This window comes from Panthera onca, chromosome D1 (genome assembly GCF_046562875.1).
Source record: "Panthera onca isolate mPanOnc1 chromosome D1, mPanOnc1 haplotype 2, whole genome shotgun sequence".
In the NCBI taxonomy this organism is placed as follows: Eukaryota; Metazoa; Chordata; class Mammalia; order Carnivora; family Felidae; genus Panthera; species Panthera onca.
The window spans coordinates 14529782-14673960 of NC_138348.1; the positions used below are offsets into that span (position 1 = coordinate 14529782).

At 38.0% G+C, this 144179-nt stretch overlaps 10 protein-coding genes and 1 non-coding gene across 15 annotated transcripts; 4 read left to right on the plus strand and 7 right to left on the minus strand.

The window, feature by feature from the left end:
- Nucleotides 1-1271: 1271 nt before the first annotated feature.
- LOC132662499 (olfactory receptor 4P4-like) lies at nucleotides 1272-2207 on the minus strand. The gene has a single exon (XM_060607954.1). The coding sequence runs from the start codon at nucleotides 2205-2207 to the stop codon at nucleotides 1272-1274; it is 936 nt and encodes a 311-aa protein (XP_060463937.1).
- Nucleotides 2208-14741: 12534 nt separating this feature from the next.
- On the minus strand, nucleotides 14742-15718 carry LOC144613103 (olfactory receptor 4P4-like). The gene has a single exon (XM_078434025.2). The coding sequence runs from the start codon at nucleotides 15669-15671 to the stop codon at nucleotides 14742-14744; it is 930 nt and encodes a 309-aa protein (XP_078290151.2). The 5' UTR covers nucleotides 15672-15718.
- A 5703-nt stretch (nucleotides 15719-21421) lies between these two features.
- LOC144613105 (olfactory receptor 4C46-like) lies at nucleotides 21422-27560 on the plus strand. Of its 2 annotated transcripts, XM_078434029.1 has the most exons (2): nucleotides 21422-21433; nucleotides 26643-27560. In XM_078434029.1, the coding sequence occupies exons 1-2, from the start codon at nucleotides 21422-21424 to the stop codon at nucleotides 27558-27560; spliced, it is 930 nt and encodes a 309-aa protein (XP_078290155.1). The 2 variants fall into 2 exon arrangements, with proteins under 2 accessions (XP_078290155.1, XP_078290153.1); XM_078434027.1 differs by lacking the exon at nucleotides 21422-21433 and having other exon boundaries at nucleotides 26634-27560.
- Nucleotides 27561-35710: 8150 nt separating this feature from the next.
- On the minus strand, nucleotides 35711-64461 carry LOC144612965 (olfactory receptor 4P4-like). Of its 2 annotated transcripts, none has more exons than XM_078433475.2 (3): nucleotides 64383-64461; nucleotides 40274-40370; nucleotides 35711-36687 (listed from the first exon to the last, which is right to left on the minus strand). In XM_078433475.2, exons 2-3 carry the CDS (start codon nucleotides 40311-40313, stop codon nucleotides 35711-35713), a joined length of 1017 nt encoding a protein of 338 aa, XP_078289601.2. In that variant the 5' UTR covers nucleotides 40314-40370; nucleotides 64383-64461. The 2 variants fall into 2 exon arrangements, with proteins under 2 accessions (XP_078289601.2, XP_078289600.2); XM_078433474.2 differs by lacking the exon at nucleotides 64383-64461 and adding an exon at nucleotides 45631-45721.
- LOC132676617 (olfactory receptor 4P4-like) lies at nucleotides 45021-64458 on the minus strand. 2 transcript variants are annotated; one of them, XM_081790260.1, is made up of 4 exons: nucleotides 64383-64458; nucleotides 63019-63217; nucleotides 50624-50651; nucleotides 45021-46086 (listed from the first exon to the last, which is right to left on the minus strand). In XM_081790260.1, exons 2-4 carry the CDS (start codon nucleotides 63023-63025, stop codon nucleotides 45093-45095), a joined length of 1029 nt encoding a protein of 342 aa, XP_081646386.1. In that variant the 5' UTR covers nucleotides 63026-63217; nucleotides 64383-64458; the 3' UTR covers nucleotides 45021-45092. The 2 variants fall into 2 exon arrangements, with proteins under 2 accessions (XP_081646386.1, XP_081646387.1); XM_081790261.1 differs by having other exon boundaries at nucleotides 50624-50758.
- Nucleotides 62358-68514, plus strand: LOC132675693 (olfactory receptor 4C46-like). Of its 2 annotated transcripts, XM_078434023.2 has the most exons (2): nucleotides 62358-62369; nucleotides 67597-68514. In XM_078434023.2, the coding sequence occupies exons 1-2, from the start codon at nucleotides 62358-62360 to the stop codon at nucleotides 68512-68514; spliced, it is 930 nt and encodes a 309-aa protein (XP_078290149.1). The 2 variants fall into 2 exon arrangements, with proteins under 2 accessions (XP_078290149.1, XP_060483953.2); XM_060627970.3 differs by lacking the exon at nucleotides 62358-62369 and having other exon boundaries at nucleotides 67573-68514.
- Nucleotides 68515-83938: 15424 nt separating this feature from the next.
- On the plus strand, nucleotides 83939-84871 carry LOC132662498 (olfactory receptor 4C11). The gene has a single exon (XM_060607953.1). The coding sequence runs from the start codon at nucleotides 83939-83941 to the stop codon at nucleotides 84869-84871; it is 933 nt and encodes a 310-aa protein (XP_060463936.1).
- Nucleotides 84872-96870: 11999 nt separating this feature from the next.
- Nucleotides 96871-97821, plus strand: LOC132662497 (olfactory receptor 4S2). The gene has a single exon (XM_060607952.2). It carries the CDS (start codon nucleotides 96886-96888, stop codon nucleotides 97819-97821), a length of 936 nt encoding a protein of 311 aa, XP_060463935.2. The 5' UTR covers nucleotides 96871-96885.
- Nucleotides 97822-103510: 5689 nt separating this feature from the next.
- LOC132662496 (olfactory receptor 4P4-like) lies at nucleotides 103511-104437 on the minus strand. Its single transcript, XM_060607951.2, has one exon. The coding sequence runs from the start codon at nucleotides 104435-104437 to the stop codon at nucleotides 103511-103513; it is 927 nt and encodes a 308-aa protein (XP_060463934.2).
- Nucleotides 104438-116981: 12544 nt separating this feature from the next.
- On the minus strand, nucleotides 116982-117117 carry LOC132662654 (small nucleolar RNA SNORA18). The gene has a single exon (XR_009602669.2). It is a non-coding gene; the product is annotated as a small nucleolar RNA SNORA18 (small nucleolar RNA).
- Nucleotides 117118-119706: 2589 nt separating this feature from the next.
- Nucleotides 119707-120639, minus strand: LOC132662495 (olfactory receptor 4C16-like). Its single transcript, XM_060607950.2, has one exon. The coding sequence runs from the start codon at nucleotides 120637-120639 to the stop codon at nucleotides 119707-119709; it is 933 nt and encodes a 310-aa protein (XP_060463933.1).
- Between the last annotated feature and the right edge of the window lie 23540 nt (nucleotides 120640-144179).

A 144179-nucleotide genomic window follows, 5' to 3' on the forward strand; every position in this document is an offset into this window, starting at 1 on the left:
TTGTTCTGTCTTAACTAGATATTTTTGTTATTTTTAATATAAATCAGAAGAACTGATCACCAGGAACCACTTTAAAACAGGTTCTACTATTGATCACTTTGTAACACAGATGATTTCTGGGTGCCACTAGAGGAGAAATAAGTGAATGTTCTATCATAAAGACATTCATGATGAGTTAAAGTCATTATTTTAATTGTAGATTTCAACTTCACTACTGCAGAACATGTATCATTTTGAGGACTGGTGTATTTTTGCCTTTATAATTCACTGACTTAATAGCATTGCCTTATTTGCTTTGGCTCAGACAGTTTTTTTCTGCAGGTGATTCTATCCATACCTCCTTAATACTCCATAAGATTAAGTTTTTAATTAATTCTGGTAAGTGGGAATTCATATTCATTTAGCTATTCCATTAAATTTCTTTCTAATTCTTTTTCTTATGCATTCTATTCATGATAATGATGTTATATAAAGTCTATGAAATATTTCTCAGCATTTTTAAATTTTATTTAAATTTTTAATTTTTTTAAATGTTTATTCATTGCTGAGAGACAGAGAGAGAGTGCAAGCAGGGGAGGGGCAGAGAGAGAAGGAGGCACAGAATCCAAAGCAGTTTCCAGGTTTCGAGCTGTCAGCACAGAGCCTGACACAGGCTGTAACCCACAAACTGTGAGATCACGAGCTGAGCCAAAGTCGGATGCTCAACTGATTAAGCCACCCAGGCGCCCCATCTCAGCATTTAAAAAAAAAAATTATTTTGGACCACGTGAGTGGTTCCGTTGGTTAAGCATCTTATTTTGACTCAGGTCATGATTCCACAGCTTGTGAGCTCAAGACCCGCACTGGGCTTTGTGCTGACAGCTCAGAGACTGCTTCGGATTCTATTTCAGTTTCTCTCTCTGTCCCTCCCCCCTACTTGTGCATTCTCTCTCTCTCTCTCTCTCTCTCTCTCTCTCTCTCTCTCTCCATAAATAAATAAATAAACAAAGCATTAAAAATAAAAAACAATATATAAAATTTTATTTGAGAGAGAGAGAGCAGGGTGGGGGGGGGGGAGGGGCAAGAATCCCAAACAGGCTCCACGCTGTCAATGCTGAGCCTGATGCGGGGCTCAAACTCATGAACTGTGGGTCATGACCTGAGCCAAAACCAAGAGTCAGATGATTAACCGAATCAGCCACCCAGGCTCCACCCAGAAATATTTCTTAGCTTTTCTTGTCACATCAGGCCCTTTTCGTTTATAAAGATGCTTAGCTGTATGTTTCCTCGGATTAATTGTGTGCTTCCTTCGAAAATAATGTTTGACACCAAACTTTTCTCATCGCGCTTTTCATCTCTGTATTTCTCAGGGTGTAGATTAAGGGATTGAACATAGGAGCGATGATGGTGTAAAATAGAGCGAATATCTTGTCCTCGGGGAACGTGGTCGGAGGTCGAAGGTAGGCAAAGATTGAAGGTCCAAAAAATAAGATGACCACAGTGATATGAGACCCACAGGTGGAGAGGGCTTTGTGTCTTCCCTCGGCCGAACGATGTCTTAGACTAAACAATATAATGACATAAGAAACAAATAAGACAACGAAGGTCACTAAAGCGACCAGACCTGAATTGGCAACCACAAGGACACCAGTGATGTAGGTGTCAGTACAGGCAACTTTCAACAAAGGCAAGATATCACAAAAATAGTGGTCAATCTCATTAGGTCCACAAAATGGCAACTGGATGGTCATCGATAATTGAGGAAGAGAATGGAGAGCCCCACCAGCCCAAGCAGCCAAGACTAGAAGATTGCATCTTGTCCTGTTCATGATAAGCAGGTAGTGGAGAGGTTTACAGATAGCCACGTAGCGATCAAAGGCCATGACTGTGAGGACAAAGACCTCAGTACTCCCAAAGAAGTGCATAGCAAAGACCTGGAACATGCAATTACCGTAGGAGATCGTTTTTGTCCCCCCTCGTAGGTCAGCAATGAATTTGGGTGTAACACTAGAGGTATAGCAGATGTCCATACAGGATAAGTGGCTGAGGAAATAGTACATGGGTTGGTGGAAAAGAGGGCTGCATCGAATGGAGACGAGGATCAGCAGGTTTCCTGCCAACAGGGCAACATAACAGAATAAGAAGAGCACAAAGCAAAATATTTGTACGTTCTGGTCATACGAAAGTCCTAGAAGAACGAATTCTGAGGTGTTTCTCTGGCTCTCCATATACTTGAGTTTGCTGTATGTGACACTGAAATGAATTAGGTATCTGAAGGAAAGAAAACATAAATTTGTTGGACACAGTATGAACACAATGATATAAAATTTACTAAGTAGCTTGACATGAATATAATATTAATATTAATTATTCTCAATTTATTAAATTAAGCTGTCTTATCATTTTCATTAAGTCTTTTAGTCTATAAAAGTATTGCAGAATAATTCTATAATGGGGATAATGGGAATAATGATGTATTTTTCTCAATCTTACTGGTAATGATTTTTAAATATTTAAATATTTTAAAAATTAAAACCTATTTATCGTTGTTAATTACATTATTATGTAGCAAAGAATTTTAAAAATGAGCTTAAGTCAAAAAATGCTTTGTTGCATGTATTTTAAATGTGTGTGCTATTTATCGTTGTTAATTACATTATTATGTAGCAAAGAAGAGTTTTAAAAATGAGCTTAAGTCAAAAAATGCTTTGTTGCATGTATTTTAAATGTGTGTTGAAAGTTCCTATTTTTATCATTTTTTGGTCAAATTCCCTGACTTATCTGGCACTGAATCCTCAGGAAATGCCAATATACCAGACCGAATTGCTAAACTTAATTTGTTTAAAGCACACTCTTTTTTTGCTATGTGACCAAACATTGCCAATGGGTCATACTAAACCAATGGAATTGCTGTTATTTTAGAAAGCAAAGAACGGTGAAAAAGTATACAAGAAAACAAGAATGTCAACTCATGGCTGAAAATTGTGGAAAATATTTAGCAATTTCATTCCTTTTTCTATTTACATTTCATGTGTTAAAGACAATTTTAAAAATACAAATACTGTTTGTGATAACAAACATTAAAGATTGGATAAAAATCATTAAATTGCCCAATTATGGGGGTGCCTGGGTGGCTCAGTTGAGTGTCCTTTAGACTCATGTCATGACCCTAGGGTTGTGGGATTGAGCCTTGCATCAGGCTCTGTGCTGAGTGTGGAGCCTGCTAAGGTTCTCTCTTTCTCCCTCTGCCTCTCTCCCTTGTTCTCTCTCTCTCTCTCTCTCTCAGGAAATAAATAAATAAATAAAATCAGTTGCCCAAGTACATTTGAATGGTGCACACATCATGGCTCTTGTATTTGAATCTTTTGTATCCGATACATAATTTTAAGACATTATTTAATCAGTACAAAATTAGTCAAGAACTGAGACAGAATGGACTTCCAGGAGTCATCTTCCTCACTGATGAGGAATTCTCTGTCCCCAGTGGGTTTGGACAGCTAGTGCACCTTCTACATTTCTCCAGACCTGATATGACAGTCATATCTGAGCCATCAAGTGTCTATTTAAAACAAAACAAAATAAGAGAATGCTTTTGTAGCAAAGTTATATAGAAACCATCAACTCTAGGGACTCTCAAAATCAGTATCTATGCATTTTATAGTTTTGGAGACTATTATATATACACATACATATATACACATATATGTGCCGTATATCTCTACAGATGTAGGTTTAGATACAGATGATATGGATATATATTCTTTTTAAGAAAGAGACATTTAGGAAATGGTCCTTACTGTAGGACAGCAATTCTGTTTTAAATTGTTATTCAAAACTCTAACTTCACAAAAGAGTAATTTTTAGTTTGTTCCTACTTTTTTTGAAAATAATTATCAGTTACAGAGTATTCAGCAGTTCACCTTTCCTAAAGAGCATTGACAAGTTTTAGGAAGGAAGAGTTCATTGACCTAAATCTACTCATGGCAATTGATGTTGATTCTTTGATAATGAAGTGGAAACAATGTGAATTTTTCAGATACATTTATTTACCTGAAATGATTTGATTTAAAAATAATTATTATACAACAAGACTGCAAACAGATTAAAGGCAGAATTCACCTGACCAATCCAAATCTCTGAATTTATATAGAAAAGACTTAGATCAAGAGAATCTAAGCATTGCTCAGGATGTGAAAGTAATACACTGGAGATGTGGGCAGACAGAAATCCTGATTCTCCCTCAATCTGGGGCTAATTTCATGGGGACAACTGAGAGGGACGTGATGGATGTCGTAAAGGGCAGAAGTGAAAAGACCATTTTGAATCCTTATCTGGGGAGAAAAGAATATGCACGATGGGTTAACAGACAGCCAGTCTGTCTTTCTGAGTATTTATGTAAATAAAGATATATGGACTATTTAATATACATGTTTTTGGAATTCTCTCATTTTTAATCATTTTGAAACAATTTCCATTCAGTTTTACCAACATGTAAATTGCTTAAATCAGAATTCTTCTTTGTTTCTAAATCATCATTGGCATTTAATCCACAATAGTTCTTAATATGTATCTCATCCTGTAATCTGATGCAACATTAGACATGGTCGCTGCGGTGAGAATATGTAAAAGGGAAACGTCAGGAGAGGAGAGTTATTGTCATAAAAACATTTTGATCACAGAGATATTAAGGACCCCTCTTGTGTAAAAACTAAAGTTACAGTTGATGAATAAAGAACTTCAGCCAACCATTGTACAAATGGTTACAATAGTAACTACAGAGAAAGAGGTGGAAACATTGAGGCACCTTCAATAAACTGACCAGGGGGATCCTTGAGAGAATCACTTCATCTCTTTAAACTTCATCTTACTCATTTTACAATTAAGATATCATGACATAATTCAGAATTTTAATGAGGAATAAATGAGGCAATATGAAATAGCCCATGACACGTGTGGTTCAAAACATTCATCTTTCTTTTACAAACTTCCTTCCCTGAGTGATTAGTTTAGAACCACAGAAAGCATCAGGCACACATATGCAACCAAGGCCAGTGGGAAAATTAAAAAAAAATCATAACACAGATTTAATAACTGATGAGGTAAACCTCAATTTCAACAATCTGCTAGGGAAAACATTTAGGTTAGTTTAATGGCAGATTGGTCCTCTTAGGGAATGTTTAACCCCAATCCTTAGCCTGATTTTTTTACACCATAAAACTATAGTTAAGGGCATCTGGGTGGCTCAGTCCATTAAGCGTCTGACTTTGGCTCAGGTCATGATCGCACAGTTCCTGGCTTGAGTTCATATTTTCTCTTAGTGTAACAGAATGTAGCATGAACTTACCTTCGTTGACTCGGATGAAACTAGTCTATTCTAGGATGGCAAGTGTTTTGAAATAGAGGAAATTCTTCATTATTGTAGATATTCAAGCATAAGCAAGGCTGTATCTTAACCGCAATATGGAGGATTGTAGACAAGCCCAAGAACGGGGCACAAGGAAATTCACTGCCAACTTGAAAATGTTTTAATTTTTCTTAACTAGAACTTTGCTTATAAAAAATGCATAACTAAAACTAACGTATGCTAAACCATTTTTATCGTAACCAAATTATCACACACTGCGAAAGAAGTTATAGTCTTTAAAATGAAATTATATGGAATACGAGCATATAAATAGTTAAGCACATGGTTGGCGGGACCCTAGCAAACTCACATGACATAGGTAACTCCCTAACCATTGGATCTGAGTGGCTGTCAGGTTGGTTTTAGGCTACATTAGGAAGAATTCCACCCCCAGATACTCCATCTGCCAAATCATCCCTAGTATCAAAATCTGGAATAAAATGAAGAGAATGATAAGTCAGTAATTTCAATACATCCAGATTAATTCTTTGCAAATATTTTGGAAATCTCAATATGACTTAAACCTTCGACAGGTTTACAACGGACTTCAAACATTTACTGAAACTATACGTGATGAAGAAATGTATTGCTTTGTCCCAGGAAAGCGGGCTAGGAATTTTGAAGGATGATTTCAGATCTCAATCCTAGCTCACTAAAAAAAAAAAAATCTTTTTAAGTATTTTTTAATTCTTGCAAAAGCTAACAAGAGTGTTTAGGTCCTGAAAATCATCTATTTTATACCTATTCCTGAAGAAAATTTCATTGGGAAAAATAGAATGTAAACCTAAGTGACAGCACAGAAGTTCATAATTCCTTGAAAGCTGTAAATAATTACATTCCCAAAGGCATTTCTAAACAGATTCTGGCCAAGTATTGCTAAACCACTGTCCAGAGTAACGTCCCTGATTCTCCTGGGTGTTTTTCCATCTTTGCACTAGCTTGCCTCAGGCACCATTTCTCTGGAGACCCAAAAAGGCCATAGAGCAGTTCAAGAAACTGTTCTGTATTCATCCAGCTTTCTGAATAATCAGAGGGAAACCAGGGTAGCCTGCAGCAGTATTTGGTTAGCTTCCAGGAAAAATGTGAGACGAAATAGAGCCAAGAGAATCACACGCAAGCATTTGTAGTCCAAGTGCGAGCCATTATCAAGATCTTATGCGAGTAGAATAGACAGATCAATAAAATCAGTGACCAACAATATCAGAACTGGTGAAAAACTATTTCTTTTTCTTTTAAGTTTATTTATTTTGAGAGAGAGAGACCACATGCATGAGTGAGCAGGAGAGGGACAGAGAGAGGGAGAGAGAGAATCCCAAGCAGGCTCCCAATGGTCAGCATAGAGCCCAGTGCAGGGCTCAAATTCATGAACTGTGAGATCATGACCTGAGCCGAATTCAAGATTCAGATGCTTAGCTGACTTAGCCATCCAGGCACCCTGCAAAACTATTTCTTGTTCAGGACTAACATTGTTGGAATAGACGGTTGGATGATGGGAGGCAAAAAGAAGGAAAAATAAAACAAGAAATATTTCTTTCCCCATGAAACTTGGAAGGTAGGAGAAAAAGAAAGAAAGAAAGAAAGAAAGAAAGAAAAGAAGAGGGGAGGGGAGGGGAGGAAGGGAAGGGAGGGGAAGGGAAGGGAAGGGAAGGAAAGGAAAGGAAAGGAAAGGAAAGGAAAGGAAAGGAAAGGAAAAAAAAAGAAAAAACAATTCAGAGGAGGGAAGCATTCAAATACAGCAAAGCATTATTCTTCACCATAGAGTTCTCTCTTCTGTCACTGAGAATTCAGTAGTTGCTTAGACTCCATTTCATCAGCCCATATTGAGTTTAATTAGTCTCTACCTCTCTACCATATACAAATCCGCACCTAAAGTTTTCTCTTGTATTGAAAATGTCAGGAAAAATCAGGTTCCTGGGTGGCTCAGTCAGTTAAGCGTCCGACTTCAGCTCAAGTCATGATCTCACAGTTCATGAGTTTGAACATCAGACTTTCTGCTGTCAGCACAGAGCTGCTTTGGATCCTCTGTCTCCCTCTCTCTCTGCCCCTCCCCAGCTCACTCTCACCCTCTCTCTCTCTCTCAAAATTAAATAAACATAAAAACAAAAACAAAAACAAAAACAAAAAAAGCCTTGGTTGGTTCAACTTACCTTAAATTCATTAAATTATCTAATGCTTCCACTAATGCATATTTTGACATAAGTATTATTACTTCTATTATGCAAATAAGAACACAGAAGATTCTAGCAGTTAAATGTCTAGTTCAAACAGCCAGTCAGCAACAGAAGCAAGAAAATGGATATGTGTAAATGTAACACTTGCTTCCAGGCTTGAAAGTTTAGTATCCTGAGAGATATGAAGATTGTAACTGAAGGGTTTCAGGACAGGTGTCCCAGAGCGTACCCCTTTGACATGTGGATTGTTTCGAGCTGAAAAGAATCAGGCCCAAAGGATTGAAGAGGAGTTTTTTCTTCTCCACTTACTGCCCTGGAGAATTTAGATGGAGGGTCTGGTCTGGTCTATGAAGAGAGCTAACTACAAGGAGTCTATGAAGGAGATAACTACAAGGTCTATGAAGGAGATAACTACAAAGAGTGTGGGGTGGGCTTGGTAAACAAGGGGACTCTGCAGGGCCTCCTGGTTCAAATTCCCCTCGGTGGCCCATTAAATCCCTACCCCCTTCTCCATAGCTTAGGATAGCATATAAACCTATCAGGGACCTCATTTCTTTGGGGTTCCCATACATATGAAATTAAAATTTGTTTTTCTCCTGTTAATTTGTCTCATGTCCATTTAATTGTTAGACCAGCCAGAGAACGGAAAAGGGAAGAAGGGAGAAGTTTTTTATCCCCTATGTAGCGCTCAAGCACAGAGGTTATCAAAGCCAGATGACTTATGGATCGCCCACTCCAACATTAAGCCCCATGTTGACCGAGCTTTACTCAAGCTGGCCTGTATCAGTCCCCAGAGAAGATAGCTGGTCACATCTCCAATACCCTCCCCTAAGAGACACGTCCAAGGACTCTGGTTGGAGACATATACAGGTGTCCCATTAACATCCTCAAATCTTGAATTCGCCCCCCGGTCATAAATTCGCCCCTGCTGAAAAAGTTTTAATCATGATGAGGTGCATTTTATCTTTATTTAATGCGGACCACACTGTTGACACTTTTTTTGTTTCTGTATTTATTTATAAAAGTTTATTTGTATTTATTTTGAGGCAGTGTGTGCAAGCGAGGAAGGGGCAGAGAGAGAAGGAGGGAGAGAGAATCCCAAGCAGGCTGTGCACTGACAGACATGGGGTTCAAACCCACAAACCGTTAGATCATGACCTGAGCCCAAATCAAGAGTCTGACGCTCCATCGACTCAACCACTCTGGTGTCTCTATTGATGCTATATTAAAAATTTTTTTTTTTCTGGGGCCCCTGGGTGGCTCAGTTGGTTAAGCGCCCGACTTAGGCTCAGATCATGATCTCACGGTTTATGAGTTCAAGCCCCATGTGGGGCTCTGCGCGGACAGCTCGGAGCCTGGAGCTGCTTCAGATTCTGTGTCTCCCTCTCTCTCTGCCCCTCCCCTGCTCCTACTCTGCCCCTCTCTGTCTCTCAAAAATAAATAAACATAAAATTTTTTTAAATTATTTTTCTAAGCAAAGATCACAAAGACCTTGCCTCATGTTTTACTCTATTTTATGCATTCACATTCTACGTCTTGGTCTATGATTCATTTGGAAATAAATTTTTACGAGCTGTGATACATGGTTTTTTTTGTGGGATTGTTGCTGTTGGCACATATGAATGTCCAACACTTCACTTCCATTTGTGGTGAAGACTATGTTTTCTCCACGAAATTGCCTACAGACCTCCAATGAGAATTAGCTGGCCAGTATGTGCATGTCTATTTCGGACTCTCTGGTCCAGCCCATTGACAGGATTGTCTATCTTCGTGAAAACAACACGCCATTTTGAACACAGCAGCTCTATAATACACCTCGAAATGAGATAGTGTAAATGCTCCAGATTTTCTCTTTTTGCAGTTGTGTGAGTTCATCTTCATTACATTTCTATATACATTTTCGACCACCTTGGAAAAAGAATGAATACATTCCTGGTCACATTTTATATGGGGTTGCTGGAATCTAAAGATCTATTTGGAGATAATTCACATCTAAATGGTATTGAGTCGTCTGGCCCATGAGCACAATATTTCTTTCTATTTATTAAGTTCTTCGTATATTCTCAACATAGTTTTTAGTTTTCGGTATGTGTCTTGCCCCTCTCTTGTCACATTCTTCCTTAGGTACATTGTATATTTGAGACTGTTGGAGAAGGAATTTTAAAAATCCAATTTCTGTTTGGTAGTTTCCAGTACAAACTGTGCAACTGATGTTATATATTGATCTTATATGTCACAACCAGGCTAAGCTCACATTAAAAAGAAAGTCTCTCATGTTGCATAAGAGCGGTGGAACTGACAGTTTTCATCATGAAACAATTGTATATATAGAAAATTCTGAGAAACGGAGCACCTGGGTGGCTCAGTTGGTTAAGCGTCCAACTTCAGCTCAGGTCATGATCTCACAGCATGTGAGTTCGAGCCCCGTGTCAGGCTCTGTGCTAAGAGCTAAGAGCCTGGAGCCTGCTTCGGATTCTGTGTCTCCCTCTCTCTCTGCCCCTCCCCCACTCAAGCTCTGTCTCTCTCTCTCTTTCTCTCAAAAATTAATAAACATTTTAAAAAATTAAAAAAATTATAAGGAATGTATAGAAAAGCTATCATAATTTAGCAGTATCAGAGAAATGCTGGACAGATGGAATTAGTTTAGATATATTCAATTCTGTTTTACTTTTGTGAAAAATACTTTTATGAAAAGAGTTTGTGGAGAATAAGAATTATTTTTATTTAATGTTAAGTAGAATTCACCACCAACGTTTTCTGGATGGGTGTATGAAGATAATACAATAAATTCAACTACTTTGAGATGCAAATGAACTATTGAGCATATGTATCTTTATTTTTTAAGGACCCTGGGTAGTTTATATCATTTCAAGAATGTTTTCCTTCAATCTAAAGTGTCAAGCTTATTGGCCTTATTATGATCACTGTACCTTTTATTATTCCTTTAAAAACCTGTAGAATATGTTTGGATGTAAATTTTAAAAAATAAAAAATAACATAAAATAAAACAAAAAACCTGGAGAATGTGTACTGATATCACCTCTCTTATTGAAAACAACTATGTGCGCTTCTTGTTTTGTTTCTTAAATTTCACATATGAGTGAAATGATACGGTACTTGTCTTTCTCTCACTTATTTCACTCAGTGTAATATTCTAGAGAGAGATAGAGGCAAAATAAGAAATAGACTCTTAACTATAGAGAACAAACTGATGGTTACCAGAGGAGACGTGGATGGGGTGGTGGGGATTAAGGAGTGCACTTGTGTTGAGCACTGGCTATTTTATGGAAATGTTGAACCACTCGGCTGTATATCAGAAACTTACATTACACCGTATGTTAGCTAACTGGAACTTGAATAAAAACTTTAAGAAAAACTGTGTGGTAACCACTAAGCATTATATATATATCCCAGGAATTGAGATCCAGGAAACTAACAACAAATTAAATCCAAACAAAATAGAAATCATGATATAATACACTAAGGGAAGAAATCAGTGACATTGCTAAAATTCTAACTAACTCATATGGAGAATAGCAAAAAACTGCTGAAGGTTAGTTCTCTAAAAGAATGAAAAAATTCAGAAAATGCCATCAAGATCAATTAAGAGAAAAGAGAAAGAAAAAAACGCAGATTACTAATATGAAGAATGGGACATTGCTGAAAATTAGGGTTAATTTGTACAAAATCTTTGAAATACATGTTGACGATATCTACTCAAGCAAATTATAAGCTACTCTCCAGCAATTCCGCCTCTAGATATTTGTGTAAAATACCATAACACTGCATGACTAGCACCAAGTTATCGTCAGATATAGATGGAACTTCATTAGAAATGGATTCATACCTGGTCTTTGGATATTTACTATATCCCAGGAGTTAAACTAGGAATGTCATGTCAATTACATTCAAAATCACACAGTTAGCCCGTCCTACCCAGGTCTTGCTAACTGATACCTTAAATTCCTGGCCACCACAATGCACCTGGCACATCACATCCCCTCAGAGTCACCTGCATGTGAGAACTTATTCTAATAATTGAGGCTCTAATATATGAACTGGACAGAAATGTGAAGGCCCAAAGCCAAACACAGACTTTCCATGCTCCTCTGACACCATTAACTGCTAGACCAGTTGTTACTGTGGTGGCTGCAATTCAGATTGTGGTTCATTGGACAGTAAAAAATATCAGAACTTGAAGTAAAATATGACTATTTCATACACTTTCAGATGCAGCAGCTCGTCTAAGAAATATTTATGGTAAAATCCAAATTCTCTGGAAAAGTTGATGATTTGGGTACAGAGTAAAGGACGAAGGATTTGAAATTGATGGCTTTGATATATTTATTTTATGTGACGCCATGATCATGAGGGTCTCTCTGGTGTTGACAAGAATACTAGAAGAGTCTAGAAGTATCTAAATCAGCCCTCACAATGGATGCCTGAAGACAAATATGTGGTTGAGAAGGGATGAAGGATTAGGAGAGAGTGCTGGGATGGGAAATCACATAAAACTATGTCACCCGCAGCTAGATGGGGCCACCAGTCTTTCTCTTAGGCCTCTTGCAAGATATCAAGCTTCTTCCAGCCTGGTGTTTTCTGATAACACTGAGGCTTAAAGAAAGAGCCCATGTAACATAACTGTTTCCTAACTGATTAGAGATATTCCTTTAATTAAAGATGAATTTTTAAATTAGCAATAAATTCCTTTGTAGATGGATAGAGTCTACCTCACAAGTTGATTAGTAATTTAATTTGCTGTGGTTTGTTTTTTTGGATTTTTATATAATATCATCAGATTTTGCCAATGATATCTTGTGGACCTTTGGAAAAAGAGAAGAAAATATGATAGTAAAAGATTTTTTGTTTTGTTTTGTTGCATAGCATGCTTTCTGATGGGGTGGGAAATTCCCTGACCTGTCCTCAAGAACTCCAAGAATCTCCAAACAATACATGCACAGACACAATCATCATACACTCACATGCACAGATGTATGCACACACAGGCACGTGACATTTGTATACTAAAAAGAAATTCCAAAACCCCTTTGGACAGATTCTACATTAAACCATCGACTTGTCAAAGCTCATTTCCTACGGAAGGGACAGAAGTTTTTCCCATCATATTCCAGAGGCTTGCATGGCTCCAGGAGGAAAAAAAAATACTAGTTACATCTGTGAAAGTTTCTAAGAGTTCAAGAATCAAAAGAGTGGTGCCAGCCACTAAGCCAATCACTATTACCTTCATGATTTCCCTTGGACTTTGCTTTGGCTCTGGGGTAGGAATATTTGAATCAAGCAAACTTTGTGTGGAAGCATTGTAATCATTCTGCTGAGAAAAGACAAGTCTCTGGGCAGTGAGAGATGGCCAGACAAATACGAATGGAAGCACAGAGCTGAGACTGGGTTATGTCATTCAATGGACAAAGAGGTAAACAATAATTAGGAGAGAAGTCCTCCTTCATGCATAAAATAAATAAGTAAAAATATTCTAAGGGCACGTGGGTATCTCTCTTAAGCTCCCAACTCCTGATTTCGGCTCAGGTCATGATCTCACGGTTTGTGGGTTCAAACCCTGAATCAGGCTCCATGCTATCAGCTTGGGATTCCTTTTCTCTCTGTCCCTTGCCTTCTCCCATTCTCTCTGTCTCTCCCTCTTTCTCAAAAATAAAAAAAAAAAAAAACTTTAAAAAATACAAAAAATAAATAAGTAAAAATATTTTAAAGTTCTGGTAGTCTGCTGAATTTCGTTATATCCCTAATAAGTACATGGCACTATATGTTAAATCTTAAGGCTTTTTGATACTATTTATTTTGTTATTAATGCCTGATTGTTCATGACACAAGGAGAAGCTCTAGATATGTAAGAACAATACTTGCAATCAAATAAAAAAAAGATATTACCTTGAATTTACTTCAATTCAATTACTTTGTTTACCATTTTAATTTGTGCCAAGTTTATTGTTAGAAAAAAAGAAAAGGGTGCCTGTGTGGTTGAGCATTCAACTCTTGATTTCGGCTCAGATCATACCAAGGTCATGGGATCGAGTCCTGTGATGGGCTTTGTGCTGAGCATGAAGCCTACTTAAGAGTGTCTCTCTCTCTCTGTGTGCCCCTCTCCCCTACTCACACACTATCTCACGCTCTCTCTCTCTCTCTCTCTCTCTCTCAAATTAAAAAAAGCAAAGAAAAAAGGAAGATAAAAAACTAAAGATATACCACATACTCTTCCTGCTCAAACTAGAAAAAAACGCAGTCCCCACGAAGAAGCCACTAGTATAGGACATAGGATTATTTGAAACAGAGAAAACATACTGCTGAATAGGAACAAAAGAACAGGGCAGAAATCTGGTCTGTTGGATCTGCAAAATCTTCCCGAATAAGAAAACATTAAATATGTGAATTATACGCAAGACATGGACCTTCGAGCATGGGGGTGGGGAATTCTGAGCAGAAGAGCTGAAATACAGCCATAGAGCTGATAGATTCCAGAGTATGTTTGGAGAATATAGATGGACCCAGTGTAGGCGGATGAAAGCATCCGAGCAAAGGGACATACAGGAGGAAAGGTAGGGAAAGAGGGAAGTGCATAACTTGAGTTTTCATTACACCTTATGCCAGGCTAAAGCTTGCTTCACATGTGTTGGTCTAAACGATATTACACCTTCATGAGGTATAATATCACCCCATTTCATAGACACTTTGAAAATGCGACTTAAATAATTAAAGCAAATTGCCAAGACCCAGAGACAGTATGTCACCCATTTCTCCTTGACCCAAAGCCTGTCATTGTAACGTCGTACCTTCTCCCAATGTTGTGACCTCTGATATTAGCAAGTCAGACCAGGTCCAATTTGGGAAGATTTATGATAAACAAGTGAGAAGGTTGGATTTTATTCCAAGGAAAATAAGATTCCATATATATATATTTTTGGAGCTAGCAGTGATGGGATCAGAGATGTGCTGTAGAAGGGCATCTTTTAAATTCCTCAAATCAAGTGCTCACGTCTGGAACTAATTGGACAGACTGCAATGTGGAATTACAGTGACTTGTGTCTTTGGCTCATATGATGTCAGAAATCATTCAGCCCAGCTCCCTCAAAGAAACCTTATACGCCTTCTATAACATCTCAAATGATAAATTCTCTGGGCACACAGGATTGAAAACATAATGAATATGACCTGATTTACTTGCATTCTGAATGGGCCATTTTAGACCACACTTTCTGCATGGCGGTTTTCATCTCCGTGTTTCTCAGGGTATAGATGAGAGGATTCAGCATGGGGGCAATCACCGTGTAAAACACGGAGATTTCCTTATCCTTGTTCTCACTCCCTGCAGGTAAAACGTAAGTATAGATACAGGGCACAAAGAATAAAACCACCACCATTACGTGAGAGCTGCAGGTGGAGAGAGCTTTGCGTCGCCCTGCGGAGGAGCGGGTCCTAAGATTATATAATATGAGTATGTAAGAAGCCACCAGGACAAGAAAAATGACAACCACCACCATCCCTGAATTAGCAATCACTAAGATACTAACAACACGAATGTCTCTGCACACCAGTTTCAAAAGAGGCTTCACATCACATATGTAGTGATCTATCTGATTAGGACCACAGAAAGGTAAGTTGAGTACCATGAGCAACAGAGCAACGGAGTGCCAAAAACCCACGGCCCAGGCCGTGAAGATCAACATGTTACACCTCTGCCGGTTCATGATGACCGTGTAGTGCAGGGGCTTGACAATGGCAACATAGCGGTCAAAAGCCATGGACACCAAGATGAATATCTCCACACCCGCCAGCAAGTGGGCAGCGAAGAGCTGGGTCATACAATTGTTATAGGAGATGTTTTTTCTTGCGGCGCCTAAGTCCCTGATTAGCCTGGGGACCACGGTGGAGGTGTAGCAGAGATCCATGAGGGAAAGGTGACAGAGAAAGTAGTACATCGGCTGTTCGATTAGATGGCTGCAGGTGATTGTGAACAAGATGATGAAGTTGCCCATTAAGACAGCCAAGTAACAGAGCAGGAACCAGAAAAAGAACAGGAGCTCCATTTGCTTATTTCCCCACAGACCCATGAAAACAAATTCTGTGACATTGTTCTGATTTTCCATGAGGTTGAGGTGAGTCCAGGGACACAATAGAAATTTAATTCATCTGAAATGATACAGAACATACGACACGTTTAGAGTCCTTTTTGCTTTTTTGGAGGATATTTACACTGAAAAATATGTAGGTCACAAAGGAACTATTGCATTTAATCTTTTAAATCCCTCTGGTTTGACGCCATTATTATATTTCAAATGATACTTAATGACAGCATACTTTATGCTGGGAGGTTTTACAAACATTTTGCGTGCATTTAATTCATAATATCCAAATAGTTACTATTCTGATACTCATTTGACAAGTGGGGGAACAAAAATGGGTGGGTTTGGATAATAATACCAATTCTTTCAGATGTTAAGTAGTAACCTAAGATATGATCCTGTATCTGATGCTAAGTTGTATGCTCTTGAGAGCTATGCTACATTATCCACTGACCAAATGGACTTCCGTCCATTTTCCACCTCCTTAAACAGTATGTTTTTTTTTTCATCTCTAGCATTAACACACAAATAACTGTAAGTAATCCCCTCCCCTTCTCTATGCCATATATAATAATTTATAAAATCCCAACCTAACACCACATTCTGTGCATTGAGTGGAATTAATATTCTTCAAATGAAAGCAAAATCAAGGTTCTTAATTGTAGCAGATAAATAACCTGAATTCATTGATAACAAATCCAGTGACTCTCCTTCTTGGCAGTTTGGTCAAGAGTCAGGACATGGAGATACAGAAAATAGGTATTTGGAAACACTATTTGGGCATCTGAAAACAGGAACACGGGTTCTTGTTATATAAAAGCTTTCCCTTTTTCCTAATCATTCTAAATACACATTTTAGAGGTTGCTGTTAACATGTTAGAAACACTGAGGACAGGTAGTTGTTGTCTGGTACATATCGAAGAACCCAGTGTGATTAAAGAATGTCCTGCATATTTAGCGATGCGTTTAGAACAGTGCAGCCACTTAGACAGAGTAGACCCAGGAGCAGAGAGTGAATATGTGGAGACATCACCTTTTACCCATAACCAAGCGTCCTCCGCAGCAAAATCATGATTTTCCTAAAAGACTATTGATGTCTCGGAATTACTTTCACGGTACCAACGGCGGAACAATATGATGCAGTGGACAGATCCCTCATCTAATGATCATGAAGGTGAGCATCCAGGCTCCCGTGTCTTGTTAACTATTTTTTGTTCACACTGAGCAATCCATTCTCCCCGATCCTCCCCCTTCAGCTGGTACGTGGAACTAAAACTTCTGGATCCAAGAGCAAAAGGAAGTCCATTTAAGAATATACAATAGAAGGCCTTATCATTCTAACTTGTCAGGTCCACAGAAGAGTACCCCCAACAATGTTTGAAGAGGAACAAATGGTTATATAAGACGATACGTACCAGCATTTTCATCAGCTGATTGCCTTTACCTGTGGATTTTGTATTCTGCCACAACGGGACGGATTGAAGAACTTATATTAGACATACATTGAGGTTAAGGAAAAAACATTCTGTTGGTGTAAGTTTGTTCTGATTTCCACATAGAGCTTAGCAAAGTACTTTTATGTATAAATTGAAAATATCCAAGATGAATGTTTGTTTACATGGAAGAATATGATCAGTTAAAGGACATATAGAAATCCCAGAGTAGGTTTTCGTTAAAGTTGTAGAATAAGAACTAGAGAATCAAAACCGTAGAAAATGCAACTTTTGGTTTAGAATGTTTGCCGACATTGGCATAAGCCTCAACATCTAACAGATGGTCCAGTGCTTCTCAACCTACAATGCTTAAATATCAATTGTAAAAATAGAGATCAGTATAGAAAAAGATCCTTCCAAGCAGCTCCCATAAACTCTGTGCCGGGAATCTTCTGGGGAAAAAAAAAAAAAACAAATTCGCAAAATCTCCCTGTGCCTCTTTGTTTCCTTTCCCTTCCCATTTTCTCTCTCCTTCTCACTCTCAAAATATCAACTATACTCACCCTTAGTGTACTCACCCTTCTTCTTGTGATGATAGGAGATGATAAAATGCCTACACGATGAGAGGAAGTGAGGTGGATGAGATAGGCACAGGGAAGTAGGGTTAGGCTACTATTGACCTTCTCACAGTACATCAGATGGAGATCGTCTGCCTCCAGACCGTGGGTGACAGAAGGTCACCGAAACCATGGAACATGAACCATGGGTAAAGGGGACTGCTGTATTATTGCCCCTGTTTTGCAAATAAGGGAACTTGTATCCAAGGTTACATAAATCCTAAGGGGGAGATCTCCATCTAAACCATTTGTGTATGATTTGGAAGTTTATGCTTTTTTTCATCTATGCTTAGATGTCTTCTCCTAAGTGAAAATAAAGGCTTAAAACCCTCATCAGTTGCACTCCAGCATTTTCCTGAATGCCCTCTCAAAATTGCCACCAAGAAGGGGAGCCTGGGTCGCTCAGTCAGTTAAGCATCTGCCTCTTGATTTCAGCTCAAATCAGTATCTCCCAGTTTGTGAGTTCGAGTCCTGTGTCGGGCTCTGTGCTAAAAGTGAGGAGCCTGCTCGGGATTCTCTCTGTCCCCCAACCCTCTCAAAATAAATAAATAAACTTTAAAAAACACCAATGAAATTACAGAAGAAATTAAAAATTTTAAGTATGACATCAAATGTTGTATTAAATGAAGACTTGTGGAAATCATAATGATTTCATCTTTATCTATATATTATATGTATTTTTATATATAATATTGTATACAAATGTCAAGGTGATCCTTTTGGCGGTTCCCTTTACTCTCTGTGTCTGTCTTATATTACAGCAGACATGGAGCATCTCCAACTCTCCTGTGAATCTTCCATCCAAAGAGCCTTTCACGAAAACATTGTTGGGAATACCTTGAGTCAAAGCATGAGAGGGTCCTGAGGGGAAATCTCCCACAGGCATTTTACAGAAGCCGATGTGTGTGTGATTATAATTTAAAAAATACAGCCCATGTTATTATAGCGGTCATATAGACGACCTTGAGGCTTACTTCATTTATCTCTAGTAATTCAATACTTCTGAATGTTGTAATACTGATGTAATATGGGCATCTATTTTTCTCTCCCCCTTCTCCTAGAATAATTTCATCAAAGCCTGGAGATATGTATTACATACACATATAGATTTTAAATTGTTCATATCATCTAATGAGGTAAATATGCAAAGAGAGTATAGAAGAGTAGTAATATTTTACTCATCAACATAGAATCATTGCCATTAGCGTGAAGAGTTTGAAATTATCCTCAATGGTTAATTACACCCATTGGAAACTTAGAAGTCATGCACATTTTTTGTGTTACCAGGTATCATCTAATATTAGGGTACCAGTTAGGATTTGGAAAGTGCCACAATGCATCGTTAGTTATTTTCCTTATTTTAGTTTATTTTTGTTTTACTTTGAGTAAATCAGGTTTAATAAATTGAAGCCCTTGGTTCACGCTAGGTCCATCTAAGGTCTAATTTTATTTTATTTTTTCTGCATTGCTCATTTCCACGTCTGCTTGCCACTTCTGTGCCCCCACTGTACTCAATCATACTCAACTCCATGAGCCCCAGGACCTTGCACATTCCTTGTGAGTTTCCTCTAATTGTCCACGTCTTAAAAATAACCTCTCGCAACACTCCTTAAATAATGGTAGTTGCCTCTGTCTTCTGGCTGCAGACCCTGCTTCATGCATGCACTTAGTAATGTAGCCTCTAAATCCACACAACAAGGTTAGAGAAATCCACATGAGGAAAAATATGAATCCACCTTCACAGTGGAAGATGGCAATGTTCCTTTTTCAATTATTGGTGAGGAGAGAAGGCAGGAAGTTCAGAGGGTCTAAAAGATCTGAACAACAGAACTTAAAATATGTAGAAATGTATGTAAAATTACACATCTGGCAAGGAGTATATATTTTTGCATGCATAGATAGAATATGCATAAAACTGGTTATTAGATTATTTTTAAACGTCTCACCATATTGTAAAGAAGGAAACAATACAAAGTTCTAAGCACAATAAATAGTATAAGTAGGTCTAGATTTAGATATAGGTGGTTCTGAATATAAACACACACACATATATACTATTAGGAAATTACACCTGTATTCTGCAAAATAGCTACCAAGTTAAGAAATAAATAATACTGGAAAATTAAAAACCTACCTAGACTTAAACTATAAGGAACCTACTACCTGTCCAGGTTTATAGGATGCAGGGATAGTGATGCTTTTGAAGAAAATTATAACCTTAACATTTTCATTAGAAACAAAGAAAATCTGAAAAGGATGCTATCTTTAGAAGACAGGAGCACATAAAAAAGTAATAAGGCAAATGCCATATTATTTCACTCGTGTGGAATTTAAGAAACAAAACAGATAAACATACGGGAAGGGGGGAAGAGAAGAGAGGGAAACAAACCACATACCCTTAATGATAGAGAATAAACTAAGAGTTGGTAGAGGGAGGTGGGTGCGAGAGGGGCTGGATGGGTGATGGGTATTAAAAAGGGCTCTTGCTGTATGAGCACTGGGTGCTGCACGGAAGTGATGAACCACTGAATTCTATTCCTGAAACCAATATTGTACTGTATGTTGACTAAAGAAAATATAAATATAAGAAATTTTTAAAAAGTAATAAGAAAAAACATAAGGCAAATCATGGTAGAAATTAAAAGGAAACAAAAAATACAAAAGAAAGAGCAACAAATTTTAATGTGGGATCTTGGAAAAAGCCTTTCAAAATAGTTCAGCTTTTATCAATATGGATCAGTATAAAATAAAAAAGATAAATATATAACGTTAATGAAGGATAACATAACTACCGATAAAACTGGAGATGAAAAATATAAAATATTATCAACAACTAAATGCCAATAATTTTGAAGGCATACACAAACAAACAAACAAAGATGTTTCTACAAAAAATTATACCCAAACTAACTTCAGAGGAATTACAAAAGATGGCTAGTCTATAACTAGTAAAGAACAGAATTCATTAAAATTAATCCCATAAAAGAAATACCCGTCACAAATGGATTTACAACATTTTATCAAAATAGATTACTCCACTCTTTTATAGAGTTTCTCATAGATGAGTAAAAATCAAACTTTCATCCATTCATTGTGAAAGACTAGGTTTCAAGGAAATACAATTGTTCACTGGTGCTTTTCCTCCTGAAATTAAGACTGTAAAAGTCTTAACAAAATATTAAATTACTTTAACTGTGTATAAAAATTAACATTCCATTACCAAGTTTTATCCATTCTATAATACGTTTATTATTAGAAATTTGATAAATATATCCACAAAATTGGAAATTAAAAGTGAAAAACCAAATAGTCATTTCAACAGATGCAGAAAAAGTACATAATAAACTTATATGTTTAACATATAAATGTTTACCAGTATTAAATTCAAAAGTATATTAATGATATAAAGGAATTTTCTTGACGCTAAAAATAATGGTTCTTAAAAGCTCTACTGAAAACATTATCCTAAAGGGATTAAGTTAGATACATTCTGCCTACATCAAGAATGAGACAAAATGATGGGGCGCCTGGGTGGCTCAGCCAGTTAAGCATCGGATTCTTGGTTTCTGCTCAGGTCATGATCTCACAGTTCGTAAGTTCTAGCCCCACACTGGGCTCTATGTTGGCAGCGCGGGGCCTGCTTGGGATCCTCCCTCTCCCTCTCTGTCTGCCTCTCCCCTTCTTGTGCTGTCTCACAATAAACAAATAAGTGTAGAAAAAAAGAATGAGACAAAATGTTCATTTCTACCGCGATTTCTATTCAACACTATTATGCAGCGCAGTAAGACAGAAATCTGATATGCAGGTAATGGGAAGGAGGAAATAAAGTTGATATTATTTGCAGATGACATGATCATTCACATGCAAAATCCAAAAATTTTATAGATATGATTAGAAACAGCAGAGCTGCATAGTGCCAACCATAAGATTAATATACAATATTCAAATACATGTCTATTTGCCATCAATAAACAATAAGACATGTAATTAAAATAGACATGATTTACACTTGTCTTAGATAATGAAATATCAAGCAACTAAGATTTTCTTTAATTTGTTGTGTAGTATTCTGTTGTTTGGCTATGTCACAATTTGCTCATTCATCTACTAGTAAATTTTGAGATTATTTACAATTTTGGGCTATTACAAATAGCCCAAGTTAGAGTCTTTGTATGCACACACGTTTTTGTTATTCTTGCATAAATACCAGCGGAATGTCTGGGCCACATGTTAGGTGTCTGTTTAGCTATTTAAATCACTGCCTAGGATTTCCCAAAGTTTAGGAACTATTAAACCTATTTAAAAGCTACCACAACCAGTGGAATGATTCATGAAGAAAGAAGCTGATATGCTTTGGGAAGAAAACATTGTGGAATTTTAACTTACTCAGCATTTCCCACTTCGCAGCTCAGTTGCAGCCATGGGGATGATGGCCCACCTTCCTCCTGTGGCTTTGCTGGTGCCACAACTTGACCTCGAAAACTTGGGATGGTATGTTTTGCACGTTTGGGGGCGCCCTGAAGAATTGGCTCACTAGCTTGATTTTGTTTCATCTGCCTTAGAGACTTCTAGGGGCTGGAAAGACCTGCAGGACAGATGTTATCAAAAGCATTTGAGCAAATGTACTGGCTACAACTGCCTGAGGCAAAGTATAAGATAAGGAAAGCAGTAAATCGACTGAAAAATTTAGGAAGAATGAGGTTTGGAAAGTAGATACATGTGAGAATAAAGGCCATGAGAACCACCTATGTATATACCAGGGAATCTAGAAAACCATCCGTAGATGCTCAGGGCTGGATGGGGGCTGAGAAATGTTCAAGAAGACACTAAAATATTCACCACTTATGAAAGCAAGAAGTGAAGGCTAAGGCAGAGTTTTAAACAGCCTGGCAAAGTACAGGCATACTTCAGGTATTGTTGACTCAAGTCCAGATCACCGCAATAAAGTGAATATCGCAACAAAGTGAGTCAGTGGCTATTTTGGTTTCCCAGTGCACATAAACATAAATTCAAGAATTGTTATAAAGCTCCATGATCAATGCTGTTTGGTATTGACGAAGAGGTAAACATTGAGACCTGAAACCAATAGAATGCCCAGAAATAGGCGTAATTATGTGACTTCTTACAAAATGTCAAGTAATAAAATGGGGAAAGTATAAGCTTTTCCACAAATTATACTGGATCAATTGTATATCCACATGAGAAAAAAAATTAATCTTAACCACAATCTCACCTCATACCATGCACAAAAATTAACTCAAAATGACACACAGACCTACATGTCAAAGTTAAATATCCATGGTTAAATCCACAGAAATTCCAGAAGAAACCATTTTGACCTAAGCAGTACACCAACATTTATTAGATACAAAATAATAAACATTAATCATAAGAAAAAAATTAGTATTCATCAAAGTTTTAAAACTGCTGCTATTCAAATAACACCATTTTTTAAATGAACAATCTATGGACTAGGAGAAAATTTTGTATATATACATAACATATGTATGACAAAGGCCTGTACTATATATAAAGAACAATTGTCACAGTGATGAGGAAACCAGAACCGTTATTTTTGAATTATGCAAAGGACTTGAACAAAATTAGACAAAACAAGGGTTACAAATGGTCAATAATATGAAAAAAACTCTCATCATTAGCCATCAGGAAAAGAAAATTAAAACCACAGCCATACATCAGCACACGTCTCCTAGAATGACTCCAAGGAAAAACTAACAGTACCAAGTGACAAAGATGCGGAGCATCTAGGACTCTCCACTCGTGTTCTGCTGTCTCGCCACAATTTCAGTGCTGCCTAGTATTCTGTACTGACCAGACCATAAATCCCTAAGATAATTCATTGGGAGGCTTGTAGAGTTTTTATTCACTTCCGTAGCTTCCTGATACATGTGAAAACCAGCTTTTGGAGTCTTGACTTTAAAGTGGCTGCATGATCTTATGCCCTCATCGATCTAGCTCTCGAGCAATCCTTAGCAGGTTCCAAAAAAGTTTTATTATTGCCAAGGAGACGGAAGTTCTCTATGCGACGTGAGTCAATGGATTAATTACATCACAAGCCCCCACACTGGAATTATGGCATTTTTCCATTCACAGGACATGTAGCTTTCTTAGACACCAAGTTTCACATAGAGAAGGGAACTCTCACATTGTTAGGTTCCAAGTACAAGGAATGCAATTCCCTATTCAAAATTGGATATTTGTCAAACATGTCTCTTTAACATGGCTTTAACACAAAGCCTTTCCATCAGAGGAGATAATTAATTCCTGGGAGAGACAGTAGCAGCTACAAGACAAGGTCCTCGAACCTTTATGGAAACCTCTTTAAATATCCATGCAGTGCAAGTTGAAAATGGTTTCTGTTGGTCACATTTTCCAGAGCAAGATTCATTATGGTTGGAATGACCCATTTGAATGTGTTTCCTCCATACTTCTTGCCTCTTGCCTATGGGACCAAAGCCATCTGTAGATCTTTTCTCCAAAGTGTTTCAAAAGAATCCATTCTAAATTCAAATCCCAGGTCTTCTGTAAAAACTTTTTGAGGCTTTGGGCTAGAAGGGAAGCTTTTGACTTATAAAAACACCTCATTAAAAACTGATAATTTGATATGGGATTATTTGAAGAGTCTCTTTCCAAGCGTGTCATATCTTTCATATTGAAAGTTACTTATCTAGAGAAGGTTACTCTGAAGATGGGATTATTTCCAAAACTCTCCAAACATCAGGAAGTTCTATGTCTGTAAGGTAAGTGTTCAATATTGCGGGTGTGTCTTAAAGATTGTTACTTCCCACATGTATTAAACATTGTTTCAGTCTCTTCAAACATAGTAATGGAGTATTTTATCCTCACCCCATTTCTTCAAAAGATAGTTGGTAAATATCATTAACCTAAGTTGACAGATGAAGACTTTGAACTTCATGGAGTTTAAGCCAATTGTAGAACCCAGCTCTCTGTCACCAGACCACTTGCAATTGCAATGAGGTATCTAGTTTAATCATCTAGATTAATCATGAGAGAGAAAAAAATATAAATATACTTCTCACATAGAAAAGACTGAAGTATGAATACAAATGACATATATCATCAGCCATTTAGTCCAAGCATGAGTGGAGAATTCTTCTTGGTAACAAAGGCTATGGATAATGGAGTCTGTATGCCTTCTTTAAAAGTAAAATTGGCGTTGATTTTTCCTGAATGCTTGAATAATTAAATTATTGCATAATTATCACTCAACATGTCAACCATTCCATTATCCCAGATGCATAAACGTTGAAAAATAGATGAGAGCCCTCTGTGTGTGCAACACTGTGGCAATCTGCTCAAATATATTTCCATAATCAATTCTCATAAAAACCTGTAAGATGGATATTACTAATCTTGCTTTACAGGTGAGGAAACAAAGATGTGACGTGCTAGAAATATAGTCCAGATCAAAGAAGATGCAAGTAGAAGAATCAGGATTCTAATCTGGTCTTTGATTTTCAAACCAAAACAACCACATGGAAATCCTTTTCAACATTTTGCAGGTGTTTTGCTTTGGAAGTGGAGTATAGTAGGGAGAACTAGGTCTGAGGGAGAAGTCCAGATAAAAAGATTTTTCAGTGACTGTAATACCACTTTTGATAATTGGGAATTTAAAAATGTCATTGTGTGTGTGTGTGTGTGTGTGTGTGTGTGTGTGTGTCTACTAATGAAACCATTTTATATACCCTTGCCTCCAAAGTAGTAATAAAGCAATTATAATTATTGTGGTCACATAAAGAGGAAATTACTAGTTCAAGGTTGTTAATTATAAGAAAATAGAGCACGGGTAAGAATTTTAAGGAAAAAATTAATAAATATAATCTGAACTAATCCTGGCTCTGTCCTTAATTAGAATATTGATATTGGCAGGATCTTTAACTTCTCTATGTTTCTATTACATAATGTATAAGACAAGTATTTAAAAAATAGCAGTAATTATCTTACAAGGTTGTAGTGGGGATTAAATCAATAGATGTCTACAAAATATTTAGATCCACTAAACATTTAATTTTAGTTAATATTACTGTTATTATTACCATCAACATAAGTCTCTGAGACTGTTTCCTCATCGCAAAATGTATGAGATAATACCAGCCACACAGGATGTTACCAATATTAAGTAGGATCATATGTACAGAGCACTTGTTACAATGCCACGAACATAGAAATCAGTTATTGAGGTATATAAAAATTGTTAGCAATTGTAATGTTATTGTATTTAGACAACAAGCATTATGAATTATATTTATAGCAGCTTTGGTATACTCTCTTTACATACCCACCACCAATGCCCTGTTCCTCCTATGTCAACTGTTATAAATAATCTCCTAACTGGGCTTTCTGTCTCTGGCTTCTGTCTCCTTACTGAACCTCACCCCACTTCATCCAAGGCACAGTAAGATCTTTACTAAAATCATATCCCTTATTCCCACTTCCTCAAATTCCTCTTCATTTTTCCACTTGCATTTTCAATTTGTGCCAATGGTTCCCCATTTCCTAAGAATAAAGGGGAAGCTCCTTAACTTTGCATTCATAGACTTTACATCATGTTCTATCTCCCTTTTCTTACATAGCTGCCACTATGTGTATGATGCATTACTTTCTGTTAGGCTTTGTCCTCTCGGGTGATTATGTGCACAAATATGGTCTTCTACTTATTTGTTTCCAAAAGTTTCTCATGTCTATATGCAACAGAATCTTCACCCTGGAGATAATGTAAGTAATCTCCAAGAACTCACAACTTATTTTCTATCTCAACAAACCTCATGAGAATTCATGACTTAGTAGAATCTAAGAATTTATTATTTACTACATGAAGAAGCTTAAATAATTCAAAGTTGCATTAATCACAAAGGATTTTTTTCAGGTAATGTAATGAAACATAATATGAAAAAATGGAGAAGAACAATGTGACAGAGTTTGTTCTACTGGGGCTCACAGAGAATCCAAAGATGCAGAAAGTCATATTTGTTGTGTTTTTGGCCATCTACATCGTCTCTGTGGTAGGAAACGTGCTCACTCTGGTCACTATCACTGCCAGCCCATTATTGGGGTCCCCCATGTACTTTTTCTTGGCCTATCTCTCCTTCATTGATGCCTGCTATTCCTCTGTCAACAACCCCAAATTGATCGTAGATTCACTCCGTGAAAAGAAGACCACCCTATTCAATGCATGTATGACCCAAATCTTTGGGGAACACTTCTTTGGAGGTGCTGATGTCATCCTGCTTACGGTGATGGCCTATGACCGCTATGTGGCCATCTGCAAGCCATTGCACTACATGACCATCATGAATCGACGGGTATGTGGCCTGTTAATGGGAGTGGTGTGGGTGGGAGGCTTTCTTCATGCAACCATACAGATCCTCTTTATCATCCCATTACCCTTCTGTGGCCCTAACGTCATAGACCACTTTATGTGTGATCTGAACCCTTTGCTGAAACTTGCCTGCACTGATACGCACACTCTAGGGCTCTTTGTTGCTGCCAACAGTGGTTTCATCTGTGTCTTAAACTTCCTCCTCTTGATGGTCTCCTATGTGGTCATTCTGCGCTCCCTAAGAAACCACAGCTTGGAGGCAAGGCGCAAAGCCCTCTCCACCTGTGTCTCTCACATCACAGCGGTTGTCTTGTTCTTTGTGCCCTGCATATTTGAGTACATGAGACCCGCAGCTACTTTATCTATCGATAAAGCAGTGGCAGTGTTCTACACTATGATAACTCCCATGTTAAATCCTCTAATCTATACCTTGAGAAACGACCAGATGAAAAATGCCATTAGGAAATTGTGTAGTAGGAAAGCTATTTCAGGGGAGAAATAAATATGCCTGGACACCCACATTGATTTAACCAAGGCAAGCATCAAAAGCACATTTTGGATGATCTCAGCAAGGAGTACTTACCAAATAAAGAAAAAATAAACCACTATGAATTATAAATACTGCACTTAGTGGAGCAAAAATGTGTACAAGAGAAATAAAGCATAAACATGGACTGTACTACAAACTATATATATATATATATATATATATATATATATATATATATTCTTTATGTATAAAATCCTATATATTTTATTAGTAATTCTCTCATTTTTATACATCAGGGTTGACAGTAATATGTTGTGTATAAAATTATGGCAAAAAAATACATGGGGTGGTAAAAGCAAAGGGCCATTTAACCTCTGAGGGGTAACAAAGATACCTCATGTTTCCAATTTCCTTGCAGATTTCAGAGCCATTTTGAATTGTTCATGCCACCCACTATAGACTTCTAACCCATCAGAAAGAGCAATGACTTGAATAAATGAATATTTTATTATTTGACAGGAATTTCTATTTATTAAATAAAGTCACTCTCCTTAGGGTACTTAACTACTTGCTAAAAATAGTTTCTACAGTAAGGTTTAATGTCTGGTGCACAATAGATATGGAACGAATGAATAATGGTATAAAGGAAGATGAATGAAGTCAATAAAATGTTGAACCAATAAATAGTACTGGAGATAAGGGACTTTTTCCTACTTTTATCTGATAAAGACTTTTACCTGATAAATCCTAGCTAGATCTCTTAGAGAAACCACAATTTCTTTTAACACCTGCTTGGCCTGTGTAATGAGAAAGAATTTGAAACTCTGATTCTCAGTGAAGGGGAAAATAGCTTACCTTGATATTCTCCCTGCTCTCAGCAAGATTTCATCATCTTACGATTGTGGGCTGTTTATGTTATTCTTCTCTGAAAATTAGTTTACTTCTTGGTAACATCTCATTATGAAAAGGTGTTTTTAAAAATATGTGGCTCCATTTACACACAAAACAACTTCAGGATAAATATATTCCATTTGTTCCTTCCATCCCTCACTCATTAGTCAACAGTAATTTCTTGAGCCCAAAGGTACATCAGACACATTGATAGTTGCTGGAACTTCAGTGGTGAATAGAGAGGAACCCAGATCTTGCCTTCACAGGGCTTAGGATCCACTGACAGATACCCAGAGGGGAGCAGAAAATGACAACACCATGTTATAAATGGTAAGAGAGGGGCAGCACAGGGTGCTATGAAAGCATGTTTGGGGGACACACGACAAAGACTTGGGGGTTCGAGGAGACTTCCTAGATGAAAACACAATTAAAATGGGATACAAAGCATGAAAGGAAATCTTCAGCGTGAAGAGGCATGTGTTGGGATGAGAGTATTCTAGGAGAGGGTCCATAACAAAGGCCACTGGGTGGAAAAGAATAAGCAGAAAACCTTATCATTTCAATATGGTTGTGGCTATTAATTCATCTATTTATTCAAAATGAATTACTGAGCCCCTCCTGTGTGTCAGGTTATAAGCTGGACACTGCGCTTGTAAAAGCCTAATTAGTAAGATGTGAAACTGGCAAATTAGCGACAGAGAAGATCAAGAAGAACCTTGTGTGTTAAAGTTGAACGCCTGCACACGGGGAAGACATTGCGATGTTCTTCCACATCTTTTCATGGCCTGATAGCTCATTTCTTTTCGCACTGAATAATACTCCATTGTCTGATGTCACACAGTTTATCTCTTCTAACCTACTGAAGGACATCTTGGCTGCCTCCAATTATTTTGACAGCTATGAATAAAGCTTTATGAATAAAGATCTGTGTGCAAGTGTTTTATGCGGACATAAGTTTTCAACTCCTTTGGGTAAATACCAAGGAGTGAGGTTGCTGGACTGTGCAGTAAGAATATGATGGTTTGGGAAGAAACTGACAAACTGTCTTCCCAAATGGCTGCGCCAATTTGCCTTCGCACCAGCCATGAATGAGAGTTCCCATTGTTCCACATCCCCATCAGCTGCATTGGTGGCAGTGTCCCACATTTTGGCCAATCTAATAGGTGTATTGTGGGAAAACATACGTGAGTCACCCACTTATCCAAAACGTGCAGATGGATTAATAAAAGAAAACTCAGGAAGTTGAAACTAATTGGGCGAAGCCTCACAATTAAAATATGACAGGGTCAGAATCTATGCCATGTTTGAGTTGACATAAACCCCAGTCCCATCCGTCATCGCGAATTCTCAGATCAAATTAGTGTGTTTTGGTCAACTTATGTTGAATTCTACTTACAACACTGCTCTTATACAAAGTAAGAGTTTATCCCAGGGGCAATGGGATATTACCCACATTTTCCAAGGAGGGAGCAATGGGATCATATTTGTCCGTTAGAACGCTGTTTCCCTCATTCTTCAACTCTACAGACTCACATTTTACAGGTAGACCCTTTACAGTTCAGATTCAAATATGAATGTCAGATCTCTGGGTGGGATGGAGTGACTGACAGCAGACACGCATTCCCACATGAAAAGGTGGAAAAGATGGAAACAGAGAATCATCTCCAAAGAGACTGGAGAGCTACTAAGGGAAGAAGAACTAAAAGGAATGAGATGAATAATGGGGGCGGGGGAGGGGTGGTAAACACAGAGCTGAGGTGAACAGCAACAACCACATTTCCCCTGAGAATTTTCATTTCTGGGTACAGGATGGAACTGAGGATCCAAGTGTGTGTTTTTTTGTATTTTTTAAGTTTATTTATTTTTGAGAGAGAGAGAAAGAGAGAGACAGAGCACTAACATTGGAGGAGAAAAGAGAAAGGAGACAGTGAGTCCCAAGCAGGTGAGTTGAGTGGAACCTGCTATAGCAAGATCATGACCTGAGCTGAAGTCAAGAGTCAGATGCTTAACTGACTGAACCACCCAAGCACCCCAAGGTTCTACGTTTTTATACACATTTACAGCTACTGCTGAGACATATAGGAATCAGCAGAGCTTTGGTCAGAGACTAGAGAACCTCAAAGATACACCAGTTTTTCCCTCGATTCGTATGTGAAATATTGAAACCATATACCACAACCAGGAGAGAAATGGACTTCCTTAAAAAAACGACATAGTGTGTAATTTTGTTACCTTCTTCATTTACCATAATGTTTTAGAGGTTTATCACGTTGCATTATGGTAATTCCTCTTCATTACCGAATAGTATTCACTGCATGGCTCCGCCATGTTTTGTAGACTTATTCACCAGTTGGTGGACATTTGAATTGTGTACAGTCAATGGCTACGATGAATGATGCCGCTGTGAACATTCATGTACAAGTCTTAGTGTGGAGATATATTATCGTTTCTCTTGGACCGATACTTATGAGTTGAATTGCTGGGTTTTATGTTAACTGGATATTAGCATTTTAAAAGTGGTGGCGCTATGTTACATTTTTCATGAGCAATGCCTGAGAGCTCCCTGTTTCTCCACAACCTCACCAACACTTGGCATTGTCTGTCTTTTTAAATTTAGCATAGAATTGTTCAAAATATTCTCTTATGGCTCATAATTTCTGTAGGTCTACACAAAGAGTATCCCACTCATTTTTGATACAATTCTTATTTCCATTCTTTTGTTTGTTTCCTTGTTTGACTTATTGCTTGCCTAGGACCTTCAGTATAATATTGACTAATGTCAATTTAAATTGTTGATACTAAGGGGCATTTGGGTGGCTCAGTAGTTAAGTGTCTGGTTTTGGCGCAGATCTGGATCTCAGGGTTCGTGAGTTTGAGCCCCACATTAGGCTTTGCACTGATGGTGCAGAGCCTGCTTGGGATTCTCTCTCTCTCTCTCTCTCTCTCTCTCTCTCTCTCTCTCTCTTCCCCTACCCCCACTCTCTCTCTCTCGGAAAATAAATAAACTTTAAAAAATGTGTTAAGTTTAAACTGGTGATACCAAGTGTCACTTGTTCCTGATTTCAAAGGAATAACTTTTAGTATTTCGCAGTTCAATATGTTGTTTGTTCTAAAAGATTTTAGGTGAGGGGCCTTAGTGGCTCAGTTGGTTAAGCATCCAACTTTGGCTCAGGTAATGATCTCGTGGTCTGTAGGTTCAAGGCCCACACGGGGCTCTGAGTGGACAGTTCAGAGCCTGCTTTGGATCCTGTCTCCTTCTCTCTGCCACTCCCCAGCTTGCTCTCTCTTTCTCTCTCTCCCAAAATAAATAAACATTAAAACAATTGTAGATAATTCTTTTAAATATTTATAGGGAACACTTTGGGGATTAAGATACAATTAGGTTTATTTTCAAGTTTTTATTTCAATCCCAGTTAACATGCAGTGTAGTATTAGTTGCAGGTCTAGAGTTTAGTGATCCAACATTTACATACAACACCCAGTACTTTGGCTAAGATCAAGTGTAGTTACAGTTAAGTGGAAACAAATCATCTATGGATGCCGTAATGTATGGTGTTGTGCTAGAAATTTACCTCTAAGCATTGGTATACTTTCTTTGATAAATCCTATTTTTATAGTTTTATTTTTAGTTATTCTCTAATTTCTCTTATGATTTATTTTCACTTTTTATTTTCATCCGTTTTTAAATTACCATTTGTTTGAGATTGAAAGTTGCCTTTATTTTTTGTTTCCTACTTTAACTGAATTATCATCAGATAAGTTGCTCTGGTGGTGCAGAGAATTTGACACTTGTGGAGAATAAATCTGTGGCATCAAATTAGATGAGTTCTTTTAAATAACTTATATTCAGTCACAAGCTGATGAGTGTAGCATTTTTATATACATCCAGAGTTGGCTGCTTATTGGTTTGGATCAAATCATCTATATCTTTCCGTATGCACACACATTCAGATGTGTAAATGCTTCAATGTTGCAAATTCTATCAATGTTTAAGAATTTGAAGAATTGAGAATGGCTCTTATCTGAAAGTCTATTTGGTTTTATATATATACGTGTATATTTGTATAATATGATATATATCATATATACAATTTTTTCAAATGCCAACAGCATTTTGACTGTTCTAACATTTTCATGCCTTTATTTTCAATCTTTAATGGCCTAGGGGTTAGGTGCATCTTTTGTAAAAAGTACATATCAGCAGATGACAGAGAGTCACCAAAGCATGTTTCAAAATGTCAAAGCAGCTCAACTCATACTATCCGTAAATTAGAAATGGCCTCAATGTCTAGCAACAAGAGAATGGATCAGCTGTCACATGTCCATGCAGTGAGCGACTATAAAGGAATGAAAACGACCGGAATATAGATAAAGCATGAAGACCGAATCTCACAGACTTGATAATGAGAAAAGAGACCCTTAGGAGCACAGTATGCACTGCTCTTTCTCTACAGAATCAAAAACTAGGTAATTTTAATCGACTTTATAGGTGAAGATAGTGATTACTTTCAGAAGGTGAGGATTTCACAGAAGTACAAAGAAGACTTGTGGTGTGGTCTACTAGTAACTTGTGACTGAATCTGATTGCTGATTACATGATACTGCTCATTTGAATGATCTACCTACTCTAAACATGAAAATTATTTTTCTTTTAGTAACGAAATTGGTTTTGCTTTGTTTTGTTGGGACAGGGAGAGGGAGAGAATCTTAAGCAGTCTCCAGACCCAGCACGGAGCCCAATGCAGGGCTCAGTCTCAGGACCATGAGATCATGACTGAACTTATGGCCTGTGCTGAAATCAAGGGTCTGATGCTTAAGTGACCTAGCCACCCAGGTGTCCTTGAAATTGGTCATTTTAAGCACATACCCCTTCAACCTTTCGACTGAAATATGTTTTTGTGATTTTTTTTAAGAGATAACATCAAATCTTGCAATATTTTCTTTCTTCCCTTAGTAGCCGCTGTGATAGCAATTCACCCAATTTCTCTTTGCTATAAAAACTCTAATTTTATCTCCCTCATCACTTTTGCCTGCTCTTTATGTTTCTTTGCACAGCTCCCAAAATGATTGTACCTCCCGCATCGCACTTGCCTAACCTAAAACTCTTTCAGTACGGTAACTATCTTCCTTTTCTGAAAATTCCACTATCCAGTCCCTTCTCTGTTATAATTGCTGTGTTTCTTAGGCAATCTTAAGTTTAAAACTGTTAAGCATGAGGAAAAGACTTTACACTAAAGTTGAAAAGCTTTATCTGGTCCCAGTAGAAAATCTTTTCCAGAAGACTCTTCTTCATTTAGTGACAAGATGACTTGGTTTAGGTATTGTGCCACAAGGTACTTTTAATTAATAAAAGTGCCGCTATTCTCCCCCTTACTGGGAGAATCTCTCCCTGTAAAGCGTTACATTTGTTATAAGTAAATGAACTTACATCGACACGTCATTATCCCCCCCCAAATTCAGTTTACATTAGAGTTCATCCTTGATGTTTTACATTCTGTGGCTTTTGACACGTATAATGACAATATCCAAATGAGGTAACATACAGAACAGTTTCACTACCCTAAAGATCCTTTGTGGCCCACCTATTTACCCCTCTCCCTTCCCTAATCCTTGGCATCCACTGACTGATCTCTTTGCCGTTTCCATAGTTTTGCCTTTCCCAGAATGTCATGTATAGGTGGTCCCCACTTACAATGGTTGGACTTCTACTTTTCTAACTTTCCCATGGTGCGAAAGTGATACACATGCAGTAGAAACTGTACTTTGAACTTTGAATTTGAATCTTTTCCTGGGCCAGTGATGTGAATTATGATATCTTCTCATGATGCTGGACAGGGGCAGAGAACTGCATCTCCCAGTCAACCAACCGATCGCGATGGTCGACCATAAACACACCTGTAACATTTCTGTGCCCGTACAATCATTCTGGTTTCCGCTTTCAGTACAGTATTCAACAAGTCACATGAGACATTCAATACTTTATTATAAATAAGCTTGTATTTGGTGACTTTGCCCCCACTGTAGGCTAATGTAAGTGTTCTGACCACAGTTAAGGTAGGCTAGGCTAAGCTATGAAGTTTGGTAGGTTGGGTGTATTATATGCATTTTTGACTTAAAATTTTTTCAACAGATGATGGGTTTATTGGGACATTACCCCGTTGTAAGTCAAGGAAGACGTGTAGTTGAAATCATACAAAAAAGCCACATTACATTGGCTTCTTTCACTTTGAAATATGCATTTATGTTTCCTGCGTATATCTTCTTAATAGCTCAGTTTTTAGTGCTGAATTATATTCCATTCTCCATATTTCCAATAGTTGATTTATTCACCTATTGAAGGATATCATTGTTGCTCCCAACGTCTGGTGATTATGAATAAACCTGCAATGAATACCTGTGTGCACCCAAAATGCATTTTGTTTCTTCATTAACTCTGTGGTTAGATCACAGCCTATTTATCTTTTGCTATTCTCTCTCTCTCTGTCATTTCAGTAGGAAAAGTCTTAAGTTGTGGATCCAGTGACCAGCCATGTACTTACCAATTTTAGGCAAATAGCAGTGAGTCAACACTTAAAGTTTAATAGATATAGTTTCTGAAGTTAATGGGAAATGTTGTTAAACTCTGCCCAGTAGGTGGAATACCAGTAAGTGTGTTTCAGCATTCTGAATTCTAGACTTTCATTCTGTCGTCACTACTTATCATTATTGATTTCAATGGGACATGAGGAGAGCTGACCCCCAGGAACCACTTAAAAGCAGATTCTACTCTAAATATTTATTTGTTTGCACAACTGATTTCTACATGAACTAGAAGCTGTATATATGCATGTTGTACATAAAATTTAAGTTAATTCATTTAATTTTAGATTATAACCTTATTTTTTGGATTTCAACTTCTGAACTATCCAAGAATGTCTGTCATTGTGTGGTCTGGCTTCTACGTCTGAAGTTTTAATAAAATTATCATTAAAATATTTTCCATTATAATTCACTAATCAATATACCACTGGTTTATTTGCTTTGACCCAATTATTTTCTTCATGTAGGTTACCCTACATATACACCATAAAACTAACTTAGTTGCCAACTAATTTTGGCTTGCAAGAATTAATATTTGCTTAGTGATTACTTTAAACTTTAGTCCCATTGCTTTCATTCACTCCATTCACAAGAGTGATGGTTTACAAAATCTGTGAGATAGTCCCCACCTTTTTCATTCACACCTCCCCCTTTTGTTTCTCAAAGTTGCATAGCCAATAAGCTTCTTCACATTAATTGTGTGTTTCCTTTGAAAATAATGTGTGACACCAAACTTTCCTCATCATGTTTTTCATCTCTGAGTTTCTCAGAGTGTAGATTAAGGGATTGAACATAGGAGCAATGATCGTGTAAAATAGAGCAAATATTTTGTCCTCAGGAAAAGTAGTAGGTGGCCTAAGGTAGATAAAGATTACTGGTCCAAAAAATAAGACGACCACAGTGATATGAGACCAACAGGTGGAGAGGGCTTTGCGTCTTCCCTCAGCTGAGAGATTTCTTAAAGTGAATAAGATAATACCATAAGAAACAAATAAGACAATAAAGGTGACTAAGGCGACCAGACCTGAAAAGGCAATCACAAGGATACCAGTGACGTAGGTGTCGGTGCAGGCAACTTTTAGCAAAGGAAAAATATCACAAAAGTAGTGATCAATTTCATTAGGACCACAGAAGGGCAAACCAATCGCGGTAGAAAAGAGAGGGAAGGCATGGACGGCCCCACCAGCCCAGGCAGCTACGACTAGCAGATTGCATCTTGTCCTGTTCATGACAATCACGTAGTGGAGAGGTTTGCAGATGGCAGCGTAGCGATCAAAGGCCATGGCGGTAAGAACGAAGATCTCGGTGCCTCCAAAGAAGTGCATTGTAAACACCTGTAACATGCAGTTACTATAGGAAATGGTTTTTCTTTCCACCAGCAGGTCAGCAATTAACTTGGGTGTAACAGTAGAGGTATAGCAGATGTCTATTAAGGATAAGTGGCTGAGGAAATAGTACATGGGTTGGTGAAAAAGAGGGCTGCATCGAATGGAGACGAGGATCAGCAGGTTTCCTGCCAACAAGGCGACGTAACAGACTAAGAAGAGGACAAAGCAAAATACTTGTGTGTTCTGGTCGTAGGAAAGTCCCAGAAGAATGAATTCTGAGATGTTTCTCTGGCTTTTCATATATTTGAGTTTGGTGTATGCTTTCACAAGGACTTCTGTTGCTGAAAGAACGAGAACATAATTGGAGGTGAGAATTAACTGTATGAACACGATCATACAAAATTTATTAAAATACATGCCGACATAAATGGAGTTGATAACAATTGATTTCTTGAATTAGGCTAACTTTTTAATGCTGTCTTTTATAAATGTGTCATGAAATAATTTTATAATGACAGTAATGAGAATAATTATATAGTTTACTCAATATTACTAGCAGTTGTCTTAAATATTTAAATGCTATTTGGAAAATAAAGCATTAATACCATTAATTGTATACTTAGATAAAGAACTGCTAATTATATTATTTAGTCGCATTGACCTAAAACAAAAAAACTCCTGTGTTTCTCAATTCTTGTAACTTACTGATAAAATCTACTTTCCTTCTTTTAAAATTATCTGAGTACACTTCCTTAATTTTCTGGAAATGAATCCCAAAGAGATTCACATTTGTTTAAACATCCAGTTTGAACTCCTGAACTTTAATTTGTGTAAAGCATACTACACATTGTTTTTTGGCCAAACATTGTCAGTGGGTCATGTTAAACAAATGGAATTGCTCTTACATTAAAAAACAAAAAGTGTTTGAAAACTATACAGCAAAAGGAAGATGTCAATTAATGACTGGAATTGTGAAAAATACTCAGGAAATCTATTCATTTATCATTTTTATATTTTATGAGTTAAATACAATTTCAAAAATATATACTGTCATATCATCCACATGGCTCAGTGGGTTGAGCATGCAACTCTTGATTTCAACTAAGGTCATGATCCCAGGGTCATGGGATCAAGCCCCACAGTGGGCTCCATGCTGAGTGTGGAGCCTGCTTAAAATTCTGTCTCTCTTGGGGCGCCTGGGTGGCTCAGTCAGTTATGTGTCTGGCTTCAGCTCAGGTCATAATCTCACAGTTCGTGAGTTTGAGCCCTGCATCGGGCTCTGTGCTGACAGCTCAGAGCCTGGAGCCTGCTTTGGATTTTGTGTCTCCCTCTTTCTCTGCCCCTCCTCTGCTCATGCTCTGTGTCTCTCTCAAAAATAAATAAACATTAAAAAAAGAAACTATCATCTCTAGGGACTCACAAATTTAATATCTATGTCATTCATAGTCTTTGAGAAGATTTTAGATGGCCAACGGTTGACGGTTACGGCATTTTTAAAATGGCCCGTACTGTAAGACATCCATTCTATTTTAAATTACTAGTCAAAATTCTGCATTCCTAAAAGTATAAATTTTCGGTTTGTTCCTACTTTGCTTTCAGAATCGCTAACAAGGATTCTCCATCCCCCTTGATATAACAAAGTAAAATATTTATTGTGACAGTGTCCGGAAGTTAGCAGTCACTAAGGAGTACTGAAAAGTTTTAGGAGTGTGAGGGGCATTGGCCCACCTTCTACCTGTTGCCTCTGATACTAGGTAGGAATAATGTTAATTTTCAGATACACTTCTTGATATAAAACAAATTGATTTACAGGCAACCATTATTTCAGTAGACTGTGAGCAATATACATGTGGAAATCACTTGACCGATTCAAATCTCTGATTCTAGATAGAAGAAACGTATCGAGAGAATCTAAGTAATTTCTCAGGTTTGAAAAGTAATACACTATGAATGTTAAAAGGCAGAAATCCTGTTTCTTCCTCAATCTGGGGCTATGTTCCAAGGTAGAGTGCTGAGAGATACCATGAAGGGCAGCAGTGAAAAGACTGTTTTGATTCCTCATCGGAGTAGAAAAAAATATGCAAGATGATGGGTTCACAGACACCCCATGTGTCTTTCGAGTATTTCTGTAAGTAAAGAGATAGGGAATATTTAAGATAGATATGTATTCTAGAATTCTCTGGTTCTAAAACATTTGAAATTCTTTGCCTTCAGCCTTACAAAAATGCAAATTCCTCGTCAAGATTCCTCCTTGTTTTCTGGGGCACCTGAGTGGCTCAGTCAGTTAAGTGTCCGACTTCAGCTCAGGTCGTGATCTCATGGTTTGTGAGTCCGAGCCCCACATCAGGCTCTGTGCTGACAGCTGGGAACCCGGAGCTTGCTTCAGATTCTCTCTTTCTCTCTCTCTCTCCCTCTCTCTCTCTCTCCCTCCTCTACTTGCGCAGGCTCTCTAAATAAATAAATAAACTAAAAAAAATGCCTGCTTGTTTTCTAGATCATTATTGGAATTTAATCTACAATAGCTCGCAACCCTGCCCATGCTGTATGATCAATGCTGTTAGCAGGGGTGAAAGCGAAGAGGGGAAAAAAATCAGTTGAGGAGAATTACTATCATCAAACAACATAGCGATACTAAGGAACCCTCTTATGGGAAAACTGAAATCACAATGGATAAATAAAGGACTTCGGGCAACCACTGAACAAGTGGCCGAAACAGGAGCAACATAGAAAGACTTGGAATCTCAAACTGACCAGGGCAATCCTTGAGTGAATTCTTTAATCTCTTTAAGCATCATCGCACTCATTTTACACCTGACATATCATTACAAAATTCAGAATTTTGATGAGGAATACATGAGGTGATATGAAATAGCCCAAGACACGTATGGTTCAAAACATTTTTCACTCACTGTCTTTCCTCTCCGAGCGATTGGGTTAGAACCACAGTTTGTCATACACACACATTCAACCAGCAGAAAAACTGAGGAAATAAAGAAGATACGTAACATGGATTTGACAGGTATGATCAGGTAAACAACAATTTGTTTGTTACATTATTAGCATGTTACAATTAGCATGTTTGTCTACAAAGTGTACTCAAACGATTACTTTATTTTTTGGTATTATTGAATCCAAATTATGTGTACTTTGTGGATCATGCTGTCCATAAAGGAATAGAAGGTCTTATACGTAACTCCAAGTTACTATCATACGTTCAAGTCTTCTCTTAGTGTAACAGAATGTAGATAAACTTACCATAGTTGACTCAGATAAAACTATTTTAGGAGGGCAGATGTTTTGAAATAAAAGAAAACAATTTGTTATTGTACATATTCAAGTATAAGCTGGTCTGTTTCTTAATAGTAATATGAAGGATGCCGTTAAACAAGAGTTGGGGACACGATGAAATTCACTGCCCACTTGAAAATGCTTCATCTAGCTCTACTCCTGTTCCCCAGAAAGGGAATTTTGCTTGTAGGTAATGCGCAATTGAAACTGAAGGATGCCAAAACATTGTTATCGTAATCTGATTATCCTATGCTGCAAAAGAAGTTATAGACCTCACATGAAATTATATAGAATAAATACAAAGTACACATAATTGGGGCACCTGGGTGGCTCAGTCAGTTAAGTGTCTGACTCTTGATTTCTGCTCAGGTCATGATCTCAGTGTCGTGAGTTCGAGCCCTGCGTTGGGCTCTGTGCTGTCAGCTTGAGATTCTCCGTCTCTCTCTGCCTCTCCGATGCCCCCCTCCCTCTTTCTCAAAAAAACAAAAGAAACAAACAAAATACTTAAAAACACTCTCTCTCTCTCTCTCTCTCTCTCTCTCTCTCTCTGTCTCACACACACATACGCACACACAATTAGCCTAGCACATGTGTTGTGGGACCGTTCCCAAACCAAGGTGACAAGGATAATTCACTAACCATGAGATCCAGTGGCTGTCGGGTTAGCTTGGGCATGCATCAGGAAGCATTCCGTCCTCGGACACTCACTCTGCCAGTTCGTCTCTAGCACCGAAATCTGGAATACATTGCAGAGACTTTACAAACCCATAATTCGAACACATTCAGGTTAATTCTCTGCAAATGTCTGGAAAATTTCAACATGTCTCAAACCTTCTACAGTCTACCAGGGAAGCGGACTTCAAATATTCACTAAGACGAAGTGATGAAGAAGTGGATCTTCAGCCCCCAGAAAAGCAGGAATATTGAAGGCTGATTTAACTTCTTAGTAAGAGCTCGGAAGAAAAAATAAGCAACATGTATTTTTATATTCCTGCAAAAGCTAACACAAGTATTTAGGTCCCAGGAATCGTGCATTTATTTTATGTCTACACCCGAGGACAGTTTGGTTCAGAGGAACAGAATACAAACTGACGTGGCAAGAATTAATAGGTCTTTGAAAGCTCTGTGTCATTATATTCCCAAAGGCATTTCTAGACAGATCTTAGCCCAAGTGCTGCCAAAGCCACCATCGATAGTAATGTGCTTGGTGCTCTTGAGAATGAACTTTCCATATTTGCCTCTTTGGAAAATAACTTGGCCCGTTTCCCCTGCACGCCCAAAAAGGCTATAGTCAAAGCAATTTGTGAAACCCTGGCTGCCCTGTGTTCTTCCAAATTTCTGAGGAATAGGAGGGAAATTTTGGGCTGTAATAGGATCAGGTTCTCTTTCTGGAAAATCTGAGATGAAGTAGGACAAGGAGAACCAAAGATGGCCGCTTACAGTCTTTTTGCGGGGATTATCAAGATCCTTGGTGTGCGGAGCAGATAGATAAATAAAATCAATGACTTGTGATATCGTACTTGGTATGAGGTTACCATTGATGACATACATGTTGAAAATGGAAGACAAAAGACAAGATAAGAGTAAACATCTCTTCCTCATAACTTGGCAAGGAGGAAAAGCAAACATGATATGGGAAAATCAGAGGAAGGGAGCAAAGAACCACAGAGCTTTCATTGTGTTTAACATCCGGTTCTTTCTGCGCTCACTGACTCTTCACATGTCGTTCAGACTCAGTCTCATCTGCAGGCACTGAAACCAGACAGTCTCTCTCTACCATTCATGTAAAGTTTTCTCACGCAAAAAATGTCAGAAAATCAAATTTTATAATGTTTAATCTGTTTCAGGTCAAACAACTTAGCCAAACAGTAGCAAAAATACACTGAGAGATGATTGGGCGGATCGGGTTCATCATATTATTCAATACTTATAATAACACATATTTTGACACAAATATTAGTAGCTTTACTGGTAGATAAAAACACGGAAGGTCCTGGAGGTTAAGTAACTAGCTCAACTACCCAACAAAGATCTGAAGCAAGAAAATGTGTTGCTCTAAGTTTAGTGCTTGCTTCCAGGCTTTAAAAGGTTAAGAACCCGGGGCGCCTGGGTGGCGCAGTCGGTTAAGCGTCCGACTTCAGCCAGGTCACGATCTCGCGGTCCGTGAGTTCGAGCCCCGCGTCGGGCTCTGGGCTGATGGCTCGGAGCCTGGAGCCTGTTTCCGATTCTGTGTCTCCCTCTCTCTCTGCCCCTCCCCCGTTCATGCTCTGTCTCTCTCTGTCCCAAAAATAAATAAAAAACGTTGAAAAAAAAAAAAAATTTAAAAAAAAAAAAAAAATAAAATAAAAGGTTAAGAACCCTGAGTAAATGAAAGATTCTACAACTTTGGCATCAAGGACATCAGGGCCCAGTGATTTCCAACTAGTCTACCTCAACGTTATGCCCAGTGTTGACCAAGCTGTACTCAAGAGCTAGCCTGTAGCAATCTACAGCAGGAGATAGCCAGTCGTATCTCTAACCTTGCCCTGTACACACCTTCAGAGACAGATACTAATTGCATTTACGTCTGCCACTATTTAGTTCATCTCTATATAGTAGTTCTCCTGCATAGTCTTAATATTGGTGAAACACAAATCATCTTTTTTTACAGACACTTTTGCTCCACACGTTTAGAAAATTTTTGTCTCCAATTCAAGGTCACAGAGATCTTCTACGTGTTACTCCACATGTCTTGTACCTTTGCATTTCATATAACACTCATATTGCATTCATACATCTAGTCTTCCTGAATGACATGGCACCACGAGTGTGAATTACATGTAAGACATGGACCCTCGAGCCTGAGGGTGGGGAATCCTAAGCAGAAGAATGGCTGAAGGAAAGCCACAGAGCTGATAGGTTCTAGAATATGTTTGGAGAATGGACGTGGACCCAGTGTACCTGGTTGAAAGCTTCTGAGCTTAGGGACACACAGAGAGAAAAGCAAACAAAAGAAAAATAACTCACATGAGGTTCTGGTAGCCACGTGCCGTGCTAAAACTTCACACGTGTTAGCCAAAGTAATATTACATCTTTGCGAAGTACAATATCTTTTTACAAGAGAGACTAAAATAATTAGGGCACAATGTTAAGACCCAGAGATAAAAGCTGTCAGGAATCACCCAGCTCTCCCTGACCCTAAAGCCTATCATTGTACTACCACACTTTCTACCAACGTAGTGATTTCTGAGATCAGCAAATTAGACTCAGATAACTTATGGAAGATTTCTAATAAGCAGGAAGGTTGGATTTCATTCCAAGGAAAATGGGATTTCTTACAAACTTTTGGAGAGGGGAGTGATAGGATCAGAGAGATGCTTCAGGACATTTTTAGCTTCCTCACATGCAAGTGGGCACACGTGGAACCAGCTGGATCTTTTAAGGTGCAGATTGTAATCTGATTCCCAGTATTTTGTTTCTTTGGCTCATGGGACAGCAGTCATGGGTAATTTAGCCCAAGTGTCCAGGCAAAGCTTATGTACTTTCTACAACACCTCACATGTTAAATGCCTTTGCTACACAGGATCAAAAGCACGATGAATGTCACTCATGTACATGAATTCTGAATGGGCCATTTTAGATCATGCCTTCCGCATGCTGGTTTTCATCTCCATGTTTCTCAGGGTAGAGATGAGACGATTCAGCATGGAGGCAATCACTGTGTAAAACCCCACATGTAGAACATAAGGATAGACACAGGGGGCAAAGAACAAAACTACCACCGTTATGTGAGAGTTGCAGGTGGAGCTTTGCAGTAGCCTGAAGAGAAGTGGGTCTTAAGGTTAAATCACATGAGTAGGTAAGAAGCCAGCAGGGCAACAAAATGTCTGCCACCAACATCCCGGAATTAGCAATCGCGAAGACACTAACAACACAAATATCTTTGCATACCTGTTTCAAAAGGGGCTTCACATCACAGATGTGGTGATCTACCTGGTTAGGACCCCCGAAAGGCAAGTTGAGTAAATTTGGTTAAAAGCAACACATTAAATAAAAGGTAAAGCTTGAACTTCTAAATCTGGCAATATATTAGTAACTTGACAGATTATCTGTCCAATTTCTCTGTTATAAAAACTCTATTGAATTACATCTTCCTCATAAACTTTTCTACTTTTCTATCCTTCTGTATATAAGGCCTTTATAATCATTGTAATTTTAGTATTGCATTTACATAGGCTAAAACTATTCGTGTATTTTCATTGTCATTCTGCTCATATAATCTGGTTACACAATCTCTTCCGTTTGTGATATTTCCTGTTTTCAAAGAAAGCATTTATTTTTGCATCTTATTAGAGATACAAATGAACACATTTCATCAAATTTGTTTCAGGTTCGTCTAGAGAATCCTCATGTTCATTTCAAAGATGATCTGTCATTTCCACTCATTTCCATGATTTGTATCAGAGGGTTTTTGATTGAAGTTTGTTTGTTTGAACTAGCTTCTTGTGTAAATAAGAAAGACTCTGGATCTCATAAACAGTGTCTGTCCTCCTAATTTCTGGCATTTTATGATTCAGTTCCTGTATAGATTTTTTTAATGGACCAATATGTAGAAAATCAGTGAGTGTGTTTTTAATATCTTGAGTAATTGATTTCACTCTATGTTTACTATTTCTTATCACTATGTTTCTTACATGTTTCTTCTCAACATATCTTATATGTTTATTTCTTATCATTAAAAAAAATTTTAAGTGTATTTATTTTGAGAAAGAGAAAGAGAGACAGTGAGCACAGTGGCGGGGTGGGGGGTGGGGGGCAGAGAGGAGAGACAGAATCTCCAGCACGCTCCACACCACCAGCCCAGAGCTCAACACAGGGCCCAAACCCATAAACGGCAAGACCACAACAAGAGCTGAGACCAAGAGTCAGACACCCAACTGACTGCACCACCCAGGTGCCCCTTTACTAGTTTATTTTTATTTCCAATGTGAAGTCCAGAGTTAAAACCACAGAATCACTTTACATCATATTTCATTATGCCCACTTCTTGCTATGTAATTAATTTCTAAATACCTCTGGAGTTCATTTAGGTGACCATCCTATCATAAACCAAAATTTGGTCTTAAAATCATGGACTTTAACCGTCTCTTTGCCATACAGAATGGCTCATCGTGTGGTCTGGCCACCAAACCTGCATTTTCTAACGCAAGATAACTCCAATTTTCTTTTTCACATCACAATTCTCGGCTCCTATACCATTGTCTTAACTATGCATATAACTGATTTTGTGCATGTCAACCTGTTCATAACATCTCAAAGCCCACAAAATGAACTCAGTTTTAAGCTTATATTTTGTATGGATGACTTAGAATTTCTTTATAGTTACTATTAAACTCCAAGTCCTATTTCTGTCACTCATAAAATGTTACCAGTGGAAAAATTACTCTGTGAGATGGTTTCCTTTCTCCCCTATCCGTATCTAGCTGCCCCTCTGTTTTGTAAAAAAGATGTTGAGCTCCAATGTTTGATTCCAGACATTTCTCATGGCGTTTTTCATCTCTGAGTTCCTCAGAGTGTAGATGAAGGGATTGAACATCGGAGCGATGATGGTGTAAAACAGAGCAAATACCTTATCGTCAGGGAAAGTGGTTGGAGGTCGAAGGTAGGCAAAGATTGAAGGCCCAAAAAATAAAACTATGACAGTGATATGCGACCCACAGGTAGAGAGGGCTTTGCGCCTTCCTTTGGCTGAATGATTTCTTAAAGTGAATAATATAATGACATAAGAAAAAAACAAGACCACAAATGCCACTAAGGTAACCATTCCTGAATTGGCAACCAAAAGGACACCGGTAACATAGGTGTCAGCACAGGCCACTTTTAGCAAAGGAAAAATGTCACAAAAATAGTGATCAATCTCATTAGGACCACAGAAGGGCAACCTGATTACCAGAAAAAATTGAGGAAAGGAGTGCGCGGCCCCACCAGCCCAAGCAGCTAAGACGAGGAGATTGCACCTTGCTCTGTTCATGACAAGCAGGTAGTGCAGAGGTTTGCAGATGGCAGCGTAGCGATCAAAGGCCATGACGGTGAGGATTAAGACTTCAATCATTCCGAAGAAGTGCATGGTAAAGACCTGTAACATACAGTTACCATAGGAGATGGCTTTTCTTCCCACCAGGAGGTCAGCAATGAATTTGGGTGTAATGCTAGAGGTGAAGCAGATGTCCATACAGGATAAGTGGCTGAGGAAATAGTCCATTGGTTGGTGGAAAAGAGGGCTGCATCGAATAGAGATAAGGATCAGAAGGTTTCCTACCAAGAGAGCAGCATAACAGAATAAGAAGAACACAAAGCAAAATAGTTGTGTGCGCTGGTCATACGAAAGTCCCAAAAGAATGAATTCTGAGACGTTCCTCCGACTCTCCATCTGTTTCAGACTGGCGTATATTATAAACGAATGGGTTAAATACCTGAAAAGAAAGAAAACATGAATCTTTATAAAAAAAATTAGCAGCATGGCAACAATAATTAAAATTCACTAAAAAAGTAAATTGACGCCATTGAATGAGTAAAATTAATTATTCCTGATACATAGATTTACACTTCTTTTTATTTTATTTTAGTCTAGTCTAGTTTAGTTTAAGTTTATTCATTTAATATTTCTGAAAGAGAGAGGAAGAGAGCACAAGCAAGGGAGGGGCAGAGAGAGAGAGGGAGACACAGAATCCTAAGCAGGCTCCAGGCTCTGAGCTGTCAGCACAGAGCCCAACGTAGGGCTTGAACTCACAAACTGTGAGATCATGACCTGAGCTAAAGCCAGACGATAACTTACTGAGCCACCCAGGCACCCCTATTTCTCTCATTTTAGTAATCTATTGTAAATAATTCTATAATGGGGAAAATGATGTTAACTTTTCAACATTAACAATAATGATTATGGAACATTTAAATGTTAGTTTGATGTTAAAGAAATTAGCTATTGTTAATTGTATAAATTAGATAACAAAAAGAGTACAATTTACGTCCTTTTAAAAAAATGGTGCACATTAAAAATGCATGCTTTTATCCATAGAGTCAGCTTTTTTTTTGTTTGTTTTCAGAATGATCTGGACAAATTTCCTGTTTGATTTGGGAGTATCCTTGGGAATAAAAATTTATTAAAAATATGTCAGTTTGTTCTCTATAGTTAAGAGTCTGTTTCTTGGATTTCTCTTTTTCCTCCCCTGTGTTCATCTGTTTTGTTTCTTAAATTCCACATATGGGGATTAAGGACGGCACTTGCTGTGATGAGTACAGGGTGTTGTATGTAAATGTTGAATTGCTAGATTCTACTCCTGAAACGAACATTACACTGTATGCCAACTAATTGGAATTTGATACAAATCTTGAAGAAAAAAGGAAAGAAATACATCAGCTTGAATTGTTTAATTTGTTTAAAGGACGAACTTCCTTGCCCTGTCAATAAACATACCAGTTGCACACCTTATACTAAAATAGTTTTACGTACATTAAAAGCAAAGAATGGTTGAACACTAAGCAGCAAATAGACTGACAATGGATTAAAGTTGTGAGAAATAAACCCAATTTATTCATTTATCCAATTTACAGTTTACAAGTTAAAATTTAAAAAAATGGTTAAAATTAATCTAAATTTGTGATGGCAAGTGATAAATGGAAGATAAAAGGAAATTGCCCAAGCATACGTGCATTGTTCATATTTCATGACTTTTCCTAAGAATTTCACTCTAAGGCGATAAAATTCAACAAAAGACGATGATACGCAAGGTAGCTCCAAGAGAGATTTGTTTCAGCACTCAGCAACTAGATGTTGTATTAATGAATGGATCAAAGATTCGCAAATTTGCTTCTTTTGGACAACCTTGAGATATTATTTCTGTAGGGGGAAATAGTGTGTAGGATAGAGAGAAAGCGCTCCAGGAGCCGTTTTCTCCAGTGCTGAGGACTGAACTGACACTCCATGAGATGCAAACACTATTCCACGCTTTCCACCTTTGTCTGACCCGACGTAGCCACCTTATCTTGGCACTCTGGATGACTCTTAAAACAACAGAGACTATAGGGGCATCTGGGTGGCTCAGTTGGTTAAGTGTCTGACTTGGGCTCAGGACACGATCTCACGGTTCACGAGTGTGAGCTCGGGGTCTGGCTCTCTGCTGTCAGCGTAGAGCCCACTTCAGATCCTCTGTCCCCCCTCTCTCTGCCCCTCCCCTGCTCGCTCTGTCATTCTCTCTCTCTCTCAAAAATAATAAACATTTTTATAAAACCACCAAATGCTACTGTAGCAAAACTATTTAGAAGCCATCAAATCCCATGACACACAAATTCAAACTTTTGTCTTTAAGATCAGTTTAGATGGTGAGTGGGTAATTGGTGTAGCATTTAAAAGGGTCTATACTATGAGAAACGAATTCTGTTTTAAATTATCATTCAACCTCATTTCATCAAGAAGAAAAAAACTCAGTCTCTTCCCACGATGACTTATTACTGCTACAAGGCTTCCTAACCTCTGTATTGTTCTTAACAAACCAAAAATAATTATCAAGTTCATAGTGTTCAATAGTGACCTGTTCTTAAGTAGAGGTTCATAATTTTATGACTTATTGATCAATTTTCTCCTTACCTTATTATAGTTAATGCTGATTCCTAATGTAGGAGATGGCATGCTGTGTACTTTACAGATAGATGTGTTTGCCTAAAACAAATGGACTTAAAGTTAATTGTGAGATATGTCGGTTGGTAAATAACGTAAAATGGATATCACTTGACGTATCCAAACCCCTGATTTTCAATAAAAGAGACTCAGATCAAGATATTCTAAGTAATTGATTAACATCAGAAAGTAATATTCTGTGGAGGACAGATATCTGGACTCCCAGTCAGTCAGGGGCTGTATCCCACGCTTGTGAGCAGAGCAAGAAAACGGGGTGGCCCAAGAGGCCAGCAGTGAGGGGAAACACTTTGAATCACATCCCAATTTTAAAAAGCATGCAAGGTCACAGATTACCAATCACCCAGTCTATGTTTATGAATATTGGGGGGGGGGGGGGGTATAAACATAGGGTCTAGCCTTCTTGATTCCAAATCATTTTGAAATAATTTTAGGTCATTTTTAGCAAAATGTGTATTCCTTCAGACAGGATTTTGGCTTGTTTTCTAGATTATCACAGATGTTTCATCCACAATAGCTCTTAAACTCTGATCCTGAAATCTGGGGAAAGTGCTATTATAATCACTGCTATTAGCTGAAGTAAAAGGGACATGTGGATGCAGCCCAGTGAGAGGATTATTGTCGTTGAAACATGCAGTAGATTCTTGAGCACATCTTCCAATTTGTCAAATAATTGAAATCATAAGTGAAGAGAGGAAGAAATATTAGGCACTCCTTCTAAAGGTGGTTGGAATCACAGAACAAGAAAGATGTAGAAACATGGAGAAGTATAATTACTGAATGGTGAACTGTTTTGATTCAAATTGTGTTTCTATAGAGTAATAATTTGAACGTAAAAAGAAAACCAATTACCTAAATATGTCTACAATATGAAGTGAAATATGCCCTTATATTTGCCCTATTTCACTTTAAATATAGTTATTTAGAATTGAAGCGTAGAGTTTAAAATGGGCAATCTGGCCCATGTTCTGTGAGAAGTCAATCACCCCAGTTGAGTAAAGACACTACGCAAACATTTTTCTTACTAACTTTATTAATGTCTTCCTTTCTTATACACCAATAACTTTTCATAAGAACTCATAAGCAGAATTCACTTTCTCCCCTTCCATGTCATTTATGAACATTGAAGTTATTGCTAACCTCTTAAAGCTTCACGGCCCACATTTATAGAATCGATAAGCTATTACATAAGGCAAAAATATAATGAGGAATAAAAAATAATATGAAATACCCCAGGGTCATACGTGGTTCAAAACTACACATTATCTTCCTTACCCTTTTTCTCTTTTTTTTGAGTGAGGAGTTTCTGAATTTGCCATGCATACATATATAACCAGTCTAACAAGGAAACAAGAAACCTGAAACTATCACTATATGTTAATGAAGATGACCACGATAAATTTCAATTTGGAGCAATCTTTTAGTAAAAAGAAACAAAATTACTCTAAACAATTAGTTGTCTTTAGTCATTTCTTTTTTTTTTTTTTTTTTTTTTGGTGTTTAAAACTTTTTATCAAAGTATAGAAAAGTATGTAATATATAAATCTGAATGACCCAAAAAACACAATCCATTAAAGATAAAGTTGGTAAATTGGACTCCATCAACATTAAAGCTTCTGGTCTTTGGTCATTTCTTAATGCTAACCATTAGCATGCAATTTTCCTGTACTCTAAAAATCCAGTCAGATTATTACTTTATTAGTTTGGTCGTATTGCATAAAAATGCTGCATTTTGACTGTGCTATTAAAACAACAAGAATTATTGCTCTCAAAGTAGTTTCCACTGTAAGTTCATATTTCCTCCTAATGATACCAGAATATAGCCCGCTATAAAGTTAACTTAATTCAATCAAACAAAACTAGTCCATTTTAGGGTAGCAAAATTTTTGAAAGTTAGGAAATAACTCATCATTGGGATATGCAGTCATAAAAGCCTGGCTATTCCTTCATAAGAATATGGGGGAAATATACAAAAGCACCAGAAAAGGACTCAATAAATTTTGCTGAAACTTGATTTCCTTCACTTCGACTCACCTATTCTTGTTCACCTGTGGAATTCTGCCTGCGAATAATGTACAATAAGACTAAAGTTAGCTACATTATTTTTATAGTAATCAAATTATCTTATGCTACCACAGAAAATACAGCGTAAGAATGAAATTAAATGGAATAAATGTAAATAGCATAGAACCACCTCGAAGCAGATGGTGGAGCATCTCCAAAGGAAGCGGCATGGTTAATTCACTGATCATTAGATCTCAGGGACTGTAAGATTAGTTTTAGACCAAATCAGGAGAGCCCCCTCCTGAGGTACTCACTCTACTGATTCTTCTCCAGTGTCTAAAGCTGAAAGAAAAAGGCAGAGATGTATACACCAGTCATGCAAACATGTGTAGGTCAATTCTCCAAAATTATCTTGAGAATCTCAGCATGTCTTAGAACATTTTATACATCTGCAAGGGGAGGGGGGTGGAGTTTAAATATTCATTAACAATCAGGGATGTAAGAAATGGACCTTCAGACTACAAAAAAAAAAAAAGAAAAGAAAAAGAAAAGAAAAACATGAAGTATTTTGAAATTCTTACAAAAACAAACACACATTTTAAGTTTTAGAATGTCATTTATTGTATGCCTATCCCTAAAGGAAAGCTGATTTGGAAAAGCAGAATATAACATACGACAACACAAGAATTTATAGGTCTTTGAAAGTCTTGAGAAATTACATTCCCAGAGGCATTCCTGAACAGATCTTCACCAAAGGCCTCTGTATTGCTCTCCATGAGACTGGCCCTGGTGCCTGTGGGCATTTGGGCATTTTCTGGATATAACTTTACACCTTATCCTTTTTACATCTATCTTTTTTTTAAGAGATAAAGAGAGTGAGGGGGGTGGGGGGGTGGGGAGTGGGCAGAGGGAGAGGGAGGGAGAGAATCTTAAGCAGGTTCCAGGCCTAGTGCAGAGCCTAAAGTGAGGCTTGATCTCATGACCTGAGCCAAAATCAAGAGTTGGACTCTTAACTGAGAAAGGCACCCTAGTACCCCTTTACTTCTTATCTTTGTGTTAGCCTGTGTCCAGCAGTTTCCCTGAAGGTTCCCCAATGCTCTATTCAGACAGAGCAATTCAGAAGCTCTGCCTGCCTTGTGTTCGTCTTCCTTTCCGAAGAAAAATAATATAGCGTGGAATAGTATTAAGCTAGTATTGACGAAGAAAAAATTCACTGAAAATTAAAACATAGAAACATTTATTTGGGCAACTGCAATTGTAATTGGGGAGGCACAGATCCTGGTAGGAACCTAAACTGCGTTCCCAGGAAGACAAAGAGAGGCAGAGTTATAGAGGCAAAAGGCTATGAGTGTAATTCTCATTCAGGTCCCTTCTGCAAAACAGAGATTGGAATTAGGGTAACTGGGATTGGTTGGGTTAATATGCAAATGAAGGATTGGAAGCTTTTAGAAGCAAAGAATGCTGATGACTCAGGTGTCATGAGAAAGAAGGAAGTTATGTCCAGGCTAAAGGCTGCCAGCTCTCTGAAATTTCAAAAATCTTCATGGTTTCTCCAATGCGGATGTGCCTAAATGCTTCCTTACTTATGGCCTCCTGATCCTATTTGTAAAAAAGGACTATCTTAAGTAGGCTTGCTTGCTCCATTTTGGAATTTTCCTTTTCTAGTAGCTTCAGAAAGATCTGACTTGGGGAGAGACACACAGAACCAAACACACACGGTACAGTCCAATATGCATCGTTATCCAGAGTAACGTATGTGGGTAGAGCAGACAGATGAATAAAATTAGTGACCTGTAATATCAGGACTGGAACCCAAGGTATTTGTTGCCAGGGACCAATACTGATGAAATAGATGGTTGGGGAATACAGAACAGAAGAAAAGGAAAGATTCAAGAAGAAACAATCTATTATATATATATATATATATATATATATATATATATATATAATCATTAAGTGAGAATATAATAAAATATGAAGGGATATCCAGTCTCAATATATAGCCCAACTTTTATTCTGTTTACCATTTGGCTTAGTCCTGTGTTACTTCATTTCTGCAGGTTAGTTGGTTCAGTCCAAAATGTGCACACTGATACGAGGTGAACCAATTCTCCTCCCTCATACACAAATTCATATATGAAAAATTTCCTTAATACATGTAAAACTTTAGGAGATCAACTTTTATAGGAAATTATCTGGTACAAAATAACAAAAATAGCTAGAACTTATTGAGAGTTTATTGTGTGCTTTAACTTCCTCGTATCGTTTTATCTCACAACTGAACATCTTGTGAGATAAATAGAGTTAGTTCTGTGGTTCCAATAAGAACACGAGCTTCCAGAAGTTAAAAAGATTCACTCAAAGAGCTACCAAATGAGCATAAGAACAAGAACGCTGTGCCTTCTGTGTGTGAAAGAAACAGGTTTTTACGTCTTTACTGCTGGCTTCCAGGCTTTTAAAGTAGAGTAACCCTGAGGAAATGAGAGATTCTAGCATGTCAGAATGATGGATATCAGAGCTCATGTTTTACTGGTTGTCCATTTCAGTAAAATGCATCTTGTTGACCAAGCTTCACTCAAGCTGGCTTGTGTCAACACACAGAAGGAGGTAGCTGGTCATATCTCTACCCTTAACACAACAACACAGGATCATCCTTATTAGACATGTGTATAAGTGACTCACTTACAACCCCAATCCCTGCATTTGTCTCAGTTCTCTGCTGAGTATTGATTTTGTTCTTTTTACCCTTCTTTTCTAATCCCCTTCTAAAACCTTCTGTTTTATGGAGTACATGGATTTACTTATAAAACCGAGATTTTAAGGGTGCCTGGGTGGTTCAGTTGCTTAAGTGTCTGACTTCAGCTCAGGTCCTCATCTCATAGTTAATGAGTTCGAGCCCCACGTTGGGCTCTGTGCTGACAGCTCAGATCCTGGAGCCTGCTCTAGATTCTGTGTCTCCCTCTTTCTCTGCCCCTCTCCTACTCATGCTGTCCCTCTCTCAAGAATAAATAAACATTTAAAAAAAGATTTAAAAAAACGAGATTCCAGGTATTTTTGAAGTTATTAAGTATTGTTCTACAGACTGGAAAGAGAATTCTAGAAAGAACAACTTACAACTGGATAACTAATCTTAGCTCAGTATATTTTTGGTGGGCTTACTATATAAAATAGTCATGATTTTTTGCCAATAAAATCTTATGAATTCTTGAGAAAAAAACAAATGATAAGAAAATGCTTTGGTTTTGTCGTGTAGCATTCTTTCTGATGGGTTGAGTATTATCTCTGACCCCTCCTCAAGACCATCAACCTGCCCCCTACTACACACACACACAAACACACACACACACACACACACTCACACAGAGAATTATCACACATACACAGGAACAAATATACACACTACATTTCTATTTTAAAAATAATCCAGATATTCTTTGGAGAATTACTATATTAAGCCAGTTCAAACCAAACTATGACTAGACAGACTTCATTTCTATGAAATAGAATGTTTATCTTTGATAATCCACAGGTTTTCCTGGACCCATGGAGAAAAAAAAAGTAATTCGACGTGTGAAAAGTTCTAAGAGTAAAACTATCAAAGGAAGATTTCCTGACATTAGAGCAAACACTATCTCATTTATGTTTTGTCCGGGACTTCCCCTTGGCTCTGGGGCAGGAGTAATTCAATTGAGGAAACTGTGAAAACGATGCAATCGTTCTGCTAAGAAAGGCAAATACTTTCGCAGAGAGAAATGTCTACACAAATGGGATCCAAGACCCAGGCTATGTGATTCAGAGGACAAGGAATAAATGAAAATTAAAATAGTAGTACCTCAAAATGCAGAAAATAAGAAAAAAGATATTATAGGGGGCTGAGAGTCTGTTGGACTTCATCCCTGATTGCTACAGGAAATGTATGTTGAAGTTCTAACCTTTCTGACATTACACATTTTATTATTAATGCATGATAGCTCATAACATAAGGGGAGGTGCTGGATATGTGAGAACAAGGTATAAAGGCCAATAAAAAGAGAAGATAGGATCTTTGAAAGTAGTTCATTACCTGTTAACTTCCAAATTTGCATGGGTTTATTGCTAGAAAACAGATAAAAGAAAATAAATATATACCACTTCTTTGAGTTGGCTCAATCAAACTGGAAAAACACATAAAAAGAAACACTAATATGAGGCATGGGATTTTTTTAAAAGGAGTAGATGTACAGTATCATATCAACAAAAGAACAGGGAGGAAATCAGATATGCTTCTGGTCTGTCCATGAGTCAGCAAAATCTTCTGGAATAAGAAAACATCAAGAGTCTGACTTACAGGTAAGACATGAACACTAAGGCATAGTGGGGGCAACATAAGCAGAGAAGAGAGAAGAAATAGTCATAGCGCTGACAGACTTTAGAGTATGTTTGGAGAATGTAGAGAAGTCCAGTGCAGCTGGTTGAAAGCATCCAAGCACAGGGAATAAATGAAGAAAGGTAGAGAAAGAACGAAAATATGTAACGTTTCCAGCAGCCATATGGCCTGCTAAATCTTCACATGTGTTAGTCAAAGTAATATTGCAACTTTCTTAAGTACAATAGTACTCATTTGGTAGATATTTGAGAAAAGGGGAGGCATATGGGGCACTTGGGTGGCTCGGTCGGTTAAGCGTTGGACTTCAGCTCAGGTCATAATCTCACAGTTCATGAGTTCCAGGCCCATGTCTGGCTCTGTGCTGACAGCGCAGACCTGGAGCCTGCTTCGGATTCTGTGTCTCCCTCTCTCTCTGCCCCTCCCTCGCTTGCACTATCTCTCTCTCTCTCTCTCTCTCTCTCTCTCTCTCTCTCTCTGTATCTCTCCCTCACTCTCAAAATTAACTAAATATTTAAAAAGGGGGGAGGATGCATATATGAAGCAAATTAACAAGACACAGAGATAAAAACACACCAGAGTCAATAATCACCCACCTCTCCCTGGCCCCAATATCTGTCATTGTGACACCATGCTTTATACCAATGTAGTGACTTCTGAGATTAGCAAGTTTGGCCAGGAGAAACTTTCACAAACAGCAAAAGGTTTGGATTTTGTTCCAAGGAATAGAGAGTTCTTTGCATATCTTTGGAGAGAGTAGTGATATGATTGGGCATGTGTTTTAGAAAGGCATTTCTAGCATTCCTCAAACCCATGCAACCATATCTGGAACCAGTTGGAAAGTTTAGAGTGCGGACTACAATCTGAACTGCAGCGACTTCCTTCTTTGGTCTTCTATGTTAGAGAATATTTGGTCCAGCTTCCCCCCAAAAGTTATATGTTTTCTATAACACCTGAAATAATATGCTCTGCGGACACAAAGTTGGAAGTGCACTTAATACCACCTTTACTGGAAATTTGAATGTGCCATTTTAGACCACACCTTCTGCATGGCGATTTGCATCTCCGTGTTTCTCAGGGTATAGATGAGAGGATTCAGCATGGGGGCAATCACCGTGTAAAACACGGAGATTTCCTTATCCTTGTTCTCGCTCCCCGCAGGGAGAACATAGATATAGATACAAGGCACAAAGAATAAAACCACCACCATTATGTGAGAGCTGCAGGTGGAGAGAGCTTTGCGTCGCCCTGCGGAGGAGCGGGTCCTAAGATTATATAATATGAGTATGTAAGAAGCCAACAGGACAGGAAAAACGACAACCACCACCATCCCTGAATTAGCAATCGCTAAGATACTAACAACACGAATGTCTCTGCACACCAGTTTCAAAAGAGGCTTCACATCACATATGTAGTGATCTATCTGATTAGGACCACAGAATGGTAAGTTGAGTACCATGAGCAACAGAGCAATGGAGTGCCAAAAACCCACGGCCCAGGCTGTGAAGATCAACATATTACACCTCTGCCGGTTCATGACAACCGTGTAGTGCAGGGGCTTGACAATGGCAACATAGCGGTCAAAAGCCATGGCCACCAAGATGAATATCTCCACACCCGCCAGCAAGTGGGCAGCAAAGAGCTGGGTCAGACAGTTGTTATAGGAGATGTTTTTTCTTATGGCGCCTAAGTCCCTGAGTAGCCTGGGGACCACGGTGGAGGTGTAGCAGAGATCCATGAGGGAAAGGTGACAGAGAAAGTAGTACATCGGCTGTTCGATTAGATGGCTGCAGGTGATTGTGAGCAAGATGATGAAGTTGCCCATTAAGACAGCCAAGTAACAGAGCAGGAACCAGAAAAAGAACAGGAGCTCCATTTGCTTATTTCCCCACAGACCCATGAAAACAAATTCTGTGACATTGTTCTGATTTTCCATGAGGTTGAGGTGAGTCCAGGGACACAATAGAAATTTAATTCATCTGAAATGATACAGAACATACGACACGTTTAGAGTCCTTTTTGTTTTTTTGGAGGATATTTACACTGAAAAATATGTAGGTCACAAAGGAACTATTGCATTTAATCTTTTAAATCCCTCTGGTTTGATGCCATTATTATATTTCAAATGATACTTAATGAGAGCATACTTTATGCTGGGAGGTTTTACAAACATTTTGCATGCATTTAATTCATAATATCCAAATAGTTACTATTCTGATACTCATTTGACAAGTGGGGGAACAAAAATGGGTGGGTTTGGATAATAATACCAATTCTTTCAGATATAGGTAGCAACCTAAGATATGATCCTGTATCTGATGCTAAGTTGTATGCTCTTGAGAGCTATGCTACATTATCCACTGACCAAATGGACTTCCGTCCATTTTCCACCTCCTTAAACAGTATGTTTTTTTTTCATCTCTAGCATTAACACACAAATAACTGTAAGTAATCCCCTCCCCTTCTCTATGCCATATATAATAATTTATAAAATCCCAACCTAACACCACATTCTGTGCATTGAGTGGAATTAATATTCTTCAAATGAAAGCAAAATCAAGGTTCTTAATTGTAGCAGATAAATAACCTGAATTCATTGATAACAAATCCAGTGACTCTCCTTCTTGGCAGTTTGGTCAAGAGTCAGGACATGGAGATGCAGAAAATAGGTATTTGGAAACACTATTTGGGCATCTGAAAACAGGAACACGGGTTCTTATTATATAAAAGCTTTCCCTTTTTCCTAATCATTCTAAATACACATTTTAGAGGTTGCTGTTAACATGTTAGAAACACTGAGGACAGGTAGTTGTTGTCTGGTACATATCGAAGAACCCAGTGTGATTAAAGAATGTCCTGCATATTTAGCGATGCGTTTAGAACAGTGCAACCACTTAGACAGAGTAGACCCAGGAGCAGAGAGTGAATATGTGGAGACATCACCTTTTACCCATAACCAAGCGTCCTCCGCAGCAAAATCATGATTTTCCTAAAAGACTATTGATGTCTCGGAATTACTTTCACGGTACCAACGGCGGAACAATATGATGTAGTGGACAGATTCTTCATCTGATGATTGTGAAGGTGAGCATCCAGGCTCCCATGTCTTGTTAAGTATTTCTTGTTCACACTGAGCAATCCATTCTCCCTGATCCTCCCCCTTCAGCTGGCACGTGGAACTAAAACTTCTGGATCCAAGAGCAAAAGGAAGTCCATTTAAGAATATACAATAGAAGGCCTTATCATTCTAACTCGTCAGGTCCACAGAAGAGTACCCCCAACAATGTTTGAAGAGGAACAAATAGTTATATAAGAAGATACGTACCAGCATTTTCATCAGCTGATTGCCTTTACCTGTGGATTTTGTATCTGCCACAACGGGACGCATTGAAGAACTTATATTAGACATACATTGAGGTTAAGGAAAAAACATTCTGTTGGTGTAAGTTTGTTCTGATTTCCACATAGAGCTTAGCAAAGTACTTTTATGTATAAATTGAGAATATCCAAGATGAATGTTTGTTTACATGGAAGAATATGATCAGTTAAAGGACATATAGAAATCCCAGAGTAGGTTTTCGTTAAAGTTGTAGAATAAGAACTAGAGAATCAAAACCGTAGAAAATGCAACTTTTGGTTTAGAATGTTTGCCGACATTGGCATAAGCCTCAACATCTAACAGATGGTCCAGTGCTTCTCAACCTACAATGCTTAAATATCAATTGTAAAAATAGAGATCAGTATAGAAAAAGATCCTTCCAAGCAGCTCCCATAAACTCTGTGCCGGGAATCTTCTGGGGAAAAAAAAAAACGAATTCGTAAAATCTCCCTGTGCCTGTTTCTTTCCTTTCCCTTCCCATTTTTTCTCTCCTTCTCACTCTCAAAATATCAACTATACTCACCCTTAGTGTACTCACCCTTCTTCTTGTGATGATAGGAGATGAGAAAATGCCTACACGATGAGAGGAAGTGAGGTGGATGAGATAGGCACAGGGAAGTAGGGTTAGGCTACTATTGACCTTCTCACAGTACATCAGATGGAGATCGTCTGCCTCCAGACCGTGGGTGACAGAAGGTCACCGAAACCATGGAACATGAACCATGGGTAAAGGGGACTGCTGTATTATTGCCCCTGTTTTGCAAATAAGGGAACTTGCATCCAAGGTTACATAAATCCTAAGGGGGAGATCTCCATCTAAACCATTTGTGTATGATTTGGAAGTTTATGCTTTTTTTCATCTATGCTTAGATGTCTTCTCCTAAGTGAAAATAAAGGCTTAAAACCCTCATCAGTTGCACTCCAGCATTTTCCTGAATGCCCTCTCAAAATTGCCACCAGGAAGGGGAGCCTGGGTCGCTCAGTCATTTAAGCATCTGCCTCTTGATTTCAGCTCAAATCAGTATCTCCCAGTTTGTGAGTTCGAGTCCTGTGTCGGGCTCTGTGCTAACAGTGAGGAGCCTGCTCGGGATTCTCTCTGTCCCCCAACCCTCTCAAAATAAATAAATAAACTTTAAAAAACACTAATGAAATTACAGAAGAAATTAAAAATTTTAAGTATGACATCAAATTTTGTATTAAATGAAGACTTGTGGAAATCATAATGATTTCATCTTTATCTATATATTATATGTATTTTTATATATAATATTGTATATAAATGTGAAGGTGATCCTTCTGGCGGTTCCCTTTATTCTCTGTGTCTGTGTTATATTACAGCAGACATGGAGCATCTCCAACTCTCCTGTGAATCTTCCATCCAAAGAGCCTTTCACGAAAACATTGTTGGGAATACCTTGAGTCAAAGCATGAGAGGGTCCTGAGGGGAAATCTCCCACAGGCATTTTACAGAAGCCGATGTGTGTGTGATTATAATTTAAAAAATACAGTCCATGTTATTATAGCAGTCATATAGATGACCTTGAGGCTTACTTCATTTATCTCTAGTAATTCAATACTTCTGAATGTTGTAATACTGATGTAATATGGGCATCTATTTTTCTCTCCCCCTTCTCCTAGAATAATTTCATCAAAGCCTGGAGATATGTATTACGTACACATATAGATTTTAAATTGTTCATATCATGTAATGAGGTAAATATGCAAAGAGAGTATAGAAGAGTAGTAATATTTTACTCATCAACATAGAATCATTGCCATTAGCATGAAGAGTTTGAAATTATCCTCAATGGTTAATTACACCCATTGGAAACTTAGAAGTCATGCACATTGTTTTGTGTTACCAGGTATCATCTAATATTAGGGTACCAGTTAGGATTTAGAAAGTGCCACAATGCATCTTTAGTTATTTTCCTTATTTTAGTTTATTTTTGTTTTACTTTGAGTAAATCAGGTTTAATAAATTGAAGCCCTTAGTTCACGCTAGGTCCATCTAAGGTCTAATTTTATTTTATTTTTTCTGCATTGCTCATTTCCACGTCTGCTTGCCACTTCTGTGCCCCCACTGTACTCAATCATACTCAACTCCATGAGCCCCAGGACCTTGCACATTCCTTGTGACTTTCCTCTAGTTGTCCACGTCTTAAAAATAACCTCTCGCAACACTCCTTAAATAATGGTAGTTGCCTCTGTCTTCTGGCTGCAGACCCTGCTTCATGCATGCACTTAGTAATGTAGCCTCTAAATCCACACAACAAGGTTAGAGAAATCCACATGAGGAAAAATATGAATCCACCTTCACAGTGGAAGATGGCAATGTTCCTTTTTCAATTATTGGTGAGGAGAGAAGGCAGGAAGTTCAGAGGGTCTAAAAGATCTGAACAACAGAACTTAAAATGTATAGAAATGTATGTAAAATTACACATCTAGCAAGGAGTATATATTTTTGCATGCATAGATAGAATATGCATAAAATTGGTTATTAGATTATTTTTAAAAGTCTCACCATATTATAAAGAAGGAAACAATACAAAGTTCTAAGCACAATAAATAGTATAAGTAGGTCTAGATTTAGATACAGGTGGTTCTGAATATAAACACACACACATATATACTATTAGGAAATTACATCTATATTCTGCAAAATAGCTAACAAGTTAAGAAATAAATAATACTGGAAAATTAAAAACCTACCTAGACTTAAACTATAAGGAACCTACTACCTGTCCAGGTTTATAGGATGCAGGGATAGTGGTGCTTTTGAAGAAAATTATAACCTTAACATTTTCATTAGAAACAAAGAAAATCTGAAAAGGATGCTATCTTTAGAAGACAGGAGCACATAAAAAAGTAATAAGGCAAATGCCATATTATTTCACTCGTGTGGAATTTAAGAAACACAACAGATAAACATACGGGAAGGGGGGAAGAGAAGAGAGGAAACAAACCACATACCCTTAATGATAGAGAATAAACTAAGAGTTGGTAGAGGGAGGTGGGTGCGAGAGGGGCTGGATGGGTGATGGGTGTTAAAAAGGGCTCTTGCTGTGATGAGCACTGGGTGCTGCACGGAAGTGATGAACCACTGAATTCTATTCCTGAAACCAATATTGTACTGTATGTTGACTAAAGAAAATATAAATATAAGAAATTTTTAAAAAGTAATAAGAAAAAACATAAGGCAAATCATGGTAGAAATTAAAAGGAAACAAAAAATACAAAAGAAAGAGCAACAAATTTTAATGTGGGATCTTGGAAAAAGCCTTTCAAAATAGTTCAGCTTTTATCAGTATGGATCAGTATAAAATAAAAAAGATAAATATATAACGTTAATGAAGGATAACATAACTACTGATAAAACTGGAGATGAAAAATATAAAATATTATCAACAACTAAATGCCAATAATTTTGAAGGCATACACAAACAAACAAACAAAGATGTTTCTACAAAAAATTATACCCAAACTAACTTCAGAGGAATTACAAAAGATGGCTAGTCTATAACTAGTAAAGAACAGAATTCATTAAAATTAATCCCATAAAAGAAATACCCGTCACAAATGGATTTACAACATTTTATCAAAATAGATTACTCCACTCTTTTATAGAGTTTCTCATAGATGAGTAAAAATCAAACTTTCATCCATTCATTGTGAAAGACTAGGTTTCAAGGAAATACAATTGTTCACTGGTGCCTTTCCTCCTGAAATTAAGACTGTAATAGTGTTAACAAAATATTAAATTACTTTCACTGTGTATAAAAATTAACATTCCTTTACCAAGTATTATCCATTCTATAATACGTTTATTATTAGAAATTTGATAAATATATCCACAAAATTGGAAATTAAAAGTGAAAAACCAAAGAGTCATTTCAACAGATGCAGAAAAAGTACATAATAAACTTATATGTTTAACATATAAATGTTTACCAGTATTAAATTCAAAAGTATATTAATGATATAAAGGAATTTTCTTGACGCTAAAAATAACGGTTCTTAAAAGCTCTACTGAAAACATTATCCTAAAGGAATTAAGTTAGATACCTTCTCCCTACATCAAGAATGAGACAAAATGATGGGGCGCCTGGGTGGCTCAGCCAGTTAAGCATCGGATTCTTGGTTTCTGCTCAGGTCATGATCTCACAGTTCTGAGTTCTAGCCCCACACTGGGCTCTATGTTGGCAGCACGGGGCCTGCTTGGGATCCTCTCTCTCCCTCTCTGTCCGCCTCTCCCCTTCTTGTGCTCTCTGTCTCACAATAAACAAATAAGTGTAGAAAAAAACGAATGAGACAAAATGTTCATTTCTATCGCTATTTCTATTCAACACTATTATGCAGCACAGTAAGACAGAAATCTGATATGCAGGTAATGGGAAGGAGGAAATAAAGTTGATATTATTTGCAGATGACATGATCATTCACATGCAAAATCCAAAAATTTTATAGATATGATTAGAAACAGCAGAGCTGCATAGTGCCAACCATAAGATTAATATACAATATTCAAATACATGTCTATTTGCCATCAATAAACAATAAGAATGTAATTAAAATAGACATGATTTACACTTGTCTTAGATAATGAAATATCAAGCAACTAAGATTTTCTTTAATTTGTTGTGTAGTATTCTGTTGTTCGGCTATGTCACAATTTGCTCATTCATCTACTAGTAAATTGTGAGATTATTTACAATTTTGGGCTATTACAAATAGCCCAAGTTAGAGTCTTTGTATGCACATACGTTTTTGTTATTCTTGCATAAATACCAGCGGAATGTCTGGGCCACATGTTAGGTGTCTGTTTAGCTATTTAAATCACTGCCTAGGATTTCCCAAAGTTTAGGAACTATTAAACCTATTTAAAAGCTACCACAACCAGTGGAATGATTCATGAAGAAAGAAGCTGATATGCTTTGGGAAGAAAACATTGTGGAATTTTAACTTACTCAGCATTTCCCACTTCGCAGCTCAGTTGCAGCCATGGGGATGATGGCCCACCTTCCTCCTGTGGCTTTGCTGGTGCCACAACTTGACCTCGAAAACTTGGGATGGTATGTTTTGCACTTTTGGGGGCGCCCTGAAGAATTGGCTCACTAGCTTGATTTTGTTTCATCTGCCTTAGAGACTTCTAGGGGCTGGAAAGACCTGCAGGACAGATGTTATCAAAAGCATTTGAGCAAATGTACTGGCTACAACTGCCTGAGGCAAAGTATAAGATAAGGAAAGCAGTAAATCGACTGAAAAATTTAGGAAGAATGAGGTTTGGAAAGTAGATACATGTGAGAATAAAGGCCATGAGAACCACCTATGTATATACCAGGGAATCTAGAAAACCATCCGTAGATGCTCAGGGCTGGATGGGGGCTGAGAAATGTTCAAGAAGACACTAAAATATTCACCACTCATGAAAGCAAGAAGTGAAGGCTAAGGCAGAGTTTTAAACAGCCTGGCAAAGTACAGGCATACTTCAGGTATTGTTGACTCAAGTCCAGATCACCGCAATAAAGTGAATATCGCAACAAAGTGAGTCAGTGGCTAGTTTGGTTTCCCAGTGCACATAAACATAAATTCAAGAATTGCTATAAAGCTCCATGATCAATACTGTTTGGTATTGATGAAAAGGTAAACATTGAGACCTTGAAACCAATAGAATGCCCAGAAATAGGCCTAATTATGTGACTTTTTACAAAATGTCAAGTAATAAAATGGGGAAAGTATAAGCTTTTCCACAAATTATACTGGATCAATTGTATATCCACATGAGAAAAAAAATTAATCTTAACCACAATCTCACCTCATACCATGCACAAAAATTAACTCAAAATGACACACAGACCTACATGTCAAAGTTAAATACCCATAGTTAAATCCATAGAAATTCCAGAAGAAACCTTTTTGACCTAAGCAGTACACCAATATTTATTAGATACAAAATAATAGACATTAATCATTAGAAAAAAATTAAAAATTAGTATTCGTCAAACTTTTAAAACTGCTGCTATTCAAGTAACACCATTTTTTAAATGAACAATCTATGGACTAGGAGAAAATTTTGTATATATACATAACATATGTATGACAAAGGCCTGTACTATATATAAAGAACAATTGTCACAGTGATGAGGAAACCAGAACCGTTATTTTTGAATTATGCAAAGGACTTGAACAAAATTGCACAAAACGAGGGTTACAAATGGTCAATAATATGAAAAAAACTCTCATCATTAGCCATCAGGAAAAGAAAATTAAAACCACAGCCATACATCACCACACGTCTCCTAGAATGACTCGAAGGAAAAACTAACAGTACCAAGTGACAAAGATGCGGAGCATCTAGGACTCTCCACTCGTGTTCTGCTGTCTCGCCACAATTTCAGTGCTGCCTAGTATTCTGTACTGACCAGACCATAAGTCCCTAAGATAACTCATTGGGAGCCTTGTAGAGTTTTTATTCACTTCCGTAGCTTCCTGATGCATGTGAAAACCAGCTTTTGGAGTCTTGACTTTAAAGTGGCTGCATGATCTTATGCCCTCATCGATCTAGCTCTCGAGCAATCCTTAGCAGGTTCCAAAAAAGTTTTATTATTGCCAAGGAGACGGAAGTTCTCTCTGTGACGTGAGTCAATGGATTAATTACATCACAAGCCCCCACACTGGAATTATGGCATTTTTCCATTCACAGGACATGTAGCTTTCTTAGACACCCAAGTTTCACATAGAGAAGGGAACTCTCACATGTTTAGGTTCCAAGTACAAGGAATGCAATTCCCTATTCAAAATTGGATATTTGTCAAACATGTCTCTTTAACATGGCTTTAACACAAAGCCTTTCCATCTGAGGAGATAATTAATTCCTGGGAGAGACAGTAGCAGCTACAAGACAAGGTCCTTGAACCTTTATAGAAACCTCTTTAAATATCCATGCAGTGCAAGTTGAAAATGATTTCTGTTGATCACATTTTCCAGAGCAAGATTCATTATGGTTGGAATGACCCATTTGAATGTTTCCTCCATACTTCTTGCCTCTTGCCTATGGGACCAAAGCCATCTGTAGATCTTTTCTCCAAAGTGTTTCAAAAGAATCCTTTCTAAATTCAAATCCCAGGTCTTCTGTAAAAACTTTTTGAGGCTTTGAGCTAGAAGGGAAGCTTTTGACTTATAAAAACACTTCATTAAAAACTGATAATTTGATATGGGATTATTTGAAGAGTCTCTTTCCAAGCGTGTCATATCTTTCATATTGAAAGTTACTTATCTAGAGAAGGTTACTTTGAAGATGGGATTATTTCCAAAACTCTCCAAACATCAGGAAGATCTATGTCTGTAAGGTAAGTGTTCAATATTGCTGATGTGTCTTAAAGATTGTTAATTCCCACATGTATTAAACATTGTTTCAGTCTCTTCAAACATACTAATGGAGTATTTTATCCTCATCCCATTTCTTCAAAAGATAGTTGGTAAATATCATTAACCTAAATTGACAGATGAAGACTTTGAACTTCATGGAATTTAAGCCAACTGTAGAACCCAGCTCTCTGTCACCAGACCACTTACAATTGCAATGAGGTATCTAGTTTAATCATCTAGATTAATCATGAGAGAGAAACAAATATAAATATACTTCTCACATAGAAAAGACTGAAGTATGAATACAAATGACATATATCATCAGCCATTTAGTCCAAGCATGAGTGGAGAATTCTTCTTGGTAACAAAGGCTATGGATAATGGAGTCTGTATGCCTTCTTTAAAAGTAAAATTGGCGTTGATTTTTCCTGAATGCTTGAATAATTAAATTATTGCATAATTATCACTCAACATGTCAACCATTCCATTATCCTAGATGCATAAACGTTGAAAAATAGATGAGAGCCCTCTGTGTGTGCAACACTGTGGCAATCTGCTCAAATATATTTCCATAGTCAATTCTCTTAAAAACCTGTAAGATGGATATTACTAATCTTGCTTTATAGGTGAGGAAACAAAGATGTGACGTGCTAGAAATATAGTCCAGATCAAAGAAGATGCAAGTAGAAGAATCAGGATTCTAATCTGGTCTTTTTGATTTTCAAACCAAAACACTTAACCACATGGCAATCCTTTTCAACATTTTGCAGGTGTTTTGCTTTGGAAGTGGAGTATAGTAGGGAGAACTAGGTCTGAGGGAGAAGTCCAGATAAAAAGATTTTTCAGTGAATGTAATACCACATTTGATAATTGGGAATTTAAACATGTCAGTGTGTGTGTGTGTGTGTGTGTGTGTGTGTGTGTGTGTGTGTGTCTACTAATGAAACCATTTTATATACCCTTGCCTCCAAAGTAGTAATAAAGCAATTATAATTATTGTGGTCATATAAAGAGGAAATTACTAGTTCAATGTTGTTAATTATAAGAAAATAGGGCACGGGTAAGAATTTTAAGGAAAAAATTAACAAATATAATCTGAACTAATCTTGGCTCTGTCCTTAATTAGAATATTGATATTGGCAGGATCTTTAACTTCTCTATGTTTCTATTACATAATGTATAAGACAAGTATTTAAAAAATAGCAGTAATTATCTTACAAGGTTGTAGTGGGGATTATATCAACAGATGTCTACAAAATATTTAGATCCACTAAACGTTTAATTTTAGTTAATATTACTGTTATTATTACCATCAACATAAGTCTCTGAGACTGTTTCCTCATCGCAAAATGTATGAGATAATACCAGCCACACAGGATGTTACCAATATTAAGTAGGATCATATGTACAGAGCACTTGTTACAATGCCACGAACATAGAAATCAGTTATTGAGGTATATAAAAATTGTTAGCAATTGTAATGTTATTGTATTTAGACAACAAGCATTATGAATTATATTTATAGCAGCTTTGGTATACTCTCTTTACATACCCACCACCAATGCCCTGTTCCTCCTATGTCAACTGTTATAAATAATCTCCTAACTGGGCTTTCTGTCTCTGGCTTCTGTCTCCTAACTGAACCTCACCCCACTTCATCCAAGGCACAGTAAGATCTTTACTAAAATAATATCCCTCATTCCCCCTTCCTCAAATTCCTCTTCATTTTTCCACTTGTATTTTCAATTTGTGCCAATGGTTCCCCATTTCCTAAGAGTAAAGGGAAAGCTCCTTAACTTTGCATTCATAGACTTTACATCATGTTCCATCTCCCTTTTCTTACTTAGCTGCCACTATGTGTATGATGCACTATTTTCTGTTAGGCTTTGTCCTCTCAGGTGATTATGTGCACAAATATGGTCTTCTACCTATTTGTTTACAAAAGTTTCTCATGTCTATATGCAACAGAATCTTCACCCCGGAGATAATGTAAGTAATCTCCAAGAACTCAGAACTTATTTTCTATCTCAACAAACCTCATGATAATTCATGACTAAGTAGAATCTAGGAATTTATTATTTACTACATGAAGAAGCTTAAATAATTCAAGGTTGCATTAATCACAAAGGATTTTTTTCAGGTAATGTAATGAAACATAATATGAAAAAATGGAGAAGAACAATGTGACAGAGTTTGTTCTACTGGGGCTCACAGAGAATCCAAAGATGCAGAAAGTCATATTTGTTGTGTTTTTGGCCATCTACATCATCTCTATGGTAGGAAACGTGCTCACTCTGGTCACTATCACTGCCAGCCCATTATTGGGGTCCCCCATGTACTTTTTCTTGGCCTATCTCTCCTTCATTGATGCCTGCTATTCCTCGGTCAACAACCCCAAATTGATCGTAGATTCACTCCGTGAAAAGAAGACCACCCTATTCAATGCATGTATGACCCAAATCTTTGGGGAACACTTCTTTGGAGGTGCTGATGTCATCCTGCTTACGGTGATGGCCTATGACCGCTATGTGGCCATCTGCAAGCCATTGCACTACATGACCATCATGAATCAACGGGTATGTGGCCTGCTAATGGGAGTGGTGTGGGTGGGAGGCTTTCTTCATGCAACCATACAGATCCTCTTTATCATCCCATTACCCTTCTGTGGCCCTAACGTCATAGACCACTTTATGTGTGATCTGAACCCTTTGCTGAAACTTGCCTGCACTGATACGCACACTTTAGGGCTCTTTGTTGCTGCCAACAGTGGTTTCATCTGTGTCTTAAACTTCCTCCTCTTGATGGTCTCCTATGTGGTCATTCTGCGCTCCCTAAGAAACCACAGCTTGGAGGCAAGGCGCAAAGCCCTCTCCACCTGTGCCTCCCACATCACAGTGGTCGTCTTATTCTTTGTGCCCTGCATATTTGTGTACATGAGACCCACAGCTACTTTATCTATTGACAAAGCAGTGGCAGTGTTCTACACTACGATAACTCCCATGTTAAATCCCTTAATCTATACCTTGAGAAATGACCAGATGAAAAATGCCATTAGGAAATTGTGTAGTAGGAAAGCTATTTCAGGGGAGAAATAAATATGCGTGAAGCACAACATTGATTCAATGGAAGCAAGGATCGAAAAGACATTTCGGATGATCTCAGTAAGGAATACCTATAAGATATAGAAGGAAAAAAATGACTGGTATGAATCATAGATTCTGCATTGAAAAGAGCAGAAATGGGTTCAAGAAAAAGACAAAAAACTAACCCAGGATCACTCTTTGCATATTTGGACAACTCTACCAAATTGGGGCTTAGTTTTCCTAGCTTCATTCATGTATATGGATTCATAAGCTTTCATTCTAATTAAGAAATTAAAAATTAAATTCTAATGTAAAATTATATTGGTATTGAGCATCAATCTCTAGGACAATCCAAAGATATAGGCACTGTTATTATCCCCACTTTATAGGTGAGGAAACGGAAGGGGGAAGTATCAAAATAGGTATATGAGAGTCATTAATCAGAATATACCTGATTTATAAGACCATGCTCTTACACGCTCTGATACAGCACCAGGCAAAGATGATAGAAAGATAATTATAATAGCTACCATGAACTAAAGGCTATGCCGGATGCCACATATATAATATATAATATGTAAAATGTGGTGTACGTACACATGTCATATTATTATATACATATATTATATATCATAATTATATATAGTTATTTATACTATTGTATATGATATTTATATTAATTCATTAACTATAACTAAATTCTAAGAACTTTTCATTAATAACTTAACTCAATTTTATAGAAAACTATAACATAGTTTATGATAATTGGTTCACTGTAATATTGTGGTATGTACCCATTTAACCTCTAAGAGCTAAGTGAAGAATATTATGCCATGTGTCCAAATTTCCTTGCAGACTTCAGAATCATTTTGTATTGTTCACGTCACCCATCTTATGCTGGTAAGCCATAGAAAATGCAATGACTCAAAAGAATATTGTAATGTCAGACAGGAATTTTTATTTTTTAATATACATTTATACTCCATAAAGTACTTACCTGATAACTCAGAATACCTTCTACAAGTAGAATAATGTATAGTGTGTGATAAATAGTGAATAAAAAATAAAAGTATAAAAGAAGGTGAACAAAGTCAATAAAATGTAGAGAAAAAAAATACTGGTGGGTAGGGAATTTTTTTTCCTCCTTTTATCTGATTCCGACTCAGAATTCTGGCTAGATCTCTTAGAGAAACCACAATTTGTTTTTTACTCCTGCTTAAACTGGGTAATGAGAAAAAAAATTGAACCTGAGGTGTTCAGTGCGAGAATAGCTTACCTTGATATTCCCCCTGCTCTCAGCAAGATTTCATCATCTTATGAATGTGAGCTGTTTCTGTTATTTTTCTCCATCAGTTAGATTACTTTTTGGTAACATTTCATTATGAAAAGGTGTTTTTAAACATACGTGGCTCCCCCTACACACAAAACAACTTCAGGATAAATATATCCCATTTATTCCTCCCATCCCTCCCTCATTAATCAACAGACATTTCTTGAGCCCAAAGAATAGCTCAGACAGATTGATAGTTACTGGGGCTTCAGTGGTGAATAGAGAGGAACCCGGGTCTTTCTTCACAGAGCTTAGGCTCCACTGAGAGGCACCCGGAGGGGAGCAGAAAATGACGGCACCGTGTTATAAATGGTAAGATAGTGGCAGCACAGGGTGCTATGAAAGCATGTTGGAGGGACACACGACAAAGACTCAGGGGTTCAGGAAAGTTCCCAAGATGAAAGGACATAAAAAATGAAGCTTCAAGCTTGAAACCAGGTTTGCAGAATGAGCATGTATGCATCAGGGGGAGTGAGAGCATTCCTACCAGAGAGAATATATAACGAGGGCCAGAGGGTGAAAATCAGTGTGCATGTGGTTGTTAATTCATCTGTTCATTCAACAATTGTTTATTGAGCTCTCACCGCGTGCCAGGCGATGTGCTGGACAATGAGCTTAAAAATGGTCGGCAGCGTGACATGAACCTGGATAGACAGGAACAGGGAAGATGAAGACTGGTCTCAGAATCATGTTCAATCTTACCGCTAAATACCACGGGGCAAATACGGAAAGACCTTTTAAGCCAGTGAGTGATGCACTTTAATATGAGTTTAAGATAACTATATGGGTTGTCAGTGTAGGAAACTGAAAGGGACAAGAGTGGCGGCAGAAGAGGTTGGGATGTTGCTGTGGTAATTTGGGTGTGAAAGGATGGAGGCCTGAACTCTGGTGGCGCCAGTGGGGATGCGGAATGCTGTGGGCACTGCTGTGTCCGTCTCCATTTCTCTTCAATCCTCCAGTGCCCCCAGCTGCTGTGTGTCTGGTCTACTAACAGCTCAGAGCTCAGAGCCCCATATTTTCTGTACATTTGCACCAGAGAAAATTGTAGGCTATGCCCACCATCCCAGGACCCAGCAGTGGCCAATGAATGAGAGGAACAAGGGTAAAAAAGACTCATTCCTTTGACTCAAGGCGGAACCAATCCTGTATTACAACGTAAACCCCAGAGCTCCCATGGCTCGAGGCTGAAGCCAAGCTCCAGTTGGGACCCCAACTTTCTTCTCCTACTACACTCCTCAGCTTCTTCTCTCTCAGCCCTTCTCCTTGTTAATCACTTTTCTAAAACTCCCCATCGCAGAGTCTGCATCTAGGGGACCCAGACTGACACAGAAAGATAGAAAAGAGTTTAAGAAATATTTAAGAGTATAAACAAAAGAACTTGATATAGGATGACGATTTGAGAAAAAAACAGTCATGGATGAAAGCCAGATTCTTCCTTAGATTACGGGGAGGAGGAGGGAACAAACAGAGAATATGGGTCTTCTTTGCCAGTTGAAGTGGCTTCTCCCTCTTAGTCTAAAGGATTAACTGTGCATTGCCTGACGAAACTGTAATGGCCCCTCCGGAGGCGGTTTCCCTGAAAGAACTGGCTGATTCTCCTCAGGACCCACCCCTCCACTCTCTTTGCTCCTAGACCCATAACTAGACTTGAGTCCCTGCAGGCCCCTAGGTGAGGTACAAAGTATAATCCATGAGGAGCATATTACACTCCAAAATAACAACTTGAGTTTTCCAATTTTTAAAGACAGAAATCTGTGGAATACATGTGGGAACGGATACTAAAAATATAGGATGGGGGATCTTGGGTGGCTCAGTGGGGAAGCATCCAACACTTGATTTTGGCTAAGGTGACCCGGGTCGTGGAATCCAGCCCCGTGCTGGACCCCATGCTGGGCTCCACACTGGGTGTGAGGCTTACTTAGGGTTCTCTCTCTCTCTCTCTCTCTCTCTCTCATTCTGCCTCTCTCCCCTGCTCCCACTCTTTCAAAAAAAAAAAAAAAAGGATAGGATAATCATGGGAGAAACAAAATTCAATGAAGCCAAATTTATTTGTTTGTTTGTTTGTTTGTTTGTTTGTTTATAGAGAGAGCAGTAGAGGGAGAGAATCTTAAGCAGGCTCCACACCCAGCACAAAGCCCCACTCAGGACAAGACACAGGACTTGATCTCACAAACTGTGAGATTATGACCTGAGCCAAAATCAAGAGCTGGATGTTTAACTGACTGAGCCACCCAGGCACTCCAAACCAAATTCATCGATATGGGTTCACTAAGTAGAGATTCTCATTTATTTATTTTTAATTTTTTTATGTTTTTATTTATTTTTGAGAGAGAGAGAAAGAGAGACCAAGCACGAGCGGGGAAGGGGCAGAGACAGGGAGACACAGAACTCGAAGCAGGCTCCAGGCTCTAAGCTGACAGCAGAAAGCCCGATGTGGGGCTCGAACCCATGAACCATAAGATCATGACCTGAGCTGAAGTCAGACTCTCAACCAACTGAGCCACCCAGGCACCCCGAGATTCTTCATTTAATGTTGCAGCTGGGGGACTGAGGAAAAGCTAACAGCTTTTCAGCTTGTTAGCTAAAACATGAACCAAAGGTAAGCAAATTAGAAACCCACACCTTCTTTGGTTTAATGTGGAGGGAGAGATTTAAAGGTATAAAAAAGGGGCATCTGGGTGGCTCAGTCAGTTAAGGGTCTGACTCTTGATATCGGTTCAGGTCATGATCTCACGTTTCATGAAATCAAGCCCCAAGTGGGGCTTTGAGCTGACTGTGCAGACCCTGCTTGGGATTGTCTCTCTCCCATTCTCTCTGCCCCACCCCATGCTCTCTCTCTCTCTCAAAATAAAATAAAGTTATAGGAAAATTGTAGTGTTAGAATGGATTTGTCATTTAAGATACTTAACCATCCTGGGAGTGTCCAGAAGATACATCTTTGATCATGACCATAAGAAATAAATTTGTCAGGTGAGTCCCAGCACCCTTGAAAAGCTCTGCAACACTGCTTTCTGTAGGCCAAAACTCTCATGGGAGCTAGGGTCACTGAACTGGGAAATCCCAGTGCAGTGGGAGTTATGTGATCCCAGGTAACAGTGGCCAAGTGTTAACACTCAACCTTTTTATTTTTTTTTAATTTTTTAAATTTATTTATTTATTTATTTATTTATTTATTTATTTCAAGAGAGACACAGAGAGAGCATGAGAGAGAGAGGAGCAGAGACAGGGAGAGACCGAATCTCAAACACACTCCATGCTGCCAGCACAGAGCCCAATACAGGGCTCAAACTCACGAACTGTGAGGTCATGACGTGAGCCGAGATCAAAACTTGGATGCTTAACTGACCGAACCATCCAGGTGCCCCAATACTCAGCCTCCTTAAAGGCAAGGTGGGTGTGCTCCCCATAAACGACAGCGGAATCAAAATAGCAGTCAGAATAATCAATACAAGCCAACTTAAAGTGTTCACCAGTTCATGATGGTGTTCCTAGAAGCGAAATCGAGAGGAAGCCTATTCAAGTCTTACTTGATCCGTGTTAGCAAAAAAGTTCTAGGTTAAGTAAACAAAAGTGTAACTTAATCATACAGACAGAGATTCATGGTCTGGCAATCAATTTCCAGACCGGAACCAGTTTATAGACTCAAAATTCCTTGAATCAAGGGGAGATTGGATCCCTTGCAGAAGAACCCCAGGACATTGCCAAAAATGTGTGTGTGTGTATGTATACACTTTTTTTGCCAAAAATGTATATATTAATCCTTCCTTCAGTCTTCTCCAATAGGGGCCTATGGTCTTTTATTAACCTAATTGTGCACTGGATAAAAGGAATAACCATACCTATTTTATTATTGTTGTTAACTGCTTATTGTGCCTAATTTATAAATTAAACTTTATCACAGGTATGTATGTATAGAAAAAAAAACATAGTATGTATAGGGTTCAGTACTATCCAGTTCCAGGCATCCACTGGGGATCTTGAAACATATTCCCCCAAAATAAAGAGACTGCTGTATATGTGATCTGACCCAAGCAGGAACCGAAGGCAAAATTACATGAAAAAAATGGCCAAATGTTACAGTCCCCACTTTTGCTACAATGCCTTCTCTCTCCCAGCCTACACCCAAGGCCTTATGGGGGGGGGGGGGGCAGGGAGTTCACTGTGATCAATTGACAGAAGGAAAAAAGACTTGGGCCTTATACAGATAATTGGGCTATTAGATAATTCGACTTGGGCTATTATACAGATAATTCTACAGCAATATGTGGGCACAGCTCAAAAGTGAATAGATGCAGCACTACAGCCCCATTATGGAAAATCCCTAACGGTCAATGTCATAGGGAAACTCTTTCAATGAGTAGAATTTCAAGCAGTGTACCTGGTTCTTCACTTTCATGGAAGGAGAAATGGTCAGATGTGCAATGTATACTTATTTATGGGTTTTGGCCAATGGTTTGGCTAAATGGGCAGGGACTTATAAGAAACATTATTGGAAAATTGGTAACAAGAAAATTTGAGGAAGAGGCATGTTTACATACCATTATGAATGAGTAAAAACACATGAAGATATTTATGTCCCTTGTGAATGCTCACCAAACACTGACCAGCAAGGGAGGATTTTTAATAATCAAGTGGATAGGATGACCCATTTTGTGGATACCAGTCAGCCTCTTTCCCCAGCCACTCCCATCATCTCCCAATGGGCTCATGAACAAAGTGGCCATGGTGGCAGGGATGGAGGTTATATATGAGCTCAACAATATAGACTTCCACCCACCAAAGCTAGCCTGGCCATGACCACTGATAAGTGTCCACCAGCAACAGAAACAACATTGAGTCTTCAATATGGCACCATTACTCAGCATGATCAGCCTGGTTTCAGGTTGATTACACTGGATTGCTTCCATCATGGAAGGGTAATAATTTGTTCTTACTGGGATAGGCACTTGTTTGGATATGTATCTGCCTTCCCTGCATGCAATGCTTCTGCCACAACTACCATCCATGCACTTAAAGAATTTTTTTATCCACCATCATAGTTTTAGATACAGCATTGCTTCTTATCAGTGATTTCACTTCACAGCAAATGAAGTGTCACAATGGACTCATGTTCGTGGAATTCACTGGTCTTGCCATATTTGCCATTATCTTGAGGCAATTGTCCTGATAAAATGGTGGGATGACCCTTTACAGAATTAGTTATAGTACCAGCTGGGTGGCAATACCTTGCAGGGATTGAGCAAGAGTCTTCAGTTCTCTGGAAGGCCGTGTGTGTTCTGAATCAGCACCCATTATATGCTGCTGTTCCTCCCATAGCCAGGTCCTGTAATCAAAGGATAGAAATGGGAGAGGCACCACACATTGTTATCCTTAGTGATTCACTAGCAAAAATGTTGCTTCCTTTCTATAACGCCATTTTTGTATTTCTTAGTTTCTATCACAGTATTTAACTTACTGAATATCAAGAAGAAAATAATCACCCCAAAACTTTACCTTCCCTTCTTGTGGAGAGTTTAGTGCATTTCAGTTGTATGCAGGACAGTTGTATAATGTTAGGTGGAATTGTGACCTTGTGTTGTCTTTATTTAGAGATTAAGTATGGCTTAAGGTGATATGTATAGGTGCTAGATTGATAAACAATGGACTTGTGTTGGCTAATTTTATACGTTAACTTGCCTGGGCCACAGGGTGCACAAAATATTTTTTTGACTATTGCTTTGTGTCATGAGTATGAGGTTTTTCTGGCTGGGATTAACACTTGAATTGGTAGACTGAATAAAGGAGATTGCTCTCACTGATGTAGGGTCCTCATCCAACCAAATGAAGACCTGAAAATTACAAATGGCTGATCTCCCCTGAGTAAGAGGGAAGTTTCCTGCCCATGAGCCTTTGAACTGAACCATTATCTCTTCCTGTCTGATGGCTGGCACACTGACACATTATTCTTCCTCATTCTACAGCAGCCTTCTGCCTCTGGACCCTAACTGGGACATCAGCTCTTACTGGTTTATAGCAGTTTCTGGTCTTTAGGCTCAGAATGGGACATTGACTGTACAGCTTTTGCACTTTCCAGCCTCCATATACACAAAAGCCAATTCTTGATAATAAATCTCTTCATATGTGTGTGTGTGTGTGTGTGTGTGTGTGTGTGTGTGTACTCTGAAAGATACCACATTTTTTCATGGATCAGGAGATTCAATAATTGTTTAGATGTCGATAATATCTAAAACAATACATATTTAATATAACCCCTATAAAACCTCAATGATAATTTTACAGGTAGAGAAAACTCAGTTGAAAGGTTCATATGGAACCTCAAGTGATCTTTAGCTTAAAAAAATTCTTGAAAAGAGAAAGCTGTATGTCTCACATCTCCTGATTTTAAAGCTTATTATAAAGCTACAATAATCAAAACAGTGTGGTACTGGCATAAAGACAGGCACATAGACAAATGGAATCAATTTGAGAGCCCAGAAATACACCATCATAAATATGGTGAAAAGACAAGGGTGCCAAGATCATCCAAGGGGAAAAAGAGTTTTTTCAACAAACGGTTTTGGAAAAACTAGATATTCATGTGGAAAAGAATGAAGGTTGACCTTTAACATATACCATATCCAAAATAAACTCAAAATGGATCAAGACATAAATATAAGAGCTAAAACTATAAAATGTTTAGAAGAAAATATAAACGAAAAAAAAAGCTTCAGGATATTAGCTTACACATTAAGTTCTTGAATATGACACCAAAACACAGGCCCAGAAGAAATCAATTAATTAATTAAACTGCCTCAAAATTAAAGATTTCTACATATCAAAGGTCAATGTCAACAGAGTAAAATGGCAACTCGTGGAATTCTGACACCTCAGTATCAACAAAGGACTTGAATAAATATTTCTCAAAACATACCTGTATGCAAATGGGTAAAGAGCACATGAAAAGATACTCAGCATCAGTAAACACTTGTGTACACACTGTTCATAAGAATATAAAAATTGTGGGGCGCCTGGGTGGCTCAGTCAGTTGAGCGTCCGACTTCGGCTCAGGTCGTGATCTCACAGCTCGTGAGTTCAAGCCCCACGTTGGGCTCTGTGCTGACAGCTCGGAGCCTGGAGCCTGCTTTGGATTCTGCTTTGGATCCCTCTGTCTCTGCCCCTACCCCACTTGCATTCTGTCTCTGTCTCTCTCAAAAATACATAAACATTAAACAAATTTCAAAAACAAAAAAAATGGATATAAAAATGGCGCAGCCACTGTGAATCACACTATGACTTTCTTCAGAAAGTTAAAAATAGACTGACCATGTGATCCAGGATTTCTACTTCTGGGTTATAGCAGAAGAATTGAAAGTGGGGACTGGAAGAGATATTTGTACACTCATGTCCATTGCAGCATTATTCATGATAGCCAAAATATGGAAGCAGCCCAAGTGTCCATCAACGTATGAATAAATAATATGTGGCATACATCCAATGGAATGTTACCCAGCATTGAAAAGGAAGAAATTTCTGAGCCATGCTAAAACACAGATAAACTTTGATGATGTTTTAAATGAAATAAGCTGATTATTTTTTTTTTTAATTTTTTTTTTCAACGTTTATTTTTTTATTTTTGGGACAGAGAGAGACAGAGCATGAACGGGGGAGGGACAGAGAGAGAGGGAGACACAGAATCGGAAACAGGCTCCAGGCTCCGAGCCATCAGCCCAGAGCCCGACGCGGGGCTCGAACTCACGGACCGTGAGATCGTGACCTGGCTGAAGTCGGACGCTCAACCGACTGCGCCACCCAGGCGCCCCAAGCTGATTATTTTTAATAAACTTTATATTTTATAACAAGTTTACATTTACATGGGAATTGTGGAAATGATACAGAGAATTCCCATATACCGTGCACTCAGTTTCTCCTGTTGTCATCTTACATACTATGGTACATTTGTCACAACTAATTCACTTGATGTGAACACATGATTTTTAACTAATATCCATACTTTATTCAGGGTACAGTAAAACCTTGGCTTGTGAGCATAATTCATTCCCAGGAACATGCTTATAACCCAAAGCACTTGTATATCAAAGCAAATTTCCCCGTAAGAAATAATGGAAACTCAGATGATTCATTCCACAAACCAAAAAATATTCTTATAAAAATGATTATGATACTGTAATATAGTACCAAAAAATAAAGAAAATACAACATATAAGAAAAACAAACAAATTAACCTGTACTTACCTCTGAAAATCTTCGTGGCTGGTGTGAAGGTAATAAGAGAGTGGAGAATTATTATGCGGGATGACTTTCACTATCAGTAACAAAATCACTGCTATCTATTGGCTCAATGGAATCTTCTTCTGCATCTTTTGCTAGCACGGATGTTAACTGTAGTACAATATTAATAAGCACTTGTCATATACTGTATTTGCTATAACTGTCAAAAAGACAGCAGAGGAAAGGGTCTGTATCTGCAGGCAGCCTGACCTAGAAGGAAACAAAGGATTCCTCAGCTTACTCTTGTATGGAAAAGCAAAGGACTGTCCATAGATGCTTTGGAGTGACAAAAAATACACTAGTTCCAGTTGCGGGCACCTTCCAACCTCCTGAAAAATCACTGATTTCTACCAAACACCATGGCCTGAGACCAAGCATCTGAGCATAGGAGATGATCACCCACAATCTCACAATGAGAGACAGAGAGAGAGAAGAACCATTGGCTCAGTTGTGATCGTGTGATGTTAGGCATGATGTAGTACTTGTATTGCAAGACATCGCTCGTTTATCAAGTTAAATTTTTATTTGAAATATTTGCTTGTCTTGCAGAACACTCACAGAACAAGTTACTCGCAATCCAAGGTTTTACCGTACTTTGTTTTTAATGCCATTTTTCTTCTCCAGAACCCCATCCAGCATGCCACCTTACACTCCATTGTCAATGTCTCCTTCAGCACTTCCAGGCAGTGACAGTTCCTCCGACTGTTCTCTTATTTATTTACTTCAAGTATAACTAACATACAGTTTCATACTTTATTATATATTAGTTTCAGGTGTGTAATACAACGATTCAACAGTGCTACACCTTCCTCAGTGCTGATCATAAGTGTATGCTTAACTTTTCTTTTTTTCTTTTCTTTTTCTTTTTCTTTTTTTTTTTTTTTTTTGGTGAACTTGACAGTTTTGAGAACTAGCCAGACATTTTATATAAAAACTTTCATTTGGGGTTTGTCTGATATTTTACTCAAGATTAGACTGGCGTTGTGGGTTATTGGGAGAGAGGTCACAGAGGAAAAGTGCCATGTTCATCACTTCGTACAAGTGAGTATATACTTTCAATGGGACTCATCACTGTTGATGTTAACCTTGATCACCTAGTTGAGCTAGTGTTTGTCACATTTCTTCTCCCTATAAATTTACCTCCCCACCCTGCCCCATTCCACAATGTGCCTTTTGGAAGGATTGAGAGTTATCCTATGACTCTTTGAGCGCAGGGTACCTACATAATCATTAGGAATTCTTTTTTATGGGAGATTTGTCTATTACCCCCTATTTATTAGCTATTTATTTCATTGCTACATCAATATGAACTCATGAATTTTTAATACTATGAGTTATATTTCAATTCAGTGTCATTTATTTTGTTGCTCGATTTTTTCCTGCTTTTGGCACTAGGGGCTATTTCAGTTTGCTCCTGTGTCCCCTTGGCATATTGTCATCACAGCGTGAGCGTACGTGTGTGTGCATTAGCACTTTCTTACTTTCTAGCATTACAAGGTATTCCAGTTCATCTTGTACATTCCCCACCCCATACCTAGAATCAGCCATTTCTTTAAGAAGTCCCAATTCATTTTCTTGGATAATGGAATCAGGAACCACGTCTTGGACACTGGATTATAGATAATATTTTTTTCTTATTCCAGTCAAAAGATGACATTTATGATTCAAATAAACAGCTTTAACTGCAAGAATATATCACCTTTTTTCTCGTAATCTAATTATATTAAATATTAAGTTCTTTATCACATCTAGTTCATGCTTCTTAATTAAAAGGGAAGGGACACTTTAGGGAATGACCTTCCCCAGACTCTATCATCATTCATATTTAAATACTACCATAGGAAAAGGAAAAGAGAAGCATTTCCCAGTCAAAATTCCGTGTGACCGTGGATTTCAGAAAGTGTGGGATAAATCGGAGACCGATTTTGTCTTCTAGCATGCAGGTAAGAACCTGAGTCTTAGTGACATTGAAGAGATCCTGGTCCCAGATAATCAGACAGAACTTTAGAAACACTTTTTTTTGTTCTTTTTAATTCTCATTTGAGTAAAAAGTGGCCAAATTACCTTGTGAAGAAAACAGAACAACTGAACATCTTAACCTTTACATAAGCTCTTATCAAAATCAGTAAGATTTGTGTTGGGAATTAACTTAGTTGTATTTAATACTCAGGGAAAATTAATCTGATCAATGCCACAGTATGCATCTAATACATAAAAGCCATTTGTGGGAAGGAAAGAAAGTTTGGTGAATTTTCTGGAAGTACTTTACAATCTAAACTGAGAAGATGGAAATAAAATAAATGCACAGCAGCTCCTGACATAGAGATAGTCAATTGGAAATAACATTTTTTGAGTGTTCCAGTAAATGCTCCATGGAGATGATGGCTTTATTTGGGATGGAGTAGGCTTCCCTTTTCAGTGGTAACTGAGTATTGAATAGGACCAAACACTATTGGGTTGTATCAGTAGGAAATTCTTTTAATTATTCCATTCACTCAAAGAATACTTATATTAACTATATACATTTTTTCTAGGTGCTTAAATCCATAAGCGAACAGATAAAAATTACCTACCTTATGTTGCTTCATTCTAATGTAAGTCACTCATATTTATTTTTATGTGAACTATACAAATGTTTCAGTCTCTATCAGGTAGATGATAGATAGATGATAGAGGATGATGATAGATATATACATATATAGATGATAGATAATGGATGATGATGATGATGATGATATAGATAGATGATAAATAAGTAGAAGATAGATAGATAGATGATTGATAGATAGATATAGATAGATATAGATATAGATAGATGATAGATGATAGATGATATAGATAGATAGATAGATAGATGATTGATAGATAGATATAGATAGATATAGATATAGATAGATGATAGATGATAGATGATATAGATAGATAGATAGATAGATAGATAGATAGATAGACATAGGTATAGATAGGATATATAGATGATAGAAGATGATAGATGATAGATAGAGATGATAGATGATAGATAGATAGATAGATAGATAGATAATTGATAGATAGATAGATAATATATAGGTGTCTTTTTATAATACTTAATCTTTAGAAACCACAAACAAGTTTTCATTACTGTTTGCTGAAGTGTTTGACCAGGAGCATATCTGGCAAACTCCTAAGACTTCAGGAGCACATGTAGCGAATGGCAGTGTGGTGGTGCATGATGGGGTAAAGAGCCTTAAGTCCAAAACTGTCCCTATAGCCGAATCACCCTCTTACTCAGACTCCTCAATCTTACTCTAGCTCCAAGAATCTTGCTGTTCCCACAGCCTACATCAGAAGACAGTGTTATGAATGAGTCATATGCCAATGTGAATAACAAACCATCTACTAAGGTGTTTAAAAGCTTTATTTTTAATGCAACATGATTATAACATATTCTCACTCACCAAAGACAATATTTTAAAAGGAAGGTCATCCCCCTAACTGTGTTACCAAGACTGCAATTTTCCCACCCTGAGGCCACATATATTATGCTATTTTGGTACTCTCTCAAATACAATTAGTTGATATGAGTCTATGCATGTGTGATATTGCTAATAAAAATATTACTATACTCAGCAGACAGTCCTGAACTCTTTTACTTTACAGCATATTTTAGAAATCATTGCATATTGTGTTGACAATTTCATTTTTTATCAGCGATTGCATAAAATACCATTCCCTGATTCATTTGGCTCCATTGTGAGGGGCATTGAAGTTGTTTCTTACTGTTTGCCAACATGGAAAAGGCTGCTATGATTATCTTTGCACCCATGAGTGGGATTATCTGCAGCAAACAGAATCACTAGACCTATGTGTAGGTGCAGTTGAAATTAGCATCCATGTTGAAAATCACTCCCTGAGAGATTGCACCCACTTAAACTCCTACCAAAAATGTGTGGGGTTGATTGTTTCCCATATCGTTTTCAGCACTGTTTGTTAAAAGACATTTATCAAAAAGGTCATTTTGATAATCTGATAGTTGAAAAGATATATAACTGGAATTTAAATTTGAATGTATTTAACTATGAGTGACATTGAGTATCTTTTCCCATGCTTAATTATTTTTAATAAGAAGAGTTCCTTTTGAAATCAGCTCTTTTGCCCATTATTCATTTGTGCTGTGTTTTTAAAGATTGACCTCTGAAACCCATTTATATTTGAGAAAACTATGCTTTGTCCCGAATATATGTTGTAAATATACTTAAACGATTTGGCACCTTCTAATTACCTTTTAATTGTGCTACTATTTGGAAGATATATGTGATGAGAATAGAAAAGGATTTTTCCATTGTTTGGTGTGTATAAGGAAATATTTGTTTCCTTCCTGTCTCTATCTTCTCTTACTGAAGTCTGGGTATGGGACACTCAAGAATATAGATTCCAAGGGGCGCCTGGGTGGCGCAGTCGGTTAAGCGTCCGACTTCAGCCAGGTCACGATCTCGCGGTCCGTGAGTTCGAGCCCCGCGTCAGGCTCTGGGCTGACAGCTCGGAGCCTGGAGCCTCTTTCCGATTCTGTGTCTCCTTCTCTCTCTGCCCCTCCCCCGTTCATGCTCTGTCTCTCTCTGTCCCAAAAATAAATAAAAAAACGTTGAAAAAAAAAATTAAAAAAAAAAAAAAGAATATAGATTCCAAGAATTCTTTTGAAAAATTTCATATATGATTTGGAGCTTCCTTAGCTAATTTTCCAAATCCCTGGTCCTTAAGATAACATGACATTTGAAAAAATATCTTGATTTATGCCAAATGTTCTCTATTTATCCTTAATTTCAGTCTCAATCTCTCCTGTGTTTCAAGAAAATTGGGCAGCCTGAGTGGCTAAGTCGGTTAAGTGTCTGACTCTTGATCTCGACTCAGGTCATGATTTCACACGTGGTGAGTTTGAGCCCTGCGTCCTGCTCTGCACTGACAGCACAGAGCCTGCTTGGGATTCTGTCTCTCCCTTTCTCTTTTCCAGCCCCCACTACCTCAAAATAAGTTTAAAAAAAACTTTAAAAAATAATAATTAAAAAAAGAATATATGCTAAAAGACCCATAAAAATTCTGAATGAAGGGACAACATAATATAGTATAATTATTGTATAACTGTAAAAGTACATAGTGTAATGATAGATACCAAATTTAGAACTGTAAGCAACTAGAAATTATTGAGAGGTAAAGTAACAGGAAATAAATTTAGTCAAGGTAACAGATTAAAGTAAGTTTCACAATTGAGTGGACCAATTGATCACTGCTAAGACTGTCTCTCCCTCTCTCTCTCTCTCTCTCTCTCTCTCTCTCTGTGTGTGTGTGTGTGTGTGTGTGTGTGTGTTTAGGTTTTTGTTAAGGAAAACACTCTCAGTGTTTCTACATCATTCCTTCAATGTTCAGAATGTTTACTAGAAGAGACTTTATAACTGAACTACCAGGTTCAAGTAATAGGAAAGTACAGCATGTAAATCATGCATGAGTTGTCTCCATTTTGCAACATTCTATTCTCATAGGTCCTTGTTGTAAACTAAAGAAAGACATTCAGCTCAAAAAGATACCCTCTCATAACAAATCCCCTAAATTAATGTTTATTATGCCTGAAGAATCAGGTACTCTTTCATTATCAACATATTTCATCGTTTCCATAGGCAGTCAGGTGAATAAATTGTGAATATTGTGATTTCCACTTTATTCAAAAGAAAACAAGGGATTATCCATTGGTAAGCGAACCTTCCATGATCAAGCATATAGATTTGACCTCCAAATGGAGAATTCATTTCATACTTTTTTCTTTGCAGATCATTTCTAAACTGCGCTTTCTCCAGTTTGCCTGAAATTATGCAGCAAAATAACAGCGTAACTGAGTTTATACTATTAGGATTGACCCAAGATCCTATGAGACAGAAAGTGGTATTTGTAATCTTCTTCATTTTTTATGTGGGAACTGTGGTAGGGAATTTGCTTATTATTGTGACCATCAAGTCCAGCCGGACACTTGAGAGCCCCATGTACTTTTTCCTATTTTACTTGTCCCTTGCTGATTCCTGTTTTTCAACTTCCACAGCCCCCAGACTAATTGTGGATGCACTCTCTGCAAAAAAAATCATCTCTTACAATGAGTGTATGACTCAAGTCTTTTCACTACATTTATTTGGCTGCATGGAGATCTTCGTCCTCATCCTCATGGCCGTTGATCGCTACGTGGCCATCTGTAAGCCCTTACGTTACCCAACCATCATGAGCCGTCAGGCCTGCACCATCCTGATTGTTCTTGCATGGATAGGGTCTTTTATACATTCTATAGCCCAGATTATCCTGGCCTTGAGATTGCCTTTCTGTGGACCCAATTTGATTGATCATTACTGCTGTGATTTGCAGCCCTTGCTGAAACTTGCTTGCATGGACACTTACGTGATCAACACGCTGTTGGTGTCTAACAGCGGGGCCATTTGCTCAAGCAGTTTTGTGATACTGATGATCTCATACATTGTCATCTTGCATTCACTGAGAAACCACAGTGCAGAAGGGAGGAAAAAAGCTCTCTCTACTTGCACTTCCCACATCATTGTAGTAGTCTTATTCTTTGGTCCATGTATATTTATTTATACACGCCCCCCAACCACTTTCCCCATGGATAAGATGGTGGCCGTGTTTTATACTATTGGGACACCATTTCTCAACCCACTCATCTACACACTGAGAAATGTAGAAGTGAAAAATGCCATGAGAAAGCTATGGCATCTCAAAATTACCTCAGAAAACAAAAAATGAATCGAGGGTTTTGGTTGATTATTTAATCTGTACAGATAGCAAAGCTGACAGTGTATGTTCCGACTTCCCCAATGCTCTCTAATATAATCCATCTGATTTCCTTACTTTTTTCAGTACTTCTGCCCACAAGCTAGTAGCTTCTTTCATATTGCCATCCTGGTTCTTTCTTTTCCTGAGAGCTCAATTCTAACATTGGCAATTGTGAAATATTCCCCACATCTCAGTCTACACTCTGGTTTGGTAAGAAGAAAGATATTGACACAATCACAACTGTTCAAACAGTGAGCATCCATAAAGTATAGCCTGTTCTCTATGACTTGTAATTCTGACGATAGCACATTTCAGATAGGGTATCCTGTTTTGTCTTGAGCACTTTCAGAGCAAAGGAATTAACTTTGTGTGTCAAGAAGTTCTTTTAATTCTATCATTAGTTTCACTTTTAAAAGTTCCATGTTAGTGAACCAAAGCCAAATATATATATATATATATATATATATATATATATATATATATATATATAAAATAATTTTTCTTGTTGTTTTTTGACTATTAAGATAACGGAGGCATTATGTGTGAGATTTTTTAAATGTAGTGTTACAAAGGCCTTGAGATATTCTGCTAGTTTGTATGATTGGTATATAGGAATTACAACAAGAGAAATCTATAACTCTAAGAGGGAAAGAAGTAAAATAATATATGTTGTCAAGATGGAGTAAATATTTCAAAATACACAAAAGATACAACATATTTTTTGAGATTGAAGTACAGAAAGGTAGAGCCTAGCTTGAAGGAAAAAAAATGGATGATATTATTTCATTTAAAGTTGTGTTGTGTCAATGGAATAAAAGAAAGTACCAGAGGCATTCAGAAATACTCACTAGACTTGTCTCTAGTTAATAGAGGTAGAGAGAACCCACTTTTGCAGCAAGAAGCCTCTTTAATTCTCTATTTGTAGTATGGATTCTCAAGTTAGGACTGCCAATAGAATTTCGATGCCCATAGTGGGCAGAGCAGATTAGCAGATGTGCCCTGATTACTTGCATGCCAAAGTTTATATCATGAAGCTTTAAGATTCATTGATTACAGAGAATACAATAATTCAAAGGGATACATGCACCCCAAATTTTATAGCAGCATTATCTTCAATAACCAAACTATGGAAACAACCCAATTGTCTATCGACCGATGAATGGGTAAAGAAGATCTGGTAGACATACACAATGGACTATTATTCAGCCATCAAAAAGAATGAAATCTTGCCATTTGCAAAAACATGAATAAAACTAGAGAGTATTATGCTAAGTGAAATAGGGAAGTCAGAGAAAGAGAAATACCATGACTTCACTCATATGTAGAATGTAAGAAATAAAGCAAACCAGTATGGGGGGGAAAGAGAGAGAGAGAGAGACAGAAGAAAAAAAAAGAAAAAGAAAAAAAAAGAAACAGACTCTTAACTATAGAGAACCGAGTGATGGTTACCAGAGGGGAGGTCAGTGGAGGGAATGTCAATGGGTAAAACAGGTGATGGGGATTCAGGAGGGCACTTGTTGTGATGAGCGCTGAGTGCTGTATGGAAGTGTTGAATCACTATATTGTCCACCTGAAACTAATACCATGCTGTATGTTAAATAACTGGAATTTAAATAAAAACTTTAAAAAACAAACAATACAATTCGTTGATTTCAGTGTATTAAAGTGTATCACATCCTTGGTAACTATTACAAGATTCCATTTCATTTTGGGGGCACCTGGGAGGCTTAGTTGGTTGAGCATCCAACTCTTGATTTCAGCTCAGGTCATGATAACACGGTTCGTGGGCTGAACCCCACCTTGGGCTCTGTGTTGACTGTACAGAGCCTGCTTGGGACACTCTCTCTCTCTCTGCCCTTCCCCCACTTGCACTTTCTCTCTCTCCTCTCTCTCTCTCTCAAAATAAATACATAAACTTAAAAAAATTCCGTTTCACTTTTAACGCTGCTCATTATTTAACTGGGAACCCTTTCCAACACTAATATTTTATTCCTGTCAAAGATTATTTTATAACAAATTCAGTAAAATAACAAGTTTTCAGTGTTCTCACTGCTTTTTGCTTTCTGGGATATTATGAAGCTTCATGACTGCACTAGTGGTCCCAAAATTGGCATGTTGACATACAAAGATTATATATATTTAAGTGGTACAAGTTGATTTTTTGATACGCATATAATGTGAAAAGATCACCACAATCAAACTAATTAGCACATATGTCTTTTCTACATAGTTACCATTGTGTGTGTGTGTGTGTGTGTGTGTGTGTGTGTAAGAAGATTTAGTGTAAGATCTATCCTTTTTGCAATTTCAAGTATACATTATGGTATTGTTAACTACAGTAACCATGCAATATAGTAGATCTGTGGAATTTATTCATTCTGCATAACTGAAACCTTGTACCCTTTGGCCAACATCTCCCCATTTCTCCCAATGCCATTCTACTCTCTGCTTCTGTGAATTGAACTATATCATTTCCACATATAAGTGAGATCATGCAGTATTTCTCTGTCTGTGTCTTTCTTGTTTCGCTTAGCATCAAGGCCTCCAGCTCCATCCATTTTATGCAAATGGTAGAATTTTCCCCTTTTTAAAGTCTGAATAATATATATCACACATTTTCTATATTGATTCATCAGTCAAGGATGAGGTTGTACCACACCTTGGCTATTGTGAATAATGGTGCAATGAACCTAGGAATGCAGATAGCCCTTCACAATCATGATTTCAGATCCTGTGGATATATACCCAATGTAGAATTGATGGATGGTAGTTCTATTTTTAATATTTTGAGGAACCTCCATACTATTTTCCATAATGGCTGTACCAATCTACACACCCATCAATGGTCCACAGGGGATCCCTTTTCACCACATCGTCAGCAACATTTCTTATCTCTTGTTTTTTTGATAATAGTCATTCTAAGAGATATCAAATGATATATATTATGATTCTGATTTGAATTTCCCTGATGACTTGTGATGTCGAACACATTTTCATGTACCTGGTGGTCATGTGCATGTCTTTGGAAAAATATCTATTCAGACCCTCTGAAATCAGGGAACATGAAGGTCCATGGGAAATCTCCACAACTTCTATTCAATGTACCTGTGAACCTAAAACTGCTATAAAAAAATAAAGCCTATTATTTAAAAAAGAAGATGTTAAAAGAAGGTAAAATTGAATAATAGATGAAAATCATCTACTCAATTAGCTCAAAATAATATAGAAAAGAAATAAAATAAATTATAAAGGGGACAAAAAAGTAAACTCCAATAAGATGAACTTATTCCAAAAAAATTAACAATTACATTAAATGCAAATACATTGCTCTTGAAAGACAGAGTTGTCAGGATAGACAGAATAGTCTTTAGCAAAGAAAAGTAACGGACTAATGACACACACCTCAATATGATGAATCTAAGAACAAAGAGACCATACACTATGAGTAAATGCTATGATTCAATTTACATGAAGCTATAGAATAGTACAAAACACTAAACATTGAAACAGAGTGATATAGGGAGGTGGGAGAGAGGGGAGGGTGGGTGATGGTTATTGAGGAGGGCACCTGTTGGGATGAGCACTGGGTGTTGTATGGAAACCAATTTGACAATAAATTTCATATAAAAAAAAAAGAAACAGTAATACAAATAAGGACAGTAGTTACATCTGGGCGAATTAACTGAAGAAGAACATGACAGAACTTTCTGGATTAATAAAAGTATTCTAGATCTTTAATTTGTTTTTTTTTAATGTTTATTTATTTCCGAGGCAGAGAGAGACAGAGCATGAGTAGGGGAGGGGCAGAGAGATAGAGGGAGACCTAGAATCTAAAGCAGGCTCCAGGCTCTGGACTGTCAGCACAGAGCCTGATGTGGGGCTTGAACTCATAAACTGTGAGATCATGATCTGAGCCGAAGTCGGTTGCTCAACCGACTGAGCCACCCAGGCACCCCAATCTTGAATTTGTTAATGGCTATGTGAGTACATACATTTACCAAAACTTATCAGACTATATACTTAAAAGGTCTTCATTTCATTGTATGTAAAATTCATCTCATGAATAGAATTGTATTACCAAAAAAAAAAAAAAAATCAATCAATATCTCTAAGTCCTACAACCCCCCACCCGAAGTGCCTATCAAATCTAGTGAAAATTTCTACAGGAAAAAAGCAGAACAGTGATGGTTATTAAGAATTTAATTCCCATGAGTGGAAGATATAAAATATTTTATTAGAAAGTAATACATAATAGTGACTTTGAAAGATGCATTGGCTTCACCAAACTAAAAACCTTTTGTACTGAAAATTATGTCATCAACAAAGTGAGAGCCAACCCACAGAGTAGAAGAAAATACTTGTGTCTGATAAGAAATTTGTTTTCAGACTATATAAATAACTCCTACCCCTTAATAATAAAAAGATAATAACTCTGCTTAAAACTTGGTAAAATATCTGAATAAACAGATCGCCACAGAAAATATACAAGTGGCCGAAGGCACCTGAGAAGATGTTTAACACCTTTGGTTAATAGGAAACGCAAACCTCAGCCATAATGCGATACCACTTTATACCCACTAGGACATCGAGAATCAAAGAAGACAGAAAATAACAAGTGTCAGCGAGGATGTAGAGAAACTGGAGTTCTCATAAATTGCCAGTAGAATTGTAAACTGGTGCAGCCACTTTGCAAAGCAACTTGGCGGTTCCTTAAAAGTGTTAAACATGTATCAACAACGATCTAGCAATTCTTTTAGGAGACATTAAACATATATCCACACAGAAACTTGTACGCCAGTGTCCATAGGAGCACTATTCCTAAAAGCTGAAATTGAGAAACATTCTACATGTCAATCAACGGATGGATGAATTATATATTCATAAGATGGAGTTTTATTCATCAACAAAGAGGAAAGAAATACTGATACTTGCCACAGGGTGGATGACACTTATGCTAAGAACATTATGTTAAGTGAAAGAAACAAGTTACCAAAGATAACAAAGCATATAATTCCTTTTATATGAAATGTCTAGACAAGCAGATCTATAGTGGAAGTGGATTAGTGCTTTCTGGGGACTGCTGATGATGGTGAGGGAGAGGAATAAGAAGTGACTGTGAATGGGACAAAGCTGCTTTTCAGGTGGCAGAGATGTTGTAAAATTAGATAGTCTTGATTGTCTCACAGTCTTCTATATTAACAGCTATTAAATTATATACTTTAAATAAGTGAATTGTATACTATGTGGATTATACCTCAAGAAAGCTATTAAAAACAGATACTATTATTACAAATTTATTTCCCATAAATAGAAGGTATATAAATGACCTATTAAAAATCAGTGCATAACAATGACTTTGGATCTCTATTATGATTAAGTGTTTAAATGGTGAGCACTGTATTTGATCTTTTAATGTGTATAATTCATACAGAATGACTCTGAGAAATTGTATTATTGGGAAATCAATAGCATGTGGAATACAAAAAGACCAGATGGGGCACCCAGGTTTTTCAGCCGGTTGAGCGTCCAACTTCAGCTCAGGTCATGATCTCATGGTTCGTGAGTTCAAGCCCCACATTGGGCTCACTGCTGTCAGCACGGAGCCTGCTTCAGATCCTCTGTCCCCCTCTGCCTGTGCTCCTCCCCCACTCATGCTCTCTCTCTCTCTCTCTCTTTCTCTCTCTCACAGGGGTGTAGGTGGGAGCCAAGCACTATAGTCAGAAGATCTTGACAGGTTCAGCTTTAACTGAACAGCTCCAAATTTCTGCCTTCATAAAAATGAGATATTGCTCTCCCTTTGAATATCGCCATTTGCAAAGGTGGATGGATCTTTATGGGCATTATGCTAAGTAAGTCAAACATAGGGACACCTGGGTGGCTCGGTCAGTTAAGCATCTGACTCAGGTCATGATCAGCTCAGGTCATGATCTTGCTGTTAGTGAGTTCGAGCCCCACATCAGGCTCTCTGTTGTCAGCACAGAACCCACTTCAGATCATCTGTCCTCTCCTCTCTCTGTCCCTCCCCAGGTAATTCTCTCTCTCTCTCTCTCTCTCTCTCTCTCTCTCTCTATTTCTCTCAAAATAAATAAATAAATAATGACTTAAAAAATAAGTCAAACATAGAAAGACAAATACCATATGATTTCACTTATCTGTGGAATCTTAAAAAACAAATCAATAAACTGAACTTGTAGATACAGAGAAGAGATTGGTGCTTGCCAGAGTGGGGGATAGGGAGGCCGGGTGAAATGGGTGAAGGTGGCAAAAAGGAAGGAACTTATAGGTATAAAATAAACAAATATTACATATGGGAATATAATCATGTACAACATAGTGTCTACAGTTAATAACACTCTATTCTTTATTTGAAAATCGCAAAAGGTAGCTCTTAAAAGTTTTCATCACAAGAAAAAAATATAACTATGTGTGGTGATGGATGCTAACTAGACTATTATGGCGATCATCTTGCAATATTGAATTTATGCAATATTAAATCATTAGGTTGTGCAGCTGAGACCCATAGTAATGTCATTTGCTAGTTATAGCTCAATTAAAAAAAAGTGGAATCTATCTCTCCATGCTTCTATCTGGACTAAACGTGTGTGACACAGATAACCTTTAACCACATGAGAAGAATGTGGCAAAAGTGATTTCGATTAATCCCTAAAGGTTGGCTTGAGAGGTCTTGAAGCTTTTACTTTTGTGAAACAACCATTGCCCTAAAACAACTGTGGTATATATGGTAGAGCCCAATCTACGCTCCTGGAGAATGAATGAGAACTGGCATATCTGAGCCAATTCCTGAATGTGTGAATGAGGCCATCTTGGACCAGGTACTCCATTCAAACTCCATTTGCACCATTCAGAGTGTTTCCAGGTGAAACGAGAAGAAGGACCACCCAGCTGAATCCAACCCCAACTGCAGAATCATAATCAAATAAATTGCTTTTATGCTTTTAAGTCTTTAAATTTTGGTTTTGCCATTTAAAACCACCAATTTGGGGATTAAACTTTGGGGCTGTAAGCCACGAATTTCTGGCCTAGTGTTTGCCAGTCTGTAGCAGTAGATAACTTACACACCTCCTAAGTTCACACAAGGCAGAAAGCGGTAGATAAACACTGTGAAGTGTGGGGGGACTGTCACACCGGAGTTCTTAAGACTCCGGTGGTCTGGGAGACACAGAGATTCCCTCAGTTGAAACAGAAAGTGTTTTCTTTTTTTTTTTTTTTTTAATTTTTTTTTAATGTCTATTTATTTTTGAGAGACAGAGACAGAGCATGAGTGGGAGAGGGGAAGAGAGAGAGAAAGACACAGAATTGGAAGCAGGCTCCAGGCTCTGAGCTGTCAGCACAGAGCCCGATGTGGGGCTCGAACTCACGAGCTGTGAGATCGTGACCTGAGCCGAAGTCAGACGCTTAACTGACTGAGCCACCCAGGCGCCCCCAGAAAGTGTTTTCTATTCACATCTCTTACCAGTAGGAAAGAGACACAGTATTTTATGGGCCTTTAAATTTGGGAAGTGACATATACTGTATGTGAGGGTGCTAGTCCAAATCTTTTATCATGTGACTATAAAGATGATTAGTTTTCAGGAGGATCCACTGACAAGGGCAAAGCACGAAAGAGTCAAGTCCCTTTGGGGTGAAAGTGAATGTCACCTGAGCAGTCAAGCAACTGAGAGCTAACAGCTGAGTGTGAGGTGCATCAAGCAAGATTCCCAGATTGTTATGTCATCCAGGGTCCTGAAATTCTCTTGCCTGTAGCCCGAGATGCCTTAACAATGGACTGCATTTTATTATGATATTAAAAGACCATAGACGAAGAAATTTCTGGAAACTATTCTCCATCTTTAGGTCGTTTGTGAGCCTGACGTGACAGGACTTTGGATGTGAGCCACATGGATGTGAGCACTTCTGAAATCCTACCCACGGACATTTCCTATTGCTGCTGAGGTAGAAGAGACTGTGTGACATGATTGGAACCTAAATACACCCAGTGGCTTTCCCACAAATCTCGCCTCCTGCTCTGAATGCCCCCGCTGCCAGTTCGGACTCTGCCTTTTCCCACAGCTGCCGGAAGAGTCCAGTGACATGGCCAGACTGCAGTGCAAATGGCCCACTGTGGGGTGAACTTTGGCCAGTGGGAAAGGGAAGCCAATGGCTACATTCTCCCCCTTTGTGGCTATTTACAGATTGGAAAAGGAACATACAGTCTCCCTTAAAAGGTCCAGTGAGATAAAAAAATCCACTGTGCAAGTCGATACACTCCATCTAAGAGTAGAAACAAGTATGGGTCTGGGATATTGGACGTTATATGGAAAAGGAAGCAGAGGGTTTGATGAGTAGGAAGGAAAAAGAAAGACCAGCAAGAATGAGGAGAAAGAAAGAGTAAGGAACAGGAGAGGAATAAGAAAGAATATTAGTGGTCAAGAGTCAATGTTAATGGCTTACACTCAAAAAGTAAAAGACTGAAAGCCTGCAGTACGTTTGTCCCAGGTATGAGCTAGAAGTAAACTTCCCACCAATTTCTCCAGAAATCAGCAGAGATTCAATTAAAAAGAAAAACAGTGAACCCCAGTGACACTATTGAACCAACTACTTTCCAATCAAATAGAACTTTCAAAGGAGTAGAATTAAAATTCACTAAATAACCCCAAATCGATATTTTAACCTATGTGTTACATTAAGTATTTAATACCTTTGTATAGTTAAACATATTAATCCCATGAACAAGATATCAATCATACACGGTTACTTGTGCTTACTGAAATGCTTTGGATTAGTGGTATGGTCCTAAATGCGACAACTGACTGGTTTTTAAACTTAGCAAATAAAGAAAAATTAAAAAACAAATTTTAACACATTGACAAGATCATTGTTAGTTCTCTATCGCGGTTCTGAATATGGAAGGAGACTTTGGGAGAAAGGCTTTCCCCAAGGTCATTAACATTTTGCATCATTCTCTGAATGCACCAAATAAGAAGTAGAGAAAGGAGCATTTGTTGCCAAAGATACTGTGAAATTGCAGGTTTCAGCAGGTGAGAGACAGAACCAGGAATGAGGAAGAGCTGACTTTTACCAGCACTTGAGTTTTGCAGGTCAGAGATTCTCTGATATTAATTATTCACAAAGCAATTCCTAAGGCATTACTCGCTCATGGATAGCCGCACCCAAATTATCTCAGAAGAGATACAAATATAAAACAAAATTTGAGCCCTGAACAATACTGGTGAGGATTTTTTCTTCTAAAACTTAAAATAAAAAGGGTTATTGAAAAGGGGAGTTAAATAAAATTGCTATATCTTGAATACCTTGTAAGATAATTATGAGACACTGTTCTCAGAAATAAGGGGAGAATAAAATCATTAAGACGATGATGAGATAATAAAGTGCATCTACACATGATTATAAATTACATATATTTATAATCATGTATAAATTATGGTAGCATGATTGTGAACAAGAAAATAACAATAATTTCAAAAGAAATGGAGGCATTGTCATGTTTGAAATGCTCAGAAACAAGAGGAAGAAATTATTGGAGATGAGTCTTGATTCAAAGAGAAATGAGTTCCTTTAGGACCATATATATAGACTGAATAAAAGAAGGATAACACCCAGGCTGTGTTTAAATGCCAGTTTCTTCTAAATGAAAACCAAGCGACATAATTCAGTTATCAAAAACTATTATCAAGCCCTCTTGAAGGGCTCTCTCCAGGAGAAAATAGCTGTTTTGTTTTGTTTTTTGTTTGTTTTTGTTTTGTAATTCAGAAAGAAAAACGAAGGAGAAGAAACATGTAAAATCAGGGAGGGTAATCTTGAGTCTGAGTCTGAATTAGTATCGCCATTTCAATTTTTTACCATTGTTATGATCATCATTATTTTGTGCTGAATAAGAGGAGACACACCTGTAATGACTATTCTGTTAGCTCTAATACACAGACTTGAGGAAGCACAGCCTTGTAGTTTCCCAAAAGCTGGAAGTGAGGGGCACCACACCATGTTACTGCAGAAAGACAGTGGAGGGCACAGACTTAAGTAGAAGCCGAAAGTGCTGCATGTGACAGATCTTGAGGGGATATGGCCTCAGATGGACAAAATTCCTAATGATGAGCTAAGACACTGTGAAATCCCACCCTAACCTACAACTCAAGGAATCATTTCCGTCTGTGGCTAGTTTGGGGAAGAACTTGTACGTTTAAATCAAAACTATTTCACGTACCCCTTTCCATACATACGTTCTGGTGACCTCACTAGAGCTCTGGAGGTCCCAGCACTGAAGATGCAACTTATATGGTCCTCTTCCTAAATCGATTTAAAGCATTTCCAGTGATGACCTCTTTGAAATATGTAAAGCGTCCTCAGTGGGAGAACTGATACATAACTAGCATGAAACCTGAAAGATTAAAAGGATGCATGAAGGAATTAGTGAGATTAAGGGCGGAGTCCTTCGTTTTCTTTTCTCTTTATCTTTTTTACTGTTTTTTAGCTGACAGACAAATGTTTAAAATAACTACGGCCGGGGCGCCTGGGTGGCTCAGTCAGTTGATTAAACAGCAGACTCTTGATTTTGGCTCAGGTTCTGATCTCACGGTTAGCGGGTTAAAGCCCCCAACTGGCTCTGCGCTGGGGCCTGCTTGGGATTCTCTGTCTCTCTCTCTTTCTCTGCCTCCCCCCACCCCTCTCTCTCTCTCAAAAATGAATCAATCAATCAATCAATCAACCAATTAATCAATCAATCTACTAAGGCAAAGTAATCCCCAGGGAATCCTCAAACACTGAATCTAAAGATGAGAACTTACCCCTAGATTTCACTTCCACTCCTTTCAAATCCAAAGGGTTTTGATGTGTCTGTAAAAGTTCCTTTTAAAAAAAATTGTTTTAATGTTTATTCATTTTTGAGAGACAGAGATAGAGCATGAGAGGAGTGGAGCAGAGAGAGGGGGAGACACAGAATCTGAAGCAGGCTCCAGGCTGTGAGCTGTCAGCACAGACCCTGATGTGGGGCTCTAGCCCACTGACTGAGATCATGACCTGAGCTGAAGTCGGACACTTAACCAACTGAGCCACCCAGACGACCCTCTAGCAGTTTCTTTTATTGCTTTATCTTCTTTTTCATTTTATTTTATTTTATTTTATTTTATTTTATTGCTTTTATCAGGGTTTCATGGCTATTCTAGCTGACAGAACTGAATTGATTTCATAGTAGAAATAACTGTTCATATGATAGCGTATAACAAAATTGAAACTTTCTTATTTCACAAACGGGATAACAGAAGCCCCTGAAACTAAATAATTTATCTAGAGTTACAGCACCATTGTCTCAGAATGAGATTGGTATAATATTAGTTCTCTTTTTAACTACACCCATCACCACCTCTTGGCTATAAGAGCTTGATGTCAAATAGGGGACCATAAATTCATGGACATAAAAATCAGAGTTTTCTGGGAAGATGCTGCGGAGGTCACCCACCCCCAACTACTTGAACACTCATGGTGATATTCAGACGGGAAAATGTGGTACATGTTTTCATTTCTGTGACAAAAATAAGGCAAGCTTTTCCAGATATGTAAATTTTACCATATCCCCCAACACCGAATTGTTTCAAAATTAAGTTGAGTGCCTTATACAGGATTAGAATTAGTAAATTTCTAGAAACAAGCAGATTTTTAAAAGCTTTTAAAAGGGTGAGATTCTTGGTTAGATGTATGACTTAGAGAATTTGCTTTATCTCTCTGGACTTTGTTTCCTCATCTGAGGTGAAAGAATGGGCTATCAGACGGAGGCAAGACGATCAAAACACGTACATCTCAATTTCTTTAAGTATGCATGCAAAGCAGCAGCAAGTACCCATTTTTCCATTTTCAACTACTGTGATTCTCCATTTATTCTGAGTCAGAAATAAATGTCTTTTTTGCTTGTTATGTTTCTCTTTCAGGTAATTTCGCTGTCTCTTGGGAACTTGGCATGCTAGACTAATTCCATGGAAAAAATAAACAATGTAACTGAATTCATTTTCTGGGGTCTTTCTCAGAACCTAGAAGTTGAAAAGGTTTGTTTCGTGGTGTTTTCTTTCTTCTACACGGTCATTCTTCTGGGAAACCTCCTCATCATGCTGACCATTTACAGGGGCAAGCTTTTCGGGTCTCCTATGTATTTCTTCCTCAGCTACTTGTCTTTTGTGGATATTTGTTACTCTTCGGTCACAGCTCCTAAGATGATTGTTGACCTGTTGGCCAAGAGCAAAACTATCTCCTATGTGGGGTGCATGTTGCAACTCTTTGGGGTACATTTCTTTGGTTGCACTGAGATCTTCATCCTGACCGTAATGGCCTATGATCGTTATGTGGCTATCTGTAAACCCCTACACTATTCGACCATCATGGGCAGTGACAGATGCAATAAAATGTTGCTGGGGACGTGGATAGGGGGGTTCTTACACTCCATTATCCAAGTGGCTCTGGTAGTCCCGTTACCCTTTTGTGGACCCAATGAGATCGATCACTACTTTTGTGATATCCACCCTGTGCTGAAACTTGCCTGCACAGACACATACATCATTGGTGTTGTGGTGACAGCCAACAGTGGTACCATTGCTCTGGGGAGCTTTGTTATCTTGATCATTTCCTATACCATCATCCTGGTGTCCCTGAGAAAGCACTCAGCAGAAAGCAGGCGCAAAGCACTCTCCACCTGTGGCTCCCACATTGCTGTGGTCATCATCTTTTTTGGTCCCTGTACCTTCATGTATATGCGCCCTGATACTACCTTTTCAGAGGATAAGATGGTGGCTGTATTTTACACCATTATCACCCCCATGTTAAATCCCCTGATTTATACACTGAGAAATGCGGAAGTGAAGAATGCAATGAAAAGACTGTGGGGCAGGAAGGTTTTCCCAGAAGCTAATGGTAAGTAGTTGAAAGCGACAATTCAAGCTGGATGATCTTAAATTTTCTGATCTGTTCAGTGAAGACAGTAATAACAACAGCACAGGGTTTATTTGAGGAACAAAAGAGAGAATAACACATTCTAGACAACTGAGGTATTATTTATTGTCATTATTAATTATTATTATATTTGTTCTAATGTTTCATAATTAGATAAATTTTCTGAAATATCGAGGCCAGAAGAATTTTATTAAACTCACAAGTTCAGCATGATCTTCCTCAGCACCATTATTTTCTCTTCCCCATTTTGGCCTTTCTGCCATTTTCTTTAAAGATTGAGAGCCCTCTGTGAAGCATGTAAGGCGGTTTTCTAGCATTTAGAACTGTGATTGAAAAATAGTGAGCACTCAATATGTATGTGTTGCATGCACAAAAGTATACTTGAAAAATAACAGAGATCTGAGCTACAGAGCTCTGATATAAGTCCTCCAAAATACAGTGGAAACTAGCCTAGTGAGGCCACAAAGAGAGGTGAGATATGTGCAGCGTGTCAAAGATAAAACACGCTTGAAAAATGAAAGACCTGTTCTCATCTTCCGCTTTTGGGAGAAAGCTTTCCCTTTCTCCTTTTCCTCTAGGACACATTTTCTTTACCCAAACAATCTGCAAATTAGGGAAAAAACTACCTCCAAGATCCCCATTGTAATTTTAACACCCCATTAATATGCTTCTGCTAACTGACTTTGACTTCCCCGTAGCCAGCAGTCTCCATTAATGTAAAGTGACTAAAAGAAAAACTAAAGAAACTCAATGGAAGCAAAGGCATCTGTGATGAGCAGGTGACCTGATTCCACCCACAGGGCAAATACAACGTTGAAATGTATGGTTTGGAAACTGTAGTTCCTCCAATGTTTGAACAAAGCAGCTTTACTGAATCAGTGAACCATTCATCACACATCCCTCCTTCACATCACACAAACTGAGCTTTATTTTCCTATAACAAATGTACACATCACTGATTATCCCTCTCATTGTTTTATTATTTTTGCACAAATCTGATTATTCAAGTTACTGCCCATACCTGGGTAAGTGTTTATGGCTGTGGAGTGTATGCGTATGTCTGTGTGTGTGTGTGTGTGTGTGTGTGTGTGTGTATGTGTGTTATGTTGAGAACTGTACACAGTGCTTTAAAAAACTATCTCTGATGTTGATACGTTCAAAGAAATAAAGATAAGAAAGATCAAAGGCGGCACCATAATTAGAAGTTATAATTAAAACATCCTGGCCGTGGAAACACACAAATCCATGTTTATTGTCCCAGCTTGGAATCTCCATGCACTTCCATTTGCTCAGTTTTTAATGATTAGGTCAGTGCTTCTCAAACTTGTCCAATCATGGGAATCATCTTGAGAGACTTTGAACAGATAACAGAATCTGTGCTGACAGTTTCTAATATGCGAGGCCATGATTAAAGGGTATTCAAAAATCTGTATTTTTAACAAGCTCTTGCCATAATTTTTGTACAGTCAGTGGCATATCTTAGCACTTAGATTTAGAAACACTGGAACTAGATGATATTTGCTGTTCTTAGAGCACAAGAGGTCTGTGAGCCAATAAAATCCACAAAATCCTATATTTGAATATATGCCCATGTCTATTCTAGTAAGCAATGCAAAGGGAGCTAAACTTGAACTAAATTTAGGAATCAGGGGAATAAATAAACATTATCCATTTGTAAATTTCCTCCACAATACTCTTCCCTTCATGTCTTGGCACTAATAACATCTTGAATATCAAGGTATGTTAGTTCTATTGAAGGTCTGACATCCCTAAGACAGTAAAAGCTGACAGATTTATTATTCTCAGGGGCCAAGAAGCAGGACATATGAAATAGTATTCGAGTTTTTACCAGTGACTTTATACATTTATATCTGTTCACAAAAGTTCCCCAGGGTCATTCCCAGTCAGAGGAACTCAGAGAGTCTACTCTTGGTTCCTTGGAAAGAGATGACCAAGAATCACTGGAACCTAGACTCTCCCCACTTCCAATAGGGGTGAGTCTGGTTTATAAGATGACTTTATCTCATGTGCCTAAAACCACAACCTTGGCTGAAAAACACTGGAGTTTTATAGTTTTTGTAGTTTTACACCCTTGTTGTTACAAATGCTGTTACTCAGATATGACCCCGAGTAAAGCCTTCGTTGATGAAAATAAATGGCAATGCTTCTCACTTTCCTGATGGATAACTTAGTTTATTTCATAGTGGAAAATAATAAAAATGTGTCTCCTTATGTCTTCTAACCAGCGGTTATATTTCTGTTCCCAAGCACAGCAAAAACATTCGAACACGTTTTCTTACACTGCTCAATGTAAGATGCAAAACTAGTCTTCATGTTTCTCCATATTCCATCCTCTTTTTTTCATTTAAACATATCCGGGAGATTAAGACATTTGTCACAGGTCAGAACCTCTAGAATTTCACCATTTTTGTAACTGAGTGGGAATGCCTCATTTTGATAGTGTTTTGATTATGTCCATACCTTACACAGTGACCAGTGTTGTTTTGAGACACAATGCAACTTCATCACTCGATCCAAGTCTTCAAAATAGTCTTTATTTCACATTTGATTATTTTTAATGTTTTCTTTTATTTATTTTTGACAAAGAGAGAGACAGAGCGTGAGCAGGGGAGGGGCAGAGAGAGATGGAAACACAGAACCTGAAGCAGGCTCCAGGCTCTGAGTTGTCAGCACAGAGCACGACGTGGGGCTTGGATTCGTGAACCACGAGATCATGACCTGAGCCGAAGTCGGCCGACTGAGCCACCCAGGCGTCCCTTTATTTCACATTTTAGTATTTAAAAAAATCCAGAAGTTAAGTGCACCACAGTGTAAAGAGAGACAGACAGTGCCAAACTTCTGTAACCATCAATGGTAACAACAAACATCACATGTATAGAACATAAACTTTCAATTTCAGCAAAGACTAAGGTAACATTTCTATTTTATGGGTGAGAAAAATAGAGCTGCATGAAGTACACTGATCCTACCCTTAGATCAGCTGAACCCCAGCGTTTGCAAAGACACACTAAATGCTTCTTGTATAAGCGACAAGGATTGCAGTGGCTAGATATGCCGCATTATCGAGGGGACTGATTCAAGAATAAATAGCATAGTCAAACTATAGAAGTGGGAATTCTGAACCGTACTCTTGAATTAATAAAACCCCCAATATATTGAGTGTATGATACCTTGAAAGGAACAGTATAAAAGGCCAAGCCAAGAGAGGTTGGCATGAGGCACATAGCACGTAACCTTGGTTATACACATAGAGGACCAATTCTAAATACCTAAGCATGCAGCCAGCCTCCCTCCTACTATTTCATCCATGGATAATATGTAGGAAAACAAGGAAGTATTTACCGTTCTTGGGTAGGTTCCTTTCCACCCCTCCTTTGTTGATAATTTATAAGAAGAATGTTAACAAAAGATACAGAAGAGCCATTTTCAAATAGACTTCTGAAAGGCCTGTCTTTGGAGAAAAACCAAATAGCAAATTTGTCACAAAAAACAAATTTAATTCATTACCAGAGAATGTGGCCTATATATGTGTCAAAAACAGGCTTATTAAAAAAAATAAACACCAGAATTAGGCACCAGCCCATGCAGCTCTAGACATTTCTGTTCACCTTGACCTTTCTGAATTGGAGAATCCCATCAGGAGATAATCACCAGGACATCAACATCAAAACAAAATCCTGACTTAATCTGCCTTCATCTTTCTTATCTCCTTTTCAATATATTTCATTATTTTTCTGCCTCCCCTTATGTTCTAAATTCCCTGATTTCAGGCATGACACGTCAGGGTCTTTTGGGAAGAGGAAAACTATTGCTGAAATCATCATCAACTATGGTTAATTTCCGTAAATGGACTCTTCACCTTAAAACCCAGCTTCCTTCAGACCCAAGGAAATATGGGAAACAAACTGACGGTTGCCAGAGGGAAGGTGGGGTAGGGGCTTGGGCAAAACAGGTGAGGCTTGCAGTTATGGAATGAATACGTCATGGGAATAAAAGGCATAGCGTAGTGATTATAGTCGATGGTATTACGGCAGCCATGTGTGGTGACAGACGGTAGGTACACTTGTGCAGAGCACAGCGTAACATATAGACTTGTGGAATCGCTAGGTTGTATGCCTGAAACTCATGTGACATTGTGTATCAACTATGCTCCAAAAACAAACACAAAAACACCCTGGATTTTTGTGCACAAGAGACAATAATAGTTTGACTAACTAAAACTCAATTTCTTTGTGACGACTTGGTGAAAAGGATGGGGCACTGGAAAATAACAGTTCTGTGCCTCTCATACTTGAAAGTTTGGTGACCCCACTCTTCTCTGGGCCTCCATTCCTCTTATCGCGTTAGTGGATGACCCTCGATGATGTCAGAGGCCCCTTCCAATTCACAAAGCTCGAATATTCTTGTACAAACTAAGGAAATACGTCAATGCACCAAAGCTGGTCTTGGCCAATGCCCCAGTTTTCAGTGAATTACCTCTGCTTCTCAATCTAACCTTCTTTATTTCTCGCTGGTATAGGGGCCTGCCTGGGTAGAAATGAGACAGTTTTGCGTTGCGCGAAGAATTGGGAAGAAAACGTCAAAGTATGCCATCTGCATAAGGAGCAGTGAAGATTAACAAAATGCACCCCAGGGACGTCCATGTCTCCAGCTAGGTGGCTTCCTAAGCTCGGGGTCTTCTGCAGGATGGGAGGTTTTCCCTGTTGCTCAAGTACAGAAAGCATCAATTAGTATACTCGTGAAGGATTTCAAGATGAGGTGGAAAATACGTCATGGAATTACATTTAAAGGAGCGAAGAGTGATATCCATCATCTAATTTGAAAGTTCTAATTCCCGGAATACACCATCAATAGGGTACTAAGAGTTAATTACAATAACTTCCATAAGTACAGTGTGAATCGCATAATGACATTGTGTTACATTATTTGTGTATGTAAAGAGTTAAAATATACCATAACACGTGCAACTGTGGTGAGTTGCTTTATTTCTTTATTGTAATGGGTACATCCAAAAAATGGAGTGCTTAGGACCCCTCTCTGTCTGTCTGTCTGTCTCTCTCTCTCTCCCTCTTTCTGTGAGGTGTCTCAGTCAACATTCTGTTTCCCAAAGCAGGACATAACTGTCAAACCATCCAGACCTTACAGTGTGCCCTAAAAAACTACTATAATGCCCACAATGACTGGGACCATGAAGGACAGACCTATAATGTTCCAGAATGCCAGACATAAGTTCCAGAATGTCAAAGCTAGAAGGGACTTGGAGGCCATGGGATCCATTCCCCTTATACGAGTTCGGAAAAAGAAAGTAAGAGAAAGAGGGTGGCTGAGGGGCCTCTCTCTTCAAGTCTTGCAACATTTTTTTTAAAGTTTATCTATTTTTGCAAAAGAGACAGAAAGCTGTGGAGAGGCTGGGGGTTGGGGGGGGGGGTGCGGCACAGAGGCTCCGGGGCTCAAACTCACAAAGCGTGAGATCATGACCTGAGCTGGAGTTGGATACTCCACTGACTGAGGCATCCAGGTGCCCCAAGTCTTGCAACATTGGAGGACAGCACAGCACCTCACTGCACCTGTTGTATTTGTTGGCATGAGGATTCTGTAGATAGAAAGATCCAGGAAAGGGTTTGAACACCAGAGACTTCATTTCCCTTCAGAACGTTTGCGCCAACACCACACTTTCCTCATGGCGTTCTTCATGTCTGTGTTTCTCAGCGTGTAGATGAGAGGGTTGAACATGGGAGCAATCATGGTGTAAAACAGGGCAAAAACTTTGTCATTACTGACAGAATCAGCCACAGGGACATACGTGAAGATGAGGGGCAGGAAGAACAGGAACACGACAGTGATGTGAGAGCTGCAGGTAGAGAGGGCTTTGCGGTGGCCCTGGGATGAGCGGGTCCTCAGGGTGGACAGGATGAGGAGGTAAGAAATTACCAAGGCAACAAAGGTCAAAATGGACATCACTCCTGTGGTGGTAATGATCACAATAACCAACAGGCTAGTGTCCATGCAAGCCAGCTTCAGCAAGGGGAAAACATCACAGAAATAGTGGTCTATCCGATTGGGGCCACAGAAGGGAAGTTCGACCATAATCAATACGTGGAGGACTGAATGGATGAATGCTCCGATAATTGAGGCCATCACAATGATATAGCACACCGGTCTGCTCATGATGACCATATAGTGAAGGGGTCTGCAGATGGCTACATAACGGTCATAGGCCATGGCCACCAAGATGAAGATCTCAGTGGCACCAAAGAAGTGGGCATAAAACATCTGGGCCATGCAGCTGTTGTAAGAGATAGTCTTCCGCTGGGCCAGCAGATCTGTGATCAGTTTGGGGGCCACTGTGGAGGTGAAGCAGACATCCATGAAAGACAGGTAGCTCAGGAAAAAGTACATGGGCTGTTCACTGAGGCGGCTGCCCCTGATGGTGAGAAGAACGAGCAGGTTTCCGGAGAGAATTGCAATATAGCAAAGCGAGAACAGCACAAAGCAGGCAATCTTTGCATCCTCATCACTGAAAAGTCCCAGGAGGATAAATTCTGTGATGTTTTCATGTCCCATTGCTCCTGTGGGTTTTATCATTTAGAGGGGAAAGTTAACATACGTGAAACATCCAACTTTTTAAAATTACTGGTTTATTTTAAAAGTCATCCATTTATTCAATAAATATGTACAGATTATTTATGATGATACACTCTAATTAGTGCTAAGGGTCGAGCAGTGTATAAAGTACATGCAATCTCTATCCACAAGTGGATACAGTTCATTAGAGTAGACATATACTAACAATAATAGCACAGATAACTAATTGAAATTATAATAATTCCCAACATTTCACACTTACTATGAGCAACAAGATGAATGAGGACAAGATGAATGTTCCTTTTTAGGTCAAATTTTGAGATGCAATTTCTGCATTATATTTTCAAGAGTGATTTTTGAATCTCCGGTGTGTATAAAAACGGCACTGAGGTTATCTGTTCTTCAAGGGTGGTCCTGTCATTCTCAGCCCTTCCCGGTGACTAACTCTGTGCTAAATCCTTAAAGTTCAGGAACATCATTAGACATCGATGAGCTCATAATTTTAAATATCAGACCTCTAGGTGACAATTTCAGAAAGTGCCTTTAGAACCTTTCCATGAACTTTTGTAAAAACGGAGGGAGGGAAAGAGCCACGATGAGATCTTTGGGGAAAAGGATTGCTCCATTGCATGGGGTTCTGGTATATTTCTGGCTTCCTGAAATTGACCTCATTTCCCAGTTTACTCTCCAGTCTAACCCAGGAGTTCTCACTGTTTTTGTTTCACTGTTTCACGCTTTCTGGGGCTTCCCAGTAGGACAGTTGCCTTGGAGGGGCAAATTGCATCCAGAGATTCTTTTCCACTAGATCTGTTCTACTACTTTGTATCTCTTTGAATTGAACCGCTTTCTTTCCTTCACAGGCTCACAGGCCCCAGTCCTGAAATATGTTAGTTAAAAAGGACATGTTGCTCCGGTGCAAAGTGTTATGCTAACTCTTACTTCCTTTTGGCAACTTTATCTAAAATGTATCACAAAACTGCTACACTCAGTGCTCACTTTTACAAAACCTACACCTCCACCCTGATAAAAGGTGTTAGCCTGTTTATGAAGGGTTATAATGGTCATGGAGCAATGCCTTTTACTTTCTGTGAGTTCTTATGAGATTACTTTAGAAAAATGTACATTTGGCATAAAAAGAGATTTTTTTTTTTTTTTTGAGGAGGGGGAGAAGAGTTTGGAAAAGGAGACAAAAAAATCCAAGGCAGGTTCCATGCTGAGCATGGAGCTTGATGCAAAGCTCGATCTCACAACCAGGAGGTCATGACCTGAACTGAAATAAAGAGTCAGGTTTTTAATTGACTGAGCCACACAAACACCCCACAAAGAGATTTGTAATAGGATTTTAGGGAGTTTGTGGACATTCGGATTGAATTCCACTCATGAACCCCAAATTAACACCCTATGGTCCAATTTCTTGCAAAAATATCTGGAAATATCACCACCACACAAGCAAAACCGTGTGTTTCTGGGCTATGGTGTGATTGGTTTAAAATAAGCGGTGAACGATTATTTTATCTGTAAGCTATCTATTCTTTCTTGAAAAAAAGAATTTCTGGGGTGCCTGAGTGACTCAGTCGGTTAAGTTTCCGATTTTGGCTCAGGTCATGATCTCGCTGTTAGTGGGTTCGAGCCCCACGTGTGGCTCTGCGCTGACAGCTCAGAGCCTGGAGCCTTTGCTTCGGATTCTGTGTCTCCCTCTCTCTCTGCCCCTCCTCTGCTCACACTCTGTCTCTCAAAAGTAAATAATAAGCATGAAAAAACATTTTTAGGTAGAGAATTTCCTTATTGAGTACATAATGGTATTAAAAGATATAAAAGGATTGAAACAAGTTAAAAGATTATACCATGTTTATGGTTAGGGAAGATCAATATAGGAAAGATGTCAATTCTTCCCAAATTAATCAATACACTCAATAAGGGGAACAAAAGTTCTGACAAAATTTTTCATGAAAAACTGATTTCAAAATTCAGAAAGAGTTAACATCCAGAGTAAGTACGTTAACTTTTTAAAAAGAGCAAAAAGATGGGGCGCCTGGGTGGCTCAGTCGGTTAAGCGTCCGACTTCAGCTCAGGTCACGATCTCGCAGTCCGTGAGTTCGAGCCCCGCATCAGGCTCTGGGCTGATGGCTCAGAGCCTGGAGCCTGCTTCCGATTCTGTGTCTCCCTCTCTCTCTGCCCCTCCCCCGTTCATGCTCCATCTCTGTCTCTGTCTCAAAAATAAATAAACGTTAAAAAAAAAATTTAAAAAAAAAGAGCAAAAAGAATAGACATACTTTTCAGAATTGACGTATATTATAAAACTATGGCATTAAAAAGTTGTAGGTAGAGACATATTGCTGGACTTGAAGACAGTCAATAAATGAACACATATATACTGGAATTTAATCTATATTTAAGTTGAAATTTCAAATTGATATGAACTCCAGAGAATTCAAAATGATGTGAATTTTAGTAACTGATGTTAGGACGTTGACTCTCCCTCTGAAAAAAAAATATGTATTTCACAAGGCACAAAAAACTATAACCCATGTGGTTGAAAGATACAAATGTATCAAACAAAACTAGGAAAAATATTTGAGAAATAATTAGAATGGATTTATAGCTTATGTAGGAACAGTTTTTAAGCAAAGCACAAAAAGAAAACTTATTTAAAAAATAAAATCTATTTAAAATTTCTATATGACAAAACTTCCTATAAACCAAATATTTTTAAAAGTGGCAAATGGGAGTAAATATAAATTTTGCAAATCAATCATATAAAGATAAGTAGGCCAATTTTCTCTATTTTTCTCTAAAAGAGCAAAATGTTTGACAAGGCAATACACAGAAAGGAAATTACTGCTGGCCAAAAGTGTATATAAAAATATTCAACCTCATTAGAATCAGGAAAATACAGATTAAGCAAGAATAAGATACTATATTCCCACTCATCAACTTCATAAAAGATAAAATTCAAAAGGCTGTCCATGTAAAATTTTGATGAAGGACCCAGCAAAACTCCCCCAGAAAGCATATAAAAGGGCATTCTTTGCAGACATTTAAATTTGGAAAATAGATGTGATCTAAAACCTGGTAATAGAATGGAAATAAGGGGTAGTATCTTCTTGTTAGGGAGAACTAGACGAGCTTAAATTTTGATCCCTAGGAGACATCTACCATGATACAAATCACTAAGATATATTTTTGAGTGGAAAACATAATCAGGTGCACAAAAATAATCACAGTATGATAACATACATGTTAAGAAGAAGGAGGAGGAGGAGGAGGGGAGGAGGAGGGGGAAAAGAAGGGGGGAAGGAGGAGGAGGGGGGAGGAGGAGGAGCGGGAGGAGGAGGAAGGGGGAGGAGGGGGAGTGCTTATAAATTAATAGGAAAAAGTGTGGAAGGAAAGATTTACTTTTCAGAAACAAGGGGGTGATGGCCAAAGGGGATTTCAGTATTATACAATGTTTTAATTTCTTTATTAACGAGATGATATTTCATTATTACTTCTGTAATTTAAGTTAATTTTAAAACGCATCATTTTACGGGCACCTTTGTGGCTCAGTTGGTTGAGCGTCTGACTTCAGCTCAGGTCATGATCTCCCGGTTCATCAGGCTCCCTGATGTCATCCGGGCAGGGCAGAGCCTACTTCAGAACCTCTGCCCCCCTCTGTCTGACCCTCCCCAACTTGCACAATCCCTAAAAAAATAAATGAATATTTTAAAAAACTCATCATTGTATAATATGGTTTAAGAAGAACACAATACGTAATGAATGAAATTAAACAAAAATTAAACCTTTACCAGAATTCAGTAAATTTATGACTCATCACTTATTACTGCATTGTTTCCTCAATGACTTTAGCAAGTGTAGACATAAACACTCCTCCTCAAGCATTTTACGCATTAATTGTCATAAAAAAATGTAAATATAACTAGATAGATACATAGGTACCCAACTTCCATACTCCTCCATGAGGAGATATTTGATATAAGGAAACAGGAAACACATCTACAACTGCACCTACATTCACACTAATAGCTGCATCGCTTTTACACCTATATCTGGATTTTGTCTTTATCTCAGCATTAGAACATCTACTTATACTGTTATAATCCTGATAAAATTTAAAGACATTTCAAGACGATTTGCTAACTCTATCGCTGTTACCATTGAAGATTCAAGTTCATAGTTTGCTCTTTTCTCATGGCTCCTTGTTTTGTTGCACGAACACCAGCTTTTATTTTGGTTTTAACAAAAGGAGACAGTCAGTCTGCAACAGAGATTGCCGAATAATCAGGATTTACCGCACAAAAGGTTAACAGCCTTCAATATGTGTGTACTCAATAGAAATGCCACAATATTGAAAATTTCTGCTTACCTGAAATCTTCGCCTCTGGTGCAACAAGTTCATTAAGAAAATCTACACCAGACAACATCCTAAAAAGGACAGTCAGGACACTGATGTTCACCCCACCTTACCCCAACCTCTAAAAAGGGGAATAAAAAAACACTCAACCCCTGATTGCCAGGATCATCTTGGTGCCCTTAGTCTCACAGAAAATATTTCTTAGGATACAAGACTGACTGCCTAGTTCCTAAAATAAAATTGGCAATTGTATTTGCAAGAGAGACAGCTTATAGAGGGAGAAAGTGCTTGAATTAGGCTGAATGTGTTCCGTCATACGGTCCACTAAACCTGAATGGTCTTAGGCAAGTTACACACGCACTAAGCCTTGTTTTCTTCATCTGTAAAACAATGATAATAGTAGTACCCACCACATTAGATTTTGGGGAGAATCGAAATAATACAGTCATATAAAACCTTTAGGTACAGATATGTGCATCTAATATTGTAAGAATTAACTACATATTAACTTATTATTCATTTTAAAAGGACTAATATTCTATAAATGCTTCACCATTCGTAAGACAAGGGGAGCTCTGGGAACAATTTTTCCTCAATGAGTTTAACATGCCACTGAATACAGATTTCTACAGAAGTTTTGACAACTAACCTTTACTGAAAATCCCAAACGAATGACCAAGACTTGGAGTAGCTTAATAAGATTTCCCATTTCACAGATAGGAGCACGGAAATCAAAGTAAAAATTTATTCATGAAGACGTCCAATATCCTACAAAAGATAATCTCTTATTATTTAGAATAAGTGAATCAAACACTTCAAGAAAATAATTCTTTTATCCCTCTATTTTACTTAGGTCATTTAGTATTTTTCTGCATTTTTTTAAATTTTAATACTAGGGGCACCTGGGTGGCTCAGTCAGTTGAACATCTGACTTCGGCTCAGGTCATGATCTCGCTGGTTTGTGGGTTCAAGCCCCGCCTCGAGCGCTGTGCTGACAGCTCAGAGCCTGGAGCCTGCTTCAGATTCTGTGTCTCCTACTCTCTCTTAACCTCCCCTGCTCATGCTCTGTCTCTCTCACTCTCAAAAATGAATAAATGTTAATTTTTTTTTAATTTTAATAATATATGTATGATCTATCTTTGTTACAGAAACATTCATCAGTTTAATAATTGTAATTTCCCTAAGTGTGATCACTGAAATTTTCTTCCATACCACCCCTATTCATTTCAAATATCAGGGATTATTGCTCAGTATTCTAACTGAGTAGGGCAAAAACTGGAGGTTCTTGTCCTGATCTGCCACTCCCTGCTTATGTGATTTAGGAACAAGTTCCTCAAATTCTTTGGGTATGTATTTCCTCTTATGAAAATAAGGAATAGTAATTTTCATGGATTCTTCCAGCTGCAAAGAACTAATTTTTTAGTGCTTTACTAGCTCATTTACCAGTTTATCAAAATTATCCACTAGTTTTCCATCATTTTCTTACTATATTTATTCTCTTTTTTTAACTGATCCAATTATTTGATTTTTTCCAAACTTTTATGGTTTTTTATCATTGCTTTTCTATCCAAAGTAGAGCACACAGCATTCCACCATTTCTCTTATCCCCCTGACCTGGCAGCTTAACAGTTTCAAGTTTGAAACCAGGATTTCAAAATAGCCTTCCTAGTTTTCATTTTCTGTTAGAACAGACCTTTTAAAATTGTTTTGTAAACTATTAAAATGAAAAATTGTTACATAAAGTAGGAGCCTAAAAGATTATAAAATAAATCCTTACCAGGAAGATATTTTAGAATACTATTCATGCACAAAAAAAAAAATTATAACTACCTTAGAAAACAAGCAGATTAGGATAGATGATCCTAGAGCTGTTCAGAGAAATGACAGAGGCTCAGGCATGCAAAAGTAGAAAAGGGAAGAAAAAAGAAAATATGGAAACAGAAAAAAAGAGAACTCACATATTTAGTATCAGCCAATTCCAATTAATATTTAAAGGGATACATCCTTGTCTTCCTGAACTCATGACAGCAGATGAAAAAAAAATCTCTTCTAAATCCAAAGAATAAGCAGATCTCAGGAACAAAAAAAGCAATGAGAAAAAAGTCTCATGCTTTGTAGGTAGTTTTCAAATTACATTTAAAATAAAAATACATCTTAGGGATCGCTGGGTGGCTCTATCGGTTAAGCACCGGACTTCGGCTCAGGTGGTGATCTCAGGATTCGTGTGTTCGAGCCCCGCGTCGGACTCTGTGCTGACAACTCAGAGCCTGGAGCTTGTTTCAGATTCTGTGTCTCCCCCTCTCTCTGTACCTCCCCTGCTTGTGCTCTGTCTCTCTCTCTCTCTTTCTCTCAGTAATAAATAAATGTTAAAAAAAAAATAAAAATAAAATGAATATACATCTTAAAAACTAACTGTATGTCAGAACAAGAATGAGAATTATATCCCAAAACTGGAAGGAAAATTCCAAATGCATCGGGGCCTTTCTGTCTTGTCGTTTTGCCCTTCCATGCGGTAATGAGCAGCAAGGTCTACTTCCCTAGATGCACTGGGCTTGGAGACTCTTGGAGAAGCTGCAGGGGAAGAATCAGGAAGAGTATTTAAAGGCACTGGAGGGACGTCGGTGCAGTGTCAATGGCAGTCCTTATGGGAATTCTTGGACAAGACTGCTAAAAATAAACTCTGGTGATTTTAATCTGCTATTGCTTTGGCTTTTCCAAGGTGCTTTCTATAATAGATGTCTTTTAGATTTCCTCAAATATATGACGCTAAACATCAAACGTAGCTTTTATGGTGGGTGACCTAAAAGTTTTTAGAGTAGCCTTATTATTTCTATGCAAGAAATAAACCCTAATGCATTCATTATATTTATTGAGGGTCTTCCACTGTTTCTTTTATGAAGGCCAATTATTTATTAATACTGAATGGATAAAGAAATTGTGGTTTATGTACACAATGGAATACTACTTGACAATGAGAAAGAATGAAATATGGCCTTTTGTAGCAACGTGGATGGAACTGGAGAGTGTGATGCTAAGTGAAATAAGTCATACAGAGAAAGACAGATACCATATGTTTTCAATCTTATGTGGATCCTGAGAAACTTAACAGAAGACCATGGGGGAGGGGAAGGGGGGAAAAATAGTTAGAGAGGGAGAGAACCAAACCATAAGAGACTCTTAAAACCTGAGAATAAACTGAGGGTTGATGGGGGGTGGGAGGGAGGGGAAAGTGGGTGATGAACCTTGAGGAGGGCACCTGTTGGGATGAGCACTGGGTGTTGTATGGAAACCAATTTGACAATAAATTTCATTTAAAAAAATTAAAAATAAATAAAAATCAATACTGAAGGTAGTCAGCGTTCCCTTAAAATGATTACAGTCAAACATAAATGTCCCCATTCCCACAAAACTTATCCTCATTGTATCACCTTTCCTCCATCTAATTCCATCCCCCAAGTCATCCCATAAAACTCCCAATACCTCATTTCACGAGATCATTTGATTCCCTTTTCATGGGTAGTGTGAGGTTTTTTTATTTTGTTTTGGGGTTTTGTGCATATCCTTTAAATATTGGTGTTCTTCTCTCATCTTTTCAGCAGACTATTAACTCAATGAAAATAGAGTCTATTCTTTCCCATATTGTACTTAATAATTTAAATTTTAATGATGAAGTATAATAGCAATAATTGATAACAGTCATTACAATATGCTAGTAATTGTGCTAAGGGCTTAAAAGGGATTTTTAAAATTTAATGCACGTAATGACCCTATGGGATGATATTATTAATGTTTCCACAAAGCCACAAGAGATCACTGAAAAGGCTAGGCAGCCAGTAACTAGCATAGTAGAATTTGACCTTGGCTAAGATGTTTTACTAACCCTACAATGGCCGTGAACAGTACTACCACACTTTACACAGACCAAGTACTTATTTAATATTTCTCGATTTTTATTAAAATAATAAAATAGTATCCTGCAAAGTTCAAAATTACACTTAAATTTTCAATTGTGTAGTTGGGAGTCATACTTTGTTTCCCCAACTAGTACCGCCCCCTCATCGTGGAGCCTCAATTGCACCAACAAAATAAATAAGATAATGTTTATATCTATATGGTGTTTGATTATTTGATGATGGCAAAGTAACAAAATTTCAAGGATTTGTTTTTAATTTATTGCACTACACTTATAATGGTGTTTCACTACCTAAACAATTTAATTGTTGTGCTTTTGATAGAAACATTGCAAGGAGGAACAGTTATCCTTATGTGTCCACATGCATTTGTGCATGGAAATGGTAACAGGAAGATGGCTGAAGGATGCACCGTAGTAACAATGTGAAAACCCAATCGTATATGCATCTTTTCTGCAAATTTTGTTTTAATTTTTATTTTTGAGAGAGAGAGAGACAACGCATGAGTGGGGGAGGGGCAGAGATAGAGGGAGACACAGGATCCGAAGTAGGCTATAGGTTCTGAGCCATCAGCACAGAGCCCAATGTGGGGCTTGAACTCCGCGAGATCATGACCTGAGCCGAAGTCGGATGCTCAACCAACTGAGCCACCCAGGTGCCCCTAGTCAGATATGCATCTTAAGTATTTAGAAGAAGAGGCCACTTTATGTGAGATGCATTTATCAGATGTCCGGGATGATTTCATGTTTACCATTTCAGACATTGAAGTCTGAGGGTCTGAATTTGAATCCCAGGTGTGTCTTTGACCGGCTATGATTTTGGGTAAGATGCTTATCTCGCTGGAATTTAGGTTCTTCACCTATAAGTACAATTATTTTACCATACTTAAGTAACATGTATTCACTGTTATTATTATAATCATTTATTTATTCATTATTATTATTAGAAACTTTCTGATGCAATTTTGGAAGAAACTTGGAAATATCTACGGGACAAAGCATTCAGATCACAATCTTTAGAGTGAAGGCATTGACATTTAAGGATGAAACAAGACAAATAGCTCAATGAGCAAAACTCTGTGATAATGAAATTTCAGTTCCTGCTTCCAGCACTCGTCCATGGTGTTGACATGTTCATGCATGCAGCCAGCTTGCTATAGCTGAATTGACTGTGTAAGATATTTGATGAAGATCATATACTTAGTGGGATTCAATGATTAAATTGATATAAAATGTTACTTATATTTTTCTCCAAGACTATTCCACACCTAAGAAGATGTCACATTTTTCTCAGGGATAACATTTGGAGGAGGGTGTAAAGGTGGCATATTTAATAGATACGGGAACACCATCCCCAGCTTGGAGATATTGAGTTATACATTCTCTGACTCTTGGGTTAAAGCTGTAATTTTTTCAAAACTCCTTCACCACTGTGACAGACATAATTCCAAAATGCCCCTCAGGATCTCCTGCCCTATCCCCTGGGATTATAAATGTGGTGATATGGCACAGGTTAAATGTTAAATGTTGAATTACATGTCAAAAGGGATTTCAAAAATGTAATTAAGGTTATTGATAAGTTGACTTTTAGTTATATGTTTGGATCTTATCTAATCCCTCAAGTTCTTTACAAACAGAGGATTTTTCCTGACTGGCAACGGAAGAATAAGTTAAAAAGATTCAAAGTACAATCGGAAAAAAATGCACCATTCCTGGCTTTGAGGACAGAGGGAGCACACGCAGAGACCTCTGGAAGCTGAGAGTCACCCCCCACCCCCACCCCCGCCCCGACTGCCAGCTAGGAAATTTCTGGACACCAGAGACTCCATTTTGAAGTTCCATTTTCCTTTCTAACTAATTAACTCTTAAACTGGGCCATCGCAGTCATTGTTTTACATGTCGTTGCTCGTAAAATCCAACAAAACAACTGTCACTCAGACTATAGCACTGTTGGCAAGAAGTTTATGAGAACGGGAAAATTAACTACAGCATGGTGGGAATAGTTTTGTTTAATACCATCAGTAGAATCATCAATTAGATAGTAATCAAAAGCTGTTCCACCTCAGCATCATTTTTTTCCCTCCTGTTTTTTTATCTAAATTTTGTGATTAGTCCCTCCTTCTTTCTCATAAAAACCTCTTGCTTTCCCCCCCCCCCACTTTTCCTGGTTCCACCAAAATCTGTACTCCCCAAATTGCAATTCTGAGACCTCAAATAAAGGCCTGTGTACTTTTTCAGGTTTGCTCCTCTTCTCACTTGCAACAATAATGAGGGGACCTTGACAAGACAAGGTCTATTGCTCACAAGTCACAGCGGGTACATCACATACCTGCATGATGGTGAAAAGAGAGTATAAAATAGGCAGAGAGGGAAAGGATAGGACTTGAGGTCCCTGGGTGGGGAAAAATACATATTTGGGAACAATGCTGGGAGCCTCTGACCACAGCCAACTCCCTCGAGCACAAGGTTCCTCTTTAAAATGTAAGACACCACCAACTCCCACTCAGGTTTCCCTCAGGAATTTGACAAAAGACCTAACTAAAAATGAGTAGTAGACAATAAAATGTAAGACCCACAAGGAATGATATGGCCCTAGACCACCCCTCGTACAATGGAAACGAGCCAATGAAAATGGGATAACGAGACATTTAGAGTTACCTAGACAATAGGGGCAGGACCTGAGAGGAAACAAAGGAGAATGAAGCAGGGGTCTGGGCGGGGGAGAGGGGGACCGAAAAGTTGTAAAACAAAGACCTTTGCCTATAGTCGCAAGCATTCACTTTCAGATGTCCCTCTCCGCAAAGAGAGTGTTCATACTATTCTTCCTTTCTCATCTTATACTCTAATAAACTTTTGCCTGCTGCTCATTTTCATTCTTCGAGGCAGCAAGACAATGAATCCTGGGTACCGAGGTAAAAAATCCTGCAACACCAGGGGCCACACAGTTTGGTCACAGGTACAGAGACAGAGAGAGAGACAGAAAGAGCTTGCTAGTCTGAGGTTCTGCCTTTACTGGGGTCAAGAGTGGAGTACCCAGGGTTTGGAGGTGCACTACTGGTGAATTTAAAACATGAGTGGAATTTTTTTTTAATTAATTAATTAAATTTAAAAAGGTTGCCTGGTTGGCTCAGTCAATTGAGCGTCCAACTCTCGATTTCTGCTCAGGTCACGATCCCAGGATTGTGGGTAGAACCCAGTGTTATAGGCTCTGCACTGAGCACGGAACCTGCTTGAGATTTTCTCTTTCCCTCTGCCTTTGCCCCCTCCTCCATTTGTGCAAGCTCTTTCTCTCTCTAAAAATAAATAAAAAATAAATAAAACATAAGAGTGGGATTAAAGTATGGGAAGGAAAACACAGGGCCACTCAAATGGTCAGTTGTAAGCCACACAGGGCTTTCCCAAGGAGGAGTTCATAGGCTAGGCAGCCTGGCTCTCCACCTCGTTGTGTAGTTGGTGGGCATTGTGTTCATTTCAGATGGGATGCCTTTGAAATGGATGTCTCAGCAATCAAAGCTTAATATCGTCGTAATCAAAAACGCCAATTGTCAGGCACTCACACTACTTCGAACTAAGGTAACACTCTGAGGTACCGGGGATGAAGATTCCAACATAACTTCTTCTTGTGGGACACATTATGGTGGTTTTGCAGTTCGGTTATCACAAACAACAGTTTTGAGTCGCTATGAACAGCTGTGTACAGGTTTTTGTGTAAACATAGGTTTTCATTTCCCTGAGATAAATGCCCCGAAGTACAGTGGATAGATTGTACGTAAAATTTTAGTTAACGTACAGTGCAATATTAGGTGGCAAACTGCATCGAGAACAGTGTATTATCACTGAAGGGAAGTTATACCATTCTGCAACGCATGTGGAGAGGTGCTTAAGAGCACTCGTAATAAAGATGCTTCTAAGAATGCTAAAAGCACAAACATAAAAATCACACACACATACATACGCACATACCCTATGCTCAACCCTCAGTTGCCATGTCCAGCTGCAATCCTTTTAGTTGGACTTAGTTTATCTCCAGTTGACTATGGACGCACTGATGACTTCCCGATGGTATACTTTTCCACCCGGAAACTTTGGGATCTAATTTCTTCACGCAGTTTACATTAGGGCCCCCTGAATAAGAACTGAGTTCCCATCGTATTCACCCCTCAACTAGCACACCCAAGACTAATACAAACTTTGAGGAGATGCCAATACCTAAGATTTAAAACATAAATAGATAAAAAGTAAGTCTTTTATGCTTTTAGAAGCTACATCTTATAGTTCTTTTCCACAGACCAAACAAATAAATTCCGTGAGTAAAACAAACAACATAGTTATTTGACGAGGCATCTCCAATGATGTGGGTCTGCAGGAAAAAAAAAAAACATCAGGATAGACCTCAACTCCAGACTTCTGCTTCACCACTCTTAGATAACATTTCCCCATCATGAAGTGCTCCCATAGGTCACACGTGTGACATATGATGTACATAGAGACATATGATGTACATAGAGACCATATAATGCCCTCATGTATGACATGTCCTTCTAGAGCAAGACTGGATTTTCCTGCTTGGACTTCCCTGTGACTTGCAGCTGGTTAGATGTTTGGAAACAATGAGGACTATAAAAGAAAGCTCCAGAGGAAACCAAATATCATTTTTTGACAACTTGTACAGATGAGATCATCACAAGGTGTCTAGGCTAGAGAAGAGTGTCGTTTCTCCTCTTTTGAGGGAGACAGGGCTACTTGTGACAACCAAGAGGATGAAAGATAATCTATGCCTTCATAGTTCTCACTCTTTCCCCACACAAATGTGTCTACTTTCGATATCAGAGTCCCACTCTTTCCCCATAAGAACACTGACTTAAAAAAATATCCTGGTGAGGTTGCACACTCCGTCAGCTTTGCAATTCCACCATCTTCATTACAAAATTCGGAATTGGAATTAGATCATACACTCTGTTGGCAAGAGATATGGTGATGGTAGCCACAGGAGCTCCATATTAGAAGCATGTCCAGAAGACATGTTGGATAGAGTGTCTCTGGGGAAGCACCTAAATTGGATCCAACATACACCCCTTTTCATATTTTCCTTGTCTAGAAATAGAACAGGACTTTAACTAAAACTCTGCCAACTAGAATCTACTCATGTGTAAACCTTCCAAGAGCAAAATCAGCAGCTGCGATCAATGATAAACTGCTTGAGATGGATAAACTCTGGATCTGAAAAATAAAAGTGATGTATATATGCCACTAGTGTTCATTGTGGAATTCACAGAGGGAATTCCATTCCCACACAGAGAAATAATTTTTTTTTCAAGCCAAGAAGCTCTTTTTTTATTTTATTTTTTTTTCATTTTAATTAGGTTCCATACCCAGGATGGGACTTAAACTCGCAAGTCAGATATCAAGAGTCACATGCTCTACTGACTGAGTCAGCCAGGTACCCCTCGAGCTAAGTAGTTCTAACATTCCTGGTACAACAAATTGAATACAAGTTCGGTAATCTTTTTTTTTTTTTTTTTTTTTTTTTTCAACGTTTTTTATTTATTTTTGGGACAGAGAGAGACAGAGCATGAACGGGGGAGGGGCAGAGAGAGAGGGAGACACAGAATCGGAAACAGGCTCCAGGCTCCGAGCCATCAGCCCAGAGCCTGACGCGGGGCTCGAACTCACAGACCGCGAGATCGTGACCTGGCTGAAGTCGGACGCTTAACCGACTGCGCCACCCAGGCGCCCCAACAAGTTCGGTAATCTTAACATAACTTAGTAGTTTATAAATAAAAATATGTTTGAAATAAACAATAATACTCATGTTAAATTTTCTATATGGATAAAAATACAAATAAGAAAACAGGTTGAAATTGGAAAGATTCTTAGTGATCATATACTTCGATAGTGCAATGTTGTCAGATGGTGACAAAAGTGACGGGTGGTAATATCCCTCTCTACTGCATACAGTTTTCACCCAAAAATCTCAGTCCCTCTAAATTACCATCATTTTGGATTATATTAAAACTCACTAAAATAATTCATATCTGTGATGTAGCTATATCTGTCTCAAAGCCTAAAGAGACTCATCTGAGTTATGACATTCTTTCTTTATCAGTTATTATATTCAGATTCCCTATTTCAACCATCAACTGCTTGTACACTTTACTTCTAGACCACATGACTATATCTACTTAATTTGGGACACCTATGCTACAACCATAATACCTTAGCAGTATAAAGAATTATTATAATTTGTATGACTCAAGACAAACTTAATGCTTCTATAAATCAGAAGGGACAATTTTAGAAGCAAAAAGTTTTTACAAAAAGAATAATAATCTGAGTACAACCCCAACAATCAGAACCTTCCTAAGGTGAAAAGATTCCTTCAGAATGGTGAATATTCACACTGTGTTCTGTCACTGTTCTAGAAGGATCTAGATAAATAGGAGAAGAATTCAAAGTATAACCCCCAAAATAGAAGGGAGATTACCCTAGATTATAGATTATCCCTTAAAACACAAAGATTTTATTATTATTTGAATCTGGTGCTTTCTGCTTAGTCATGAAGAACAAACAAGCTAAAGGTCTATGATCAGAAATTATGCGATTCAACAGTTTAATTAAGAGAGCCAATTGAAACAGAAAAAACCTTCCAGGCTGTGGTTATAAGCATATAAAAGTGTAACTATAAACAGAAGTCAACATGAAGAAGGGCATGGAAAGCACCATATCAAGATTACAGTGATACTAGGCAGTCAAGAAGGCAGAGGCACAGCTGAACATCTAAGGCACGAGTCTTTCCACGGTTGTTTGTACCTGGTGCTGTCTCTTCCCATCCATGAAACTGACTCAACACTGACCAGTGTGTATTTTCATTCCTGAAGGAATTAATTCTCATACCTCCTGATTATGGTAACATCACAATAAAAAGATAACATTCTCTGTAGACTTCTAGGCAAATCCAGACTATGAAGAAAATTTTGAAGATCCCACTCATCTTTTGTCATCTAAGATTAACTTCTTCTTCCATAACTTCCTCATGGCGTTTTTCACTTCTGCATTCCTCAGTGTGTAAATCAGAGGATTGATCAAAGGTGTTCCAAGTGTATAAAACACAGCTATCATCTTATCCATGGGGAAGGTGGTTGCAGGGCGTGTGTATATAAATATGCAAGGACCAAAGAACAAGATGACCACAATGATGTGGGAGACACAGGTGGAGAGGGCTTTTCTCCTCCCTTCAGCACTGTGGTTTCTCAGAGAATACAAGATATTAACATAGGAGCACATCAGCATGACAAAACTCAGGGTACAAATGGCCCCGCTATTGGACACCAAGAGTAGGTTGATTACGTAAGTGTCTGTACAGGCGAGCCTCAACAATGGCTGCAAGTCACAAAAATAGTGATCGATCACATTGGGACCACAGAAGGGTAAACTCAAGGCCAGAAAAATCTGAGCTAAAGAATGTACACAGGACCCCACCCAGGCCATAGCCACCAGCACAGCACAGACTCGTTGACTCATGATGGTTGTGTAGTGCAGGGGCTTACAGATGGCCACATAGCGGTCAGCGGCCATGAGGATAAGAATGAAGATCTCCAGGCAGCCAAAGAAATGGAACGAGAAGACCTGTATCATGCACTCACTGAAAGAGATAGTGCTCTTCTTCAAAAAGGCATCCACAATCATTCTAGGGGCTACAGAACTACAGAAACAGGTGTCAGATAAGGACAAGTGGAAAAGGAAGAAGTACATTGGACTCCCGAGGGCCCGGCTGGTCTTGATAGTAGTAATGATCAGAAAGTTACCCAGCAATGTCCCCAAATAGAAAAGCAAGAAAGTGACAAACACTATTTTCTTCCTAACAGGATCCTGGGTCAACCCAAGGAGAATGAACTCTGTCACATTATTATTCAGCCGCATGATTTCGCAAATGAGGAGAAGGCTGAGTGGGAAGTGGTTGATCTACAAAAAAAATAAAAGAATTAATTCATGGTGTGACGTGTGATTTTATGGACTATTTTAAGAAAAATAAATATTCTTCATCATGAATATTTTAGGGGTGGGTCGCTTCTTATAAGTCACTTCAACACTTTGTTCCTCAATTTATAATGAGAACTTCATAGGTCATTTTAAGTCTCAAACAAGCTTGTTAAAGGTACACAAGCTTGTATACAAGCTTGAATATAAGGATACAATCCTTTAGATACAATCCTTTGTAGCATTTAAATGATTCTGATTAATTTGTACAATTCAATGAATACAATGTGAAAAGACATGGGTCAATTTTATTAACTTCATTATTTTTTCGTATTTAATAAATCTTCAGGCACATGTTTTGATGGTGTATTACCTGGCATTTTGGATATATTTGACTGCTGCTGGAGGTTATAAATATAAAATCATAATATAAATATAAAATCACAACCCACTTTCATACCATAAAGAACATCTTTATGCAACTATTTATCACCATATATTTGTTATACATATTTATATAAATGTATAATTTTATAAGTATGTAATATGTTATCCTTCACTGAATTTCTCCCAGATATTACAACTTGAAAAGAGGAACAGGAAATACTCATAGCCTCTAAATAATATGCTATTACCATAAAACACCCTTACAATATTTAGTATTTTGCACACACTAATGCAGACAAGTGATAAAATGGTCTTTGATAGTAAATAATCACTTAAATATCTGCATTTCTATTTCCTCCCCTCCCTCCCACTTCTGAAAAGCATCTGTTAGAGGACCCCAACTCCCTGAAGTTACATATAAATGAAAGGGGGTATTATTCCTCAATAGTTCATGTTTACAATAATCCAAATTTAGCTTAAGCACTTTGGATTCTGAGATCTTTTGGAAAGATGTCACCAGGCAGTTCATGTAGGACCAGATCATGACTGTAAACCCCAGTAGAGTCTGTACTATCCAGGTACTGAAAATCTGATGTCTTTTTAACAGAGTGCAGACTCTGAAGAGGGAGAGAGATATAGACAAGAGAAATAGTAAATAAATAATAACTGACTTCATTCAATTTGTTTTCTGTCCTGGAAAAGTCAATGATCATTCAGCTTTGAAATTTCATTCTGTTGAAATGAAGATTTCTTTTTTCAAATCTGGAAAAAAAAAAAAAAAAAAGATTACCATTGGCTTCACTTCCAAGAACAAAATCTTTTCTTTAGCTCTTCCCTGTCAAGATACTTTTGAAAGGGACACTACATGCAAGTAAAAATATAAACTTAAATGTGATGTATTTAAATATAATTTGGAAGACCTATTTATCCCATTGTGTTCCTCCTCAAACTCATCCATACCTTCAATACTCTGTCTTGAAAGTTGTGAGCTTCCAAAGCACAGATGGGCTAAATAGAAAATTTCCTTTATATACACACGTGGACATGTATTTTTAAGATAAATTAAGAATCAGAGGGGCACCTGGATGGCTCAGTTGGTTAAGCATCTGACTCTTGATTTCTGCTCAAGTCATGATCCTAGAGTCCAGGGATCGATCACTGTGACAAACTCCTCAATGAGTATGAAGATTCTCTCTCTCTCCTCTGCCCCTCCTCCACTTGCATGCTCTCGTTCTCTCTCTCTCTCTCTCTCTCTCACTCTCGCTCTCGCTCTCACTCTCGCTCTCTCTCAATAAAAAAAAATAAAACGAATTATAAATGCATATGGTTTCATTAACTTGTTAATAACTGTGAGTTCTAATCAAATATTTAATCAAGAGTTTAATCAATAATCTCCTTCCTTCCTGGAATGTCATTTCATTTCTAACTACTTCAATTGTCTCAAAACTTCAGGACCCAAATGCTAAGTAATAGCCTCTGAAGGCCTTTAGTAATTATTTTGTGATAAGAGAAATTATTACTCCTTTTCTCTAAGGACATCCTTTATAGCTTTTCTTCTAATGTTACATACCATGCTTAAATTCTGTTACATGAGTGCTCTCTTTAGCTTCTTTCTTGGAATAAGAATCTCTGAAAACTATTCTCAGGATTTTATTCTGCACAGTTCCAAACCCAGTGACTTGTACCGTGTCCATAGTTAGTATTTTTAAATTAAAATTTCTCAATTAACTCTTAAATGATAATATTTATCTGATTATTTTGCACTATTCTGATCACAAAACATATTCACACCATTAATCTGCTGTGGCCTTGTATCTGTTATGTGTGGTAGACAGACAGATATGCTCTCAATTTATACATCCATGAAGAAAGCTGAGATCAATTTTTCAAAAAAATTAGTAAGTGTGGATTAGGAGATATACTCTGAAGAGCACCACACACCTACATAAGATTTCGAGACCCTGACATCCATAAAAATGATTATGGATCTTAAACATTCACCTTTTCACATGAACCCTTATCCCACGAAGCATTCAAGGAGAGCCGTACATTTTTCATATCTTCCTGCAATTGATGCATGTTTTTGTCCATGTTTTTGTGGACGACCATATCTCCATTTCTTCCCGAGCCATATTAACACCCTTCATCCATTTCTCCAAGGAATCTGACACAAAAACGGGGTTGCAGTGATGTGGAGACAAAATGGCACTAGTAAAATAGCACATCTTCTAATAACTACTGTACTTACCTCAATTTTTCAAACAAGTTTAGCCAACTTTAGAATGGCTACATTTGTCAGAACAGTAACGAAGGTACTACATCTTGGATTTGGAGATGACAGAGAAGAGCTGAAAGGCGCACAGAAAAAAAATGGAGAAGAGATGAGAGTGGAATATGGACTGCGAGGTGGATCATTCTACACCAAAAATCTGTTTTACTGCAGCATCCATGGTGAGAACCATTGCTTTCCTTGAGATCTTTCTTCAACTACCCAACCCTCCCTGATTGGATTACACTAGACTTCTATCTTTGGGAGAATCTTTACACTCCTTTCTATGCAAAATCCACCATTTTCTGTGGGAAGGTTAACAGGTTGTCCCCATATTCTTTATCCCTTAAGTTCCCAAACTGAAGAAGGATAAAATGAAACCCTCCCACATATATGGTGCACCTTTCATCATACCATTTTGCGTGTAGCAAGTTAAACTCTTACCATCTTATTTTGGAAACACGCACAGAGTAATCATTCTATACTGTGATGTACGAGTGTCTATTTAAAACCGTCACCTGGAGATGGGAAAGCAGCATTCTCCAGAAGCTGTCAGGGTCACTGTCGCTACTGACCTTTTCTCTAATTTCTCACCAGGCGTACATAAGCTCTTCACACTTTAAAATCCATCCCAAGGACTTATCCTACTCAGCTACCTTACGTGAAAAGCACTTGTGAACTTTTCTACATTCTGCCATCTCAAGAAACTCTTAAGACATGAAATTAATCCTTCTATCCCTACACAGAAATGAAAAGCCACACATAGGTTTTGACATACCTGGTACTCATAAAATATTTGTTGAGTGTCAAAGGTGGTTTTATTCCAAAGCTTCTATTTATTTTTATTTATTTGCTATATTAAGAGTAAATTTTGAAAAAAAATTCTTTTTTTTTTTCATGTTCTTTTTTTGGAGGAAGTGGGAGTAATAGCCATAAGATGTATGGAAATATATTTTTTAAATATGTTGGATTATTCTATAACTATGCTTCTTTGAGTATAAATATATAAGTAATCTGTCCCTTATCTGTCAGAACACTGAAAATTATTAGTGTCAAATATTTCCATCCCTATTTGAAAACAGCCTTCCCATAGAACATTGAAAAAAGATGCTCTTTCTGCATCCCAGAAGGAATATTTTAAGACATAAAGATATAAAATATTAGCACCCTAGAGAATACTATTCCCTAAAGTTTTCCTTTCTTTGTTAATCAGAAACATCCCAGATGTTGTAATACATTTAACTTTTGGTTCATCCATTTAGTCCATAGAAGAATAAGTTAACCCTCCCCAGACTCAGGAACCAAATACAGACAAGGATTTGGTGGCATTAGATGCCTCAGGCTAACCAAAGATATAGAGAAAAAATAGGAAAATACAAATTAATGGTGATAAACAATAGGAAGAAGAGAAAACAGTGTCCTTAGCAAAAGAGAATGTGGGTCTCCAAGAAACTACTCTAATCCCACTCAGTGCCCTTACTTACCTTTCTGTGCTTTAGGAGACAAGCTTTTCTAGCCCTTGCAATTTATTTGCAAGTACAATCCAGGGAAGGAAGTATGGTGTCCTAAAACCAGAGGTTCTGTTCTGTGTGTTATAGCCATTCCCCAACAAAGAACCACAGATTTGTAGCAAATGATCTGAAGATTAGTATGTATACTGAATAGATATCTCATGTTTTTCAAATTCATTTCCATTGGTTTTGCTAACCAATTGTTAGTAAAAAGACACTTATAAAGGTAGTTCACTTTATTCGAATAATTTTACTTCACCAAATATATATTGAATGTCTTTTATACACTATCTTTTTGTGACTTTACATAAGTTGTATCTTTTCATTTACCCAACTAAGTAGGTATTAACAATGACATTTTGTATGGAAAAACAAAACAAAACTAAAACTCATGGAAGTTAAGCAGTTTGTCAGATTACAAATTTAGTAATTGAAGGTAGAGATCTCTTTTAATGACTCTCTTTTGTCATAGTTTTCCTCATTCCACACATTTTCCTGACACCAGCCAAACTGAAAACCAGGAAGTATTAGAAAGTGATGATAAGGGAAATTTCTAGTGGCTAACAATGATATCTCAGGTTGAGGCATTTAGAATTAATAATAAAATAACGAGAATAGCTTGATATACAGGTGGCCATATGATATACAAATGAAAATGCTCAGTAGGCACTTGGATATTTTTTTTTAAGTATGAATTTCAAGTTAGGACTGTAGAAGTAGATTTTGGTGTTATTACCATTAAATGATAATTTAAATCAAGAGATTGGATGAGGTCACACCCTCCCCCCACCCCACCCCGCAAAAACAAAAACAAACCAACAAAAAAACCAGGTAGATGCTTTGGAGAAGTGAGCCAGCTACAAAATGAAGGGTTATATCAACACTTAAAAGAATACCTGAAAATTCTGATTGAAATGATCAGTTACTGAGAAATTAAAAATAGGAAAATTTTGCATGAGAACTTGAAACCAAGAAAGAATTCCTATTTTATTCCTCAAATTCTTCACAAGTTCCATAAACTTTATTTTTGTAATTGTTTTCTTAAAGTAGGCTCTACACCCAACATGGGGCTTGAACTCATGACCCTGAGATCATGAGTTGGATGTTCTACCAACTGCGCCAGCCAAGCACCCAAATTCCATAAAGTATATACTCATTGAGGGTGGGAATTACAACTATCTTGTTCTCCACCAAATCTACTAATAAACACTTATAAAGAGAAGTTCATAGTAGGCTTTAAATACTAATGAATGAATGAATGAATGAATGAATGAATAAAACAAATAAACCAAATTGAAAAAAGAATTTGGGTGATAATTTATAATTACTTCTTCTGGGGGTTCCTGGATGGCTTACTTGGTTAAGCATCTGACTTCGGTTCAGGTCATGATCTCATGGTTCGTGAGTTCTAGCCCCGCATCAGGGTCTGTGCTGACAGCTCAGAGCCTGGAGCCTGCCTCAGATTCTGTGTCTCCCTCTCTGCTGCTCCCCTGCTCATGCTCTGTCTCTCTCTGTCTCTCAAAAATAAATGAATGTTATAATTACTTCTTCTGAAAAATTACCTACATGGTGGTAGGTGAAATAAGTTGAAGAGATTCTTTCTGAACTACCATAAAACTACTAATTTGGAAGGACAGCAGATAGAAGTGAGGTCAGGTCTTGAGACACAACAAATACTTCCCTAGGAGTCCCTCCACTGATGTGCCTCAGTAGCACTTAGAATCAAGAACACTGAGACATTGAACCCCACTAAGCATGAAATGGGACTTTGAAAGCATCAGGTTGTCCTCATAATGGAGTGTGATACTTTTCATGATGGGATATGGAATGCAGCATCAATAAGATAGACCTTTGGTGGACATCTGCTGTTTTGCTGAAATATATGTAACACTTCTGCAGATACACCTTGTCTGCCTCATAAAGATGTGCTATAAAAACTGTCTTAGTCGGCCCTGATGGATTCTTCCTGACAAGACTCCATTTTCCTTCTTTGAATGAACCTTGATTTTCCTCTGAGGACCCACAGTATAAGAGTTACGAGTAGTGTTATTCCCCAAGGTAAGGAATATGACTCCTATGTGGTCAATGAGAAAGCATTTCCCCCTGTTGTAATAACTGGGACAGGGATCTATTAGCAAATGAGAGGACTCAAAAATTTTGTTCAGACTATTGAGAAAAGTCATTTTTTTTTCCTAATAGTTTCTGGAGTAGAGACCCAGAGTTCTTGCCTATGATCTTGTCATAAGTGGAAAGAGCCTGATGGAAAATGGAGCCAACACATAAGCAAGCAAAGTCAACAGATAAGCAGAAGAAACCCATCCCTATCATAAAATTTCAACTAGAATTTACCCATTTCCAAACTATTTTACCATCTTTTATTTTATTCATTTTATATTATTGCCTATTTACATTTATTTAAATGATATAATGAATATTTATAAATGTAAATCTACCCCAAGATCAAAACTATTACCAATAATTAAATCCATTTTTGGCTCATTCCTTATCTTGTCCCCTGCTTCACCCTAAGTTAACCAGTAGTCTGCTTTACTTAATATAAATGATCTTGCTTCTTAAAAAGAAAATATCTTTATCATATGTATATATATATGTTTGTCAGTTTTTCCTGGTTTTGAATTTTAGACTATATGCAGACTTCTAGAAATTGTTTTATTTTTTATTCAACATGATGTATGCTACCAAGTTTTGTGTTGGCTTTTGAATGCAGTTGTCGATTCATTTTTATTGTCAAAACATACTCTATTCTGTGTTTATTTCCAATGTGCTTACCCATTAACCTGTCAATGAATATTTGACTACTATGAACAATAACTACGAACATTTACAAACATGTGTCTTATGAGTGTAATTGGTAGCTTGTAAGATATGGCAATATTTAGCTTTACAAGATAATGTCATACATTTCCATAAGGGGTCCAGGAAATGCAATCGAACTATGCACCAAAGAGAGAGAGAGAGAGAGAGAGAGAGAGAGATTGGAATATTTGTGAACAGATCTAATACCTCCACCTGATGAGCGAAGAATTAAGAAAAAAAAGTTCTATTTTGCTGTTTTTGTTTTAATTAAAAACATGGATACATTTGTCATCCGTAAAAATCTGGGTCCATATTTTTCACTGTCAGTTTTGAAATGTCAGCTGGTGGGAGTGCCTGGGTGGCTCATTCAGTTGAGCATCCGACTTCGGCTCAGGTCATGATCTCACGGTTCGTGAGTTCGAGCCCCGCATCCGGCTCTGTGCTGACAACTCAGAGCCTGGAGTCTTCTTCGGATTCTGTGTTTCCCTCTCTCTCTTCCCCTCCCCCACTTGTGCTCTGTCTCTCTGTCTCAAAAATAAATAAACACTAAAAAAAATTTTAAATGTCAATTGTTAGCAATATAATGAGACAGATGGTAGCTATACTTATGGTGAAAGTAGTAAAAAGTATAAACTTCTCAAATAAAAGTTGTACAACTGATATTAATGCAACATTGTGTGTCAACTATGCTCAAATAAAAAAATGTCAATTATTAGACACATTATCCATATCATATTTAGGATAAAATTTGTGAGCACTAAAATAGACTGATGTCCTGTGAAGAGAAGAGACTTTCTATGAGGCAGAATGTTTATTCATTAAACTCTATTAAAAGAAGTGATCTAGAAAGTTAGATCTGAGGTATATGATTGCACCTCATTAACAAGAAACATAAGTATAAAAATATTTCCATCTACTCCTACGTAGCTATATTAATTAAAGATCACTTGCAGGGGTTAGGAGAAGCATGGTAATGAATTTGAGAACTACATGATACCATAAAGTTCTTTGTCCCCTAGAATACAGCCTGGGTTCTAAAGTCTAGTCGAGTAGAATAAAATCTTCTGTTTGGAAAATTAAAATGAGATGCATCATCTTTACTCTCTTATTGATAGGTTACAGAGCTCTTTAAATAGATGAACTTCCAGAATGTTGAGTCCTCAGTGGAACTGATTCCCTCTAATAGACTGCCTGTGGATACTTTAGACTATACACAAAATTTTGTAAAAGTGAAAAACTCAGACAGCCTAATTAAAATAGATTTATCTTCATCCTATTTCATAATTTAAAAACCCAATCTGAACAGGTAATGGGGATAGATGAATAGGTAAAGCACAGAGGATCCTTAGGGCATTAAAAAAAAAGTCTGTATGACACTCTAATGATGGATGTATGTCATTATACATCTGTCCAAACACTAAGAGTGACCCCTAAGGCAAACTATAGATTTGGGGTGATTATGATGTGTCAGTGTCAGTTCAAGTGCACAAACATACAACTCTTGCAGGGGATGTTGATAATGAGGACGCTATGCAAGGGAGGCGGGCAGCCAATATAGGGGAAATTTCTGTGCCTTCCTTTAAGTTTTGCCACGAACTTAAAATTACTCTAAAAAAATAAATTCTTTACTAAAATGCTTTACTAGCTGATATATAGATACATATATGCCACAATTTTAACCAAGGTATAATCTGGGGGGTCAAGTGCTACACTAAGGCTATGACAACAATGTATTCTTTAGGTCAGCCTTACTTACAGATGCCGTGGCTAGCCCTGCCTTTGTCTTATGACACAGGGAAGGAAAAAGGGCATTCCCTGAGGCACGCAGCCAACTGTGGTCAATATCTCCTTCCAACATGGTCTCTTGGTCTCCAAGGCTGATGCAATGCTTTAATTATTCAGAATTCTTGGTGCCAAAACCACTTCCACACTAACAGGCACGCACTTTTGTTTATCAGCTCCCCAGTGACAACTTCTTCTAGCAGCCAATGGATTCTTGGCAAGAAGCTTTGGAGCTGAATACTACTATGGAGTTACTGGAAAGGGCTCCTTCTAGCAGGCGCCAATTCCCCCAACATAATAAGAGATTCTCTGAAGACATTACATCAGCCACCTTGAATGGTATCTCTGTCTCCAGTGCCCTGCCCAGTCATGAACTGCAGCTGAGGCCTCCTTCCTTTCTTCCCATCCATGAGCTGATGCCAACTCCCTGCCTTTACACAGAACATCTTCCTGTGATCACAATGCAAACAAAATTGCACTATTTTTGTTCTGTTTTCTTGACTTAATCCGTCATGGATAGAGAAAGGAATTCCATTTTTTTCTTCTTGCCTCAAACTCATTAGTAAAATTATCTAATAGGATGAGCACAGTCCTGTAATATTTAAATTTTAATATTTAATTCTGAAATGTTTAAATCTATTAAAGTATAAAATTTATCTTTTAAAATCGTTTTTTCTTTTTGTTTGGTTTGGACATTTGTAGAGAATGATGAACACTGAAGAGTCTTGATGAATTCCTCCAATGGGACAAAGAAGAAAATTTCCAAGGTAGGGTAGAGAGGAGAAAGAGAAGAAAGAAAAGTTAAGATGTAAGATACTGGATCAAGTTGGAAACACTGTCTTTGAAGGGAAGGAAAATACAAAACCACATGGGGATTCTAAATGTTCTATGTACCACTTCTGGTACCCACAACGATTTCTGTCTAGATTGCTTCCCAGAAGGGCATGCTACAACAAAAACGGACCTGTGGTTCCCAACTACTAACATAAGACTAAGTAATTAACAATTGCCATGAGTTCTATTCTTGCACGTTTTGATAAACTTGAAGCATACAAGGTATAATGAACAGATAAATCTCAAACACCTTGGATCATGGTATGCTGATCCCTTCTGAGAACATGAGGCTGGCCTTTCTTAATCATTCAAGTTTTTCCACAAATACTCATAAGACTAGAAGAAGTTCCCAAAATATAAACCACAAAACTTTCTACTTCCTGTAATTTCAAGAAAATTAACACTTTTACTGTCCTTTTTTTCCTTCTCAGTTCTCCTCAATCCTTAACTTTCCCATCTGCTTAATCTTGTTATGAAAGCTTTTCACTTCCAACTTTTCTTCAATCCTTATTAGAAAAGCCTTCTGTACTGCATGCAAAGTGGTAAAACACTCTTGCCATAGTTCCCTTACTACATGGACAGGTATTTTCTATTTAAATTTTTATCTATTTTTATTTCCCATGGTATAAAGAATATTTTTCCAGACAGCTACACGCACACTCTCTTAGCAACTTTTTTGAATAATTTATTTTTATCAGTAATTTAAATATCACATTAACTTTATCTCAAAACCTTATACCTATTATGTTCTATTTCAAAATTTGTGCTCAGCTTCACTCATGTGTGTTTTCTATTGCTAATACCACATTTTGGTAATTATTTGTAGGTGGGTGCTATATTTTATCTATAGACATTTCCCCCCATTTTTTGTCCAAATTTACCTGCCCAGGTTTTGCATATTTATTTTTCTTATTTTATAATTTTTTTAACGTTTATTTTTGAGAGAGACAGAGCATGAGTAGGGGAGGAGCAGAGAGAGAGAGGGAGACACAGAATCTGAAACAGAATCCAGGCTATGAGCTGTCAGCACAGATCTCCACGTGAGGCTCAAACCCATAAACCACAGGATCCTGACCTGAGCTGAAGTCATATGCTTAACCAACTAGCCAAGGAGCACCACTAGGTGCTCCTGCATGTGTATTTTTCAATGTGAACCAGTTTGTCTAGTTAAAAATATATGTTATTAGTGATTTTACTGGGGAACTTTTTGATGTATAGGTTAACTTGTGAGAGTTGAGATCTTTAAGATATTGTGTATCTTTAGGATGTCCAGCAGAATTAGTGATATTAGAGGAAAAAATCCCTGGCAGATTTTTCTCACAGAAAAAATTCTCACAGAACCTGAAATAGCTTGGGCTTCCCACCCACCAGAATAAAAAAAGCTCTTAAGTCACAGGGCACCAGGGAGAGTATTCAAAAGTGCATTCCCTCAGTAGTGAGGAAAAGTCAACCATAAACTAAACACTGTTCTAGTCTCATTTAACAAAGCTCAAGAACAATTATCGACGTGCAAAATATCCAGCAATCAAGGGAAAAGTCATGATGTTTAACATCCAATCAAAAATTACCAAGCATGCAAAGAGGCAGGAATATATCATCCATGATATGGAGAGAAAACAATCGATTCAAACCCCCCACACACACACACAAAATGACAATGATTATAGAATTAGTAAATGAATACATTAAAATTATTATCACTGCTTTAATTTTCAAGAAAGAAGAGAATAGATTGAATATGGTAGAGACATAGAAAACATAAGAAAGAGCCACGTTAAAATTCTAGTGATTAAAAATGCAATAACTGAGATGAAAATAGCAGATTAACAGAAGATTGTGCACTGCAGCGAAAAGATTAGTAAACTTGAAGACATGACAATGGAAACCATCTAAAATGAAAAACAAAGAAAAGAAAGAGATTGAAAAACACATACAGAGCATCAATGAGCTAAGAAGAAACTTCAAATAGCCTAATATACGAACTTGGAATCTTCCAAGAATAAAATGGGAGAAAGGACAGAAAGATGAAATAATGCCAACTTTTCCCAAATTTAAAGAAAACTCTAAATCCACAGATCCAAGAATTAAGCCAGACACAAAACCATGAAGTACACTCCCCTAAGAGATACATCATCATACATTGGTCAAAACCAGTGATAAAGAGAAAATGTTAAAAATGGCCAAAGAGAAAAGACATTTTATGTACAGTGGAATAAAGATAAAAATTACAGCAAACTTCTCACCAGAAACACTGTAAGCCAGTGGAGCAGGAGATAGGGGAGCAACATCTTAAAAAAAAATACAAACAAAACTTGTTCACCTAAAATTCAATACTCACCAAAGACCTCTTGAAAAACGAAAGTGAAGTAAATACTTTCAGACATACGAAATTAAAGAAATTCATCATGACTAGCCATCTCTACAAGAAGGGTTAAGGAAAGTCTTTAGTGAACAGATAAATAAATCATACCACCTGGGAATCTGGATCTGAAAGAAATGAAGACGAACCGAAGAGGTAAATATAGGATCACCTGGGTGGCTCAGTTGGTTAAGATTCCAACTCTTGATTCTGCTCTTGACTTCTGATCTCATCCTTGTGAGAGGCTCCAAGCTGATGTCACGGAGCCTGCTTAAGATTCTCTCTCTACCTCTCTTTCTGCACCTCCCCTACTCATTCTCTCTCTCTCTCTCTCTCTCTCTCTCTCTCTCTCTCTCAAATAAATAAATAAATAAGGGGTAAATATATTTGCAAAACAAATAATATGATTTCTATAGCAGCAAAAACCCACATTAACTTTTTTCTGTTTTGTTTTGGTTTTTTTTGTTTGTTCGTTTTTACTGTAGATGGTGGACTTTGTCATAAATACGAGAATTTTATTTTAATACTTTTCCATCCAGGTACCAAATATTAAAGACCTAAACTTAAATGTCCTCTTGATACAGCTGCCACCTGCCTCCTAAATCCCCTGACAGTAGTTTGCTGGCCCCCAGACTACAGCCACGAACCAGGCTAAAAGCTGAATGTGTTGTATTTTTTCTAATTTATTTATTTAAATTCAAGTTAGTTAACATGCAGCTTAGTATCAATTTCAGGAGTTGAACCCAGTGATGCATCACTTCCATATAATACCCACTGCTCATCCCAACAAGTGTCCTCCTTAATGCCCCTCGCCCATTTAGCCCGTTCTCCCACACACCTCCCATCCAGCAACACTCCAGTTTGTTCTCTGTTTTTAAGAGTCTCTCATGGATTGCCTCCCTCTCCATTTTTATCTTATTTTTCCTTCCCTTCCCTTATGTTCATCTGTGGTGTTTCTTAAATTTCACATATGATTGAAATTATATGATACGTGTCTTTCCCTGACTTATTTCACTTAGCATAATATAGTTGAGTTCCATCCACATCTTGCAAATGGCAAGATTTCATTCTTTTAAAAAAATGCTTATTTATTTTAAGAGAGACAGCAGGCATGGAGGAGAGGCAGAGAGACAGGGACACAGAGAATCCCAAGCAGGCTCTTCACTGTCATTGCAGGGCCAGACACCGTGCTTGATCTCACAAACTGTGAGATCATGACCTGAGTCGAAGCCAAGAGTCAAATGTTTAACCGACTGAGCCACCAAGGTGTCACAAGATTTCATTTCTTTACTGGTTATGGGCCTGTTCATATTTTTTATTTATTCCTGCTTAAATTTAGTAGTGTGTGATTTTCTAGGAATCTGTCAATTTCTTCCAGATTGTCCAGTTTTTTGGCATATAATTTTTCATAGTATTCTCTTCTAATTGTTTGTGTTTCTGCGGCGTTAGTTGTGATCCTTCCTCTTTCAGTTCTAAATTTTATCAATTTGGGTCCTTTCTCTTTTCTTTTTGATAAGTCTGGCTAGCAGTTTATCAATTTTTTCTTATTCTTTCAAAACACCAGCTTTTAGTTTTATTGATCTGTTCTACTGGATTTTTTTGTTTCTATATTGTTCATTTCTGTTCTAATCTTTGTTATTTTCCTTCTTCTGCTGGCTTAGACTTTATTGGTTGCCCCTTTCCTGGCACCTTTAGAAGGAAGTTTAGGTTGTGTACTTGGGAAATATCTTGCTTCTTGAAGTAGGCCTGAATTGCAATATACTTCCCTCTTAGGACTGCCTCTGCTGCATCCCAAAGGGTTTGGTTTGTCATGTTTTCATTTTCATTTTCTCCCATGTATTTTTTAATTTCTTCTTTAATTTCCTGGTTAACCCATTCATTGTTTAGTAGGATGTTCTTTAACCTCCACCTATTTGAGGACTTTTCAAATTTTTTTCTTGTTTGATTTCAAGTTTCATAGTGCTATGATCTGAAAATATGCATGGTATGATCTCAATCTTTTTGTATCTGTTCAGGGTTGATTTGTGACCCAGTATGTGATCTATTCTGGGGAATGTCCCATGTGTCTTTGAGAAAAATGTGTATTCTGCTGCTTTAAGATGAAATGTCCTGAATTCATCTAATAAGTTCATATGGGCCAGTGTGCCATTCAAAGCCATTGTTTCCTTTTTGATTTTCTGTTTAGATTCTGTTCATTGCCCTAAGTGGGGTATTAAAGTCTCCTACTATTATGTCATTATTATCAATGAGTTTCTTTATGTTTGTGATTAACTGATTTACATATCTGCTTCCAAGTTGTGCACATAAATATTTATAATTGTTAGATCTTCTTGGTGGATAGGTCCCTTAGTTATGATGTAATGCACTTCTTCATTTCTTGTTACAGCCTTTGTTTTTACATCTAGTCTGTCTGATGGGGTGCCTGGGTGGCTCAGTCAGTTAAGCATCCGACTTCAGCTCAGGTCATGATTTCGTGGTAGGTGGGTTTGAGCACCAGGTCGGGCTCTGTGCTGGCAACTTGGAGCCTGGAGCCTGCTTTGGATTCTGTGTGTGTGTGTCTCTCTCTCTTTCTCTGCTCCTCCCCTGCTCGCATTCTGTCTTTGTCTCTGTCTCTGTATCCCTACCAAAAATAAATAAACATTAAAAAAATTTAAATCTAGTTTGTCTGATATAAGTATGGCCACTCTGGCTTTCTTTTGACCTCTATACCCTCACTTTCAATCCACAGGTGTCTTTAAGTCTAAAATGAGCCTTTTTTAGGCAGCGTATAGATGGATCTTTTTTTCTCATCCATTCTGATACCCTATGTCTTTTGGTTGGAGCATTTAGTCCATTTACCTTCAGAGTGATTACTGAAAGACAAGAATTTAGTGCCATTGTGTTACCTATAGAGTTGGTGTTTCTGGGGATGTTCTCTTGTCCCTTGTAGTTTTTATTGCTTTTCTTTTCTTTTATCTCCACTCAGAGAGCCCCCCTTAAAATTTCTTACAGGGCGAGGCATCTGGGTTGCTCAGTTGGTTAAGCAACCGACTTGATTTCAGCTCAGGTCATGATCTCAAGATTCATGTTTTCAAGCCCCACGTTGGGCTCCACACTGACAGTGCAGAGCCTGCTTGGAATTCTCTCTCTGCCTCTGTGTGTGTCTCTCTCTCTGTGTGTGTCTCTTTCTCTCTCTCTTCCTTCTCTCTCTCTCTCTCTCTCTCTCTCTCTCTCTCAAAATAAATGAATAAAAACTTTTAAAAGAAAATAAAAATAAATAACCTTTCTTACAGGGCTGGTTTAGTGGTCATGACCTCCTTTAATTTTTGCTCATCTGGTAAACTCCTTATTTCTCCTTCTATTTATTTTCCCATTTAGTACATTGACCATTTTCTGCAACTCCCTTCTGGCCAGCCAAGCTTCAATGGACAAGTCTGTTACTAACCTTATGTGTCTACCCTCTTAGGTCAAGGACCTTTTGTCTCTGGCTGCTTTCAGAATTCTCTCTTTATCTTTGCATTTTGCAAGTTTCACTATAATATGTCTTGGTGTTGACCTGTTTTGTTAATTTTGAGGGGAGTTCTCTCTGCCTCTTGGACCTGATTGCTAATTTCCTTCCCTGGATTAGGGACATTCTCAGCTATACTTTGTTTGAATAAACCTTCTGCTTCTTTTTCCCACTCTTCTTCTTTTGGAAATCCTACAATATGGCTGTTGTTTCATTTCATGGAATCACTTAGTTCTCTAAGTCTCCCCTCATGACTTAGTAATTTCCTTTCCCTCTTATATCCAGGTTCATTATTTGCCATAATTTCACCTTTGATCTCCTCTATTCTCTCCTGTTACTTCAGTCTTCACTCTCACTGTATCCAGTTTGTTTTGCATCTCAGCTATAGCCTTTTTTCATTCATCCTGACTAGTTCTTAGGTCTTTGATCTCTGCAGCAAGGATTTCTCTGGTGTCTTCTATGCTTTTTTTCAAGCCCAGCTTGTAGTCTAATGACTGTTGCCCTAAATTCTTATTTAGATATATTACTTACATCTGTTTTGAGCAAGCCTTTGGCTGTGATTTCTTCTTGACCTTTCTATTGGGGAGAATCCCACCATCTTCTCATTTTTGGCTAAGTTTCTGTCTTTGGGGTACTTTTAAATCTCGGTATGTTTCCTGCACCTGAGAGTACTGCCATATTACAAAGGGGTCATACACTGTCCAGGGCCTGGCACTTCAGAAAGTGTTTCTCATGTATGCTGTGTACGCTCAGTTGTTGAGTTTTTTGGCTGCTCTTTCTCACCCGTCAGTCCCCTGCAGAGATACTCCTTGCTTGCAGTGGGGAGTGTTTGCACCTTTAAGTGGGTGTGGTTCGATTTGTTTGTTGAAGTAACCCTCACACCTACCAGGCTGTCCCCCTCCAACCGTGGTGGTCCTTCTGCCACCCTGCAGATCAATTTCCTGGGTGTTCCAAGGGATCTGCCCTCGATGCAAATGTGCTCAAGGGACAAGAAAAGCCCAGGGTCCCCCTACGTCTCTGCTGTCTTAACATGTCCCCAAAATGTGTTGTAATTTTTAAAGCCTTGTTGATTTATGTTAGAAATACCAAAAAATGTATGAAAAATGTTCTCATCTTAAAGAAAGAATCAGTAGATTTTAAGGATTGACTCTATAATAATTCTGCTTTAACAGCTATCTCTCAACTGAGATAACCTCCTGCCCCCTGAGATTGGAAACAGTCAACCGAAGAGCAGAAGCAACATGGGCCAGCCCTAGGGTCCTGGCATTGTAACATGCTCTAGGTGGGAAATGAGACCATGTAAGTAAAGTGATTTTAACCATCGATCCCATGAAAACTGATTTGAAAAACATTTACACTGATAGGTATGATGAAGTGGAAGGATCTTGCTAATTACAGGAAGAGTTAGCAACACCTATTTAGGTTCCAATCAACAATAGATGATGCTGTCCAGGCTGCTGCTGGGTGGGAACAACAGGGTTAAGTCTGCCTTGCTGCCAGACTTCAGGTGCCAAATAGACCATTTACAGAACTCTTAACTAAAGCACAGCACCTTTCAGACCTTTCCAGAAAAATAAAGAGACAAGATTCTAAACCTTGAGGAAGAAGGAAATGCTTACACTGAAAAGAATGAACAATACATTTTTTAATTGGGGGATTTGTCACAGCTGTGAACAGACGAGCTAAGCCAAAGTTATGATATAGCTTGGTTAAAAACCAATTTCCAGGATGATTTCCTAGACAGGTAAAGGACAAAGCCGCCCATCCTCCTCCTGTTCCGATGAGGGCAACCTGGTCAATGGTGATGTCTCTAACAGCTTCTACAACCCTTGGGTTGATTTGGCTCTTCTGCAATCTTGCCACAAGGTGGCGATCGAGTGAGGTGGTAGTGCAAGTTCCAGCTCCAGGTTTCACCTAGGGCTAGAGGATTTTGTATCTTTGCGGGTCCAGAAAATGTTCGCGGATTGTGTGAAGTTTTAACCACGTTGTACTTCATCCTGTGAGTGGTATGGAGGGACCACGCTAGCCGATTTCAGCCTACATTCACCACTTGGATCTCAAGTGAGCCATGGATGCTGCTGGGGTATTATACTGTCCACAGTCCATTTACTCTCTGTTGTCCTAAAGGGACTGTCATTTCACTGGTAGCACTTGTTAGCGTCAGCACTATTGATGACAACAGTGTATCCTAAAGAGTTATTTATCTTCTCCTGTATCGTTAAATTTTTAAAAATTATTTTAGAGAGAGAGAGAGAGAGAGACCAAGCAGAAGAGAGGAGCAGAGGGAGAGAGAGGATCTTAAGCAGGTTCCTTTCTCAGCACAGAGTTCGACACAGGGCTTGATCCCAAGACCCTGAGACCTTGACCCGAGCCGAAATCGGGAGTCGGTCACTTAACCAACTGAGCCATCCAGGCACTCCGATTCCCTTCTGTCTTTAAACCCCAGATAATTCTCTTTTCTCAGTCTCAACCAATGATTTTACTTTCTAATTCGTTGAGAAACTTGAAGCAATCTGAAAAGAATTCGTATAAACACATCACCCCATCTGCCCCACCTCAGCATCTGTACCCACATAAGCAGCCCCCTGCCTGTTATCATGGAATTTTGCTCCTTAGAAACCGTCTGTTCTACCATCTAAAGCCAATGTTCCACTATGTACTGGATCCTATTTCCTTCTGTCTATATGAGGCCAGTGGTCTGATAATCCCCCCTCTTTCCTCGGCACCTTTTCATCCCTTCAGGATCACTCCCATCATCGTGGAACCATCCAGTTGTTTCCTCTATCTGAAAAAGGCCCTTCTCTCAACCTCGTTCCTTGCCAGCTACTTTCTGCATTGATTTCTGCTCAGGTCATGATCTCATGGTTCATGGGATCAAGCCCCGCATCGGATGCCATGCTGACGGTGCCAGTGTGGAACCTGCTTGGGATTCTCTCTCTTCTTCTCTCTCTGTGTCTCCCACCTCCTCAAAATAAACATAAAAAACCACCCGTCACTTAATCTGACCTACAAGGTGTCAATGTGTCACCAAAACACAGAACTTCAAACGCCTTTTCAAAACATCTTATCATGTATAAATTACTACTACTATATGCATATTTAAAAACATATTAACATATTAGCTACTTAATAAATTTTGAAAATTGATATCAGACAAAATGATCAGTTTATTCCTGGATGGACATTACTCCAGTTACCAAGGAATTCCCATTCTGCTTCTTCTTTCCTTTCCCACGTTATAAAGACTTTAAAGATCTTCCTATATGAGTCTTTTTTTTTTCTTGTTAGCAGCTTTAAGGGTACCTGAATGAATCAGTTGGTTGAGCATCTGATTCTTTATTTCTGTCAGCCCTGCAACAAGCTGACAGCGTGGAGTTTGCTTAGGATTCTCTCCTCCTCCTTCTTCTCCTCCTCCTCCTCCTCCTCCTCCTCCTTCTCCTCCTCCTCCTCCTTCTCTCTGCCCCTCCTGAGCTTGCACACACTGTCTCTATCACTCTCTAACCCTCTATCAAATTAAATAAACTTTAACAAAAATAATAAAAGTTTCCTGGGACACCTGGGTTCCTCAGTCAATTAAGCATCCAATTCTTGATCTCAGTTCAGGGCTTGATCGCAGTGTCATGAGTTCAAGCCCTCCATTGGGTTCTGCACTGGTCATAAAGCCTACTTAAAAAAGAGAGAGAGAGAGAGAATAAAACATTCTTGGCTTCTTTCTGTCTTCTGATCGTCGTATCATTCCTGGGAGGCTGGAATACAAACAAGGACAAGTTGAGGGTCAGCACTGGAAAAACACTAAAGAAATACCATTTAATGCAGGATATAATCTTTAAGTAATGAAAGGGAGTCACCAAGAGATCAATTGTGCAGGTGCTAAAATAATTATGAATGAGACACAAAAATTAAAAATTGGCAACAGCAAATCAGGAAAAAAAAATAGGATCCTAGGAGATAATGTAAGTCAGTTTGTCTGTCTCAGAGTAGAGAATCTTGATGGGTTAGGAATTCTTTTATGGAAGCAAAGTTCTGCCTTCCACTTATGTTGTGGAGCTGGACAAAATATATGAAACACTGTTTTCATTATTGGACAACTGGCAACACAGGGAAGGGATCCTTTAGAGAAAGGAAACAAATCAGGCGAGCACTGGGTCAGACCCAGGATTTGCAGGAACACATCAGACCACAGTGCAGGAAGGCAGTCTGATGCTAAAGTTGTCCCTGAGACAAGGATTCAGAGCACAGGGCTCAAGGCACCTGAAGAGGCTGCAGGTGGGGAGGGAGGTTCCAGAAGTTTCTGAAAGGTCCTTTGCCATCGAAGTTTTGCTCAATACTGAGAATATTAAATTATGTATGTGGGATGAAACCACACAAGACAGAGTAATGAACAGAAAAAGACATTTTCTCAGTCACCTTACACATTCCTTGCAACTGGGGTCTCTGCTTCACATAGTAGGTCGAGAACAGGCAGACTAATTCCATCAGCTTGTAACTGAAAGGGTGGTCCCTTCAGTGGCCATGTTCGGCAGAAGACCCCAGACACTGGCGATGTGAGCTGGTTTTCTTAATGCTTTAGCCTCAGACTGGTGCACAAAACCTCCACTCACATTCCTTGGGCCTCAAAATGTAAGCTATACCTTCAACATCCACAGGGGACAGGTAGATAAATTCTAAGACACTTGCACGTAACTGAAAGGCAGCTGGGAAATGAGAGGAAAAAGGAAACTTTTCCTGTGAGTGACTCAACTCTCCCTGGTGTAACTTGTCAGTGAAGCACTAAATATATGTCCTGCTCAGTCCCATGTTTGAACCCTTTCAACTAATTTCTCTAAGCAATATTTTTCAGAACATCATCTTGGTTGTTTCAGATAAATGACACTTGCTTTTTAAGTTCTTCAAAGAGTTTTAAAAATATTTCAGTTTATTTAAACATTATTGATTATGTGTATTGTGATCGTGCAAATATAAGCAATAATAATGAAGGGTATCTATTGTGCATTTATCATATCACAGGCACTTCCCTGAGCACTTTATCAATGTTAACTCATCTCATCTTTGCCACAAATCTATACATTCACTACCGTTGTGCTCCCATTTGGCAAATGAGCTACCTGAGATACAAAGAGATTAAGTGAATTGTTCCAGATAAATTTCAAGCCTAGTTTAAAGCCCAGTTTAACCCCACGCTTCTAAACTCCTCTATGCCAATTCCCTAGAGATAGGAAATGTAAAAGCCATGGAAAGGTACACAAATTAATTAAATTCAACAAAATGTGATGAATATGTTGAGATGTAGTTTACAAATACTAAGGGAGTGTAAATAAAGAGCTTTTGGCTGAGCCATTTGGGCCAACGAAAAGCTTCCTAGAAGAGATGACATTGAAGTTGAGTCTGAAAACATGAGTAAGATGTTTCCAAGTTAGCCAAAGGAAAGGACATTCCAGGTAATGGGACCAGCATGAACAAAGACATAGAGTATAGTATAGGCACTGCTAAGGATGAAATCAATTAAATTCTACAAAACACGTTGAAAACTCCCTGGCACGTGGTAAGCATTTGGGCCAGATTTATTACACTGTGCCCATAGTTATTAGCCTCCCTGTATCTACACTGGTTTCCTTGTAACTTTGCAGACCTTCCCTTTCTGAGTCTGGGAAGTCCTTGTGACTCACTTTGGCCGATAGAACGTGATAGACACCCCGACAGAACGCCAGTTCTGAGCCTCTGCCTCAAGAGGTTTGTGCACTTTCATTTGCTCTCTGAGACACTTCTGCCATGAGAACAACCCCGGATTAGCATGCTGGACGACAGGCCACCAGGGAAGGAGCACCACCGTCCCATTCAAGATCATATCGGATCAGACTACAGCTAATCGAACCCAAACACCTGAGAGGTCCCAGAGAAGATCATAGAGCCACCCATCCACCTGAAGCTGACTGCAGATGTTTAAATGACCTCAACTAAAAGTAGAAGTACACCCCAGCTGATCCATAAACTAACAATTAAAACACACACACACACACACACACACACACACACATATATATATATATATATAGATAGATAGATATAGTTTTATGTTACTGAGATTGCATGGTTGTTTCACAGCAAGAGCTAACAGATATGGGATTGAATAATAATAGCTATCATTATTTTTGGTCTGGAGAAATTCAGGATGTACAGGACATATATTTTTAGTCAGAAAGATACAGAAAATAGTGTTGGAGAGGTACATACTGGCAACTACGGTGTGTTAAGTTAAGGAGCTCAGAATGAATACCATAAGCAATCTGTTGAAACCCCCAGAAGATGTAACGAAAGATATCAAATAAGACAGAGAAACAAAATTCAAATCAGAAGAAAGTCAGGTTGGAGATCGAATATGGTGAACATTGATGTATCAGTGTTAGTTGAAACTAAGATAGTAGATAACAGTACCCAAGTAATGCATGTGATGAGAAGAATGCGCCAAGGGTAGAACCTAGGTTTACAAGGGCTTTTAGAAAACAGAAAATTATAGCAGCAGAAAGTGGACCAGGAAGTTAAGATCAGAGAAGTACCAAAATAATCATGATACCATGACATGATGGAAGTCAAGGAATAGAATTACCACGGAAAGAAAGTGGGATTTTTCTGGGAAAAGATGAGAAAAAAAAAATCTTTAAATCCCATGCCTTCCTTTACAATTTTAAACTATAAGAACAATTTAAAATAACAAAACTTATGGCTGGACCTAAGGAAAAAACACCTAAATGTTTGAAACATTTTAAGGAATGTCTTTAGACTTAGGTTCCATGAGGATTGGGGTTGTGACTCTCTCATTCAACTTTGTATCCATCAGTCATGGAACCCAGTATGCATTTAGTACACAATGTGTTGAAAGAAGAGAAAGAAGGAAGGAAGAATGGGTGAGAAGGAGGGAGGAAGAGAGGAGGAGGGAGCATTGGGGGGAAGGAAAGACAGAAGGGAGGGAGGAAAAGAGGGAGAATTTTGAAGGTTACTACTGGCTTTCTAAGTGCTAACAAGGGGTCATCAGTGATCATAAGAAAGAGAAATATTCTTTCCACATCAAGGATACTAAAAGTAGAACGCTTACAAAAATCTCCCAAAGGGAAGGCAAATAAAAAGCTTTCAACATTTGCCAGAAGCAGAGTCAGCCAATTTGTTAAGTTACCAGGTCAAGTAAGACCTTTCTGTCCCCTGACCACTTCTCCCACCCCTCCCAACTGAGTCCTTATCTAAAATCTGGGGGAATCTAGACTCTATATGATCTAAGAATGAGAAGAAAATTCATGAAGCTTTCTGAGCCCACACAAACATATCTTTTCTCTCGCTATATAAAATTTTAAGGAGCAACAAGAAATAAGAATTAAAAAAAAAGTTTTATTATGTCTTTGTTACTTAAGAACCAATAATACTAAATATAATAATCAAATGACCAGATTCAAAGGTTTCAAAAATGAAACTGCAAGACACAAAATTAGGGAAATCAGGAGTGTTCACTTAGAATATGAAACATAATTGCCTCTTGTAAATATGGCCCTGAGAGCTCTGACAAAGGTCCTCTTTGGGACTTAACTATTTATTCTGCCACCTTTTTCTATGTAGGAATCCTGGGCATCTTTGATGGGACATGATAACAGTTGGTCTTCAGTTGGTAGAAATGTTTCACATACTCATGACGTTCATTGGATTCTTTTCTCATTAGCCTATATCACTTAAGGTAATACTTCTTGGTGCCAACTTGATGGGAATTATAAACTCAGATACTGAAATAGTATCACATCATGGTACTTAACTATGAGATCGTGACGCAGTGTGGTGCTGTGTGCACCACACGCCTCAATTATGTCATCTTCAAAAATGCAAATACGTATTTTAAAACATCCTCCTACAAAACCAAAAGACCAAAATTGAAAAGCACTGAGGCAGCCTTTCCCATCTTGGATTCTTCCAGGGAATCTGAAACTGGATATTTCAGACACTATTCAGAGCCAAAAAAGAAACTGTTTTCATGATGCCCAAATACACATGACAGCCAGG

Bases quoted from the DNA above. Each gene is read 5' to 3' on its own strand.
- LOC132662499 (XM_060607954.1), bottom strand. From the start codon at position 2,207: ATGGAGAGCCAGAGAAACACCTCAGAATTCGTTCTTCTAGGACTTTCG.
- LOC144613103 (XM_078434025.2), bottom strand. From the start codon at position 15,671: ATGGAAAATCAGAACAATGTCACAGAATTTGTTTTCATGGGTCTGTGG.
- LOC144612965 (XM_078433475.2), bottom strand. From the start codon at position 40,313: ATGCATGCCCAAGCTAACCCGACAGCCACTGGATCTCATG. The intron at 36,688-40,273 runs GTTAGTGAATTA...TCGTTCTTTCAG, and splicing joins GACAGCCACTGGATCTCATG to CAACAGAAGTCCTTGTGAAA.
- LOC132676617 (XM_081790260.1), bottom strand. The intron at 46,087-50,623 runs GTGAGTACCTCA...CTTTCTTTTCAG, and splicing joins ACTGGAGAAGAATCAGTAGA to GTATTTAACCCATTCGTTTA.
- LOC132662498 (XM_060607953.1), top strand. From the start codon at position 83,939: ATGCAGCAAAATAACAGCGTAACTGAGTTTATACTATTAGGATTGACC.
- LOC132662497 (XM_060607952.2), top strand. From the start codon at position 96,886: ATGGAAAAAATAAACAATGTAACTGAATTCATTTTCTGGGGTCTTTCT.
- LOC132662496 (XM_060607951.2), bottom strand. From the start codon at position 104,437: ATGGGACATGAAAACATCACAGAATTTATCCTCCTGGGACTTTTCAGT.
- LOC132662495 (XM_060607950.2), bottom strand. From the start codon at position 120,639: ATGCGGCTGAATAATAATGTGACAGAGTTCATTCTCCTTGGGTTGACC.